The sequence below is a fragment of the Salvelinus namaycush genome, chromosome 8 (genome assembly GCF_016432855.1).
Source record: "Salvelinus namaycush isolate Seneca chromosome 8, SaNama_1.0, whole genome shotgun sequence".
Lineage (NCBI taxonomy): Eukaryota > Metazoa > Chordata > Actinopteri > Salmoniformes > Salmonidae > Salvelinus > Salvelinus namaycush.
The window spans coordinates 21,052,434-21,196,612 of record NC_052314.1 but is presented as its reverse complement, the minus strand read 5'-3'; the positions used below and the strand labels follow the sequence as shown (position 1 = coordinate 21,196,612).

General features: G+C 41.9%; 1 protein-coding gene across 1 annotated transcript; it reads left to right on the top strand.

Annotated features, from left to right (window-relative positions):
• Nucleotides 1-74,376: 74,376 nt before the first annotated feature.
• Nucleotides 74,377-134,480, top strand: LOC120051828 (leucine-rich repeat-containing protein 7-like). Its single transcript, XM_038998711.1, has 24 exons — nucleotides 74,377-74,574; nucleotides 78,464-78,581; nucleotides 78,772-78,850; nucleotides 84,581-84,670; nucleotides 88,287-88,343; nucleotides 90,941-91,004; nucleotides 95,333-95,407; nucleotides 96,056-96,200; nucleotides 96,821-96,893; nucleotides 99,141-99,270; nucleotides 100,545-100,660; nucleotides 101,620-101,689; nucleotides 101,815-101,914; nucleotides 105,297-105,421; nucleotides 105,504-105,698; nucleotides 106,305-106,439; nucleotides 112,615-112,726; nucleotides 113,528-113,711; nucleotides 114,767-116,552; nucleotides 119,419-119,538; nucleotides 129,901-130,134; nucleotides 130,429-130,521; nucleotides 131,769-131,843; nucleotides 134,373-134,480. Exons 1-24 carry the CDS (start codon nucleotides 74,386-74,388, stop codon nucleotides 134,478-134,480), a joined length of 4,473 nt encoding a protein of 1,490 aa, XP_038854639.1. The 5' UTR covers nucleotides 74,377-74,385.
• The last annotated feature ends 9,699 nt before the right edge of the window (nucleotides 134,481-144,179 follow it).

Here is a 144,179-nt window from a genome sequence, read left to right as displayed (position 1 = left end):
GGAAAAATTGTCCTGATTAGCTCCTTAGTCATATCTCAGTTTACTCACTTACTTATGGTGCTGCCTACTCCTGATGACTCGTTTTTCAAATACTATGAGCAAAAAATATTTTGCCTTATCTGGGATGCTAAACCAGACAAAATAAAGCTTGCCTATCTATATAATGAATATGAATTGGGTGGGTTGAGGTTATTAAATATAAAAGCACTAAACCTCTCTCTAAAAGCTTCACTTATTCAAACGTTTTACTTGAACCCTAAATGGTTCTCAAGTAGATTACTAACAAAATCTCATCCATTGTTTCAAAATTGCCTTTTTGCCTTTGTGCAGATTGCCATGTCTCATTTTCTATTAATTGAAAATTATACTTTTTTTCAAAGTATCTCTCTTTTTCAAACAAGCATTGCAGAGCTGGTTACAATTTCAATTTTATCCCCCTGAAAAGATAGAACATATATTACAGCAAATATTATGGCTCAACTCAAATGTACTGGTTGATAAAATATCAGTATTTATGGGAAAGATGTTTGAAAATAATTATATTGTAAATTGGAATGGAGAGTTATGTCTTAATGAAGTTTTCAGAATTGTACGGTAAGGTCTGCTCAATCCAAAAGTACGACCAATTGATTACAGCATTACCCCAAAAATGGAGGAGGCAGGTGGCAGCAGGAGAAGGTAGGGAACTGGTCTGTCTGCCCAAAAAGTGTTAAACAAATCAAAAAATATTTTATATTTGAGATTCTTCAAAGTAGCCACTGATTGGCTCAAGCGCATTAAGAAGGAAAGAAATTCCACAAATTAACTTTTAACAAGGCACACCTGTTCATTGAAATGCATTCCAGGTGACTACCTCATGAAGCTGGTTGAGAGAATGCCAAGAGTGTGCAAAGCTGTCATCAAGGCAAAGGGTGGCTACTTTGAAGAATCTCAAAAATAAAATATATTTTGATTTGTTTAACACTTTTTGGGCAGACAGACCAGTTCCCTACCTTCTCCTGCTGCCACCTGCCTCCTCCATTTTTGGGGTAATGCTGTAATCAATTGGTCGTACTTTTGATTGGTTTAACACTTTTTTGGTTACTACATGATTCCATATGTGTTATTTCATAGTTTTGATGTCGTCACTATTATTTTACAATGTAGAAATAGTAAAAATAAAGAAAAACCTTTGAATGAGTAGGTGTGTCCAAACTTTTGCCTGGTACTGTATGTAATGGGGAATTGTTAAAAAAAGAAACAATCAAAGGGCAAACAATTCACACAAAGAAACAATTAATTCATCAAGGATTGTCAGAAGAAAGCTGAGTGCATTCTGGAGAGAGATGTACCTATATCTTTGATACCCACCACTCCCCTTCTTCTTGTCTCAACATTTAAATGTATACTTAAGACCAATGTTCTCTCTATTTTTTTCCGGCACTGAGCAAATTTCAGGTGTCCTGAGCACAAACTTGAATGTTGTGAGAATTCTGTATCCACTTTAAGTTACAGTTTTAACTGTGGCCAAGTAGGCTACTGTGGCTATTTGATCATAATGTAGGCCTACCAGAGTGGCCTACCATCAAAGGCAATGGAGAAAATGCATTCCATAACATTTTAACATGGAAATAGCTGTTCTGTCATTCAGCCTACAGTACCAGCCATTGTGTGTTGTTCAATGTAAGCCTTTCCATGAGACTTTTGGAAAAAACATGCAGGGCTTGACATTAACCTGTTTCCCATACCATTATTACAGAAAATCATAAAAATTATGCTACCCTCTAAATTATACAACTGTTCTTTAAGACCAAAAAAAACTATTTACCTGACTCGCTTTCCAAAGATGTCTAGAAATGCACACGTTTTGTGCTCTTGTAGGAAGTAATCACTCCTTTATTGCTGGCTACAAATGATCTATAACTGGGCTAATAACTCACTAACTAGAAAAGGATATGAACAAAATGTTCATATCATGGCTACATGGCTAAATGCAGCTTGTCACGCCCTGGCCATAGAGAGGCTTTTATTCTCTATTTTGGTTAGGCCAGGGTGTGACTAGGGTGGGAATTCTAGTTTCTTTATTTCTATGTTTTCTATTTCTTTGTGTTTTGCCGGGTGTGGTTCTCAGAGGCAGCTGTCTATCGTTGTCTCTGATTGAGAACCATACTTAGGTAGCCCTTTTTTCCACCTGTCTTTGTGGGAAGTTGACTTTGTTTAGGGCACATAGCCTTTAGCTTCACGGTTTGTTTTTGTAGTGTTTATTGTTTTGTTCAGCGTCATTTTTATTAATAAAAGAAAATGTACGCTCACCACGCTGCACCTTGGTCCTCTTCTTTTCACGGCCGAGACACAGCTCTTGCTTTGATCTCAAAACAAGTGCATCTACTCACGACCACAGCTGTAAACATAGTCCAGTTCAAAGTAAATGGCACAGATTCATATATGGCAATGGTTTATTTGGATTTTGGCCTACTGCAGCTCTGATGGTTATGCCACACTTTTGTAGAGTACGGGCTGAGTCGTGAGCAATAGAATCCTACTCTGATGCGTTCTGCCTACTACAAAATCTCTTGCATAGTTCGTTTTGTTTCGGTATGTTGCATTGGAAGTTGCTAATATTGCATTGATTCGATCATAATTGCCACAGTAAAAAGGGAAATGATGATAGTGTTAACTAACAGGGAAAACTCTAGAAAGTTGAGTGAAGTTCAATCTCGTGCTTCTCTTCGTGGGCTGATATTTCTTCTGCTCTGCACAGAGGTCCTGGGGAGCTGCACTGCACTCTCAGACAACTGCAGCTTAGAGGGAATATTGCTCAAGACACATTATCTTCACACATATTTTAAATGCTTTTCACTGACAGATGCAATTCAATAATCAGCTAGGCCTATTGCCACGTGTCCTACCCAAATTGCGGGCTACCAAACTAGGCATAGGTCTGCTCTTGTGATTTGAAACAAACCACAGCATTTTTATAAAGAAGATAATGGTCCTCTGCAGCTTAGTCGTGTTCTCTGGTGAAGTATTTTGAATGGTTTAATTTAAAGTAAAGACAGGAGTAATTATATAATTATGGCAAATGTATTTACATTTACTTTAGAAGACGCCTATGGTAGCTGATATTGAGAGCTTGAATAGCCAAAATGATTTGTCTTAAGTCTTTGTCAGGTATCAGGAGTATAAAGCCAATGCTACTACCTGTTTTACAAATCACAATGATAGGCATTCATAAAAGTGCATTGCGGCATACACTGTATAGTCTAGGTTACTATTCTACTTTGGGGGGGTAGGAGGTGGGCGGTATTTGTTTTTGTCTAGCCCAGGGCGGCATATCGGCCAAGACCGGGCCTGATCTGCATTGTGAGCCTTTCTCCACTCTACTGTGTGAGAGAGAGAGAGATTGACAGAGGAGACATAATGATTGGATCCCATATGTTACTAGCTGACAAGACCCAGCATAACTGGATACAGGCATGTTCAGTTTTAATTACTAGTGGAATTTCATCCCTGGCTGGATTTGATTTGAAGGAGAGCTGTGGTTCTGATTGAAAAGCCTTACAGATTCAGGATCACTTGACCAGTTCTATCAGTGTAATCAGGAGATTAACCGCTACATCCCATCCCTGGAAAGGGAAATGGCTCTGAGATGACTTCCTGGCCCAAAGCCGACCTTTCCCCAAGAGAGACGATTATCGTCCATTCCTAGAAGTCATATAATTCTTTCTATATGTTTTACAACCCGAAACCCAGTCACTACCTAAATCTAATACAATTGTATTTGTCACATGCTTCGTGAACAACAGGTGTGGACTAACAGTGAAATACTTTCTTACGGGCCCATCCCAACAATGCAGAGAGAAAGAAAATAGAGAAATAATAAAAAAGTAAAACACATAAAAATAATATTAATAATAATCTTACATAATAATAATCTGAATAATCTGACAGATAGTAAGCAGTAGCAGCAGAGTATGAAAAGTTATTGCACAAAGGGTCAATGCAGATAGTCTGGGTAGCTATTTTGTTAACTATTTAACTAACTAACTATTGCCTTGTATAAGCTGTTCGGGATCCTGTTGGTTCCAGACTTGGTGCATTAGTACAGATTGCCGTGCGGTAGCAGAGAAAACAGTCTATGGCTTGGGTGGCTGGAGTCTTTGACAATTTTTAGGGCCTTCCTCTGACAATTCCTGGTATAGAGGTCCTCGATGGCAAGGAGCTCGGCCCCAGTGATGTACTAATGGCAGGGAGCTCGGCCCCAATGCCCCTTCCCCCTCTGTAGCGCCTTGTGGTCGGATGCCAAGCAGTTGCCATACCAAGCAGTGGTGCAGCCAATCAAGATGCTGTCAATGGTTCAGCTGTATAACTTTTTGAGGATATTAGGGCCCATGCCAAACCTTTTCAGGATCCCGAGGGGGAAGGGGCATTGTCATTCCCTCTTCACAACTGTGTTGGTGTGTTTGGACCATGATAGATTCTTAGTGATGGGGACACTGAGGAACATGCTCCACTTCAGCCCCGTCAACATGAATAGGGGTGTGTTGAGCCCTCCATTTCCTGTAGTCCACAATCACCTCCTTTTTCTTGTTGGCGTTGAGGGAGAGAATGTTGTCTCTGATCTGCTCCCCATAGGCTGCCTCATTGTTGTCGGTGATCAGGCCTACCACCGTTATTTAGTCCCTAGGTCCTTAGCTTAGTGATGAGCTTGGAGGGCACTACGCTGTTGAACACTGAGCTGTAGTCAATGAACAGCATTCTCACATAGGTGTTTCTTTGTCCAAGTGGAAAGGGCAGTGTGGAGTGCAAAAGAGATTGCGTCACCTGTGGATCTGTTGAGGCAAATTGGAGTGGGTCCAGGGTGTCTGGGATATGGTGTTTATGTGAGCCATGGCCAGCCTTTCAAAGCAGTTCATTGCTACAGATAAGAGTGCTACGGGGCGATAGTCATTTAGACAGGTTACTTTGGCGTTCTTGGGCGGAAGGACTATGGTGGTCTGCTTGAAATATGTATGTATTAAAGACTGGGTCAGGGAGAGTTTGAAAATGTCAGTGAAGACTCTTACCAGCTGGTCAGCGCATGCTCTGAGTAAGCTTCCTGGTAATCCGTTTGGCTCTGCGGCCTTGTGAATGTTAACCTGTTTAAAGCTATTACTCACATCGGCTACTGAGAGCATGATCACACAGTCATCCGGAACAGCTGGTGCTCTCACACATGGTTCAGTGTTGCTTGACTCGATGCGAGCATAGAAGGCATTTAGCTCATCTGGTAGGCTTGCGTCACTGGGCATCTTGCGGCTGGGTTTCCCTTTGTAATCCGTGATAGTTTGCAAGCCCTGCCACATCCGACGAGCGTCAGATGGGTGTGGTAGGATTCGATCTTAGTCTTTTATCTACGCTTTGCCTGTTTGATGGTTCGTCGGAGGGTGTAGGGGGATTTCTTATAAGCGTCCGGGTTAGTGTCCTGCTCCTTGAAAGCGGCAGCTCTAGCCTTTAACTCAGTGCAGGTGTTGCCTGTATTCCATGGCTTCTGGTTAGGATATGTGCATAGGGTCACTGTGGGGACAACGTCATTGATGCACTTATTAATGAAGCCGGTGACTGATGTGGTAAACTCCTCAATGCCATTGGAGGAGTCTTGAAACATATTCCGGTCTGTGTTAGCAAAACAGTCCTGTAACTTAGCGTCATTGGACCACTTCCATATTGAGCTCGTCACTGGTACTTCCTGTTTGAGTTTTTGCTTGTAAGCAGGAATCAGGAGGATAGAGTTAAGGCCAGATTTGCCAGGGGCAAGTGTTTTTCTGCATTAAAATCACCGGCCACTAGGTGCGCCGCCTCTGGATGAGCATTTTCTTGTTTGCTTATGGCTCTATACAGCTCGTTGAGTGCGGTCTTAGTGCCAGCATCGGTCTGTGGTGCTAAATAGAAAGCTATGAAAAATATAGATGAAAACTATCTTGAGATATTCTAACTCAGGGTAGCACATCATCCCCAATGAGCTAACCCGATGCTGCCATTCTGTCCTGCAGATGCATAGAAAAAACAGCTAGTTGTATATTATCCATGTCCTTGTTCAGCCAAGTTTCTGGGAAACATAGGATATTGCAGTTTTTCAGGTCCCGTTGATAGGATAGTCTTGAACGGAACTCATCTAGTTTGTTCTCCAGTGATTGTACATTCGTCAATAGAACAGAGGGTAGAGGCGGTTTATTTCCTCACCGACCGCAATTTTATCATGGTGCCCGCACGTCAACCTCTATATTGCCGTCTCTTTCTCTTCCAAGTGTGGTCCGGGGTGATCAGTATGTCCTGCGCTGCCGAAGTAGAAATCTTCATCCAAATCAAGGTTACTGATCACTGTTTTGATGTCTAGAGGCTTTTTTCGGTCATAGTTCTGATGTCCAGAAGCTCTTTCGGTCATAGGAAACATTATGTAAAAAGTCCCGATCAGTGCAAAGAAAACACACAAAATAGGAGCCCGTAAAACGTCTGCTATACATTCCAGCGGCATTCTTCAGAAACACATCCTGTTGTTAGAGTAATATATGCACATATCTATTGTGATAGTCACAGCCTATCATGACCTTGGCTAGCGTTATGCTGTTGATCTGGATAAATTTTCATTTTCATTAATTTTCAAAGTGCTTTCTTGTTTTCTTTAGGAACTCCCACATAGCCGTGGAAAAGTGTGGATTTGGCTCAGTGGTCATGCTGTGATGGTCAGCATAATCAACCAGCCGTGAATATTATGACATTTAAATAATGCCAGTCAGGGTTAATTTCCTTCTTCTTCTTTAAAAAACCATTTCATGCCACAAAGCTGACATTAGGAAAAAGCCTCTATCTCTCATGTGAAACCTCAGAGAGTGTGGTGGTTGATACATTTGATACGAAGGCAAAAATGTATACACAATGCATAAAGCATGGTACAATATACACAAACAGAATACCGGAATACATGTATACCAGTATGTGATTTGGGTCATGGTTTGAGGTCTTAAGTCATAAAATCACTGTGAAAACCCATTAAAGATGTCTCTGTGGTACACAATCATGAGATCAATATTTCACAAGATGTTCTTATTCCCTCTAAATTGTCATGGTGAATCATCACTTCTGCCCCATGCAGCTCCTCCATACAACAACCTAAGGTCACTGAACAGTGATGAGAACACTGGGAATGATGTGACTTCCCATTTACAATTTCCACCCAACGAGAGAAAAAATAATGAGCATTAATTATGTAATGTGGCCAGGCAGAAAGAAAGGCTGTTGGCGGGGTCCATGATGCTGCATGCCGTTGAATCATGCTAATAGGAACAGCCCTAGCAAATCTTCCCCAACTGTCTCCTATTTAGATCAGTGGGACTGGTCTCCATAGCAACAGCAGCAGATGGAACATAGCTACACAGCAGCAGAGAGCAAGAGCAGCAGAGAGTAACTGGAGTCCTCATAGAGCGAGGGGATGTGTTCACTGCTGCTGCTTTTATACCTCTTCTCTACCACCACCCACACTGGAGGCAGGCATGCCACTCTCACTGTAACACAGAGAACAGGGACACTATTTTATTCATCTGTCTTCACTCTTCATGTGAATTTTAGGAGATATATATTGCACTCTTAGCACAGTCTTCCACTTGCTGTGGTGTTGGAGGTTATTTTTGTGCTTAAGATTAAGGAAGCTGACAGCTGCCATACTGTACTTTATGCTGTAGAACAACAAAACAAGGGGGAAATAATCCATTGGAAATTCTTAAAGCTATGCTCTGGACTGGCATCTGGATTGGTCTGCTGTGGTGAATACATTTAGCGTGTAGTTCGTTTGATATTCACACAAGAAAAAATGGGTCATCATGGCAGTAATCTGTTTCTTGTCTGTTCATTTACAGGTCAATAACTCTCTGTGCTTTGAAGTAATGAGACCTTGAGACCTGAACAGAATAGCACTGAAAAGGATGGTATCCAGGCTCAGAGACGCCCACTATGGGAACAGACCGACTGTGTGTATCTGTGCCCCCGCCCCACCCACCTCCTCAGTGATGCTGAAAGAGAGATATTGTATATAACGACAAGATGGTCTTGTCTCCACCCTAACAATGGTAGTCGTTGTCCCAAAGTCAGGAAAACAATGGTAAATACTGGATGTAATATTTTACCTACTGAGAATTGACATGTAGGAAATAAAACAAATTATATTGAAATGAATAATAGAATTGAGGAAGCATTCTCTTCATATACGTAAATATGCACAATGCAGAAATCACTCCGCCTTTTCCTGGTTGCTAAAATTCGAATAGTTCGCCTAATTTCAGTTTGTGACAAAACAGGCAAGTGTAGTGTAGAGAATCCTTGTCCTATATAAACTGCTGTGAAATATATTTTCCATAAGCAAAAATATTGTATTTTTGGCCTCCCAAGTGGCTCAGCGGTCTAACGCACTGCTTAACAGTGCTTGAGGCGTCCCTACAGACCCGGGTCCAATCCCGGGCTGTGTCGCAGCCGTCCGCAACCAACCGGGAGACCTATGAGGCGGTGCACAATTGGCCCAGTGTCGTCCGGGTTAGGGGAGGGTTGTCCTTGTCCCATCGCGCTCTAGTAACTCCTGTGGCGAGCAGGGAGCATGCACACTGTCACGGTCGCCAGTTGTACGGTGTTTCCTCTGACACATTGGTGCAACTGGCTTCCGGGTTAAGCGAGCATTGTGTCAAGAAGCAGGGTCGTGTTTCGGAGGACGCATGGCTCTCGAGCTTCGCCTCTCCCGAGTCCGTACGGAAGTTACAGCGATGGGACAAGACTGTAACTACCAATTGGATATCACGAAATTGGGGAGAAAAAGGGATAAAAGTTTAAAAAAATATACACACTACCAGTCAAAAGTTTAGACATGAGTCTCATTCAAGTGTTTTTCTTTATTTTTGCTGTTTTATACATTGTAAAATAATATTGAAGACATCAAAACTATGAAATAACATATATGGAATCATGTAGTAACCAAAAAATTGTTAAACAAATCAAAATATATTTTAGATTCTTCAAAGCAGCAACCATTTGCCTTGATGACAGCTTTGCACACTCTTGGCATTCTCTCAACCAGCTTAAAGAGGAATGATTTTCACTCTTGAAGGAGTTCCCACATATGCTGAGCACTTGTTGGCTGCTTTTCCTTCACTCTGCGCTACAACTCATCCCAAACCATCTCAATTGGGCTGAGGTTGGGTGATTATGGAGGCCACATCATCTGATGCAGCACTCCATCACTCTCCTTCTTGGTCAAATACGCCTGGAGGTGTGTTGTTGGTCATTGTACTGTTGAAAAACAAATGATAGTCCCACTAAGCATAAAACAGATGGGATGGCGTATCGCTGCAGAATGCTGTGGTAGCCATGCTGGTTAAGTGTGCCTTGAATTCTAAATAAATCACTGACAGTGTCACCAGCAAAGCACCCCCACACCATCACACCTCCTCCTCCAATCTTCATGGTAGGAACCACACATGCAGAGATCATCCGTTCACCTACTCTGCATCTCACAAAGACACAGCGGTCAAATTTGGACCAAAGGACAGATTTCCACCGGTCTAATGTCCATTGCTCGTATTTCTTGGCCCAAGCAAGTCTCTTCTTCTTATTGGTGTCCTTTAGTAGTGGTTTCTTTGCAGCAATTTGACCATGAAGGCCTGATTCACTCAGTCTCCTCTGAACAGTTGATGTTGAGATGTTTCTGTTACTTGAACTTGGTGAAGCATTTATTTGGGCTGCAATCTGAGGTGCAGTTAACTCTAATGAACTTATCCTCTGCAGGAGGATAAGCGGTCCTCATGAGAGCCAGTTTCATCATAGCGCTTGATGGTTTTTACAACTGCACTTGTTCCGTATTGACTGAAATGTTACGTATTGACTGACCTTCATGTCTTAAAGTAATGATGGACTGTCATTTCTCTTTGCTTATTTGAGCTGCTCTTGCAATAATATGGACTTTGTCTTTTACCAAATAGGGTATCTTCTATCTTCTGTATACCCACCCTTATCTTGTCACAACACAAATGATTGGCTTAAAAACTCTTAAGGATCTGCCCCCTTTTTTAAAATTTTGCCTAAAATGACAGCCAAATCTAACTGCCTGTAGCTCAGGCCCTGAAGCAAGGATATGCATATTCTTGGTACCATTTGAAAGGAAACACTTTGAATTTTGTGGAAATGTGAAAGGATTGTAGGAGAATATAACACAATAGATCTGGTAAAAGACCAACCGTTCTTTTGTATTTTTTTTGTACCATCATCTTTGAAATGCAAGAGAAAGGCCATAATGTATTATTTCAGCCCAGGTGAAATTTAGATTTTGGCACCTAAATGGCAGCAGTGTATGTGAAAAGTTTTAGACTGATCCAATGAACAATTGCATTTCTGTTCAAAATCTTGTATCAAGACTGCCCAAATGTGCCTAATTTGTTTATTAATAACTTATCATGTTCAAAATTGTGCACTCTCCTCCAACAATAGCATGGTATTCTTTCACTGTAATAGCTACTGTAAATTGGACAGTGCAATATCAGATATGTCTATGTCCTGGGAAATGTTCTTGTTACTTACAACCTCATGCTAATCACATTAGCCTACGTTAGCTCAACTGTCCCGTGGACTGGCCACCGATCCCTTAACACTTGTTTGGTTACTACATGATTCCATATGTATTATTTCAACGCTTTGATGTCTTCACTATTATTCTGCAATGTAGAAAATAGTAAAAATAAAGAAAACCCTTGGAATATGTAGGTATGTCCAAACCTTTGACTGGTAGTGTATATAAATATATCTTTTTGTATGTTCAGCTGTTTGAAGCTGGTGGACAAAACCAAAAGTAAAAGATGCAAAAACAAAACTTAAGCATGGGATGCATAGCTGTAGCACACTTACAACAGATCTACCACTTTTTAGACTTGCTTTCAATGAGCATGACAGATCTATAACTCACATTTCTATGTGAATTTGGTCGGGTCACCAAAAGGGTTACATATTGCAGCTTTAAATTTTCTTCACTTGAAGGTGTTATTGTCACCTCGAATTAAGGACTATCTCACCTTCCTCTCATTGTCTTGACATCTCTCATGGCTGCGTGCCAGACCTGCCCACCTGGTAGTACTGAAGCTGGCACAGCCTGTGATGTACCAGTGAGACCCTTTCTCTATCAGAGCTCTGCCACTCAAGCCTGGTTTAATTATGCCAGTGTGGCATGCTCTGAGGACAGCCTGTGCCCGTTACCACGCTGCTTCTAAAAGGAGAACACCATTTCCAGTACCATGCACAATGCATTGGGAAAGTTTTCAGACCCCTTGACTTTTTCAAAATGTTTGTTAAGTTAAAGCTTTATTCCAAAATGCATTTAATAAAAATGTTCCCTCAACAATCTACACACAATACCCCATAATAACAAAGCAAAAACAGTTTTTTAGAAATGTTTGCAAATGTATAAAAACAATTAATACAGAAATACCATATTTACATACAGTAAGTATTCAGACCATTTGCTATGAGACTCTAAATTGAGCTCAGGTGCATCCTGTTTCATATTTGAGATGTTTCTACAACTTGATTTGAGTCCACCTGTGGTAAATTCAATTGACTGGACATAATTTGAAAAGGCACACACCTTTCTATGTAAGGCCCTACTGTTTACATTGCATGTCAGAGCATAAACCAAGCCATGAGGTCAACAGAATTGTCCATAGAGCTCCGAGACAGGATTGTGTCGAGGCACAGATCTGGGGAAGAGTACCAAAACATTTCTGCAGCATTGAAGGTCCCAAAGAACACAGTGGCCTCCATCATTCTTAAATTGAATAGGTTTGGAACCCCCAAGACTCTTTCTAGAGCTGGCCGCCTAGCCAAACTGAGCAATCAGGGGAGACGGGCCTTGGTCCGGGAGGTGATCAAGAACTCAATGGTCACTCTGACAGAGCTCCAGAGTTCCTCTGTGGAGATGGAAGAACCTTCTAGAAGGACAACTATTTCTGCAGCACGTACTCCACCAATCAGGCCTTTACAGTAGAGTAGCCAGACGGAGGCCATTCCTCAGTAAAAGGCACATGACAGCCTGCTTGGAGTTTGCAAAATGCACAGAAAGGACTCAGACCATGAGAAACAAGATTCTCTGGTCGGATGAAACTCTTTTGCCTGAATGCCAAGCGTCACGTCTGGAGGAAACCTGGCACCATCCCTACGGTGAAGCATGGTGGAGGCAGCATCATGCTGTGGGGATGTTTTTCAGCGGCAGGGACTGGGAGACTAGTCAGGATCGAGGGAAAGATGAACGGAGCAAAGTACAGAGAGAGCCTTTATGAAAACCTGCTCCAGAGCACTCAGGACCTCAGACTGGGGCGAAGGTTCACCTTCCAACAGGAGAACGACCCTAAGCACACAGCCAAGACAACGCAGGAGTGACTTCGGAACAAGTCTCCGAATGTTCTTGAGTGGCCCAGCCAGAGCCCGGACTTGAACCCAATCGAACATCTCTGGAGAGACCTGAAAATAGCTGTGCAGCGACGTTCCCCATCCAACCTGACAGAGCTTAAGAGGATCTGCAGAGAAGAAGGGGAGAAACTCCCCAAATACAGGTGTGCCAAGCTTGTAGCAGCTTGTAGCTTGTCCTACCCAAGAAGACTCAAGGCTGTAATCCTTGCCAAAGGTGCTTCAACAAAGTACTGATTAAAGGGTCTGAATATTTATGTAAATGTAATATTTCTTTTTTATTTCTTTTTTATACATTTCTACAAACCAGTTCTTGCTTTGTCATTATGGGGAATTGTGTGTAGATTGACAAAAAACAACAACAATTTAAATCATTTTAGAATAAACTGTAATGTCAGAGCGGCGGTAACTCTGAGGAAAACGCTACCGAAGTGCAATCAACACATTGACTGTAGCACTCGCGCTGCTAAAACACTCAACCACTGCTACTCCAACTTCTGGAATGCCTACAAGGCCCTCCCCCGCCCCCCTTTTGGCAGATCTGATCATGACTCCATTTTGCTCCTCCCTTCCTATAGGTAGAAACTCAAACAGGAAGTACCTGTGCTAAGGACTATTCAACGCTGGTCTGACCAATTGGAATCCACGCTTCAAGATTGTTTTGATCACGCGGACTGGGATATGTTCCGGGTAGCCTCTGAGAATGACATTGACAAATACAGTGATACGAGTTTATCAGGAAGTGTATTGGAGATGTTGTACCCACTGTGACAATTAAATCCTACCCTAACCAGAAACCATGGATAGATAGCAGCATTCGTGCAAAACTGAAAGTGCGAACCACTGCAAGGTGACTGGGAATATGGCCGAATACAAACAGTGTAGTTATTCCCTCCGTAAGGCAATCAAACAGGCAAAATGTCAGTATAGATGCAAAGTGGAGTCGCAATTCAACGGCTCAGACACGAGACTTATGTGGCATGTTCTACAGACAATCATGGACTACAAAGGGAAAACCAGCCACGTCGCGGACACCAACGTCTTGCTTCCGAACAAGCTTAACACCTTCTTCACCCGCTTTGAGGATAACACAGTGCCACCGACACGGCCCGCTACCAAGGACTGTGGGCTATCCTTCTCCATGGCCGACGTGAGTAAGAAGCGGGTTTAAGCGTGTTAACCCTCACAAGGCTGCCGGCCCAGACGGCATCCCTAGCCGCATCCTCAGAGCATGCGCAGACCAGCTGGCTGGAGTGTTTACGGACATATTCAATCTCTCCCTATCCCAGTCTGATGTCCCATCTTGCTTCAAGATGTCCTCCATTGTTCCTCTACCCATGAAAGCAAAGGTAACTGAACTAAATGACTATCACCCCGTAGCACTCACTCATGTCATCATGAAGTGCTTTGAGAGGCTAGTTAAGGATCATATAACCTCTACCTTACCTGACACCTTAGACCCACTTCAATTTTCTTACAGCCCCAATAGATCCACAGACGATGCAATCGCCATCGCACTGCACACTACCCTATACCATCTGGACAAGACGAATACCTATATAAGAATGCTGTTCATTGACTATAGCTCAGCATTCAACACCATAGTACCCTCCAAGCTCATCATTAAGCTCGGGGCCCTGGGTCTAAACCCGGCCCTGTGTAACTGGGTCTTGGACTTCCTGACGGGCCGCCCCCAGGTGGTGAAGGTAGGAAACAACACCTCCACTTCGCTGATCCTCAACACAGGGGCCCCACAAGGGTGCGTGCTCAGCCTCCTCCTGTACGTCCTGTTCACCCATGACTGCGTGGCCATGCACGCCTCAAACTCAATCATCAAGTTTGCAAACGGCACAACAGTAGTAGGCCTGATTACCAACAATGACGAGACAGTCTACAAATCAAATTTATTTATATAGCCCTTCTTACATCAGCTGATATCTCAAAGTGCTGTACAGAAACCCAGCCTAAAACCCCAAACAGCAAGCAATGCAGGTGTAGAAGCACGGTGGCTAGGAAAAACTCCCTAGAAATGCCAAAACCTAGGAAGAAACCTAGAGAGGAACCAGGCTATGAGGGTTGGCCAGTCCTCTTCTGGCTGTGCCGGGTGGAGAATATAACAGAACATGGCCAAGATGTTCAAATGTTCATAAATGACCAGCATGGTCAAATAATAATAATCACAGTAGTTGTCGAGGGTGCAGCAAGTCAGCACCTCAGGAGTAAATGTCAGTTGGCTTTTCATAGCCGATCATTAAGAGTATCTCTACCATTCCTGCTGTCTCTAGAGAGTTGAAAACAGCAGGTCTGGGACAGGTAGCACGTCCGGTGAACAGGTCAGGGTTCCATAGCCGCAGGCAGAACAGTTGAAACTGGAGCAGCAGCACGGCCAGGTGGACTGGGGACAGCAAGGAGTCATCATGCCAGGTAGTCCTGAGGCATGGTCCTAGGGCTCAGGTCCTCCGAGAGAGAGAAAGAAAGAGAGAATTAGAGAGGGCATATTTAAATTCACACAGGACACCGGATAAGACAGGAGAAGTACTCCAGATATAACAGACTGACCCTAGCTCCCCGACACATAAACTACTGCAGCATAAATACTGGAGGCTGAGACAGGAGGGGTCAGGAGACACTGTGGCCCCATCCAATGATACCCCCGGACAGGGCCAAATAGGAAGGATATAACCCACCCACTTTGCCAAAGCACAGCCCCCACACCACTAGAGGGATATCTTCAACCACCAACTTACCATCCTGAGACAAGGCCGAATATAGCCCACAAAGATCTCCGCCACGGCACAACCCAAGGGGGGGGGGCGACAACCCAGACAGGAAGACCACGTCAGTGACTCAACCCACTCAAGTGACGCACCCCTCCTAGGGACGGCATGGAAGAGCACCAGTAAGCCAGTGACTCAGCCCCTGTAATAGGGTTAGAGGCAGAGAATCCCAGTGGAGAGAGGGGAACCGGCCAGGCAGAGACAGCAAGGGCAGTTCGTTGCTCCAGAGCCTTTCCGTTCACCTTCACACTCCTGGGCCAGACTACACTCAATCATATGACCCACTGAAGAGATGAGTCTTCAGTAAAGACTTAAAAGTTGAGACTGAATCTGCGTCTCTCACATGGGTAGGCAGACCATTCCATAAAAATGGAGCTCTATAGGAGAAAGCCCTGCCTCCAGCTGTTTGCTTAGAAATTCTAGAGACAATTAGGAGGCCTGCGTCTTGTGACCGTAGCGTACGTGTAGGTATGTACGGCAGGACCAAATCGGAAAGATAGGTTGGAGCAAGCCCATGTAATGCTTTGTAGGTTAGCAGTAAAACCTTGAAATCAGCCCTTGCCTTAACAGGAAGCCAGTGTAGGGAGGCTAGCACTTGAGTAATATGATCACATTTTTTGGTTCTAGTCAGGATTCTAGCAGCCGTATTTAGCACTAACTGAAGTTTATGTTGTGCTTTATCCGGGTAGCCGGAAAGTAGAGCATTGCAATAGTCTAACCTAGAAGTAACAAAAGCATGGATAAATTTTTCTGCATCATTTTTGAACAGAAAGTTTCTGATTTTTGCAATGTTACGTAGATGGAAAAAATCTGTCCTTGAAACAGTCTTGATATGTTCGTCAAAAGAGAGATCAGGGTCCAGAGTAACGCCGAGGTCCTTCACGGTTATATTTGAGACGACTGTACAACCATCAAGATTAATTGTCAGATTCAATAGAATATCTTTTTGTTTCTTGGGACCTAGAACAAGCATCTCTGTTTTGTCCGAGTTTAAAAGTAGAACGTTTGCAGCCATCCACTTCCTTATGTCTAAAACACAGGCTTCTAGCGAGGGCAATTTTGGGGCTTCACCATGTTTCATTGAAATGTACAGCTGTGTGTCATCCGCATAGCAGTGAAAGTTAACATTATGTTTTCGAATGACATCCCCAAGAGGTAAAATATATAGTGAAAACAATAGTGGTCCTATTGAACCTTGAGGAACACCGAAATGTACAGTTGATTTGTCAGAGGACAAACCATTCACAGAGACAAACTGATATCTTTCCGACAGATAAGATCTAAACCAGGCCAGAACTTGTCCGTGTAGACCAATTTGGGTTTCCAATCTCTCCAAAAGAATGTGGTGATCGATGGTATCAACGGCAGAGAGGCGGTGAGGGCCCTGGGAGTGTGGTGCCAGGAAAATGACCTCTCACTCAGTCGGCAAAATAAAGGAGCTGATCGTGGACTTCAGGACACAGCAGAGGGAGCACGCCCCTATCCACATCGACGGGACCACAGTGGAGAAGGTGGAAAGCTTCAAGTTCCTTGGCGTACACATCACTGACGATCTGAAATGATCCACCCACACAGACAGTGTGGTGAAGAAGGCGCAACAGTGCCTCTTCATCCTCAGGAGGCTGAAGAAATTTGGCTTGGCACCTAAAACCCTGACACATTTTCACAGATACACAATTGAGAGTATCCTGTCGGGCTGTATTAGCGCCTGGTACGGCAACTGCACCGCCCGCAACCCTAGGGCTCTCCAGAGGGTGGTGCGATCTGCCCAACGCATCACCGGGGGCAAACTAGCTGCCCTCCAGGACACCTATAGCACCCGATGTCACAGGAAGGCCAACAAGATCATCAAGGACAACAACCACCCAAGCCACTGATTGTTCATCCTGTTATCATCCAGAAGGCGAGGTCAGTACAGGTGCATCAAAGCTGTGACCGAGAGACTGAAAAATGGCTTCTGTCTCAAGGCCATCAGACTGTTAAATAGCCATCACTCAGCGGCTTCCACCTGGTTACGTAACCCTGCACCTTAGAGGCTGCTGCCCCATATACATAGACTTGAATCACTGGCCACTTTAATAATGGAACACTAGTCACTCTAATAATGTTTACATATTTTTGTTTATTCATCTCATATGAATATACTGTATTCTATTCCACTGTATTTTAGTCTATGCCACTCTGACATTGCTCATCCTAATATTTATATATTCCTTCTTTCCATTCTTTTACTTTTAGGTTATGTGTCTTGTGTGTATTGTTGTGAATTGTTAGATATTTCTGCGCTGTTGGAGCTAGAAACACAAGCATTTCACTGAATCCGCAATAACATCTGCTAAACATGTGTATTTGACACATTAAATTCGATTTTGAAAAGGTCAAGGCGTCTGAATACTTTCCGAATGCACTGTATACTAAGAGTTACCAATTCTATCATTTTGAAAACCTTTCTGATGTTATTTGTCTTCTCTTCCGGACAAGCTATCATTGGAGCTTGGCATGGTGGAGCTCTGTGTTTTAGGTCAAAGAGATGACGTGCAATGCGTTTGAGGACTGTGCAGCCTGGTAGCCTCTAATCTGTCTGATGTTCCTCAGGCTGCATGGGCATGGCTTCTTGCTGTAAGGCAGCCCCACATCCTGTCATAGGCTGGCTGAGTTATAGTATCAGGCTCTGGGGGCGGACACATACACAACCCATCCCTGTAGAAAATGACATAAATACTCTGCATACACAAACAGACATCACAAACAGGCAGGCGGATTTGGGTATTAGCGTGAGAGCTTCCGGTTGACACTCCAGTGTTTAATATAATAACACCGCTGCTCGCACTCTGCTGGTTAATGACATGGAGCTAAACCAACATAGTTCTTATTAGCTTGGCAAATATGAGTGGATGTTCTATTGTCACGTTCCTGACCTGTTTCCTTTTGTCTTGTATTTATTTAGTTGGTCAGGGCGTGAGTTGGGTGGGTTTGTCTGTGTGATTTTCTATGTTGGGATGTTTGTGTTCGGCCGGGTATGATTCTCAATCAGAGACAGCTGTCAATCATTGTCCCTGATTGAGAATCATACTTAGGCAGCCTGGGTTTCACGTGTGTTTTGTGGGTGTTTGTTCCTGTGTCAGGTTTTGTGCCACACAGGACTGTTTCGGTTTTGTCATGTTTGTTGGTTGTTTTGTATTTTGAAGTGTTTTGTTGACTTTCAGTAAATAATGAACACTAACCACTCTGCGTTTTGGTCCTCTCCTTCTGTCAGCGAGGACAGCCGCTACATCTATCCTATCATTGATTCCTTCCTTCCCAGAATCGCCCTCCGATTATTCTTTTTTTTTTCATGACATTCCCATGTTTTCCACATGACTTGTTTTCTTTGCATGATGTTCATTAGGCCCTTGCAGGCCATTAGATAGCTGTATGCACTCCTTGGTAGTGTACTGTGTCTGCAATGAAGTTCCACTCCTCCAGCCCAAGTGTCACTTCTCTGGGTAATGATCATAAACACAGCACTCAATAGCCTCTGCTCAATGTCTAAAGACCTTGTTGCTGCTGTTGCTGATCAGCGAAATTATGTTTTCATTCCTTGTGAAAGAGGAGACGAAGCAGAATAAACTAAATATAACTTTCCATTCTGATTATAAATATTTAATATGACGTGTACATTGAGCCTAAAAGATCATAAATGTTGCATGTAAATGGGATGAATCATGCCTAATCAATAACAGACTAGTAAGAGTGGGACGCTTGCCAAAAGGAATTGTTATGCCAGACAGAAAATTAGATTAATTAGAAGACTGTCTCAAACAACAGAGATTAGTGACCACAGCATAACATTTTATTTCCAAATGTAAAACCCCTTGTTTAAGAATGTTGTACACCCTCACCTATTTGCCCACAAGGCATCAGGGAGACACAGGGAAACAGTTTTGTTAATGTTTAATCTTTTAGTGAAGAGCCCATGTAACCCCATAGCTCCATGTTTAATTCCCCTCCCTTAAATAAATCCACCTCCTACTCTAACTTGTGTAGACCAAGAGGAAGCCTGTACACCATATAAACCGTGGTGATTCTTTGTCATTATTTGTCTTACCTAGAGCATCCGGACAGGCCTAGCTCCTAATCCATCTGTCCTCCACTTTCTCTTCAGGTATTTGATCTGTCTCCACCGTTCTCAGCCAGAAAGAATGTGCTAGCTACAGGACATGGTTTCCATGGCAACATAGAGCCCATAGGGAAGCCAAGTGGTGAGAATGTGCACGGCTGAGATTTCTTTGTAGAATTGATGTGCAGTACGGGGAAGAAAAATCACAATTGAGAAGAGATTGAGATTTAGCATCATATAATACAAACACGGAGATATACATCGGCAATTGACTTTATATGAAAATTGGGGTACAATTATAGATTTTTTTTAATTATGCAAAAAAAGAAATCTACAATTTCCTGCAATTCTACACTGTTTCTTCACAGGAGTAATCCATATTTATGAAATTAAATAAGTAACAGCCAACTTTCCAGGATATAGATATGTATTATATGGGCAGAAAGCTTAATTTCTTATTAATCTAACTGATGTGTCCAATTTACGGTAAAATCAAATGAAAAGTTTATTTGTCACGTGTGCCGAATACAACAGGTGTAGAACTTACAGTGAAATGCTTACTTACAAGCCCGAACCAACAGTGCAATTTTTAAGTAAAAAAAAAAAACGTAAAAAAACTGTAAAATGAAAGTGAAAATAACAGTAGCGAGGCTATATACAGGTGGTACCAGTACAGAGTCAATGTGCGGGGGCACCGGTTAGTCGGGCTAATTGAGGTAATATGTACATGTAGGTATAGTTAAAGTGACTATGCATAGATGATAAACAGAGAGTAGCAGCAGCGTAAAAGAGGGGGTTGGGGGGGAGTGGCGGGACACAATGCAAATAGTCTGGGTAGCCATTTGATTACCTGTTCAGGAGTCTTATGGCTTCGGGGTAAAAGCTGTTGAGAAGCCTTTTGGTCATAGACTTGGCGCTCTGATACCGCTTACCATGCGGTAGCAGAGAGAACAGTCTATGACTAGGGTGGCTGGAGTCTTTGACAATTTTTAGAGCCTTCCTCTGACACCGCCTGGTATAGAGGTCCTGGATGGCAGGCAGCTTAGCCCCAGTGATGTACTGGGCCATACGCACTACCCTCTGTAGTGCCTTGCGGTCGGAGGCCGAGCAGTTGCCGTACCAGGCAGTGATGCAACCAGTCAGGATGCTCTCAATGTTGCAGCTGTAGAACCTTTTGATGATCTGAGGACCCATGCCAAATCTTTTCAGTCTCCTGAGGGGGAATAGGTTTTGTCGTGACCTCTTCACGACTGTCTTGGTGTGTTTGAACCATTCTAGTTTGTTGGTGATGTGGACACCAAGGAACTTGAAGCTCTCAACCTGCTCCACTACAGCCCTGTCGATGAAAAAGGGGGCATGCTCTATCCTCCTTTTCCTGTAGTCCACAATCATCTCCTTTGTCTTGATTACGTTTAGGGATAGGTTGTTATTCTGGCACCACCCGGCCAGGTCTCTGACCTCCTCCCTATAGGCTGTCTCGTCGTTGTCGGTGATCAGGCCTACCACTGTTGAGTTGTCTGCAAACTTAATGAGGGTGTTGGAGTCATGCCTGGCCATACAGTCGTGGGTGAACAGGGAGTACAGGAGGGGACTGAGCACGCACCCCTGAGGGGCTCTAGTGTTGAGGGTCAGCGTGGCAGATGTGTTGCTACCTACCCTCACCACCTGGGGGCGACCCGACAGGAAGTCCAAGATCCAGTTGCAGAGGGAGGTGTTTAGTCCCAGGTTCCTTAGCTTAGTGATGAGCTTTGAGGGCACTATGGTGTTGAACACTGAGCTGTAGTCAATGAACAGCATTCTCACATAGGTGTTCCTTTTGTCCAGGTGGGAAAAGGCAGTGTGGAGTGCAATAGAGATTGCATCATCTGTGGATCTGTTTGAGCAGTATGCAAATTGGAGTGGATCTAGGTTTTCTGGGATAATGGTGTTAATGTGAGCCATTACCAGCCTTTCAAAGCACTTCATGGCTACGGACATGAGCGCTACGGGTCTGTAGTCATTTAGGCAGGTTACCTTAGTGCTCTTGGGCACAGGGACTATAGTGGTCTGCTTGAAGCATGTTGGTATTACAGACTCAATCAGGGACATGTTGAAAATGTCAGTGAAGACACCTGCCAGTTGATCAGCACATGCTCGGAGCACACATCCTGGTAATCCGTCTGGCCCAGCAGCCTTGTAAATGTTGACCTGTTTAAAGGTATTACTCACGTTGGCTACAGAGAGCGTGATCACACAGTCGTCCAGAACAGCGAACAGTGATTTAGCTCATCTGGTAGGCTCGTGTCACTGGGCAGCTCGCGTCTGTGCTTCCCTTTGTAGTGTGTAATAGTCTGCAGGCCCTGCCACATCCGACGAGCATCGGAGCCGGTGTTGTACGATTCAATCTTAGTCCTGTATTGGTGCTTTGCCTGTTTGATGGTTCATCGGAGGGCATAGCAGGATTTCTTATAACCTTCCGGGTTAGAGTCCCACACCTTAAAAATGGCAGCTTTAGCTCAGTGCGAATGTTGCCTGTAATCCATGGCTTCTGGTTGGGGTATATACGTACAGTCACTCTGGGGACGAGGTCCTCGATGCACTTATTGATAAAGCCAGTGACTGATGTGGTGTACTCCTCAATGCCATCGGAAGAGTCCTGTAGTTTAGCATCTGCTTCATCTGACCACTTTTTATAGACCCGAGTCACTGGTGCTTCCTGTTTTAATTTTAGCTTGTAAGCAGGAATCAGGAGGGTAGAATTATGGTCAGATTTGCCAAATGGAGAGCGAGGGAGAGCTTTGTACACGTCTCTGTGTGTGGAGTAAAGGTGATCTAGAATTTTTTCCCCTCTATTTGCGCGTTTGATAGATAGATATAGAAATGAGGTAAAACTGATTTAAGTTTCCCTGCATTAAAGTCCCCGGCCACTAGGCGCGCCACCTCTGGGTGACCGGTTTCCTGTTTGCTTATTTCCTTATACTGCTGACTCAGTGCAGTCTTAGTGCCAGCGTCCGTCTGTGGTGACAAATAAATAGCCACAATAAAAATGTATGAAAACTCTCGTGGCAAATAGTGTGGTCTACAGCTTATCATGTGATACTCTACTTCAGGCGAGCAAAATCTAGAGACTTCCTTAGATTTCCTACACCAGATGTTGTTTACAAATATACACAGACCGCTCCCCCTCGTCTTACTGTGCTGTTCTATCTAGCCGGTGCAGTGTATATCCCGCTAGCTGAATGTTTTCCATGTCATCATTCAGCCACGATTCGGTGAAACATAAGATATTACAGTTTTTGATGTCCTGTTGGAAGGATATTCGTGATCGTACCTCGTCTAATTTATTGTCCGATGATTGTACGTTGGCAAGTAATATTGATGGTAAGGGCAGATTTCCCACTCGCCGTCGGTAGATCCTTATGAGGCATTCCGCCCTGTGTCCTCTATCCATGTGTCTCTTTCTCTTGCCAATGACGGGGATGTTGGCCTTGTCGGGTGTCTGAAGTGCATCCTGTGCGTCCTGCTTGTTGAAGAAAAAATCTTTGTCTAATCCGTGGTGAGTGATCGCTGTCCTGATATCCAGAAGCTCTTTTTTGCCGTAAGATACGGCGGCAGAAACATTATGTACAAAATAAGTTACAAATACACGAAAAAACACATAATAGCACAATTGGTTAGGCACCCGTAAAACGGCTGCCATTTCTTCCGGTGCCATCTTAAAATGTTGTAGTTATTACAGTGGAAAAATACCATGCTATTGTTTGAGGAGAGTGCACAACAACAAGACACTTTTATCACGGCAACTGGTTTGATACATTCACCTCTGAAGGTAAATAATGTACTTACATTTAGTAATCTTGCTCTGATTTGTCATTCTGAGTGTTCCAGAGATAAAATGTAGTATAGTTTTGTGAGTGTAGTATAGTTTCCTACATTTTATACTCAAATGTAGGAAATGGGTCCTATAGTCTGAACCCCTGCTGTCTCTGGACAGCATTGCAGGTGACTACCTCATGAAGCTGGTTGAGAGAATGCCAAGAGTGTGCAAAGCTATCATCAAGGCAAAGGGTTGCTGCTTTGAAGAATCTCAAATATAAAATATATTTAGATTTGTTTAACACTTTCTTGGTTACTACATGATTCCATGTGTTGTTTCATAGTTTTGATGTCTTCACTATTATTCTACAATGGAGAAAATAGTAAAAAATAAAGAAAAACCCTGGAATGAGTAGGTGTGTCCAAACTTTTGACTGGTACTGTAGACTTAACCAAGGCTGCAGCTCACACACATATTTTACTTATACATGCTCCTGACAATTTGATCAATTCCAGTCCCCATCGTTTTCCCTGTATGGAATCTTTATGTGCAGGGAGGGGACTCCGTGGGAAATTGTGTTTAAGGCTGGAGGAGCCAATGCTGAGGGATCACTGAGTGATGAGAGGCCTCAGTGACCTGTGATTACAGTGCCCAGCTAGGCCACTGCACTGCTCTGTCCCGCTCCCTCTGTCCCTGGCCATGTCCATGTCCTTGCCTGCTCAGAGTGCACATTCTGACACGTGTTCATCTCCATCCAGGCCACTAGACCCCTCGACCAAAGGCCCTATTAAAGCTTTGGGTATAAGGGACATGTTGTCATTATGCTAGAGAAGGCTGCCATTGCACACACTCCTAGGGGAACAGGCTTTCTTTCTCATTTGTGTGTGTGCGTGTGTGCGTGTGTGCGTGTGTGCGTGTGTGCGTGTGTGTGTGCGTGCGTGCGTGCGTGTGTGTGTGTGTGTGTGTGTGTGTGTGTGTGTGTGTGTGTGTGTGTGTGTGTGTGTGTGTGTGTGTGTGTGTGTGTGTGTGTGTGTGTGTATTAGTAGTAGTAGTAGTAGTAGTAGTGTACTGCACAGGGCAAGTTTCCTCCAATGTTATTGAGAGGAAGTAAGCTCGGTTTGGAGTAATGATGATTTGCTTGCATTTGTGCTCACGCTGGCATTATTTCGCTTGCCATTCTCTTAGAAAGCTTTCTGTGGCATTCCCTTGGTCTTCAAGCTTAGAAGGATGCATGCTCCCAATGGAAAAGGAAAGATATGTATTCTGGTTATTCTCAAGCTATTTATCTTTTTCCAGGGTTTTCACCTATCCCCTCTACACTTCTACCTATAACAATGCAGCTACATACAGAATACATTGAAAGTCTCCTGGTAATGATTTGACATTTGTTATACTTCTGTGATATTGTATTATTTTATTAACGAGGGGAAATGTGATGCTGGTAAATATTTCATGGATGAGAGAAGAAGATCTGTGTTGTGGGCCCCAGAAAGATATACAGCCCGTATTGATGACATTGATTTGCAAGGGCGGACTTCCTGAGGTTGTGTTTTAAAATGATCATAATTAATGAGGGTATTAAAGTGTCAGAGCTTAATTCTCAGCCTTTGGATGAATGGTCCTTGGTAGAGTTTCTGGACTGATCATTGACAACACTGCACCAATGTTAATTAGATGGGGTTTGGAGAGCCTTCATGGGCTGTGAACTAAGAAGACACACATTGACTTCTCCTTCCCCAAGGTGAGGGGCTGAAATACTGCTGAAAGGGCCTGTGGAAAATAATCTCATTAATTTATTAATCTCCAAGCAGAAGTGCTGACACTCAGGTTCAACCACGGGGGAAGTTTTGAACTTCTGAGAGGGGGAGTGGGAGATTATTTGTGTATGTTTAGCCGTAGTCGGTCCATTTTGAGATTTGATTTAGTATGTATTCCATATCTTATACTTTCACATCATAACCAGAAAAGGCAACTCAGTTTCATTCGGTTTTGTTAGTCTAAGCAAGCGCTGTAGGAAGTGGAAAATGAAACAATGTGGGTTTTAACCTGTTGCTTGGATTATTTGCAGCCTAAACTTCATTGTAGAGGTTAAATTGATTGTGACAGCTATATTTGTATTGAATAGCATAGGGATCTTTATCTAAATGTTTACTTTGTGCTAAGACTACAGGCACTCTCAGGCAAAATTGGTTTAAAATATGGAAATTCTGGTGGTATTGCTCACAGTCTGAAAATGACAAAATCAATCTGTTCTTTATAGTCTGAGGTAGCCAATAACAATGCTGTCAGGAAGGAGGAAATGAATGTAAAGGTATTGCCTAGTTCTGATTAATTCCCCGTATCCAGTCCCAGTGCAATATCATACTGTAGGTTTACTGGCTGTAGATGGAAAAACGGTCACAAGAGACCAGAAAAATATTAAATTGTATTAGTGCTATAACTTCTCAGGATTTTGAAATGTATTTAGCTTGATGTACTCTCTGTGTATTCAAGGGCTGTGTGCATACTAATGTTAACAATGAGATAATGGTGCAATTTGTGAGAAGTCAAAGGGGACCGTTTGTAGGCTGCTCCCTTTGAGGAAAGAATCAATGACAATTTACTGCTAACACTGTTAACACAACTCTTATCTTACGCTGTTTTCTCTCTGTCTAGCCCAATGAATGGCTGCTCCACTGTAAACTCTCATAGCTGTCTGTCCTTCTGCTAGATACAGCCAGGGGATGATTTTCATAATCCTGTGAGAATGATGAGCTAGTTTACTGACCTTGACAGTGTCATGAGTGATCCAGAATCCATTATAAGCATGACAAAGATGCCGAGTTCCATTAGGATGGAAAGCAATATTAAAATAAACAGAATGTATGTTCTACTTTCAAGCTCTTAATGTGCTCTGCTAGTGTGGTTGCTGTATAGGGCTATTACATGATAATTAAGCTATTAAATGAGTAACAACTGCTGGGTGAACCCTTTGTAATGAGATGCACTCCGTGGCCTTGTTTCCATAGCCAAACCACCTTATCATCACAGGCAGGCATCCCCAGGTGGAACCCCACAGTGCACTGCGGTGGGAGAGGGTCCATTTCAACACTGATTCAGAAGTGTCCGATTCAATTAGCCAGGCTGACAGCAAGCGCAGCATGTCTGGAGAGACCCTCTTCGTGGGGACTCGGCGAGCTAGTTAACATTGGCAACGCACTCTGCTAGCATACAGCATCAGGCCTCTGCTTCAACACCAAAGACCAGACTTGGACACGTCTTGAACGAAACAGGCAGGACCTGACCAATCTCACTGAGACAGTTGCAAATGAAGAACCAAATGAAAGTGATCAGACCGCTCCATGTTTCCAAGGCCCAGGGACTGTGTGTGTTTATACTACATGGGAAATGTATTCACTAAGGAGCATAAAACATGATTTGGTCAGATCTTTGTAACTATCTGAGGGTCCTAAATATTGATGATTAGATATTTGTAGGTCATCACTTATTAAAGTGGGTAATTTGTTTGTGTGCTGTCTGTCTCCTGCCGACTGTGCAGTGTTGTGGACATACTGTGTGGAGTAGACTGCTGTCAGAGGGGGTAAGGGTCCTTACAATGCAATATCATACATTGATTAATCAATAACATCATCCAGTCATACCAGGACCAGATGAATATGTCCAATAGATAAAATAGAAATACAGATTAAGTGATAGAATTCTTAGGTTTAGTGGATTCCACTGCAGCTGCCACTTCCCCTTCAATATATGGATTTTGTGAAGCAATGTTGCTATGTTACGATGGCTTCCCACTGATGTTTTATTCTCCCAGTGATCTCAGTGTAGCTGTGTGTTGATGGAGCAAAATTTGGGGATTACTTTGTTGCCTTCCTAATTTGTGTAGTATGATTTATGACAATGAAGATTCAAATCAAATCAAATCAAATTTGATTAGTCACATTTGCCGAATACAACAGGTAGACCTTACAGTGAAATGCTTACTTACGAGCCCCTAACCAACAATGCAGTTTTTTAAAAAGTATACATTTTGGTGTGTAGAATAACATTTGTAATGAATGTAAACCTATTTTGCACCATGTGCATGTCATGTCATGTTGGTATGAATGATTCGGGAGACAGGCGCAGGAATGCGTAATAAGGGTTTTTATTAAGCCCCTGTTACAGCGTGCCGTGTAAAGGCATGGGGATGAAGACCAAACAAACACGTAACAAAACACAGGGTCGAAACCCAAAACAAAAGAGCGAGGACTACCTCGAATAAATAACACACGCGCACAATGATTGACCCACGGGACGAGACCCGTAATCATCTGCGCAATCCACAATGGCACGAAGCCAAAACACACAGCACAGGTATTCACACGCACCAACGGACGTTGTAACAATAATCGACAGCACAATGGAAACCAAAGGGCACACTTATACAAGTACTAATCAGTGGGAATAGGGGACAGGTGTGCGTAATGAAAGTTCCGGAGGGATCCGTGACAATTCAACATATGTTGAGTTAGTACACTGCATATTAAAATGTTCCTTGAATATTTATGCATATTACATATTCTAATATAATATTAATAATGTTAACATTGCTGATTTCATACAGTAATAAAGTGGTAACTATTCCAATTTTGGGATTTGTAAAGGTTCTTGATTCATACACCTCTGTTAGCCTCATTGAAGCTACAAAAACTGTCAGTGTTCAAACTTAACATGTGATGACCATACAACAGAACAGATTAACAGGAATGACATTTACTCTAGTGCAGTGGTCACCAACCTTTTCTGATTCAAGATCTTTTTCGCAGTCAAAGAGCGAGCCGGAGATCTATCGCTCAGATTTTTTTTTTTGTGGATGGGTATAATTTGTATGTATAAAATGTATAATAGTAATATTTAAAATGACTAAATCGGGTAATTTTGTGTGCATTTATTTCCATTTGCATCGGGCCGCTTCTGAAGAGATTCTGGTAAGATGCCAGCAAAGTAGGCTGAATTCCGGTAGACGGAAACGGCAGGGATGTACTCGGGCCGATTCTGGGCAGTCATTCAGTTCGTTTCCGTGGTGAGTCCGACACCCGATTCCGGGGCGATTCAATCAGTTCCGGCCCCACGGAAGAGGGCCGTCTCTTGGACGATTCCTCATTGCTAGCTGGGATCTGATTAGCCAACGCAGTAGGCGCACTCGATTTAGCCAGGAATCCCCCATTCTGGCTGGTAGGCAGAGTTAGTCTTTTCAGACAAATGAAATGGTTCAAAATGGGAAGACTTTGCCAACCCGGGTGCACAGGACTTCTGAATCAAGTGCACCTACCGCCAACAGCGCAAGCCTTCATTTTTGGCTTTTCTACAGAAATGTTTGGTGATCGTCTAGGAATGCCCAGTACATCGTGAGATGACCGGTTGGTGACCACTGCTCTAGTGGGTGGCCCAAAAAATATATATCTTAAAGCCACGCCCCTACTAAGCCACACCTTCACTTTAGGGTTCCACCAGGAACCGTCGCTACATTGAACCATTTAAGGTTCCTCCAAAAACCCCTCAACTAACCTAAGGTGCAAATATGAACCATTGACTAGCAATGGTTCCTTGATGAACTCAAGGGGTTCCTTGAGGATACCCAGGGTTCCTCGACTCACCACTAATTCTAAGAGTGTACTATTACTGGACCAGGGCCCAATTAGCCTGAAACATTCAAATATCCATCTGAGTGTGTTATCTATTTTGTAACTCAATGCCTCTGTCCCCATTCCAGCGCTTTACCCCATATACTGTGGCCTACTGGCTGGCTAGCAATTGTATGGAGAAATTACAATAATTGTCGTCCTTCAATGTATGGAGGGAGATCTAATGAAAAGTCATAGGAGATTTAGTCATCTCTCAAGAGCTTGTTCATAGGAATCATCCACTGGGGCATTTATCCCTGTAGTTGAGCTGTCAGTTGAAATGAATCCTAACTACGGTATGCATTTTACAAAGCTGCTTTTTTGTATTTTCCTTGAGATCTGGGCTCAGGCACAACGCAATGTAAACTATGCCCTTTTAAAACCTTTACGTGTTTTCTCTGTATTCCCTAATACATAGAACATAATGCATACTCTGAAGCTTTAACCATAGTAGCTGTAACATACAGATGAAGTCAGAAGTTTACATGCACTTAGGTTGGAGTCATTAAAACTCGTTTTTCAACCACTCCACAAATCTCTTGTTAAGAGGCTTTAGTTTTGGCAAGTCGGTTAGGACATCTACTTTGTGCATGACACAAGTAATTTTTGCAACAATTGTTTACAGACAGATTATTTCACTGTATCACAATTCCAGTGGGTCAGAAGTTTACATACACTAAGTTGACTGTGCCTTTAAACAGCTTGGAAAATTCCAGAAAATGATGTCATGGCTTTAGAAGCTTCTGATAGGCTAATTGACATCATATGTGTTATGCTGGTGAATGAGGACCCAAAAGCGACGTAATAGTAACAGAGTCTTTATTCCAGTATTAAACAAATAATGATTCTCCTGGATATTATCAATGGTCAATCCAAAACAGGAACTGAAATCCTCTCGTCAATAGAGAGGAACGACTGGAGACGCGACCACAGACTGCAGGTCGCTTCAGGAAGGCACTGGCCGTAGCTGACAGACACCTGCTCACACGCAGCATCTGAAGAAGGCAAAGAACACGACAGGGCGGAACAAGGACACAGGAACAGCAAACATCAAACAAGAATCCGACCAGGCAGAAGCGGAAAACAGAGGGAGAAATAGGGACTCTAATCAGAGGGCAAAATAGGGGACAGGTGTGAAAGAGTAAATGAGGTCGTTAGGAGAATGAGAAACAGCTGGGAGCAGGAACGGAACGATAGAGAGAGAGAGCGGGAGAGGGAGAGAGGGAGGAGGAGAGAGAGAGAAAGAGGGAAAGAACCTAATAAGACCAGCAGAGGGAAGCACAGGGACAAGACATGAAGATCAAAGACAAAACATGACAATATGAGTCAATTGGAGGTGTACCTGTGGATGTATTTCAAGGCCTACCTTCAAACTCAGTGCCTCTTTGCTTGACATCATGGGAAAATCAAAAGAAATCAGCCAAGACCTCAGATTATTTTTTTTGGAGACCTCTACAAATCTGATTCATCATTGGGAGCAATTTCCAAACACCTGAAGGTACCACGCTCATCTGAACAAAAAAATAATACGCAAGTATAAACATCATGGAACCACGCAGCCATTATACCGCTCAGGAAGGAGATGCGTTCTGTCTCCTAGAAATGAATGTACTTTGGTGCAAAAAGTGCAAATCAATCCCAGAACAACAAGAAAGGACCTTGTGAAGATGGTGGGGGAAACAGGTACAAAAGTATCTATATCCACAGTAAAACGAGTCCTATATTGACATAACCTGAAAGGCCGCTCAGCAAGGAAGAAGCCACTGCTCCAAAACCACCATTAAAAAGCCAGACTACGGTTTGCACCTGCACATGGGGAAAATATTGTAATTTTTGGAGAAATGTCCTCTGGTCTGATGAAACAAAAATAGAACTGTTTGGCCATAATGACCATCGTTATGTTTGGAGGAAAAAGGGGGAGGCTTGCAAGCCGAAGAACACCATCCCAACCGTGAAGCACGGGGGTGGCAGCATCATGTTGTTGGGGTGCTTTGCTGCAGGAGGGACTGGTGCACTTTACAAAATAGATGGCATCATGAGGTAGGAAAATTATGTGGATATATTGAAGCAACATCTCAAGACATCAGTCAGGAAGTTAAAGCTTGGTTGCAAATGGGTCTTCCAAATGGACAATGACCCCAGGCATACTTCCAAAGTTGTGGCAAAAGGGCTTAAGGACAACAAAGTCAAGGTATTGGAGTGGCCATCACAAAGCCCTGACCTCAATCCTATAGAACATTTGTGGGCAGAACTGAAAAAGCGTGTGCGAGCAAGGAGGCCTACAAACCTGACTCAGTAACACCAGCTCTGTCAGGAGGAATGGGCCAAAATTCATCCAACTTATTGTGGGAAGCTTGTGGAAGGCTACCTGAAACATTTGACCCAAGTTAAACAATTTAAAGGCAATGCTACCAAATACTAATTGAGTGTATGTAAACTTCTGACCCACTGGGAATGTGATGAAAGAAATAAAATATTAAATAAATCGCTCTACTATTATTCTGACATTTCACATTCTTAAAATAAAGTGGTGATCCTAACTGACCTAAGACAGGGAATTTTTGCTAGGATTAAATGTCAGGAATTGTGAAAAACAGAGTTTGAATGTATTTGGCTAAGGTGTATGTGAACTTCCGACATCAACTGTAGGTAAAACAACAGGGAACTGGACCTCAATCCAGTTTTCCATACAGATGCAGCACATTTCTAATAAAGCCAAATATGGTGTGTGTGCTCACCATTCCTCTGTGTGTCTAATATGGAGAGTGCTGAGATTGCTTGCCCAAATTTATATCTGGAAGTTAAAGGGTGAAAGCCATATGCAATAATAGGCTGAAAAATACTGTGTTAAACCTCAGTAGTGGACTTTTAGTTCACTGAAAGTTGGCTATACTGTTCGTTAACATCGACATGGAATGGTTTTATCCAAATATAATACAGTATAGTATATGGCAGGCTCTAGCGATTCTAGATGGCGGTGGAGCAGTGGTCAGAGTGGAGTGGAGTTCTAGTTTTATGAACGGTTTAATCAGGTTTTATCCTAACTCAGTTTTTCCCTTGCCGCGCACTTCACTCACGCGCGTATGCACGCAGACCACTCCTCTTACGTCCCCGTTTCGCCTCCTCTCTCATATCGATGCAAGGAGAGGAAACGCTCGTTTTATTTCATTCGTAAGTATTCCTCCAGTAACCTCACCAAGAAGGACGTCGACGAGGACAGAGGACTTAACCCGTGCTTGCCTTGAAATTCGATGACGGAATCACCCAATGAGCGTAATCTATCAAACCCTAATCAGCCTCAGCCAGCCCGGTTCTTTTTGCGGTGTATGTGCACCTCGCCTAAACGGGATTGTAGCCTATGCGTAAGGAAGATTAGAATTGCGTTATGAACTTGAACACTTTGATAAAAGTATGGGGAAAATGGCTGGGTGGTCATCTATCGGTTTACAATGATATAAAGCGCATACCCGCAGCAGCTTGATCAATAGCCTATCATCTCCTGAAATCTGCTCTTTGAATAGGAATACAATTGCATGATTTGTTAACAGTCTAGCGTATATGGTCAGCATGTGGACGCTCATTTGTTCTGTCTTGAAAGAGACCCGTTTATTCCTTGCCACTGGAAGGCAAACCAAAACCGGACCATGGTTCGATGCTCCTTGAATAGGCTACTCACCCCTGCATAGACCTGCTACAGAAGGCTACGGCCCGGTGTTGGATTTACAATTGGATTCAACGAAATTCTGTAAAACAATCCAATGGACAATTACTCACATCTACAACGTAAGTGACAATTTTATTGTTAATACTGTAAAGTTAATACTGTAAAATACATTTCACATATAGGCTAGCAGTGATCTGCATTCACCTCAGGCAAATATGATTAATGCAAGTGAAGTAGTGTGTCTTAATTGAGAATGTTATGTTACAAACCAGCATCATTTCCTTTAGTTGGGACTCAAGTTTGATAAAGACTTGGTTGTATTTATATTAGAATTAAATATACCCATTATTAGTTTTTCGTTAACCTACAATATAGGTTACATCAGGCTTGCTACTTGTCCCTGATATTCATGATTGACATGATTGTCTGGTATCAGAGCTATTCAAGGTGAACCCTGCTCATCTTAAGTTCAAAAAACCCTGTTCTTTCTTGCCCAGGCAGGGACCCCCGCCCAGGCAAACCTGTGTTGTCTTATCACCAGGTGAATTATAATTGCAAGTAGAAGTAAACCATTTCAAAATGAATAGATTTTAAAATGAATAGATTTGGTATATTATTTTGACCTCCCCACAGTTCATTGGAAGAGGAAGTGAAAACTAACATAGCCTATTAGCTATGAAGGTAAAGGTGCCTTGGCGGAGGAGAGAAAATGTTGCTGCTAAAAAGTACATTTTCTGCAATTCAAAAAATTATTCTCCATTGAGCTGAGAGAACATTTTGCAGATTTGAAGCTGATTTCCAGCAATTCTATGCATTTTGCCATGGTTAATGCTGTCTTCCTCTGCTCAAATATTATAACATCAATGTGCATGGGTCCTGAATGCCCAGTTTTTGGAATTTTCGATTATCCCTGACTTTCTAGCTTTTATTTGATTGTTAGTTCTGAGATATGGTTTTGGTTGTTTAAATTGTCACTGAAATGGTTTTTCAATCCCGAAAATGTTCAATAAAAAAAATAAAAAATGAAGCCATTTATCTACTTCACTAAAGATGGATGAACTGGAAGAGCTAGCATGCTAACTGTTCCTGTATACTTCCAGTCATTGCGCTAACGCTAGTTAGCATTGGCTCGTGAAACTACCTCTAATTTTCTTCATATGGGACACAGATACATAAAAATGGTATCCATGATGGTATTCTGTTTTAGCTAGCAATATTCATAAAAAATACTATTTTTCACACACACACACACACATATATATATACCCCCCCCCCCCCCAAAAAAAAGGAAGCATATGGGTCTATTAGTAGTCCCATAGTACAATCCAATCTCAATCCAATCAACTGTTTCTTAAATTGATCAATTATTGAGAAGGTCATGAATAGCCTGCTGTTTTATGAGTGGCTTAATAATTAGGTCACTCGAACTGATAATGCATTGCCATGATGCAGGTTAGCTTGTGTCTAAATCCTGTTGCAACTTATGGGAATGTATCTGTTTATAGGTCCAGTCAAGGATACAGCTTAATTTGCCATTGACAGCTTCCTTTTTTGCATTTGACTAAGGTGTTTAATTTTTCATTTGGTTCATATTTTTGCTGCTACTGGTTGAAAGCTGTCTTCCATTCTCATTAGTAAGCAGGTACTGTTCACATTTTGTGCCTTTGAAGGGAGCAGATGAAAGCTCAACCTGCCTGTTAATAGTCACTTCACTGTGGCAGAGAGGCAGCAGCTAACTGCTCCAGGCTGTACTGTTAAAGTTAGCTAGCCATTCAAAGTTGACAACAGGTCTTTCCCGTTAAGAGTTGATTAACGCACCCGTGCATCAGTCTAATTAACATAATATAAAAATCCCCATAAAAATCTGCCTGTTTAAGCTAGAGATATCTCTCATGGGCTTCGTCTCAATTAACCGCATCCACCCATGTCGGCCATCCCCACTGTAGCGTCCGAACGGTTTGGCCCACAAACTATGGAAAGATGAGGCTCTCATGAACATGATAGTGTTCTCTGTGTCCCATGGGACTTTTCTGAGGTCGGTACAGCCGATGAGCCAACTTCTGTCTCTAGCGTCCGAACTGTTTTACAAACTAATATGACCCTATTATGGAAAGGGGGGACTCTCACGAACGCGATGGTGGTCTCCAATTGGTTCTACAACCCCCACAAGTGTCACAGGACTCGTCTGAAGGTAACCCGGTACATAAGTAGTTTTGTGCTCCCCCAAAAAAGGAGTTATATATCTGTAAATATATATATATATATATAATTCCTGAGCTTTCTTATATCTCCTAGATATGGGACAGTCACTTCAAAACCTTAGTAAAAAAATAAATCATAAGGAATGTCTGTTTTTCCATTTATGAATGTGTTATTCAATGCGTTTCTATAGGCTATAGCAGTACAGGCCAAATTCAATGATTTATCAAATAATATTTTTATATATTTAATACCTACAGGGGTCCTAAAATTCTAACTCAAATAGCTAAATCATCCATAATATGACCATCTTAAAACAATTCCATATGTTAGCTTAGTAGAATTCCCCCCCCCCCCCCCCCCCCCCCCCCCACTCCCCATCCCAAGTGCTTAGACTTTTAGGGGTTTTAATATATCTCAACCTTTAGTAATTACACATTTACCACTTTAGTGCTCTTAAAACAACTGCAGTGGAAGCAGAAATAATCAAATTATCTTCAACTTGGTTAAGCCCCCGGCCATAACCCTATTTGTGGGTTTCATCAATTAACATAAATGCGTTTTATTTTTGTGTGTTAATGAATTGTAAATTTGTAGAGTTGCTGTTAGTTTAACAACTGCTAATGACAAATCAATTACTATCTTTTCATATTTTCATATTTTACAAGTCTAAATATAGTTCTGAAGTTTAGAGGATTACCCTTTCCTGGAATTTAGATGTAGAATAAATAGTGCCAAGTGATGTGAATGTTAGCGACCCTTCCTGGATCTGTGAACACAGTGGAAAAGGTGTTCTTTGGTGTGGCATCTGTCCATGGTAATGGGCAGCTGCTGTCTGTGCTTCCTTACATGCATTATCTTATTCATAATATTTCACTGCTAAGTCCATCTGCCACACTGAAAATGTCAGCCATCTCGTTTTGCAAATAAATACAATATATTTCTACTAACAGTATTCTTCTCAGATATTTTACTTCCCTCCTCCCCACCAGTCTGTGTGTTCATTGCTGAAGCAAGATACCAGGGCAACAAATGCAACTCTGAAGTCAAAACTGAAGAGGAAATCAATATTACAGAGAGAATACAGTTACAGGCTTGAACCTATTTTATCCTCCAGTATCTATTCTCAGTTCCTCTTCACTCTCTACTTTATTTTTTACCTTGATAGATGCCAATAGGAGTCAGTTGTCAAAATTGGTATGGTATCTACACCGCAGTTGATTTTCTGTTCACTGATGGGAGCGGCCAGCTTAAAGTGGAGAGTGGTTTGATTGTTAGTCATATGGGCAGGAGACTTTACTGTCCCGGGCCTGCGGTGGGATTGCACGGAGGAGAGGCGTGGCGGCGAAGGTGGGGTCTCCCATAAGCACTGCCATGGGAATGGATCAGGCCTGACTGCAGCACAACATTTGGGAGTGACAGTGTAAGGGGAGTGATGTTTGTATGATGGGCCCTGGCGCTGGCAGGAGATTAATGGGGCCTCTCTTCAGTAGCAGAAAGAGAGAGGAGAGGAGCCAGGCAGGGCAGTCAGGCCTGATTCCCCTGGATCCCTGCCAGCCGCTCTGGGAGAGCCATGGGGCCTGTCGCCAAGGGCAGCTCATCTACCATCTACCCATCCACCCAGCCCCTGTCTGGACAGCCGCCTCAACCACAACATATTACCAGAAAGTGTCACATAATATGTCCAAATTGGTGTGTGTTCGGCCACTCCCACTACCTCTTAAAGACAAATTTCATAATCTGCCAAACATGCTATTCCTTCTTAATTACCTTATGGTGTGTGTGCTTTGAGTTGCCAAGGGAACCCCACTGTTGGCTTGGAGACGAGGCATTGCAGAATCCAGGTCAAATCCTTATCTCCTATAACCCAATGTTCAGCTCATCAGATGCTCTCTGGAAATAAAGCTTCCTGTGTCTGGCTCTACCATGGAGGGGTTTACCAGTGGGGTATAACTATTGCATTGCAGATATAACAGAGGACATAGCAATAAGCTTGCGCTAATATCTGTCCTTCTGATGATTTAAGTGTCACCATCAGGTACAAGATGAGGCATCTGTGTTATTATTATCCAGTTTTGATACGGTTGGGGTTTCTATTGCTAGTAGCATTTAATCATCTGTAGTTTGTCTTGTAACTACGCAACATAAGTTGCTGTAATGTCTGTCTTTCTACTCGCAATATACAGATGTGGGATCTTAATTTGATAACTCTTTTGTTGATGAGAATTTTTCTGCTTGGCAGGAAATACAAACTTGTAGTGTATTCTAAGTTTAAAAAGGCTTCAGAAGTTTGTAATTTCTACTTTAAAATATTAGACTGTATTTGCCCTAACGTATAATGTATCAACCTCTACAAAAAATATCCATGAATTATAATCCATATAACAATTCACATGTCCTGTTGCTGCAGGATTATTTTCCTGCCGTAGCAAACTGGCTCAAAATAAGATCCTACATCTGTACAGTAGGCTGTGTTTTATTAGACATTTCAATGAAAAGATACTGATTGAGAGGGCAATATACTGTAATGACTTGAATAAATTGACTGCCTCTTTTCCAACGTCAGTGTACACATTGAGGGGAATAGCTCCTCTGTTTTAATTTATTACTGCCTGCCTGACAGTTGTTCACTCCATTGCATTAAATAATATGGAGGCATTTAGATATTAGTCACCAAGGGTGGTAAGTTTTACTGTCAGCAAGTCACAAAATGCTCTTCATGGGTTTACAAGCATTGGGCCATATTCTACCATTTAACTTCCTTTATCCACTATAAACAACCCCTGTTAAAGCCTTCTAGGATATTGTTTCCTCCTGCTGAGTAGTTTTAAGGTGTGTTGAGTCTATTCTAATCTGTAAAACTCAAAGGATAACTCAGAGTGGATAAGAAAAGAGCCAGCGATTACAATCTGTATCCCTTTGCCACCTGTGCTGACTGCAGAAGCACTGCATATTTCTCACAGCATAATCTCAATTAATTATCTAGTGCCTTTTCTTGCTTAAAGTGGTAAAGAGCTCTTGTGAGTGTGGTAAATATCCCTATCAGCCTGCATTGTGGATCAGGGTGCCAGTCGGCCATGTCTTATTGCATTCATTCATATGCAGTGTGTGGTAAGGAGAGCGGCAGAAAGAGAGAGAGAGAGACACCGTCGCCCTAGAGCACACAAAAAAACTATACAGCCTAAACATCAGCGCCGCAGGTAACTTCAACAAAGCTGTGAACGAACTGAGAGACAAGGCAAGAAGGGCCTTATATACCATCAAAAGGAACATACAATTCGACATACCAATTAGGATCTGGCTAAAAATACTTGAATCACCAACCAAGAATTCACAAAATGGGAAAAACACCAAATTGAGACTCTGCATGCAGAATTCTTCAAAAAATATCCTCCGTGTACAACGTCAAACACCAAATAATGCATGCAGGGCAGAATTAGACCGATACCCGCTAATTATCAAAATTAAGAAAAGAGCTGTTAAATTCTACAACCACCTAAAAGGAAGCGATTCCCAAACCTTCCATAACAAAGCCATCACCTACAGAGAGATGACCTGGAGAAGAGTCCCCTAAGCAAGCTGGTCCTGGGGCTCTGTTCACAAACACAAACAGACCCCACAGAGCCCCAGGACAGCAACACAATTAGACCCAACCAAATCATGAGAAAACAAAAAGATAATTACTTGACACAAAGAATTAACAGAAAAACAGAGCAAACTAGAATGCTAATTGGCCCTAAACGGAGAGTACACAGTGGCAGAATACCTGACCACTGTGACTGACCCAAAATTAAGGAAAGTTTTGACAATGTACGGACTCAGTGAGCATAGCCTTGCTATTGAGAAAGGCCGACGTATGCAGACCTGGCTCTCAAGAGAAGACAGGCTATGTGCACACTGCCCACAAAAATGAGGTGGAAACTGAGCTGCACTTCTTAACCATATTAGAGACACATATTTCCCTCAGATTACACAGATCCACAAAGAATTTGAAAACAAACCCAATTTTGAGGAACTCTGATATCTACTGGGTGAAATACCAGTGTGCCATCACAGCAGCAAGATTTGTGACCTGTTGCCACAAGAAAATGGCAACCAGTGAAGAAACCAACACCATTGTAAATACAACCCATATTTAAGTTGATTTATTTTTCCTTTTGTCCTTTAACTATTTGCACATCGTTACAACACTGTATATTGACATAATATGACATTTTCAATGTCTTTATTGTTTTGGGACCTTCTGTTAGTGTAATGTTTACTGTTAATTGTTATTGTTTATTATCTATTTTACTTTGTTAACATGTGTTTCCCATACCAATAAAGTCCTTGAATTGAATTGAGAGAGGCAAACTGCTGCATTGAGCAGTATTAAATGTACTTTCTGTGTAAGGTCTCACCTCTCTATGCTTATGTGGCATTGCATTTGCATTACCTGGACCTCGACCACAAAGAACAGTAGTGTAGAAAGAATGGACTAACCCTTTACATTGTTTTTATCCCAGAAATAAACGGATCACTTTTCCCCTCAGGCTTGAAAACAAGAAACCATGTGATGTCTGATGTTTTGTGACAACCTATCCTATTACTCCTAATAGTTATAGCACCATGAAGCAACATGGACTGTATCACTTGAGGAATTTGCTTTTGCCCATTCTCCTTTCCAATAATTCTCAACTATTGATCCAGGATATGAAGTGCAAAATTAGAAAGGGTAGGCTTTGGCTGGCTTGTATAGCCATAGGTTCACCCTGGCTCTGTGCCTTATTCTGCCTGTCTGAAAGGACAGTGGTTTTTGTATGAATCTACTGGCTTTTTTCTTCTAGTATGAGTTCCCACATTAGCGAGTAAAAGTATTCCTGCCTTTTGGGTTCCATTATCTCAACTATAGAAATTACGGAAATTGACTGGAGACGACGAGTAATAAAAACTCATGTCTTTCTGCACGTTTTTATATTCTGAATCTGAAGGGCCACTGATATCCTAGGAAGACCCATAGCAACTTGTTAAGCTGACAAAGTCTGAAGTTGCATTTTAAGAATCATCCAGTTTGATCAATGCACGTCTTGTCTTCTCGTCAAATTAGACCTGGCCTCTTTTGTTCTGTAAGTCTGACCAAGCAAGACAGTATGTTGTACATTTTATGCTGAATGTATAGAGAGTAGCTAACCATGTGCTAACAGGCAGCTGACAGAAGTGTGTAGTCTGAGTGGACAGACAGTGAAAGCAGCAGTCAGCTTTGATTTGTGTCTCAGCAGGGTTGCCATTGGCCAGGCTTGGCTAGAGGGCGAAGGGGAGATGACTATGGCAGATAATAGCCTCTGAGGTAGATCTCAGGACAACAACGCAACTCCTAGTCAATCATTATATTATGTCTACTCATCATGTGCCTGAAGACCCAAACAGATGTGTAATTTTATAAAGCTGCAGTCAACTGATGCTATTGAGTTCACAATGTGTTTTAACACTACATGAATGCTTACTGTATTAGGTAAGGCTGTACTGTACACTACCTTGTTGTACCTAAAGTGAATGCTATCTCCTTTTGCACTCCCGAAGGTGTAGTGAGACTGATGTGCTCCTGAGATTCAATTGGGTTAGAGTTAGCCAGCTAGCTTCAGTTTCTGGCTCATGTTAACTTATTTTGAAGAACTCATTCCAATACTGCATTAAAAACCAATTCTGTTCTAAATCGTCCAATTTTAGATAGACAGAGACCTAATTTCATTTCATTCCTGCTGATATAGGTTCATAGAAAATTACCTGCACATGTCACAAAAGGAATGAGCTAATGCATTAATTGTCAGAGCTCACAATTGAAACACGTCCCATTCTGCATGTTTCATGAACCTTTATTACCAGCTGTTCACTCTTTTTTTCAAAGTAAAGAATAGGTATGATGAACTGAACACCATTATCTTGGATAAAAGCCAATTTGTGCTTGAGCCGAAAATGTGGTCGTAGGCTCTGTATGGAGTGTGTGACACAATTGCGGAGCCTCCGGAGACATGCTGAGGCCAAATTGAGCTCCGTACCGAATGGCTTTGTGCCTCCCAAATGTTGTAACAGTGCGGAGGGCTCCTTATAGCTCCGCATTGACATGATTGGTTGACGGTAGGTGGGTGCGGGAGGTCCTGCATAAACACAAACTCAATTCCTTGACAACTTCCTTCACAACAGCTCTGCTCTGCTCCACGAAGCGCAAGATGTATGTATGAATGGCCTGATTTCTGCAGAGGCCGTATCATCGTAAATGCTGCACGGCCATTGCAGACCTCTGACTGACCATACAACGCCTTTTACACTCTGTACAAACCATAACTTTGCATGATTTTCATGGCTTCTTTGTCGATTTGATGGGGTATGTTTGTTTTTAAATATCTGATCCTCTTGTCCCATGTAGCTCCGTTGATAGAGCCTGGCACTTGCAACACCAGGGTTGTGGGCTCAATTCCCACGAGGGACCAGTATAAAAGTATGAAAATGTATGCACTCACTACAGTAAGTTGCTCTGGATAAGAGCATCTGCTAAAATGAATAGATTTAATAAAAAAATATTAATGTGGGGTAAAAATAAATTATTTGACCTTGTTGGCTAAACATCTGCCTGTCATATTTATTGAAAACGTGCTTCATTATATAACACTATACAAACTCTTGCATGCAGACATACTTGGATGATTCACCTATTCTCTTAATATGCTGTTAATACCTTGGATTTAGGAACTGTTGCTTCTGTAAGCTGGATGTAGAATGTTTGGAGGGTATTAAGCATCTACTGATATTATTTCTGTTTGTCACTATGTCCAGAATCTCCCAATGGTTGTAAAAATGCCGGTTGACTCTTTCTTACAGGGGCATTTCATTTTCTATATCAATAAAAAAAATTACATCAAGAATATCTACCTTTTGAATCACGTGTCATTAAGTGCACATCAAGTTGAATGTTTTTATTGTCACGTGCACAAGTACAGTGAATTGTCATTTTTGCTTGCTCTTTCCCAACAATGCAGTAATCAGTAGAAATATAAAAATAAGGGAAATGTGAGTAGGCATCAGGATATATGATAAAGAGTAGCAGCAGCATACAGTGCATTCGGGAAAGTGTTCCTTCCCCTTTTCTACATTTTGTTACGTTAAAGCCTTATTCTAAAATTGATTCAATTGTTTGTTTTTTCTCATAAATCTACACACAATACCCCATAATGACAAAAGTCAAGGGGTCTGAATACTTTCCGAATGCACAGTATGTGTGTGTGCGTGCGTGCGTGTGTTAGTATGAATGTGTGTGAGTTTTATCTACAGTACCAGTCGAAAGTTTGGACGCACCTACTCATTCCAGGAGTTTTCTTTATTTAGATCTTTTACTATTTTCTACATTGTAGAATAAAAAGACATCAACTATGAAATAACACATATGGAATCATGTAGTAACCAAAAAAGTGTTAAACAAATATTTGAGGTTCTTCAAAGTAGCCCTTCCAACATTTCATTTTGGAATGAGACGTTCGACGAGCAGGTGTCCACATACTTTTGGTCATGTAGTGTGTGTGTGTGCACACTCACACCCTCAGTGAGGTGAGAGAGAAAACGAAGCAGAATGTATTCTCCTTTTTCCGCCTTTTTCTCACTGCTATTATTGTACAATGTAGAAAATAGTAAAAATAAATTACAACCCTTGAATGAGTAAGTGTGTCCAAACTTTTGACCGGTGCTGTATATATATTCTGCTCCTTTTTCTCTCACGCCTCACTGCAGGTGTGAGGCTGACACACAGCACTGTGGATTTATTCAGTAGTATGTGAATAACCATCATGGTTGGGGTCTTTATAGCAAAGCAGTACTTCCACAAGTATGAAAAATGTATACATGGTCAAGGAGGAAGTGAGGACTTCAATAGAAAGTAGAGGTTAATTCAACATACATTCTGTCAAGTGCATGAATATACCACATACATTAGGAGTATGACTCTAGCTACTACATGTCATTTGCGTTGCTTGCTGTTTGGGGTTTTAGGCTGGGTTTCTGTTCAGCACTTTGACATCGGCTGATGTAAAAAGGGCTTTATAAATACATTTGATTGATTTGATAAGATGCAACTGTGATGCAATATCATTTTCACATGAATCATGGCCGATGGCCTTCAACAATGAGCTCTGGGGTTGTAATAACCTCACATGCTTCTGGTTAGTGGTTCTACGGCTGGTTGATGGGTGTTGTGGGTGGCATTAGTGGTCCTTAGAGAGGGAGGATCTGTGAAGAATGCTGACCAGACGGTTCAATTCAGAGAACGCTTTACATTGCTGCTGTGTAATTCCACTATTCTCCCAGATTACAGGGCACCTTAAACCATCCTTACCCTCTCTCTGCAGGGCCCTATCAGGATGGAGATGTCATGCTCTGCTCAGGCCTGAGGGAATGGCACAACCCTATGTAATAACACTTTTGAGATGAAAAGGAAGAGAAATACACTGCTTCAGAGCACTAGCAGGATTTGAACACAGATTTGGCTCATTAGTCCAATCAGTCACTGTCATCTCTTTTTGTAGTAACAATAACAAATATGGACCTTTGACATTGTAAGATTTGACTAATGTTTTAAGTTGTGCCTAATTCACCAGTGCTCAAATACCCCATTTAATCAGCGCTATATTAAGAAAAAGAATGGAGGAACCAAAGATACGGTATTGGACAAGTTTTACAAGGTTTCCTATAACTTTCCAGAGATTGTTCTCCCTGGTCACTCCTTACAGCTCTCAGAACAACTCACAGTTCTGAATCTAGACCGAGTCCATAGAGCTTTGATTCACTTAAACTGTAGGTATGTCTATCGAAAGAGGTCCTTTTCTGCTGAGGAAACATGTTCTGTTTTAGATGCGCTTGTATGATGACGCGACGGTAACCGCTATTGAATGGAGCTCATTCCATTGACCTGTCGTTACACCTGACTCGACCATTGGATTTCATTTTTTAAATTATGTTATTTGAGAGGTGCAGCACTTGAGTCCATACTGATGCTATAAACAGTGGAGATACTGTACAGTGACCTCCAAAAGTATTGGGACAATGACAATTGTTGTTGTTTTGGCTCTGTACTCCAGCACTTTGGATTTGAAATTATAGAGTGACTATGATGTTAAAGTTCAGACTGTCGATTGAACCGTTTAGAAATTACAGCACTTTTTGTACATAGTCCATTTTAGGGGACCAAAACTATTGGGACAAATTCACTTATACGTGTATTAAAGTAGTAAAAAGTTAAATATTTGGTCCCAATATTTACTACAAATTTGTTGGATGCATTTGCTGTACTTTTTGGTTGTGTTTCAGATAATTTTGTGCCCAATAGCAACCTGTTGGGCAGAAAATATGGTCATAACACTGTGACATATATTGAGTTATTTTATGGCTGGTTATGACACCTACAGTTGAAGTCAGAAGTTTACATACACCTTAGCCAAATACATTTAAACTCAGTTTTTCACAATTCCTGACATTTTAATCCTAGTAAAAATTCCCTGTTTTAGGTCAGTTAGGATCCCCACTTCCTTTTAAGAATGTGAAATGTCAGAATAATAGTAGAGAATTATTTCTTTCAGCTTTTATTTCTTTCATCACATTCCCAGTGGGTCAGAAGTTTACATACGCTCAATTATTATTTGGTAGCATTGCCTTCAAATTGTTTAACTTGGGTAAAACGTTTTGGGTAGCCTTCCACAAGCTTCCCACAATACGTTGGATGAATTTTTGGCCCATTCCTCCTGACAGAGCTGGTGTAACTGAGTCAGGTTTGTAGGTCTCCTTGCTCGCACATGCTTTTTCAGTTCTGCCCACACATTTTCTATAGGATTGAAGTCAGGGCTTTGTGATGGCCACTCCAATACCTTGACTTTGTTGTCCTTAAGCCATTTTGCCACAACTTTGGAAGTATGCTTGGGGTCATTGTCCATTTGGAAGACCCATTTGCAACCAAGCTTTAACTTCCTGACTGATGTCTTGAGATGTTGCTTCAATATATCCACATCATTTTCCTACCTCATGATGCCATCTATTTTGTGAAGTGCACCAGTCCCTCCTGCAGCAAAGCACCCCCACATCATGATGCTGCCACCCCCGTGCTTCACGGTTGGGATGGTTTTCTTCGGCTAGCAAGCCTCCCCCTTTTTCCTCCAAACATAACGATGGCCATTATGGCCAAACAGTTCTATTTTTGTTTCATCAGACCAGAGGATATTTCTTCAAAAAGTACGATCTTTGTCCCCATGTGCAGTTGCAAACCGTAGTCTGGCTTTTTTATGGCGGTTTTTGAGCAGTGGCTTCTTCCTTGCTGAGCGGCCTTTCAGGTTATGTCGATATAGGACTCGTTTTACTGTGGATATAGATACCTTTGTACCTATTTCCTCCAGCATCTTCACAAGGTCCTTTGCTGTTGTTCTAGGATTGATTTGCACTTCTGGAATTTTCCAAGCTGTTTAAAGGAACAGTCAATTTAGTGTATGTGAACTTCTGACCCACTGGAATTGTTATACAGTGATTTATAAGTGAAATAATCTGTCTGTAAACAATTGTTGGAAAAATGACTCGTCATGCACAAAGTAGATGTCCTAACCGACCTGCCAAAACTATAGTTTGTTAACAAGAAATTTGTGGAGTGGTTGAAAACGAGTTTTAATGATTCCAACCTAAGTGTATGTGAACTTCCGACTTCAACTGTACATAAGGGTCTAAAAACCCACAATCTACCTTGCCTGTGACGTGTTGTGTGTTGCACAGTCTTCCAGTAATGTTGAAATAAATAATACTATTTTGATATCTCAGGGTTATGTGATCGGTTCCACCAACAGCGTTGACCAATGCAATCAGCATAACAGGGAAGGGGATAAACCATATTACCTAACAAACAAAAAGAATGTCACGTTATTATGATGTCCCATTCTAATGTTGCCCGCTGGGTGAGCACCAGTGAAAGTCATCATAGTCATTCTGTGAATGAAGATGTGCATTGTTTGCATCTTCTGTAAAGCAGTCTTATCTATCTTTGTATCAGTCTTTGCATTTAGCTTCATACCATTATATTGCACTGCATAGAATTCTGAAGTAGGTCAAAGTAAAATCTGAGATAAATAATATATGTTATAAATTCTTGCATGGCCTGCTGCTGCTCATAATGGTTTCATGAAATATAGTCAAGGATTTTTCATTCTCAGTGCTTAACCTTGTCAAGTTTTGGCGAATACATAATGTAGAATTTACTGTAGCTTTTATAGTATCAAGGACAGGGGTTCATGAATTGCTCGTTTTGGTTTTCTAAAATCCTATTCTTTGCACATTGTTGCTGTCAGACTGATTTCAGGCCAGTCCATTGGGTAGCACCTAAGGTAGAGCGAGCTTTTATTTTGTGATGGAATTTTGGCAATGTTTTCACTTGACATCGGAGAGCCCTGCGACTGCTTTGTATTGTTTTAGACAGTTCCTAGTTTTTATCTTCCTGTACCAGTTTAGACATGTTTTTGTTGCAAATATTGTTATAAGAAATCAAAGCATACTGGATTGGGTCTGTTTTCTTCTTCTTTAATCCTTTCCCAGAGTTCTGAATGGTATGGCCCGCTGCGTCACCACTGGAATCCCAATTAGACAATGCAGGTTGATTATTTGCCAATGCCTCGTTCCCCAGCCTGCTTTCTAATGCACACTGTTGACCAGCCTTTCCTCTCTTTCGGTTCACTCACGTCAACATGAAATCACTATTTTCTGATCAAAAAATTAAACATTAGCTTTTTTCCAGCTTATTAGAAATATTTTCATCTTTCGTCCTGTTGGGTGTGGTGATGTAAGGACAGTAATTTAGCAGGAACTCTCCTCGGTCAGTCCCAAATTATGGAGGTGTCAGTGGAGAACTTCACCGATTAAGTGTAACAGGATTTTGATCACCAGAATAGATCACCAGTCACTCTCAGGGTGAAGCTTGTGCGAGGATGGGTGGGAAGAAGAGAGCTTGATGCTCTCCAACGGAGCCATTTTTAAACTTGCTTTGGATTATCTCTGAAAGTGGTTCTAGGCCACTCAGGAGAATGAGGTATCATGTGAGAGCCTGCATGCTCAGGCAGCATATCTACTACATTAGCTATGCACTGGAAAGTCGTCGATAAACAACATTATTCATTTAATTATTTCTAAGTGGGGCTTTTAAGTTTTTGTTTTGATGTTTATAAAGGCCCTGTATTAATTATTTCCTCTTAACTGCTGCTGGGCAGCAACTAAGTCCAAGTGTATCAGCGTTGTTTGTGCAGCCATCTATAACACTGACGGAGAGCACTGTAGTGGTAAAACAGATTTACAAAGCCTTGTTGATGATATGTTCTGAAGCCACAAGCACTAGTTACTGTTGTGCTGCTTATCAGGCCTGGACCACTCTGTGGTACAGAGACAGTCTGGTGTCAGGCCCCGTGTTGTCTAACATGGACCTGATTACTGCTGCCTCAATGAGATTGCAGGCTGTTTCAGCTACCTCCAAGCAACTTTCATGTCTCCTCACAACACACACACACACACACACACACACACACACACACACAAGGTTCCCCTCTCAGGCAGATTGGGATGTGAAGTGGGACAGGCTTAGTGTACAGTGCATTTGGAAAGTATACAGACCCCTTGACTTTTTCCACATTTTGTTACGTTACAGCCTTATTCTAAAATTGATTCAATTAATTGTTTTCCTCATTAATCTACACACAATACCCCCTAATTGCAAAGTGAAAACAGGTCAAATAAAATAAATGATCAAAATACTGTCACGACTTCCTCCGAAGTCGGTGCCTCTCCTTGTTCGGGGCTGCGCTCGGCGGTCGACGTCGTCGGTCTTCTAGCCATCGCCGATCCACTTTTCATTTTCCATTGGTTTGGTGTGTGTTTCCCACACACCTGGTTTTCATTTCCCTATTACTGGTCATGTATTTAACCCTCTGTTTCCCCCATGTCTGTGTGTGATTGTTTGTTGTTCAGGTCGGTACGTTTCCGGCTGGTTTTTTCACGGGTGCTGTTTTCACCCGTGCTTTGTGGCAACCGTTATTGTTCGCACATTGGTATTGTTACTTTGTGCTATTTCTTAAGTAAAGTGCATTGTTCACTCATCTCTGCTCTCCTGCGCCTGACTTCCTGCACCAGCTACACCCACCGCCTGACAAATACCTTATTTACATAAGTATTCAGACCCTTTGCTATGAGACACAAAATTGAGCTCAGGTGCATCCTGTTTCCATTGAACATCCATTGATCAACCTGACAGAGCTTGAGAGGATCTGCAGAGAAGAATGGGAGAAACTCCCAAAATTCAGGTTTGCCAAGCTTGTAGCGTCATACCCAAGAAGACTCGAGGCTGTAATCGCTGCCAAAGGTGGTTCAACAACGTACTGAGTAAGGGGTCTGAATACTTATGTAAATGTGATATTTCAGTTTTTAATTTGTCATAAATGTGCTAAAATTTCGAAAAACAGGTTTTTGCTTTGCCGTCATAGGCTATTGTGTGTAGATTGATCTGGAAAAGAAACTATTTAATCAATTTTAGAATATGACTAACGTAACAAAATGTGGAAGAAGTCAAGGGGTTTGACTACTCTTTGAATGCACTGTATGTACTGTAAGATCTGTGATGAGGCGAAATCTCTCCTTTTCTCTCCTCTCTGCATTTACTGAGACGAGGTTTGATGAACACGGCCTATTTGTTATTTCATATTTAAAGTTTTAGTTCAGCACAGTTAAATGCTTCATGTGCTGATGCTAAATGATTTATTAGCCACCAAATTGATGTTGTGTGTTGGAAAAGGTGCTTGAGTTTGGCCAAAGTACATAATGGTGTATGTCGAGAGGGGGAGGTGGTAAAATGTGTTGCGAGCAGGAGTGAAAGGAAAAATCTGTACTGTAGTTTATCGGGGTTGTGTGTAGCTCATAAATGAGCACATGAGACGGAGATGGAGAGCCTTGCAGAGAAATTGCCTGGCACAGACTACAAAGAAATTAAATTGGTGCTAGCAAAGGCAAGGGGAGTCTTTCCCAGAATAATGCATCAATGGAGAAATTGTGAAATGCAGCAGTTATGTGTGAGAGTGAAATGTGTTCTGTATGGGAAGGTCACTTGTTCCCCAGGACTCATTAAAGTTGGGCCTTAATGGGATGAGTGTAATAATGGATGCAGAGGATGGTCTAATATGTGTAGGCTAGAGGCAGTGCTTCATTTGTAAATTGGAAGGTGCCGGAACAAAAAGTGAGTTCAATAGAGAGGTGACCTGGGGGGCTCTGAGGTACTGGAACGCATGAAAAATAATCACCTTTTATAATAAAGCTTCGCATGAATTATCATCGCTTTTGCCTAGTGGAATAGAGCCGTAGTGTAGAAGTGGTTGCAGAAGTTGCACACATGGGGATTTTTGGGGGTTTTAGCCTAGGGTCCAGGAAAAATGCATGCAATTCTACATAATTTTACATGACTGAATATTTTTTTTATACCGCACAAATGATCGAAATGACAGGCTACTTTGGCACTGACAAACTGAGATCAATTAAAACAACCTCGTCTTGAATCCACCAATAGCCTAGGCCTTGGTTTGTGGAGACATATACAATATGAGGAGGAAATTATAGTCCTAAAAAAGCTTTCCAGTTTCACTGAATAAACTCAATGATGCGCCGCTCACTCAGCAGGGCTGGCTGATGCGCTCAAGTGCCAAAAGCCTATCTCTCTTTTTGTTTTACTTTGTAAACCAATGCTGTTTGCTCAATAGGCCAATTTTAAGTTGATAAAATATTTTGGTAGCTTATAGACATATTTTCCTGCGATTGTATTTGAAATATTAGGAAAGGCCTGTTTTGGCTGCATGCTGTTCACTGACAGATTTGCTGCTCATTCCCGACTGTATTCCTTGTGATTGGGCTACACACAATCCACAGCTAGGCATTTAAAAAAAAAGCTATTGCTCCCCTGTGGCAAAATTATAGGCCTACTCCTGGTGTAAAATTCTGAATGACTGTGCATTCGGAAAGTATTCAGACCCCTTGACTGTTTCCACATTTTGTTACATTACAGCCCTTACTCTAAAATTGATGAGAAATATATCTTTTTTATCCATCTACACACACTACCCCAAAATAGCAAAGCAAAAACTGATTTATTTTACATTTTTCCAAATGTAATAAAGATGAAATATCACATTTACATAAGTATTCAAACTTTCAAGTCAGGTTGGATGGGGAATGTCACTGCAGAATGAGTCATTAGGGTGTCACGAAATGGTCGCCTAAAGTCATCAAGACGTTGTGTCATGGTCCCCTGGAGGTTTTGCCTAGTTCCCGGATTGGTCCCGGGGACCTCCCCGAGGACGTGTTTAGGACATTGTGTCATGGTCCCCTGGAAGTTTTTTCTAGTTCCTGGTTTGTCCTGGGGATGTCCCCGAGGACATTTTAGGACATTCTTGGAAAGTTGTCATGGTCCCCTGAACGTTCTTGGGACGCTGTGTCATGGTCATGTGGAGGTTTTTTGTCTACTTCCTGGTTTGTCCTGGGGACGCCACCTGATCGTTGCAAAGAAAAGTATTGTGCCCAGGGTATGTGCGCACCCTAGTTTTATTACACATCACCCCTTGTTACTGTTGCTAAGCCCATCAAGGCCCTGATTGGTGAGCCACTGTTCCAGTCACAGCTCTTTGTCTTTTGACAATGCCCACACACACTAACGATGCTTTTATCATGCAGTGTTTTCAAAGTATATATTTGACATACATGATTACATTGTGCATGTTTATTCATACAGTAATTATTATTTAATGTCCTCACAACCTCAACAGCATTCTGATCTTCCTGCTACGCCACCATGTCTCTATCAATGATTGATTTCACCTGTAGGCCTATTCATACGCTTTGCACTTCAAAGTAAATCTCAGCTCTTTTAAAAATACACTTAAGAAAAAATAGAATATTTATCATAGTGATTCAGTGACATTAAAATAGAATATGCCCCACCAACATTAGAAAACTATACTCAAAACCCAAACTCAAATTGCTGAAATAAGTCAGTTAAATCAATGACAGAATAGTCAGATTAACTGATAATGAGATGTATTAAAGGTAATGAATGGGGACTAAAGTCCTACAGTCTTTGTGGCGCAGCAGAAAGGTCAGCACACTCCAGAGGGGGTGTCATATTGATCATATCAAATATAGCTGAATAGTGTACCACTTAACTTAAAACCCCCATACCATTTGCATTACTTTACTTATAATGGCGTGAGACACCTGCTACCATCACGTGACAAAAACGACCAGGGGAGCATTACACAATGTCCCAAGAACGTCCTAAAAACGACTTTGGGGACGTCCCCGGGACAAACCGGGAGCTAGACAAAACCTCAAGGGGAGCATGACACAACATCCCAAGAATGTCCCCGGGACAAAACGGGAACTAGACAAAACTTCCAGGGGACCACGACCAATGTCCTAAAAACATCCCCGGGACAAACCAGGAACTAGAAAAAACCTCCAGGGGACCAGGACATTCTTGGGACCAACCGGGAACAAAAAAAAACATCCTGGGGACCATGACACAACAACCCAAGAAAGTCCGAAAAGTGTCCTCGGGGACGTCCCCGGGACAAACTGAGAACCAGACAAAACCTCCAGGGGACCATGCCACAACGTCCCAAGAACGTGCTAAAACCTCCCAGAGACAAACCGGGAACTAGAAAAAGGTCCCCTAGATAACGTTCCCTTGTGACCATTACACAACGTTCTAAGGACTAATAAAATGTCAGTCCTGAGAACGTCCTAAAAGGTCTTAAAGTCCTGACATGGTCCTCCATGACATCCTGGGAACTTATAGGGAACTACAGTACACAATGTCCCCCGAAGAGTGGTAGTAGCATGGAAATTGAAATGCCAGGGTTATGGGTTTGATTCCCGTGACTACCCATAGGTCAAATGTATGACTGTAAGTCTCTTTGGATAAAAGCGTCTGCTAAATGGCATACATTTATTATTATACAAAGTTCCCTTTGGATCATCACACTACGTCCTAAGGACTAGTAAAATGAAAGTCCTGAGAACGTCCTGTCTTCAGTGATGTCCTGCTAACTTACAGGGAACTACATAAAGTTCTCCCAGAGAATGTTCCCTGGGATCATCACGCAAAGTCCTAAGGACTAGTAAAATGAAAGTCCTGAAATGGTTCTCAGCTACGTCCTGGGAAAGTACAGGGATCCAGACAAAGGTCCCAGAGCAAACATTCCCTTGGGACCATCACGCAACTTTCTTAGAACGTTCTCAGAACGTCAGTGGGATATGCTGTGGGGATATTTTTCAGCGGCAGGGACTGGGAGACTATTCAGAATCGAGAGAAAGATGAACGGAGCAAAGGATGACTGCTGGATGACTAGTGATGACTGCTGGATGACTAGTGATGACTGCTGGATGACTAGTGATGTGCGTTTGGAGCAATACTGACTGTATCCAAGGCTCAGCAAATTGTTCACATAACAACAGAATGCAGCACGCGACTGAAGAGAGAAGAGACAACCAATTTTCTAGTTACTGCATCAGCGCGCGCTCTGTAAAGACAGCGAGAGAGTGGAAAGGCAGTTTGCCAGTTAACTTACAGCAGCGCATCCCCTGAACAATAACGAAGAGGTAGGTGAGAAGCCTGACCACGGAGACGGGGGTGAGAAGGTGATGAAGTGTACTTCATGAACTGTAACCGAAAACAACTGGCATTTGGAAAGTTTGAGGTGAGGGAGAAAGTGTGGTGGAACAAGTATTGTTAGCATTGTTAAGTATCTTGCTAGCTGGATCGAATGATCCGTTAGCTAGTCAGTGAAATGTTTAGCAACATTAGCCAACTGATCAAATAATTGAGTTTATGGTGTGAAAGTTAGCTGGCTAATAAAGTCAGACAGCTAACGTTAGCTAGCTAATGTCAGATGAGCTAACATTAGTAACCAACCAATTCGCTATAGTATTAACTGGTAACGTTATACGACTCCTTGCCATTCCTACAAGTTATAACACGTCAGTTGCTTACTGGACCCTGGCAATCTGTGTGAAATGTTAGTTCGTTAGCTAGTTAACTACTATCTGTGAACTAATGTTTTCCCTCTATGTGCTTAATGTTTTTTTCAGAATGAGAGAATTAGGTGAAAATTAGGCGTTGCTTGTTAAACAAGTGTAGCTGGAGCTGGGCCTGGCTTAAGCTGGATGCCACTATAGAGGTGAAAGGAACACCACACACTTTCCCTCTTTCTCACTTTGTCAACACAGTGGAAAAAAAGGGGTATGCCAGGTGTACTCTCTGCCTGAAAGAGATCAATTATGCCAACAAAGAACATATGTCCACAGGCAAAAAGTGTACAATGTAATAATGTGTAGTGTAGACCAAAGATATTATTTTTGTTGTATTGAACTTGACAGTAACACGTGTGTGTGGGGGGGGGGGGGGTTAAAACACTTTTTACTCAGTGAATGTTATTTTTGCACACATGTAGCCTTGTGCACTTGATCAATGTCTATAGTGACCACTATAATAGAGCAAAAATAGAATGTCTGTTTGTTTCATTCTATTTATACTTCCCAAGTGCAATATTTAGATGTGTGTGTGGTGTGTGGTCACAAGTGTTCTGTTATAAAGGCTGTCATGGCTAGCTGCAATATTAGTGTATTGTTTTCTCTCAAGACTTGAGTGTCATTTGCAGTAAAGTCTAGGCAACAAATAACATTGGATTGCTTTCTTTACATTTTTTAGTTGTGAGTTAGGTTCACATTAACCACTTTATTTTACACACAGACTGATCATGTAGATTCTATTCTTTGTTGTTTAATTAGTTAAAACCTGCATTTCCCCCTAGCAGGGATTTTTTTGCATGTTTCAGTGTAAAAAAAAAGTGTCACCTTTAATTGATTTTAGAATAAGTCTGTACGTTACACAATGTGGAAAAAGGCAAGGGGTCTGAATATTTTCCAAATGCACTGTAATGACAATATGTCCTTGGATTTTCTATGATCTTCTATGTAGAAGAACCCCTTACCTTCTAACAACTATTGTGTAGCTTATGATAGAACAATCGACTATTATGTAGATAGTCATAGAGCAAAACTTGTTACATGTGTGTGTTTGTGAGAGTCAACTTTTCATAGATAGCTTTTAATGGGTTGTAGATCAAACCATTCGGCCTCTACAGATATTTTCTGTAAAAAGACACTCGCCTCTTTGGGATCCGTCCATGTCTCACAAACACCGCTCTAGCTCAGCCCCCGTTAATCACACAGACTAATGGTTGGTACCAACGGATGAAGAAGAAATAGACTAATCCAGATGTCTGTATGTTTAAAAGGGGTTATTACTTTGGGGAATAATTTATTCCTGCCCAGAGACCGTGGACATGGTGTCTGGCTTCAGAATGCAGATCAGCTTTAGATAGTGGTTCATGGGCCAAGGCTAGGGTCATACAGAGGCTTAAGTGCTGCAGAAATATCAGGCAAAACAAGAACACAAATTGCAGTGAAATGGGTCGTTACCAGTATCTGCAAGAACATTGGCTAAGGAAACATATTCAGGTATATCAAGGCTTGTTCACTTGCAGATGTTACATTTGAATACATTCTTGTCATATGAATCGTTTTTGGCAATTAATTGTGCCCTATAGCTTAGTTGGTAGAGCATGGCACTTACAACACCAGGGTTATTGGTTTGATTCCCGCAGGGGACCGGTACGAAAATGTATGCACTCACTCCTGGATAAGTGTCTGATAAATGACTTAAATGTAATGCTCAGTGTTGATTACAGTGATACCTTGGTTTGAGTGCCACAGAACAGTCCCAAATGTCAGTAGGTGTTGCCAGATTCCAGCAGGGTGAGTTACCTGTTCTATTTCCCCTACATCTTCTCTATAAAGGTCTGCTCTGCCTGGTGTCCTGGATCTGTCTCCATTATATTGAGTGTCCCCAGTTCCTAGGGCCCGATCGATGTGACCTAAAATACAGCACCAATCACCACCATCCTCAGTCCTAACTTTAATGCTCAGCATTGCACTCTCTCCAGACATTTAGCTGTTGTCAACACTATTAAAGTAGTGCACACAAGCTAATTTTCAAAATAGACTTTCTGACGTAAAGGGAAAATAGTAAAATGTATAAAAGTGTCTACATAAATGATTATTACCTGGACATGAACTGACGTTAAAGCCTCACTCTACTGTGTGGAAAAGCACTGTGCTTTATAGTTAAAGCCCTCAAGCTATTCCTCCTTAGACACTACACCAGTGGCAGGAATAGGATACTCCCGTCTCTGATCTTTTTTGGAAGTGAGCTCCTGTTCATGTCGGGATTTGGACATAGGCCTGCTTCTCAAGAGAGGACATAGTGTATCCTCCCTGCATAGGAAGCATACTGCCTCTGCCAAAAGACCGGTATCTTTATGGCACAACATAGCGTGCTTACCCTGTAATAATAGGTTGTTGGTACATGCCCTGTCTGGATTTTCCCCCATATTCGCTATTTACCCCAACGTTTGTCTATCTCTATTGTCAGTGATAGATTCCCTATTTCTAGCAACGGAGAGTGAGACATCATTATGCTCTGGTTCCTGCCCACTCTCATGCTCAAGGATCCTCTGCAACAGAGGCAGAACTGGGCCATGGATCACAGACTTTTTGCTAAAGTGGTGGTGAGATTGGCCTCAAAAGAGGCACACTCAAATATAGCTAAATCCCTCAGTGCTGTATCATAAGATGAGGTTGTTGGTAATGCTATAATGTTCTAACCAGATTTTTGTCACTCACTTGAAGGCTTGGATATCTCCTTGGTTTAAGAGTCCGTGACCTGACTGCTAAGTTTAAGAACACAAATTATTCTATTTTAAGCCATGAAACCTCTCTCCGCACTTGTAATTCAGACAACTGAGGCCAGTAAATCCCAAGTATTCAAGGACATTCTCAAGTTCACTCACTGAGTTTAAAAACTTTCCTCAGTAAATGGTCCCAGGCTTTGTGATGTTGAGCATTTTGCCTGTAATTATTGCAGCGGCCTATGGTCTGACATTTGCGTGAAGAGTCAGAGTAGTAACAGATGAATCCTTCTAACCTCAAATCCACCTAGAGCTATAAAGGAGGATGGGCAAGCAGGCAGGCAAGGACCAGAGACCAAGTGAAACATGAGGGTGTGTGTGTGTATGTATCTGTTCAGTGTGTCAGAAACATATGGCTAAAACAGTGACCTATTTAGTGAGGCTAAATAGGCAATTCTGCAGCCGACCAATGGCAGTGTCAGTATCCATGACTGCAAAACCTTGCATACAGACTGCAGCCAATAGAAGAGCTGAGCCTTATTTGCACTATTGTTTTCTCAGTGAATAGCACACCTGGTGATTGAACATGTGAATGTTGTTGTGATGGTAAATACACTACATGACCAAAAGTATGTGGACACCGGCTCGTCGAACATCTCATTCCAAAATCATGGGCATTAATATGGATTTTGTCCTGTCTTTGCTGCTATAACAGCCTCCACTCTTCTGGGAAGGCTTTCCACTAGATGTTGGAACATTGCTGCAAGGCCCTGCTTCCATTCAGCCACAAGAGCATTAGTGAGGTCGGGCACTGATGTTGGGCGATTAGGTCTGGCTCGCAGTCAGCATTCCAATTCATCCCAAAGGTGTTCGACGGGGTTGAGCTCAGGGCTTTGTGAAAGGCCTATCCCACCCCAGGTGTTTGAGTAGGCTAAACTAGCTAGCTGCATGCCCGCCCATCCAGCATCACTACTCTGGATGGCTCTGACTTAGAATATGTGGACCGTTACAAATACCTAGGTGTCTGGTTAGACTGTAAACTCTCCTTCCAGACTCACATTAAGCATCTCCAATCCAAAATTATATCTAGAATCGGTTTCCTATTCCGCAACAAAGCATCCTTCACTCATGCTGCCAAACGTACCCTCATAAAACTGACTATCCTATCGATCCTTGACTTCGGCGATGTCATTTTTCAAAATAGCCTCCAACACTCTACTCAGCAAATTAGATGCAGTCTATCACAGTGCCATCCGTTTTGTCACCAAAGCCCCATATACTACCCACCACTGTGACCTGTATGCTCTCGTTGGCTGGCCCTTGCTTCATATTCGTCGCCAAACCCACTGGCTCCAGGTCATCTATAAGTCTCTGCTAGATAAAGCCCCGCCTTATCTCAGCTCACTGGTCACCATAGCAGCACTCACCCGTAGCACGCGCTCCAGCAGGTATATTTCACTGGTCACCCCCAAAGCCAATTCCTCCTTTGGCTGCCTTTCCTTCCAGTTCTCTGCTGCCAATGACTGCAACGAATTGCAAAAATCACTGAAGCTGGAGACTCATATCTCCCTCACTAACTTTAAACACCAGCTGTCAGAACAGGTCACAGATCATTGCACCTGTACACAGCCCATCTGTAAATAGCCCATCCAACTACCTCATCGCCATACTGTTTATTTTTGTTTTTTTTGCTCCTTTGCACCCCAGTATCTCTACTTGCACACTCATCTTCTGCACATCTATCACTCCAGTGTTTAATTGCTAAATTGTAATGATTTCGCCACTATGGCCTATTTATTGCCTTACCTCCCTTATCTTACCTCATTTGCACACACTGTATATAGACTTTTCTATTGTGTTATTGACTGTATGTGTTGTTGTTTGTGTCGCACTGCTTTGCTTTATCTTGGCCAGGTCGCAGTTGTAAATGAGAACTTGTTCTCAACTGGCCTACATGGTTAAATAAAGGTGAAATTAAATTAGATAAATAATATAAATTGTAAAATAGTTGGGAAGAGATTTTCGATGTACCCATTCCATGGCACGTGGTTTATGAATTGATACGCAAAACAATGCCGGATTCAAATGGAGCTGAAGGGTGTGAATAATAACAACAAGATAACCAATGTAAAACATACAGGGTCTGTAAAATGTATATAGGTTCAGAAATGTTGCGAAATAGTACAGTTACAAATGGACATCAGAAATAGAGGAAGGACTAAAAACAGATTGTGTCTGTAAAATGTGTGTAAGATGTATAAACTGAAGGTAGAAGCCTAAGTGTTATTGTTTATTAGTTTACTCCAACTGGGGGAAGGGTGGTAGGGTTTGCGGGGAATAATTAAGGTATATTCTCAAAAAAGTATGTATATCTATATAGTTATATGTATGTATGCATGTATATTTACCAAAATAAGATATGGCGGATTGGAAATTATGCTGACAATTACATTGATGGAAGCAACAATCTTTCTGCAATATTAAGCTGATCCACCCCTAAAAGAAGAAGAGAAAAAAAAGTCTATGGAAGTGGGTGAGAACCATGAGCCTCCTAGGTTTTATAAGTCTAATGTACCCAGAGGAGAACAGAAACTAGCTGTCCTCTGGCTACACCATGGTGCTACCCTACAGAGTGCTGTTGAGGCTACTGTAGACCTTCATTGCAAAACAATGTTTCACTATTTTTATGAAATTCAGTGAGGAGGATGGTCCTCCCCTTCCTCCTCTGAGGAGCCTCCACTGGATGACTCATGGCACGGTACATGACATTATTTCCCTTGTTCAGTCAGACTATTATTGGAAATCATTGCGTTAAACCAGCTGAATTTGTCATTCTACTTGGAGTATTTTTAAGGGATGTCAGAGTTTTCGAAACAAAGTGCCTTTGATGTTGACCTGGATTATAGGATTAGAATAGCTCAGTCAGAATCCCAGTCCTGTTATGTAGCATATGTCTTCATTGTCTAGATCTACTGTAGACTGAGTGACCTTTTAATACTGTATCACAGTCAAGTCTGCACGGCCTCCGCTTCCTGCCCGCCTTAACCAGCTACAGTCATTTATTTTATTTTTGTATCACCAATTGAGGGTGTAGTCCGGTTTGTAAAGTTGCATGTAGAATTATATGTGTTAATCTTTAATCTCTATCTGCACAGAGGTTTGTTTCTGCAGCCAGCTGTGGCTGTCATAAAGTGTAATATTAATTATGAAACCAACATATTCTCTCTTGCTGTTCAGTGTTCTTTATAGACAGATGCCATTGTATCAACTGATACATGCTAGATATGATTTGCTCCAGATCAATGCAGTATATCGATGTCATTGTTTGAACCACATGCAGTACAGTATGTTAAAATCCACATTCCAGTGTAAATTATGGTGTTGACTGGCCCATGATGAGAGGAGAGGCAGCTGTGATGATATCATTCTGAAGATGGCTAGTCCCTACCATCTGCCACTGCCTGTGTGTCTGTATTTGTGTCTGAGAGAGCATCAGAGTGATACACTGCAGTAGATCCCTGGGCACCATGTTTAAATGGAGAGAGCCTCCACTCATGATGTATGGCTCTCTAAGGCCACAGAGTATGGAGTCAGTCCACCAATTATTTGTATGGCTGAGTCTGACTCCATTTCATGTTCTTTTGAGAGTTACAAATAAGCTCTCAGGAAACAGATCTGTACCAGTAGTCTGTCTGTTGTCTCATCTGGATGTGTACTACTACTAACAAGTCATTTTGCATTTAGAAATGTGAGACTAGAGACTCTACATGCCTTTTATGGACAATTATATAATATTTTCTTAGATTAAATGTTTACTTAATCATATCTGCTACTATCAATGCACACCCATGCTAGGGGTTAATTTCAAATGAATGCTTGAATGGTTTTATATATTTTATGTGTTTACACAGTACATGAGTAGTTTTACTCTAAGTGGACTATACTTTTAATTAATGTATTACAACTGTTGGTTGGATACACTTTTAATCTTAAAGTGAATCCTTCCTATTTGTGTTTATCATGAAGCTAGTGTTGGAGGATTAGACTCCATTTAGCTTTGCAGACACCTTGAGGTGAAAATGCCTATCACGGATAATCCAAACATATAGTTGGTGCCCGAGATAAAAGATAAAATACTGGCTAGGCGTGCTCAGTAACTTGATTTGACTCTGCTCTCATTTTCACCTGGTCTCTACCTCCTACTGCCAGTTGGAGAGAGATTCACGCGCTCTTCTGTCTGACACACCATCTTTCTCACCCTTTTTCACTGCCTCTCTGTGTCATGTGCCCTTGAGTATCTTTCTAATCTTAATGTCCAGGGATTGTTAACCTGGGCTGCATAGCATGCTCTAACACTGGTCTACCACACTAGGCTATATAGTGTGGCGTAACACTGGTCTACCACACTAGGCTATATAGTGTGGCGTAACACTGGTCTACCACACTAGGCTATATAGTGTGGCGTAACACTGGTCTACCACACTAGGCTATATAGTGTGGCGTAACACTGGTCTACCACACTAGGCTATATAGTGTGGCGTAACACTGGTCTACCACACTAGGCTATATAGTGTGGCGTAACACTGGTCTACCACACTAGGCTATATAGTGTGGCGTAACACTGGTCTACCACACTAGGCTATATAGTGTGGCGTAACACTGGTCTACCACACTAGGCTATATAGTGTGGCGTAACACTGGTCTACCACACTAGGCTATATAGTGTGGCGTAACACTGGTCTACCACACTAGGCTATATAGTGTGGCGTAACACTGGTCTACCACACTAGGCTATATAGTGTGGCGTAACACCAATCCAACAGCACCAAGGCTATTGACATTTCTTTCTGAGAAGCTGTTTATTAGTGTGAGTGACTGGCGTCTGAACCCGGGTATCCTGCACGCCACAAGACTGTGTAAGTCTGCTGAGTTAAGATGAGACATTCCAATAGCACAGACATAGTTAGAAATTCTCTTGAGGAAATAGTATGCCTCATACATGCTGCTGTGTGTGTGATTCATACCCATTTACATTTTTCTAAAAGCATTTACACCAACAAGAAATCTGTTTCTAGTGACTTTGTGTGCCCTCCATAGTCTTATCTGTAAACTTCTGTAATCCACTGTTGACTGATGTCCAGCTCGTGATGCTTGTGTTGTATGACTGCACATTGTGACTGAGCCGTGCTGGTCTGACTCCTAACTTGGCTGGGACTTCCACAGGGCCCTGTTCTCAACCCAACCTAACCCAAGGGATTCACAGTGGAGTTAGAGGACCAGTCAAGTGAATCAAACTGGCCCATGCTGCTTCAGAAGGATGTGCTGCTCACTGTTAAATAAACTGCATCTCCTCTGACAGGGCTGCAGGCACAGTAATAGTGTGAGTAGAACAAATAGGGGAGCTGGATGAGAGTTAGACATGCTATATTTGTACTAACTTCCCTCTTGTGTGTATCCCTTAAAGTATGTAGGCATACGTGTTCATATTGACGTGACACTTTGACTGCTTTGGGACTTCTGCTCTGTGTCTCAATTCAAAGGAGCCATTGACAAAGTTGTCTACCTTCAAATTGGGCTCAGCCAGCTGTTGCAAATTCCCATCGCTGCTAGACATCATGACAGTACATATTAATTGACTGTCTGAATTATTTGTGGCAAATAACACACCTTGTTAAGCAATGCTAGCAAATTACAACAGAGGGCTTTGGGGTTGTAAAAGTAGAGCATTTTAGTGTTTAAAACGAGTTCAACTGCTCTCGTGTTTGAAACGAGTTTGACTGCTCTCGTGTTTGAAACGAGTTCGACTGCTCTAGTGTTTGAAACGAGTTCGACTGCTCTAGTGTTTGAAACGAGTTCGACTGCTCTCGTGTTTGAAACGAGTTCGACTGCTCTCGTGTTTGAAACGAGTTCGACTGCTCTCGTGTTTGAAACGAGTTCGACTGCTCTCGTGTTTCATCGCAATGTTTTGTATTTTCTTTTGCTGTTACTTTTGTTTAATTTACTCTCCATGCTGGTCTCCGCCACTAACCTGGCTGTCATGAAGCATGACTCACTGAGACCTTCCTAACCTATTTATGGCCCATAATGTGACATGACACACACTATATAAACAAAAGTATGTGGACACCCCTTCAAATTAGTGGATTCAGCTATTTCTGCCACACCCATTGCTGACAGGTGTATAAAATCGAGCACACAGCCATTCAATATCCATAGACAAACATTGGCAGTAGAATGGCCTTAATGAAGAGCTCAGTGACTTTCAACATAGAACCTTCATAGGATGCCACCTTTCCAACAAGTCAGTTCGTCAAATTTCTTCCCTGCTCGAGCTGCACCGGTCAACTGTAAGTGCTGTTATTGTGAAGTGGAAACATCTAGGAGCAACAACGACTCTGCCGCGAAGTGGTAGGCGCCACAAGCTCACAGAACGGGACTGCCGAGTGCTAAGTGCATACAAATGGTATTTCCTCGGTTGCAACACTCACTACCAAGTCCCAAATTGCTTCTGGAAGCGACTTCAGCACAAGAACTGTTCGTCGGGAGCTTCATGAAATGGGTTTCCATGGCCGAGCAGCCGCACGCACACAAGCCTAAGATCACCATGCGCAATGCCAAGCCTTGGCTGGAGTGGTGTAAAGCTCGCCACCAATGGACTCTGGAGCAGTGGAAACGCGATTTCTGGAGTGATGGATCATGCTTCACCATCTGGCAGTCTGATGGACAAATCTGGGTTTGGAGGATGCCAGGCAAACGCTACCTGCCCGACTGCATAGTGCCAACTGTACATTTTGGTAGAGGCGGAATAATGGTCTGGGGCTGTTTTTCATTGTTCGGGCTAGGCCCCTTATTTCCAGTGAAGGGAAATCTTAACTTTACAGTATACAATGACATTCTAGACGATTCTGTGCTTCCAACTTTGTTGCAACAGTTTGGGAAAGGCCTTTTCCAGTTTCAGCATGCCTATGCCCCCGTGCACAAAGCGAGGTCCATACATAAATGGTTTGTTGAGATTGGTGTGGAATAACTTGACTGGCCTGCACAGAGCCCTGACCTCAACCCCATCGAACACCTTTGGGATGAATTGGGACGCAAGCCAATGTTCCAACATCTAGTGGAAAGCCTTCCCAGAAGAGTGGAGGCTGTTATAGCAGTAAAGGGGGGACCAACTTCATATTAATGACCATTATTTTGGGATGAGATGTTAGACGAGCAGATGTCCACATACCTTTTGGTCATATAGTGTAAGTGTTACTGTAAACCATCATTAATAAATGTAATGTCACGGTCTAAGCTAAGTTTATGACAACCTTGTGTAAGCATTATGACAGAACATTCACATAAAACGTTACATATCATTGAATATGTACGATTAGACCTACAGGATGCATGGAGATGCCATCTAGGGAGCAGATGGTGTGTGCTTTAATACTGGTAGCATAGTCATTGTGTCACAGACTATAGGGTCTGTCTGCCTGTTTGTCTTTCTGTGTTTGTCTTTCTGTCAGTGGGCCATAGGTTCTGCACAGGCTCTCTGAATAAACCCGTGCTACGAGGACCTTTTACTGATTGCTTGATTTATTTCCCCAAAGCCCAGTTTTCTTCATGTCCATTGTAATCTTTCATTATTTAAAGCCAGGCAAGCCATAGCTCTCAATCCATCCCACAGCATCTATCCACATTACCATATTTTCCACAGAGGAAAAAAACATTATTTTTTGCCTTCTTCTCTAAACCAATAATATGCTGTAAACATTGGAGATATTTTATATGGTGCAGTCACAACGTTCTCTGGATATCTTAATCAATGCTAATTTGCCTTGGCTCCTGAACGTGTGTAATATCGACTGTCCTGTAAATAAATAAATGTCTCTATAAAAGTACATATTGACCCTTTAGAGATGGTTACCGTGGTAACGGATTGGAGCTTTTGTGAGGAGCTGCACATGTCATGTTGGCTGCAAGCTGACCCTGGGGAATTCCAGCTGTTGGATACACATGCATTTTTTATGAGTGTATATACAGTGTTCTGCTGTTCCACATTTCCTGGGAGAGAAGCTTCGCTCACTGGAGCCACTAATATAGACACAAATGACAACTTTCATTTCAAGAAATAAGACCGAGCTGACTGATTTTATTAAAATCTTTAGCCACGAATAACCCCCCTTTACAGCCAACATCTCCATTGATGAGTATATTCTCAGAAATGTTCTTGAAAAGCCAACAAAAAAATACATATTTTATTTCTTAAAATGTTAAGCCGTTGAAGGGGGAGTTCTAAGCTGTCATACGGATTTTTTTAAAGATGGTCATACTATGGATGATTTAGCTATTTTATTTTGAATTTAAGGACCCATTCTGTATACTTCTGGCACCTCTTTGGACACTGTGTTAACTAACCTCCAGACGAGCTTCAATGCCATACAACTCTCCTTCCATGGCCTCCAACTGCTCTTAAATGCATGCTATTCAACCGATCACTGCCCGCACCTGCTCGCCCGTCCAGCATCACTACTGTGGACGGCTCTGACTTAGAATACGTGGACAACTACAAATACCTAGGTGTCTGGTTAGACTGTAAACTCTCCTTCCAGACTCACATTAAGCATCTCCAATCTAGAATCGGCTTCCTATTTCGCAACAAAGCATCATTCACTCATGCTGCCAAACATACCCTCGTAAAACTGACCATCCTACCGATCCTCGACTTCGGTGATGTCATCTATAAAATAGCCTCCAACACTCAACAAACTGGATGCAGTCTATCACAGTGCCATCCGTTTTGTCACCAAAGCCCCATACACTACCCACCATTGCGACCTGTACGCTCTCGTTGGTTGGCCCTCGCTTCATACTCGTCGCCAAACCCACTGGCTACAGGTTATCTACAAGTCTCTGCTAGGTAAAGCCCCGCCTTATCTCAGCTCACTGGTCACCATAGCAGCACCCACTTGTAGCACGCGCTCCAGCAGGTATATCTCACTGGTCACCCCCAAAGCCAATTCCTCCGTTGGTCATCTTTTCTTCCAGTTCTCTGCTGCCAATGACTGGAACGAACTGCAAAAATCTCTGAAGCTGGAAACACTTATCTCCCTCACTAACTTTAAGCACCAGCTGTCAGAGCAGCTCACAGATTACTGCACCTGTACATAGCCCATCTATAATTTAGCCCAAACAACTACCTCTTCCCCTACTGTATTTATTTTGCTCCTTTGCACCCCATTATTTCTATTTCTACTTTGCACATTCTTCCACTGCAAATCTACCAATCCAGTGTTTTACTTGCTATATTGTATTATCTCGCCACCATGGCCTTTTTTTGCCTTTACCTCCCTTATCTCACCTCATTTGCTCACATTGTATATAGACTTATTTTTCTACTGTATTATTGACTGTATGTTTTGTTTATTCCATGTGTAACTCTGTGTTGTATGTGTCGAACTGCTTTGCTTTATCTTCGCCAGGTCGCAATTATAAATGAGAACTTGTTCTCAACTAGCCTACCTGGTTAAATACAGGTGAAATAAAATAAAAAATAAACCACTTTTATATATAAAACAAATATACAGTACCAGTCAAAAGTTTGGACACCTACGCATTCAAGGGTTTTTATTTATTTTTATGATTTTCTACATTGTAGAATAATAGTGAAGACATCAAAACTATGAAATAACACACATGGAATCATGTAGTAACCAAAAAAGTGAAATTCTTTAAAGTAGCCACCCTTTGCCTTGATGACAACTTTGCATGCTCTTGGCATTCTTTCCACCAGCTTCACCTGGAATGCTTTTCCAACAGTTTTGAAGGAGTTCCCACATATGTTGAGCACTTGTTGGCTGCTTTTCCTTCACTCTGCGGACCAACTCATCCCAAACCAATTGGGTTGAGGTTGGGTGATTGTGGAGGCCAGGTCATCTGATGCAGCACTCCATCACTCTCCTTCTTGGTCAAATAGCCCTTACACAGCATGGAGCTGGGTTTTGGGTCATTGTCCTGTTGAAAAACAAATGATAGTCCCACTAAGCGCAAACCAGATGGAATGGCGTATCGCTGAAGAATGCTGTGGTAGCCATGCTGGTTAAGTGTGCCTTGAATTTCAAATAGATCACAGGTAGTGTCACCAGCAAAGCACCTTCACACCTCCTCCTCCATGCTTCACAGTGGGCCTACTCTGCATTTCACAAAGACACGGCGGTTGGAACCAAAAATCTCAAATTTGGACTCATCAGACTAAAGGACATATTTCCACCGGTCTAATGTCCATTGCTTGTGTTACTTGCCCCAAGCAATTATCTTCTTATTATTGGTGTCCTTTAGTAGTGGTTTAATTTGCAGCAATTCAACCGTGAAGGCCTGATTCACACAGTATCCTCTCAACTATTGATGTTGAGATGTGTCTGTTACTTGAACTCTTTGAAGAATTTATTTGTGCTGCAATTTCTGAGGCTGGTAACTCTAATGAACTTAACCTCTGCAGCAGAGGTAACTCTGGGGATTCCTTTCCTGTGGCGGTCCTCATGAGGTGCAGTTTCATCATAGCACTTGATGTTTTTTTGCGAATGCACTTTCACATTTATTGAAATTTTCCAGATTGACTGACCTTAATGTCTTAATAAAATGACATACCCAAATCTAACTGCCTGTTGCTCAGGACCTGAAACAAGGATATGGATATTCTTGATACCATTTGAAAGTAAATACTTTGATGTTTGTGGAAATGTGAAATGTATGTAGGAGAATACTACACATTAGATCTGGTAAAAGATAATACCAAGAAAAAAACATGCTTTAAAAAATAAATTGTACCATCACATTTGAAATGCAAGAGAAAGGCCATAATGCATTATTCCAGCCGAGGTGCAATTTAGATTTTGGCCACTAGCTGCAGTGTACAGTTCACATACACTTAGGTTGGAGTCATTAAAACTCGTTTTTCAACCAATCCACACATTTATTTTTATTAACAAACTATAGTTTTGGCAAGTCGGTTAGGACATCTACTTTGTGCATGACACAAGTAATTTTTCCAACAATTGTTTACAGACAGATTATTTCACTTATAATTCACTGTATCCCTATTCCAGTGGGTCAGAAGTTTACATACACTAAGTTGACTGTGCCTTTAAACAGCTTGGAAAATTCCAGAAAATGATGTCATGGCTTTAGAAGCTTCTGATAGGCTAATTGACATAATTTCAGTCAATTGGAGGTGTACCTGTGGATGTATTTCATGGCCTACCTTCAAACTCAGTGCCTCTTTGCTTGACATCATGGGAAAATCCAAAGAAATCAGCCAAGACCTCAGAAAAAAATTGTAGACCTCCACAAGTCTGGTTCATCCTTGAGAGCAATTTCCAAATGCTTGAAGGTACCACGTTCACACCATGGGACCACGCAGCCGTCATACCGCTCAGGAACGAGACACGTTCTGTCTCCTAGAGATGAACGTACTTTGGTGCGAAAAGTGCAAATCAATCCCAGAACAACAGCAAAGGACCTTGTGAAGATGCTGGAGGAAACAGGTACAAAATGATCTATATCCACAGTAAAACGAGTCCTATATGGGCATAACCTGAAAGGCCGCTCAGCAAGGAAGAAACCACAGCTCCAAAACCGGCATAAAAAAGCCAGACTACGGTTTGCAATTGCACATGGGGACAAAGATCGTACTTTTTGGAGAAATGTCCTATGGTCTGATGAAACAAAAATAGAACTGTTTGGCCATAATGACCATTGTTATGTTTGGAGGAAAAAGGGGGAGACTTGCAAGCCGAAGAACACCTTCCCAACCGTGAAGCACTGGGGTGGCAGCATCATGTTGTGGGGGGTTTTTGCTGCAGGGGGGACTGGTGCACTTCACAAAATAGATGGCATCATGAGGAGGAAAATTATGTGGATATATTGAAGCAACATCTCAAGACATTAGTCAGGAAGTTGAAGCTTGGTTGCAAATGGGTCTTCCAAATGGACAATGACCCCAAGCATTCTTCCAAAGTTGTGGCGAAATGGCTTAAGGACAACAAAGTCAAGGTATTGGAGTGGCCATCACAAAGCCCTGACCTCAATCCTATAGAAAATTTGTGGGCAGAACTAAAAAAGCATGTGTGAGCAAGGAGGCCTACAAACCTGACTCAGTTACACCAGCTCTGTCAGGAGGAATGGGCCAAAATTCACCCAACTTATTGTGGGAAGCTTGTGGAAGGCTACCCAAAACGTTTGACCCAAGTTAAACAATTTAAAGGCAATGCTACCAAATACTAATAGAGTGTATGTAAACTTCTGACCAACTGGGAATGTGATGAAAGAAATAAAAGCTGAAATAAATAATTCTCTCTACTATTATTCTGACATTTCACATTCTTAAAATAAAGTGGTGATTCTAACTGGCCTAAGACAGAGAATCTTTGCTAGGATTAAATGTCAGGAATTGTGAAAAACTGAGTTTAAATGTATTTGGCTAAGGTGTATGTATTCTTCCGACTTCAACTGAATGTGCAAATTTTTAGACTGATCCAATGAACCATTGCATTTCTGTTCACAATGTTGTATCAAGACTGCCCAAATGTGCCTATTTGGTTTATTAATAACTTTTCAAGTTCATAACTGTGCACTCTCCTCAAACAATTGCATGGTATTCTTCACTGTAATAGCTACTAAATCGGATAGTGCAGTTCGATTAAGAAGAGTTTAAGCTTTCTTCCAATATCAGATATGTCTGTGTCCTGGGAAATGTTCTTGTTACTTACAACCTCATGCTAATCGCATTAGCCTACGTTAGCTCAACCGTCCAGCGGGGGACCCATGATCCTGTAGAGGTTAAAGTAATGATGAACTGTCATTTCTCTTTGCGTATTTGGGCTGTTCTTGTCATATTATGGACTTGGTCTTTTACCGAATAGAGCTATTTTTTGTATACCACCCCTACCTTGTCACAACACAGCTTATTGGCTCAAGCGCATTAAGAAGGTAAGAAATTCCACAAATTACCTTTTAACAAGGCACACCTGTTAATTGAAATGTTTTCCAGGTGACTACCTCATGAAACTGGTTGAGAGTGTGTAAAATCTGTTGTCAAGACAAAGGGTGGCTACTTTGAAGAATCTCAAATATAACATTTATTTTGATTTGTTAAAAAAAAAATGAGTTACTTCATGAGTCCATATGTGTTATTTCATAGTTTTGATGTCTTCACTATTATTCTACAATGTAGAAAATAGTAAAAGAAAGAAAACCCTTGAATGAGTAGGTGTGTCCAAACCTTTGACTGGTACTGTACATTCAAAATATTTAAGAAGATATTGAATTTTGCCTTTACTACTATAGCCCAGAGAAACGCATTGAATAACACAGTCATCAATGACAGTACAGTCAAAAAATAAATCATAATAAACAAGGTTTTGAAGTGTTTGGCCTATATCTAGGATATATAAGAAAGCTTAGGAAAAATATATATTTGCACATATTTAATCCCTTTTTCTGGGTAGGCACACAACTACCTTCATACCTCAATTTTTTAACTGTTAACGGTTACTTTCAGACGAGTCCTGTGACACTTGTGGGGGTCATAGAGCAAAACAGAGACCACTATCGTGTACTATATTTTGTTGGTTTACAACCGTTCAGATGCTACAGACGTTTTCGTGAGGAGACCGATTTTCGGTATGTCTCATTGTCTGACGAACATCGCTCTAGCTCTTCCACCTTTCACCGCAGATGCGGAAGTGCTACATTGGCGAATGCGGTGGGATTGAGACGCATCCAATTTATTTAACTAGGCCTGTCAGTTAAGAACATATTCTTATTTTCATTGACGGCCTAGGAACACTGGGTTAACTGCCTTGTTCAGGGGCAGAACGACAGTGCATCAATCGACTCTAGATACACTATATATACAAAGGTATTGGGACACCCCTTCAAATTAGTGGATTTGGCTATTTCAGCCACACCAGTTGCTGACAGGTGTATAAAATGAAGCACACAGCCATGCAATCTCCATAGACAAACATTGGCAGTAGAATGGCCTTACTGAAGAGCTCAGTGACTTTCAACATGGCACCGTCATAGGATGCCACCTTTCCAACAAGTCAGTTCGTCAAATTTCAGCTGCGAAGTGGTAGGCCTCACAGAACGGGACCGCCGAGTGCTGAAGCGTGTAGTGCGTAAAAATTGTCTGTCCTTGGTTGCAACACTCACTACCAAGTCCCAAACTGCTTCTGGAAGCAACTTCAGCACAAGGTCTATGGACGAATGTCAGGAGAACGCTACCTCCCCCATTGCATAGTGCCAACTGTAAAGTTTGGTGGAGGAGGAATAATGGTCTGGGCCTGTTTTTCATGGTTGGACTAGGCCCCTTAGTTCCAGGGAAGGGAAATCTTAGTGCTACTGCATACAATAACATTCTAGACAATTCTGTGCTTCCAACTTTGTGACAACAGTTTTGGGAATGCCTTTTCCTCTTTCAGGACAACGCCTCCCGGCACAAAGCAAGGTCCATACAGAAATGGTTTGATGAGATCAGTGTGGAAGAACTTGACTGGCCTGCACAGAGCCCTGACCTCAACCCCATCGAACACCTTTGGAACGTATTGGGAACGCTGACTGAGAGCCAGGCCTAATCGCCCAACATCAGTGCCCGGCCTCACTAATGCTCTTGTGGCTGAATGGAAGCAAGTCCCTGCAGCAATGTTCCAACATCTAGTGGAAAACCTTCCCAGAAGAGTGGAGGCTGTTATAGCAGCAAAGGGAGAACTGACTCCATATTAATGCCAATGATTTTGGATTGAGATGTTCGACGAGCAGGTGTCCACATGCCTTTAGTCATGTAGTGTATTATACTCGAGTTAGGCCTCACTTTAGAGTAATTTGGAATGACTTGCCTTGCAAACTAAATCTAACCAGCAGAGATGTTCCCATAGAGCTGAGACCATAAAAAATAATAATGGTTAGTCCTCAAGGTTTTGCCTGCTACATAAGTTCTGTTATACTTACAGACATGATTCAAACAGTTTTAGAAACTTCAGAGTGTTTTCTATCCAAATCTACTAATAATATGCATATCTTATATTCTGGGGATGAGTAGAAGGAAGTTGAAATTGGGCACGCTATTTATCCAAAAGTGAAAATGCTGCCCCCTATCCTAGAGAAGTTTTAATGCTTTTATTTATCACTTCTTTTTCTCTTTGACACTTGGCAAGACTGGGTAGAATAGAATAATACACATTGTACTGTGTACAAAATTATATTCTTAATAGAAGCTTAATCAGCTGCATACAATTCAACAAGTGATACATTTTCAATTATAAATTGGGTGGTTCGAGCCCTGAATGCTGTTTGGCTGACAGCCGTGGTATACCATGGGTATGACAAAACATTTATTTGTACTCCTCTAATTATGTTGGTAACCAGTTTATAATAGCAATAAGGCACCTCGGGGGTTTGTGATATATGGCCAATATGCCACGGCTAAGGGCGTCGTGTTAAGAACAGCTCTTAGCCATGGTATATTGGCCATATACCACACCTCATCGGGCCTTATTGCTGGGGATCAAGTGTGTAAAATGTTTGTGGCTTTATCAGCCTGCTTTATATACTAGTGTGGAGAAAAAGTAGCCTTATCTTGTCTGGCTGATACTGCTTCTGCTTTCTCTCTGCTGCCTGTCTTCAGCCCCCCTCTCTCTAAATTCATTTAAAAGGGATTTATTGGCATGGGAAACATGTGTTTCCATTGCCAAAGCAAGTGAAATAGATAATAAATAAAAGTGAAATAAACAATATAAAATGAACCGTAAACATTAAGCTCACAAAAGTTCAAAAGGAATAGGGGCATTTCAAATGTCATATTATGGTTATATACAGTGTTTTAACAATGTGCAAAAAATCAACATAAATATGGGTTGTATTTACAATGGTGTTTGTTCTTCACTGGTTTTCAAATTCTTTGTGTGTCTGTGTAATCTGAGGGAAATATGTGTCTCTAATATGGTCATACATTTGGCAGGAGGTTTTGTGGGCAGTGTGCGCATAGCCTGTCTTCTCTTGAGAGCCAGGTCTGCCTACGGCGGCCGCTCTCAATAGCAAGCTTATGCTCACTGAGTCTGTACATTGTCAAAACTTTCCTTAATTTTGGGTCCGTCACAGTGGTCAGGTATTCTGCCACTGTGTACTCTCTGCTTAGTGCCAAATAGCATTCTAGTTTGCTCAGTTTTTCTGTTAATTCTTTGTGTCAAGTAATTATCTTTTTGTTTTCTCATGATTTGGTTGGGTCTAATTGTGTTGCTGTCCTGTGAGGTCTGAGGTCTGTTTGTGAACAGAGCCCCAGGACCAGCTTGCTGAGGGGACTCTTCTCCAGGTCATCTTTCTGTAGGTGATGGCTTTGTTATGGAAGGTTTGGGAATCGCTTCCTTTTAGGTGGTTGTAGAATTTAACGTCTCTTTTCTGGGTTTTGATAATTAGCTGGTATCGGCCTAATTCTGCTCTGCATGCATTATTTGGTGTTTTACGTTGTACACAGAGGATATTTTTTGCAGAAATTTGCAGAAATGTTTGTCCCATTTTGCAAATTCTTGGTTGGTGAGAGGACCCCAGACCTCACAACCATAAAGGGCAATGGGTTCTATAACTGATTCAAGTATCTTTAGCCAGATCCTAATTGGTATGTCAAATTTTATGTTCCTTTTAATGCCGTAGAAGGCCCTTCTTGCCTTGTCTCTCAGATCGTTCACAGCTTTGTGGAACTTACCTGTTGCGCTGACATTTTTGGCTGAGGTATGTATAATTTTTTTGTGTGCTCTAGGGCAACGGTGTCTAGATGGAATTTTGTATTTCTGGCAACTGGATCTTTTTTTTTGGAACACCATTATTTTCGTCTTACTGAGATTTACTGTCAGGGCCCAGGTCTGACAGTCTTTGCGGAAGATCTAGGTGCTGCTGTAGGCCCTCCTTGGTTTGGGACAGAAGCACCAGATCATCAGTATACATTTGACTTCAGATTCTCTCGCCCCATTGGGAATTCTCACGTACACAGGCAGCTGAGCCTAGAGTCCTGCAGGTCTGATCTGTGTGAAGAGGCCCTATATAGTCACTATTATACTTCTATGAGAGGCCCTCTGTCTGTAAGCTATATAGCCATAGTCATCAGAGCAGGGATCCCACTCAAAGCCTCTGATTAGGAGACACATGAAGCTGCTGGGTATTTCTAAGGGTATTTTGTGCTATATCACTGGCTTAATAGATTTGCTGCTCAGACAGCCTCTTCCCTGCGTCTTGATTGGCTGCTGACACCTCTCTGACCTCTCTGTGGGCGTGACCTCTGATGCTGTGTTGTTGAGAAGAGCAGAGGACAGGAGAGGGAACTGGCAGTTGCTGCTGTGTTTCTGGAAGTAGGAGTGGGGAGATGATAGAGGGATTTCACTGTGACCTTGTCTGATATGTGCTCCTGAGAGCCCAGCTCCATAAGGATTTATCTCTCCCAAGCTGAAATGTCATTCATCTCTCTGCTCTGCCCTACTGCATCTGGAAGAGAGGCTCTTTACAAGGCACTCCGATTGAAACATGGTTGTTTGTCTCCTTTACAATGGGACTACAGAACAATACAAAGACTATTAGATGGAGAACGTGGCTTCTGGAAAGCAGGTTGTTCTGCCTGTGCCATGTCTGTTTTTGTTGTGTGTTTGGGTGGAAAAGAAAGATGAGTGGTGGGCCCCTGGAGTTGCTGGTGGAGGCTGTGAATCATCACCCAGCTGCCCCTGGTCTCAACCTGCCCTGCTGACAAAATACACAACTTTGTAAGTTACAGTAAACACTTGATTTGTACAGGGACAGTGTAATTCACAGACTACTTGTAGTTACATAGAGCAGCCCAATTTTGGGGGGCAATAACAGCTTTACAAGATAATTGCTGTGTCTTGGTATTTACAATGAATAAAACCGGAAAAACTAAAAGGATGAACAAGTGTCTTGTTAATTTGATTTCCCTGCGTTTGTGATGCTGTGACTACTATGGGCCTAAGTTATCATCAGATGCTGAACAATGGCTGTATTGAATGAGCTTCACAGGGTTGAGTATGATAGAAATACGTTTTATTATCACAAGGGTACATTCACATTTTTACCACTACTTAATCAGAACTTTCATTATCTTGGGGGAATGATTGACTTCTTTTTACAAGACCCCTCATACAACCTCCAAGAGAGGAATATGGCCTTGCAGACACTATAAACTCAGATACAACTCAGATCTTACCTCGTCCTTACATGGAAATAGGACATACTCACATTCAAACTCATTCTCTTAAACCATTTTGAGAGCAGACGGCAGAGCAGCTAATTATTTAGTGTAAATTGTCTTCACACAAACATGTTCCTCACAGTGTTCGTTGGCCCAGTGGGGATATGCAGGTAGTCTATCAATATTTATTAGTGAGAGACTATGGTATGAGCCCTGATATCTACCATTGACTTTCCCCAGTAAATCTCTTTTGCCCAAGAAATATAGCTATAGGAGTTGTTGTCAAGAGCAGAATATAACATTTTTATATGTGTGAAAGGACTCTATACTTCACATTGTTGAATTAGGAGTGTGTGGGACTGGCAGTGAGGTAGGCTGGTATTACTGTGCTGTGTAACAGTGTGAATGGGGGCTTTGACTTAGGTTGGCTAATTGCACTTAACTTTATCGGAGACAATTAAGAGCCTGTTTGACGAGTGTGGTTTAGCATGGCTGCGGCTAATTCCATTTCGTCTTCTGCGGTGCTGTCCTGACCTAATCAGGAGGCTGGAGATACAAGGGCCAGGCAATGGTGAGATTATTTAAAGCAGAGTGGGTCAGAGGAACGCTCAGCTAGTTTATGTTGTCTCACTTATCTCTCTCTCCTTTGTCTCCCCGACCCCTCCCCCACTACAGTGCAGTGTCTGGAGATGACAACTAAGAGGAAGATCATTGGGCGCCTGGTGCCGTGCCGGTGCTTCCGGGGTGAGGAAGAGGTCATCTCAGTGCTGGACTACTCCCACTGCAGTCTGCAGCAGGTGCCCAAGGAGATCTTCAGCTTCGAGCGCACGCTGGAGGAGCTCTACCTGGATGCCAACCAGATTGAGGAGCTGCCCAAGGTGGGTTCTGATGGGGCTTGGACCTGGGGCTGAGGCTTGGGTCTGAGAGCTGGGGCTGGGTCCTGAGGGCCGGGGCTGGGGCTGTGGGGTTGGGGCTGGGGCTGTGGGATGAAATGGGTGAAGTGTATAAAAGGGACTCTGTAAAGTCATAGTTCAGACCATTTCCCAATATTACAAAGCATGGCATAATGATCGATGTCAACATTATCTCAGCTCTATGCACTCTCTCACTTCATTTGGCGCTCAGTGTTGATTGTCTAAATGAGTTGCCAAGCCAACCAAACCCCCACAGACCAAAGAGTGGCGTAATGTCCTTCCTGTCTGTAAATGAGCTGTTAATAAAGCAGAGAGAAAAACACTCAGAGAGGGAGAAAGAAGCTATGTGGTCAGGAGAGAAGGGGGTTGGTTACCATGGACAGCTCCCAGTCAATGAGAGTTTAAAACTTCTTATGGCTGCAATCCCGTTAACGGGATGATATGACAACAGCCAGTGAAGGTGCAGGGCGCCAAATTCAAACAACAGAAATCTCATAATTTAAATTCCTCAAACATACATGTATCTAATACCATTTTAAAGTTAATCTTGTTGTTAATCCAACCAAAGTGTCTGATTTCAAATAGGCTTTACAGCGAAAGCACCACAAACGATCATGTTAGGTCACCGCAAAATCACAGAAAAACACAGCTATTTTTCCAGCCAAAGACAGGAGTCACAAAAAGCAGAAAAAGAGATAAAATGAATCACTAACCTTTGATGATCTTCATCAGATGACACCCATAGGACTTCATGTTACACAATACATATGTTTTGTTCGATTAAGTTCATATTTATATCCAAAAATCTCAGTTTACATTGGTGCCATGTTCAGAAATGCCTTCAAAATATCCGGAGAAATTGCAGAGAGCCACGTCAAATAACATAAATACTCCTCATAAACTTTGATGAAAGATACATGTTTTACATAGAATTAAAGATACACTTGTTCTTAATGCAACCGCTGTGTCAGATTTCAAAAAGCTTTACGGCAAAAGCACAATATTCAATAATCTGAGAACAGCGTTCAGCCACAAAAGGAAGCCATACAGTTACCCGCCAAATTGTGCAGTCAACAAAACTCATAAAAGCACTATAAATCCTCACTTACCTTTGCTGATCTTCATCGGAATGCACTCCCAGGACTCCCACTTCCACAAGAAATGTTTGTTTTGTTCAGTAATGTCCATCATTTATGTCCAATTAGCTATTTTTGTTAGCGTGTTTAGTACACAAATCCAAACGCTCGTGCAGGTCCAGCCGAACGTCGGACAAAAACTTCAAAAAGTTATATTACAGGTCGAAGAAACTTGTCAAACTAAGTATAGAATCAATCTTTAGGATGTTATCATAAATATTCAATAACGTTCCAACTGGAGAATTCCTTTGTGTGTAGAGAATCAATGTAATGCAGGTCCCTATCATGTGAAATGCGCATGACCAGGACCTGGCTCTCTGCCAGACCACTGACTCAAACAGCTCCCATCTGGATCCACATCACAGTAGAAGCTTCATTCAAGGTTCTACAGACTGTTGACATCTAGTGGAAGCTGTAGGAAGTGCAAACAGATCCATATCCTACTGTGCATTCAATAGGCGATGAGCTGAAAATCGACCAACCTCAGATTTCTCACTTCCTGGTTGGATTTCTTCTCAGGTTTTTGCCTGCCATATGAGTTATGTTATACTCACAGACATAATTCAAACAGTTTTAGAAACTTCAGAGTGTTTTCTATCCAATACTAATAATAATATGCATATATTAGCATCTATGACTGAGGAGCAGGCCGTTTACTCTGGGCACCTCTGTGCACCTTTCATCCAAGCTACTCAATACTGCCCCTGCAGCCATAAGAAGTTAAGTTTCTTTCCAATAGACTATATTTTCAGAAATGGTGGACAATTTACTTTTATTTTTTAAAGAATTTATGAAAGTGTTTTTTCTTCACTTCAATGACAGACATGTATTTGTTTGAAATCTATCACTTGATGGTTTCATTTCAGAGACAAATAATCATGTTTTTTTGAAAAACGCTATATGTCTGACTCACTCTCAGAGAAATAAGTAGTACTGCTAGGTTTTACACGGTCAAATGTAGCAAATAACTACATTCATTTTAATAAAGAACTGTTCAAAAGATACATTTGTGACCTCAGGCCAGCATCCTGGAGTCACCTCTTCACTGTTGACGTTGAGATTGGTGTTTTGCGGGTACTATTTAATGAAGCTGCCAGTTGAGGACTTGTGAGGCATCTGTTTCTCAAACTAGACACTCTAATGTACGTGTCTTCTTGCTCAGTTGTGCACCGGGGTCTCCCACTCCTCTTTCTATTCTGGTTAGAGCCAGTTTGCGCTGTCTGTGAAGGGAGTAGCACACAGCGTTGTACGAGATTTCAGTTTCTTGGCAATTTCTCACATGGAATATCCTTCATTTCTCAGAACAAGAATAGACTGATGAGTTTCAGAAGAAAGTTCTTTGTTTCTGGCTATTTTGAGCCTGTAATCGAACCCACAAATGCTGATGCTCCAGATACTCAACTAGTCTAAAGAAGGCCAGTTTTATTGCTTCTTTAAGTCATGGTTCTCAGCGAGGTTTGTTCAGGGTCTTTGTGAAGAGAGTTCAGAGCCAGTGTGGCGCCTCACAGGGTTGCATAAGAACCAGGCATTGATAGATCCAAAGTGTGTGGTCTTTTATGTAAGTGTGGCTTGTGTATATCAGAGTGATGCCTTGGGCAAGACTGGACAGCGCTGGCTCTCCTGATCCTCTCCAGTCTCCATTGATGTAGATACTCCCCCTCTGGCTATTATAGCTCTTATAGAGTAATGGCCTCTCATAATGGGCGTGTTACAGTAATGTCCTTACTGGACTGTAATGTCTCCCTGGCTCTCTCAAATGGCATCCTCTTCCCTATGGGCCCTGGTCAAAGGTAGTGGACTATATAGGGAATAAGGTTCCATTTGGGATGTAGACCCTTAGAACTTGTCCCTCTCTAGTCTCTGCTCTACATTTAGAAAGGAATCAACTGCTCTAATCTCTCTTTTACATGGAGAAAGGAATGGACTACAGAGATGGGAGGAAGCGCTTGTTGATACTGTATAGGCTGGCTTTGTTAAAATTCTGTACATTTATTAATGTAAATATTGATATTCATTATTCATGTTACACAGTTGGAATGGTAATTGTTAGCCTGTTATCTCAAACATACTGCGTATGGCATGATGCACATGCACACTAACTCTGCATAGCGCCCTTTTCAACCTCCCTTCCTCCCTCCCTCTATGCTTTCTCTCTCTCTCCCTTCCTCCTTTATGCTCCATCTCTCTCTCTCTCCCTCGCTCTCTCTGAGGAGGACTGATGTGGCTCTCTCCCTCTATGCTCCATCTCTCTCTCCCTCTCTCTCTCTCTGAGGAGGACTGATGTGGCTCTCTCCCTCCCTCTATGCTCCATCTCTCTCTCTCGCTCTCTCTCTGAGGAGGACTGATGTGGCTCTCTCCCTCTATGCTCCATGTCTCTCTCTCTCGCTCTCGCTCTCTGAGGACTGATGTGGCTCTCTCCCTCCCTTCATATAGAGCTGTGGACTACTAATGTTGTACTACAAGGTTACTCAACTGAGAGTTGCTGCTCTTACAGTGAACAAGGGGAAACGTGTCAGAACATTGAAAAAGACGTTGCCTCAGCGTTTCTCTCATGTTTCACATTTAACAACAGCACAGCAGGATCATTAGAGACTGGCCTTATTGAAACTCAGTGCATGAAATCTCACAAAGTCTACACTTTTTCAACTCAGCAGGCTAAGAGATTGATATAACACCAGTATAACTTGTGTTTCTGTTCTGCCCCTCTCTCTCCATAGCAACTATTTAACTGTCAGGCTCTCCGTAAACTGAGCATACCTGACAATGACCTGTCAAACCTGCCAACCACCATAGCCAGCCTTGTAAACCTGAGGGAGTTGGACATCAGTAAAAACGGTAAGCGAGTGAGATGTGATGTCCACAGCAATCTCTGATAGTTTCTACTCTGATATATTCTAAGTTGTCAACTCTCTACTGATACTGTCACTCTAAATATTAGCATGATGTACAATATGACGAGGCATGAGTATTAAAAATATGTGTTCATTTGTTATGAATGACAAACATGTTTCCATCCCTTCTTTAGGTATTCAAGAGTTCCCAGACAACATTAAATGCTGTAAATGCCTATCTGTTGTGGAGGCCAGTGTAAATCCTATTGCCAAGTAAGTGAAGAGAGAAGTGTATCATTGTGATGGGATGGCTGTAGTCTATAGGGACAATGGTAATGCTGTATTATCATTGCCAACAGCTGTGTCTGTTGCTTTGTGCCAAGCAACAATCACAGATTACCTCAATAAAAAACAACCATGAATATTCCTATGAAAATGCTTTCAGTCAAATTGGCTGTAGAAATACATTTTTTTTATATATTTTTTTGTCACCTCATGGCAACTTAACTACATGGGAGACTGTTGTATTTGTATATCTGAGGCTTTAGTCTGAATTTAAATGATTAGCATAGAAGAATAGAAACAATTCCATCACTGTTTACGTAAGACATTTCTTTCCTGCATTGTGTAAATACTGTATGCCATTTGTTAAATATTGAGTAGTTTCCTGTCCTTACAGAGGGTAATGCAGGTCTCTCTGCGAGATCTTGACGTAATGTGCCTCATGCTATAAAATACATTGGAAAACCATAAGGGAGTTACCCCTGAGCAATACGTCATACATTTTGCATTTGTTGGTGGGAAATCATAGGTTGACAAACAAATGGGTTCTCGTAGATTCTCTTTAAACCTGCCTATCTCTTTCAATTCAATTCAAGGGGCTTTATTTGCATGGGGAACATATGTTTACATTGCCAAAGCAAGTGAAATGGATAAACAAAAGTGAAATAAACAATATAAAGTGAACAGTAAATATTACACTCATTATTTCCAAAATAATAGAGACATTTCAGTTGTCGTTATATCTATATACAGTGTTGTAACAATGTGCAAATAGTTCAAGTACAAAAGGGGAAATAAATAAACATAAATATGGGTTGTATTTACAATGGTGTTTGTTCTTCACTGGTTGCCCTTTTCTTGTGGCAACAGGTCACAAATCTTGCTGCTGTGATTGCACACTGTGGTATTTCACCCAATAGATATGGGAGTGTATCAAATTGGATTTGTTTTCAAATTCTTTGTGTGTCTGTGTAATTTGAGGGAAATATGTTTCTTTAATATGGTCATACATTTGGCAGGTTAGGAAGTGCATCTCAGTTTCCACCTCATTTTGTGGGCAGTGTGAACATAGCCTGTCTTCTCTTGAGAGCCAGGTCTGCATACAGCGACCTTTCTCAATAGCAAGGCTATGCTCACTGAGTCTTTACATAGTCAAAGCTTTCCTTCATTTTGGGTCAGTCACAGGGGTCATGTATTCTGCCACTGTGTACTCTCTTTTTAGGGCCAATTAGCATTGTAGTTTGATCAGTTTTTTTGTTAATTCTTTCCAACGTGTCAAGTAATTATCTTTTTATTTTCTCGTGATTTATTTGAGTCTAATTGTGTTACTGTCCTGGGGCTCTGTGGGGTCTGTTTGTGTTTGTGAACAGAGCCCCAGGAACAGCTTGCTTAGGGGACTCTTCTCAAAATTCATATCTCTGTAGGTGATGGCTTTGTTATGGAAGGTTTGGGAATCGCTTCCTTTTAGGTGGTTGTAGAATTTAACGTCTCTTTTCTGGATTTTGATCATTAGTGGGTATCGGCCTAATTATGCTCTGCAAGCATTATTTGTTGTTTTACGTTGTACTCTAAGGATATTTTTTAAGAATTCTGCATGCAGTCTCAATTTGGTGTTTGTCCCATTTTGTGAAAACCATAAAGGGCAATGGGTTCTATAACTGATTCAAGTATTTTTTGACAGATCCTAATTGGTATGTCAAATTTATGTTATTTTGTCTTACTGAGATTTACTGTCAGGGCCCAGGTCTGACAGAATCTGTGCAGAACATCTATGTTCTGCTGTAGGCCCTCCTTGGTTGGGGACAGAAGCACCAGATCATCAGTAGACCTTAGACATTTTACTTCAGATTCTAGTAGGTTGAGGCTAGGTGCTGCAGACTGTTCTTGTGCTCTTGCCAATTTGTTTATATATGTGTTGAAGAGGATGGGGCTTAAGCAGCATCCCTGTCTCACCCCAAGGCACGGTGGAAAGAAATGTGTGTGTTTTTTTGCCAATTTTAACTGCACACTTGTTGTATGTGTACTTGGATTTGATAATGTAATATGTTTTCCCCCAACACCACTTTCCATCAATTTGTATGGCAGACCCTCATGCAAAATTTAGTCAAGCTTTTTTTGAAGTCAACAAAGCATGAGAAGACTTTGCCTTTGTTTTGGTTAGTTTGTTTGTCAATTAGGGTGTGCAGGGTGAATACCTGGTCTGTCATACGGTAAATTGGTAAACATCCAATTTGACATTTGTTCAGTACATTGTTTTCACTGAGGAAATGTACAAGTCTCCTGCTAATGATATTGCAGTGGATTTTCCCAAGGTTGTTGTTGACGCATATCTCATGGTAGTTATTGGAGTCAACTTTGTCTCCACTTTTGTGGATTTGGGTTGTCAGTCCTTGGTTCCAAATATTAAGGAAGATGCCACAGCTGAGGATGATGTTTAAGTATGTTTAAGAGTTTAAGTATAGCCAATTGGAATTTGTGGTCTGTATATTTTATCATTTCATGTATGATACCATCAACACCACAGGCCTTTTTGGGTTGGAAGGGTTTGTATTTTGTCCTGTTGTTCATTCAGTGTAATTGGAGAATCCAGTGGATTCTGGTAGTCTTTAGTAGCTGATTCTAAGATTTGTAATTGATCATGTATATGTTTTTGCTGTTTGTTCTTTGTTATAGTGCCAAAAAGATTGGAAAAGTGGTTTATCCACACAGCTCTGTTTTGGATAGATAACTCTTTGTGTTGTTGTTTGTTTAGTGTGTTCCAATTTTCCCAGAAGTGGTTAGATGCTATGGATTTTTCAATTACATTGAGTGTATTTCTGACATGCTGTTCCTTCTTTTTCTGTTGTGTATTTCTGTTTTGTTTTATTAATTCCCCATAGTGAAAGCATAGACTCAAGTCTTCTGGGTCTCTGTTTTTGGTTGGATAGGTTTCTCAATTTCTTTCTTAGGTTTTTGCATTCTTCATCAAACCATTTGTCATTGTTGTTGATTTTCTTAGGTTTTGTGCTTGAAATTTTTAGATTTGATAGGGAAGCTGAAAGGTCAAATATACTGTTTAGGCATTCTGCTGCCAAGTTTACACCTTCACTATTACAGTGAAATGTTTTGTCCAGGAAGTTGTCTAAAAGGGATTGAATTTGTTGTTGCCTAATTGTTTTTTGGTAGGTTTCTACACTACTTTATTTCCATCTATAGCATTTCTTAATATGCAGTTATTTTGACTTTGATGCCTCCTCATGATTGAGTATTGCTCTGTTTAAGTAGACTGATTTTGCTGTGATCTGATAGGGGTGTTAATGGCCTGACTATGAACGCTCTGAGAGACTCTGATTTGAGGTCACTGATGTAATAATATTTTAAGATAAATACACAACCCAGAGGACTTAAGGTCAAGAGGGAATTAACGATCAGTGGAAATAGTTGTTTTTCTGTAATAGGGATTAAATGATTAATGTGTCAGAGACATGGGAGGAATGTCAGTCCGGGACTCATAGCTACATGTGGCAAGTTCTCATTGGTTCAAATTGTCCATACATTGAGCCTGAAATAGGATACTTGTTATCTAATTGGTCAACCACAGGCTAGGATTGGGGGTATAAAACTACATCCTGTCACTTAGTTCTGTGGGGAGAATCACTGAGGACAGGGAAGAATGATCGTCTACTTCCCAGCATAACAACTATGATTTGTTCTATTTGAATAAACCTATTTTTCACCCCCTGATTTACTTTGGGGTCTGTGTTATTGAAGAATAACATCAACTGCTAATAGTGATAAAGTAATATACAGTACTACTGTCAAGGGATGAGCAGTAGGTGTACCTACCATAGGAGTCTCCTCAAAGCCTACCATTGACTATGTACAAACCCAGCTTGTGATAGAGCTGCAGGAGTTGTGACCCATTTTTTGGGGTTGTTTTGTCATAGTTGTGTCTAGGGTGGCATATTTGTAAGGGAATACTGTCACCTTCAGGTAGGTGTTTGTCCCCCTGTGTGCTGAGAGTGTCAGGTTATTGTGCAGTTCTGGCATTTAGGTCGCCACAGACTAGTACATGTCCCTGAGCCTGGAAATGGTTGAACTCCTCCTCTAGGATGGAGAAGCTGTCATTGTTAAAGTATGGGGATTCTATTGGGGGATATAGGTAGCACACATGAGGACATTTTGCTCTGTTGAGATAATTTCCTTATTAATTTCTAGACATATGTAAAATGTTCCTGTTTTGACTAATTAAATAGATTTGGTTAGGTCTGCTCTGGGCGGCAGGTAGCCTAGTGGTTAGAGCGTTGGGTCAGTAGCCGAAAGGTTGGTGGATCAAATCCCCGAGCTGACAAAGTAAAAATCTGTTGTACTGCCCCTGAAAAAGGCAGTTAACCCACTGTTCCTAAGCCCTCATTGAAAATAAGAATTTGTTCTTAACTGACTTGCCTAGTTAAATAAAGGTTAAATAAATAATATTGGAAAATACCAAATAAGCATACCCCCTCAGTCTCTTCCCTGTTTAACACCTGGTAGTTTGGTGGATGGGACTATCAGCTCTCTGTTACCTAAAAGGCAACCAGTTGGTCCGTCTCGTCTATACCATGTTTCTTGTAGGATGACACTGTCTGTATTTCCAATTTCTTTGATGAAGTCTGGGTTCCTGCTCTTTAGGCCAAAGGCAGATGACCTCAGTTTAGCCAGTTTGTGTTTGGGAAAAAGTTTATTCTCTTGAATGTATTTGCCATTTGAGTCAATGAGGAGCACCATTTCTGGCTTTTGTGTGTCCTCAATGGATGTGTGGGGGTTGTCAGGAGAGCTATCGGTGGAGCTGACGGGGGCTGTTAGGAGGGGGTGGGGTCTGTTGGGTTGGTGGGTCCTATGTTGTCGGTCCCATTGTGGTGTTGAGGTTGTGGTCCGGGTCTGAGGTGGGCTGTTTTGCTGGCTTCTCTGGGGGAGTGTCTGTAACACCTCAGCTTTCTCACCTCCTCCTCCAGTGCTGTTATGTGTGCCTCTCTCTCCTCTTTCACTGCTGTGCCATGTGTTTCTCTCCCTCCTCCTTCACTGCTGTTAGCTGTGCCATGTGTTTCTCTGTTGTTGTGGTGGTCTGTTTTGTGGGTCTGTTCTGTCTGGATAGTGTGGACTAAATCTCTGAGCTCCATGTCTCTCTCCAGCTCTGTGAATTCATTCCTTTCAATGATGGAGGAGCAGTGCAGTTGTGGGACCTGGGTGTGTTCAGTGCTGGGAGGGTGACTGTCAGTTTGAAGAGGTGTGATCAGACTCACTCAGGATGGGCGAGTCGTCACCGAGAGAGAGCTTTTCCTGCTGTGCTCTCTCTTTGATCCCGTAAAAGTCCTGCTGGAACTGCATGAGGATGCCCTGCACCATTACTGTCCCAGAGTTATACACGTTGACAGAGGTTGTTTCAATTTCCTCAATGTCTAGTATTCTGAGTTTCCACCCTGGGCCAATACCCTCTCTCTTGAGATAGGGGTAGTGTGGTTTTATAGCACTGTGCCATGCCAGGGGATGGTCTGTGTGGAAAATGAAGTTGCTTACGTTCCCCTCTTTGTAGTGGTCAGCAAATAGTATCTCTGGATTGTCCTTGAGGAGCTTCTTTTTGTACTTATTCCGTGCTGTGTAATTTTTTATATCCAAGGGGTACTGTACTGTGATGACATCTGCACAGGGATTCTTTCTCTCTCTTCCTTTCCGTCTCTCTCATTGCCCATCTCTCCACTGTAGGCTCCCAGAGGGCTTCACCCAGCTCCTCAACCTGACACAGCTCTTCTTAAACGATGCCTTTCTGGAATACCTCCCCGCCAACTTTGGGAGGTGAGTTCAGCCTATAGCCTCCCATGTTCTGGTGTTGTGGGGCCTAGGGCCCTCAGTTGCAGAAGGAGAGGCCCTCTGTGTATGGATATGGATTGGATCGGAGCTTTTATTCTGTTACCAGTATGCCTGGGTGGGTTCAAACAGACTGTTCTTCATTCTCTGCACACAACGCCTGGTAAACGTCACTTGCCTGGGGCTTGCATGAATAAAGCAATGGTTTAGGGACAGATCTAAATGTACTGGGGGCGAGGGGCCGTCCAACTCAAGGTGTCCTAAAAAAAAAAATGCACCCCCCTCCCCAAAGTTATACATATTTTCACATGACCCTTAATTGAACACCCTACCTCTTCATCGAATTAACTCAAAATAATATTTATGACCACAAATAACAATAACTGTAGCGACCATGTGTTTATGAACGTGGATATCGACTTTGCCACTTCAGCTTGCTTTTGTGGCCCTGTCGATGCCACGCAGGGCTACGGGTCAGAAGGTTGAGGGTTCACCGACCACCACAGACTCTCTCTCCCTGCCTGTTTCATTAACCTACGATCAGAGCCGTCTGCAGACAGTGATCAGCTGGGGGAAAATCAGATTTTCAACATTTTGATACCCAATATCGAAGGCTTTGCTTGACAATCTCTGAATGTCATTCAACTTTTTGGTGTTTTGCAACAGATGTCTTTTTCCATTCACCAAGCGCCTGCTGCACAGTTTGGATTGAATTATTGATTGATCTGTGATTTATTTCCATTGTGTTCCCTATATTTTACATAAATACATATACAATGAAATATATACAGACACATTACAGAGATAGAGACGAAAACATTCTCAACCTCCAGATGAGTATGAGGGGCAAGTTTAAGTACAATTCTTACAAGCTTGTTTGGCTGGTAGCTTATTCTTTAGATGTTTGGGGCTGCTGGTGAACCATGATGTGCAGGCATAATCAAAGGTACACTGGACTCTTGCCAGAGTCTTTAAGGTGTTTATAGCTAGGTTTCCATCCAATTGGTGACAGATTTTAATGTGAATATTCTAAAATCTTCATAAAAACAATATGCCATTTCAGAGTTTGCCACCAGATAACATGACAGGGAATATTTTAATTTACCTGACATTTAAGAAATTTTATGGACATCGATATACATTCAGATCCAACCTAGCGCAGCCAGCGCCATCAATAAACGAGGGATGTTGGCCAAATGAGCCACATTTACTTTCCTAAAACAATAATTGTCCACCCCGCTGTTCAGCTGTCAGAGATCAGCACGAAATGCATCAGGGCATATATATACAGTATATACACACAGGGGTAGAAAAAGTGACCAATTGTCATACTTGAGTAAAAGTAAAGATACCTTAATAGAAAATGTAAAAGTGAAATTCACCCAGTAAAATACTACTTGAGCAAAAGTCTAAAAGTATTTGCTTTTAATTATACTTAGGTATCAAAAGTAAATGTAATTGCAAAAATATACTTCAGAATCATAAGTAAAAGTAGAAGCATAAATCATTTAAAATTCCTTATATTAAGCAAACCAGACGGCACAATTTTTTATTTGTTTATGGATAGCCAGGGGCGCACTACAACATGCATACATAATTTACGTGAGTGAGTCCTTTAGTGAGTCCTCCAGATCAGAGGCGGTAGGGATGAGCAGGGATGATCTCTTGATAAGTGTTTGAATTTGACAATTTTCCTGTCATGATAAGCATTGGGTGTCAGTAAAAAGTACATTATTTTCTTAAGGAATGTAGTGAAGTAAAAGTAAAATATATATAAATAGTAAAATAAAGATACCCCCAAAAATGACTTGCTTTACACCACATGTAATATATATATATATATATATATATATATATATATATATATATATATATATATATATATATATATACACACACACACAAACACACAGTGTTAGTCAAAAGTTTGGACACACCTGCTCATTCAATGGTTTTTCTTAATTTTTACTATTTTCAAAACTATGAAATAACACACATGGAATCATGTAGTAACCAAAAAAGTGTTAAACAAATCAAAATATATTTTAGATTTGAGATTTTTCAAAGTATCCACTCTTTGCCTTGATGACAGCTTTGCACACTCTTGGCATTCTCTCAACCAGCTTCACCTGGAATGCTTTTCCAACAATCTTGGAGTTCCCGCATATTCTGAGCACTTGTTGGCTGCTTTCCCTTCACTCTTGCGTCCAACTCACCCCAAACCATCTCAATTGGGTTGAGGTCTGGTGATTGTTGAGGCCAGGTCATCTGATGCAGCACCATCACTCTCCTACTTGGTCAAATAACCCTTACACAGCCAATCCCTATGGGACTCCGCCCTATGGGAATCCCAATCACGGCCTGTTGTGATACAGCCCGGAATCAGTGCTAGTGACGCCTCTAGCACTTATATGCAGTACCTTAGACCGCTGCACCACTTGGGAGTCCAAGCCTGGAGGTGTGTTGGGTCATTGTCCTGTTGAAAAACAAATGATAGTCCCACACAGCGCAAACATATATAAAAGGAAGTGAAGCTTAGGCCTAACCCCAGAGATAGATATGCCGGTGGCATGCTACGACATCGACATTTGTATTTATTATGGATCCCTATTAGCTGCTTCCAAGGCAGCAGCTACTCTTCCTGGGGTCCAGCAAAATTAAGGCAGTTTTACAATTTTAAAAACATTACAATACATTCACAGATTCCACAGCACACTGTGTGCCGTCAGGCCCCTACTCCACCACTACCACATATCTACAATACAAAATCCATGTGTACGTGTGTGTATAGTGCATATATTTTCATTTGTGTGTATGCTTGTGTCTGTGCCTATGTTTGTGTTGCTTCACAGTCCCCGCTGTTCCGGACGGTGTATTTGTATCTGTTTTTTAAATCTAATTTTACTGCTTGCATCAGACATGCATTTCTTTGTCAGATGGCTACTGCATCTGCTATACAGATATAGACTTACACAAGGAGGGTAATAAAGATAAGCATTATATTGTTAGATTATAGGAGAAACTTTGGTAGATCTGAAACAGTTCAACTGTCAGAGTCAGTTGGAGCACCGGGGCGAACTACCTTCATATCATAGGCCTGCAGTAGCTAAAGCTTAATAATAGCTACACCATACTAAACCAGAAGAAACATTTCTAAACTTTATTAGGGTAATATCAAAAGTAAGTCAAGCCGTTGTTTATAGGGAAAATACGAGCAGAGGAGCTAATGTAAACCAGGGAAAAAACGTACTACCCTACCCTATGCCATTCCCAAAAAATACACAACCCTCCCCAAAGCAAACAAATTGTTTTACAACCCTCCCCTATTTTGGACCACCCCTCCCCCCAGTCAATTTCGATCTGTCACTTAGCAGCATCTCCTATCTGGATTGATGATGAATGGAGAAAAAGTCAGGATTTATCAAAACAGCAGTGGTATTACTCTTGGGCTCAGTGTAATGGAATTTAAGGTTGGGGTGTCATGTTTTTTTTCTCCAATACTTTACTGTCCTATGCATAGCATTAACGTGTATTAATACTGAGATGGAAAAATCTGTTTTCTGTATTGTGGATGCGTGTGTTTTTGACATCCTCTACTTTTCAGACTTTCCAAGTTACGGATCCTGGAACTGCGAGAGAACCACCTGAAAACGATGCCAAAGTGAGTGACTCAGCACACAGACCTCACCTCACCTGGGCAGCTAGTGTTAGCTACAGAGGCGTATTTGATCATGGGATTGAAAGGAAAGTTCACAATAAACTAAACTTTGCTCTTTGCCAACATACTTTTCTCTGAACTTCATGGGTAACTTGCAGCCAATATCACTGATTCCTGCAAATAGAGAGAACTATCATGCTGAACTTTCTTTGAGTGTTATCTATCCACATGTTAGTAGAGTCCTTTATTACAATGTCTGTGTTTTCCCCAAGCATCTCAAATAAATGATATCCCTCTTCCCATTGCACTCTAGCCAGCCTACCCACCTCAGATCTGTCCCCTCTCTCTTATGGAGAAGCCACTGATGTAACCATGAAACGTGTCTGTTAATGAAAGCCCTGACAGTTTTAGCAGCCAACATGCCTATACAGCCCCTATGAATCATCCAACCCTGCCCAAGATACTACTCCATATGGAAGGCTTCAATTTTTATCATTACCCCTGCACCACACAAACCTTAAACCTCAGCTAAATATTGTCATGAATAATGTGGAAATTGAGTAAGATGAGGTGACTAAACTGCTTGGAGTAACCCTGGATTGTAAACTGTCATGGTCGAAACATATTGATACAACAGTAGCTAAGATGGGGAGAAGTCTATCCCTGCCTTCTTAATAGCACTATCAACAAGGCAGGTCCTACAGGCCCTAGTTTTGTCACACCTGGACTGTGTGGTCAGGTGCCACAAAGAGGGACTTAGGAAAATTGCAATTGGCTCAGAACAGGGCAGCACGGCTGGCCCTTGGATGTACACAGAGAGCTAACATTAATAATATGCAGGTCAATCTCTCCTGGCTCAAAGTAGAGGAGAGATTGACTTCATCACTACTTGTATTTGTGAGAGGTTTTGACATGTTGAATGTACCGAGCTGTCTGTTTGAACTACTGGCACACAGCTCGAACACCCATGCATACCCCACAAGACATGCCACCAGAAGTCTCTTCACAGTCAAGAAGACTATGGGAGGCGCACAGTACTGCATACAGCCATGACTACATGGAACTCTATTCCACATCAAGTAACACATGCAAGCAGTAAAATTACATTTGAAAAACAGATAAAAATACACCTTATGGAACAGCGGTACTGTGAAGAGACACAAGCACAGACACATGCATACCACGATAACATACACGCTATACACACACATGGCTTTTATGTTGTAGATATGTGGTAGTAGAGCAGTGGCCTGAGGGCACACTTCATGTGTTGTGAATGTGTTATGTTTTTAAAATTGTATAACTGCCTTAATTTTGCTGGACCCCAGGAATAGTAGCTGCTGCCTTGGGATTCATAATAAGTACAAATAGAAATATACACCTCCGGGTGGCCAAATAGCCTGAGTAACATTCCAGGCTGGAATTCTAATGGGCAGATTAGTGTGAGATCATGGTAAATAGCAGCTTCTAAAGCAAAAGCCATCTGTCTCTCTCTGTGCGACGGGTAGCATGTGTCAGGGGGGACCGGGCTGTGCTGTGGCCAGTCCCTGTTGCTCAGGCCTTGTTATTTGATGTCTACATGAAATGTGAAGAAGGCCCCATGTTGGAACGTGTGTGTGTACAGTGTAGCCAGTGGAGCGCAGCCAATGATGTTACGATTTATCATAGTGGAGAGTGCTGAGCTGCAAGCCCCAGAGACAGACACACACACTGCTCACATTAGTTGGTGCATGCTGACTCCCTCAGGTGTCCTGATTGAAAACTATTTTTATCCAAACATGACCAATAAACTTATCCCCCACACGAGAAACAAAGTTGAATGAAGTAAAACTCCTCCTCTTCCACCTCGGCTGTGGCACAGCAAGGGATGTTTGTTCATCTGTGTAAACCAACTGAAACGTGTTTCCCCTTGACGATAAGTTTAATGTCCTCATTCAATGAATGAGTTTATCATGTTACCGTTGAGTCATTGGAGGGGAAGTGTATCCTAGAAGAAGGGTATAGATAATACATAGGCTTTGATATGTTATGAAGGATGGGGAGACATTCTGCCATGAGGGTTCTGATCTGTTTGTTCTCACATCATTATTGGAATTGACTAATTGCTATGTGGGCCAGCTGCTCTATATCATGACATAAAACAGCAGTATCTGCTTTAGTGATTTGACCAATGGACTCTCACTATTCACCACTCAAGACAAAGGTCCTCTGCAATACCAAGCCAATAAGCTAGTAATGCAGTGCAAAACATCTTAGATTATATCATTCTGACATTGCTCTCCCCGGCTGACATTGTGTAGATTACATTGCATGTATGAACGAGTCTAATTTGAGGTGTCGCCTGGTGCAATGGAGAAAGCCGTTTCATGTTATATTAATCATTAACTAACTAACTGCATTGTTTTGATTTGAGCTGTTTAAATGTGCAGTGAATATTATGTGAATGTGTGGGGATGTCTGGCTAGCATGCCATACCCCTCTGGGATGGCAGAGTTGCAGGAAGCCTGGTTTGGAGGGAGTATTGCTGGTGATTGGCCTTTCTAAATGGGGACTTTGTTTCTATGCCAAAATCTGAGGCTCTTCCCTCTTGTTTGCTGCAGGTCAATACACAGACTGTCACAGCTGGAGCGATTAGACTTGGGAAGCAATGAATTCACTGAACTGGTAAGAAAAGAGGCTGTTTGAAGACGCCAGTCACATGGACAGCAGCTTTCACCACACAGGCATCCATGGCCCAGAAGACCTGGGGGACAAGCCAGAGCAGGACCCCCCTCAATCTGCTCTGCACCCTCATTAGGTCTCCAGCATTGCTCCCCCGCCCGCTGTGTGTGTGCGTGTTTGCGTGGGCAGGCATTTGTGTGTGCGTGAGTGCGTGCCTGTGGGTGGGTGGTGGGTGTGCAGGCAGGCAGGTGTGTGTGTGTGTGTGTGTGTGTACACTTGATGCATTATTTACTAGGGTAGCTCAAATGTGCACGACTTGGCACATCAGGACACCCACCACCGAGCACATTTTAATTGGCTGTTGGAGCTGGAGTAAACAATGGCATGGAATTTATCAAACAATCCAGCCCTATCCCCCTGCACTGTGCTTGATGCTGGCCATGTCACATTAATTTAGTGGTTGTCTAAATCAATCGCCTGGTCTGTAAGCGGTAAATGACCACAGAGTCTGGAGAAAACATTGAGTCTGAAACCAAACCAAGCCATGATTTGTGTTTTTTTTAGCTAGTGATTTGACTAGTTTACCTTTCTTTTAACCCTCCCTTTTCATCCTATTGGCTGTTCTCTGGACCGTGTTCTGTGTATTTATCTCACTGATTAGTGGTCCGGAAGCAGGATCAATGAGTTAGCCAGTTAACTTTGATAAACAACCAAAAATGACTATTGATTTCCTGGTTCATTAAGAAAGCTAAACCTAGATATGTGTTTTTGGAAGTTGAGTCAAAGAGACCATGCCCATTTCAACCTTAACTTTCGAAACAATGTAAACATGATTGCAGAATATTTAGGCCAGTTAGCTGGCTAACTCATTGATCCTGCATTGTAGTATACCCCTCAAGATTAGAGCAGAGTAATAGAACAGAGGAGGGAGATACGAACAGTCATACTATTCCCAGGTTCTCAGAATGGGAAATTGATGATACACTAGAGAGGTACTGTGAGGGCAAGGTTTGATCAAAATGCTGCATGGTCATTGACCAACAATCCATGGGATATCTGGAAGGGGGCGATATGAAGTGTGAGGATGCAGAATGCTCAGGGAGGGAGGGAGGCTTTTCAAGGGTGTAACGTAACGTCTCCAAGTCATCCTTGGTTAACAAGATCTCACACTGTGCTGGGACTGGGGCTGAGGACTGGGGAGCCCTGGGGAGAGCTGCTGGCTGAAGCCATGCATGACATGCTCTGTGCCACAGGTCCCACTGATGCCTTAATTGTGCATTTGTAAACGTGCTGTTAGTGTGAGGCCCGGGCTGCCTCCACAGAGCCCTCTGTCATGCACACAGCAGCACCTGCCGCCTCCTCACTCAAGGGGAAAGACAGACCGGCACAAATACTCAGCTCAGAATGACTCCAATGTTTTCCTATTCTTTCTCATACAATAGTCTGAACTCCCAATCTGTGCCCTACTTAAATACAAGCATTTCTCCCTCTACTTATGACCTATCTCATTCTCTCAGTGGTTCCCATCCCTTTTCAGTTATTCTACCACCAACTGATTTTTGTTCTGCCTGAAGTACCCCCTCATGTGCATTTTACCAGTAGGCCTATGGTCTCATGAGTCTTCTCAAGTACCCCTGGTGGATAGGCCCAGTACCCCCTGGGGTCCTAGTGCCTCTGGTTGGGAACCACTGCTCTACCTCATCCCCATTCAAGGACTCCTGTTGATTTTTGCTGATAGTGTGAGCAACATTACCAATTGCCATCTCAATTCCCCTCAGATAGAACCCTCTAGTGTAGCTTTATTGCCTGGTGATTTTGAAGCCCAGGGACAATAGAGTGCATTTTCTCACATTCCTTAAGCTGTTGTTGTTTCCTTGTCTACCCTATACTTTGTGCCAACATGCCTGATGCATTTTCTTCAGCTGATGGTTTTTCTGGTGAATCTTAGATGTGTAAGTGTTTTTCAGCCCTGATAATGAATGGACTTTATCCACCCTGGTTTACTGGTATTGTTTTGTGGAGGGAGACAGCTTTCAGTCAAAAGAGATTCTAAGAGGCTGACTGGACCAGAGGCTCTATGAAAGCTCTCTCCAACTGATTTAAGCTCATGCCTTATTTTAGTGGCAATCAGTCTTCAGCTGAGAAGCTGTATATTAATACTCAGTTTTACTAAACTGCAAACATTTACATGTATAAGACCAGGATTCAGAAGACCTTTTGATTTTTTGACATAAGAAGACATTCAGCACAAGCAGCTCATTGATATGAATGAGACTGAAAACGTTGTCTGTCTTACTCTAGGCTAAGCACATGCAAAGCAGAAGATGCAGATGTAAAAATGTCTGCCACTGACAGAACTACAGGGAAGTGCAACATCAGAGGTGATGACCTCAGCACATGTGGGTCCAGCTGAGCCAAGAACAGATGCTGAGGTGTGTGTCACTGTGATGATAGAGGGTGATTCAGGGACTACTGTGAGGAAAGTTTCCTAATTAGTCCCTGCCTGGGGAAGGTAGAGAGGTTTGGGGGGGGGGGGGGGGTGCTGGTGCTCAGAGGGCCGGTGTAGAGAGCAGAGCAGTAGATGGCATCAGCAATTACATCGCGGAGCTTCAAAGATGGACAAGAAGACATGCCTCTGCACAGGAAGCTCCATGGCACCGAGCACTAACCAAGTGTTTCATCTCTATCCGGAGAGAACCGGAGATATGGACAAGGTGCCAACCAAACCCCTCTCTTTGTTTCTCATTAAAACTTACAAGCAAAACAGTGTGGTGCTACTGTACTGACTCCAGCGCTACTGTACTGTAGATTGCGAGTAGTGACTCATATTACACTCAACACTTCATGAGTGTAATGGGGATTTGGAGATTTTGTGTGATGTTTTGGGAAGGTAGAGGGAAGGTAGAAACTACAGAGAGAGTTTTTAGCAGCTCTTCCATTACCCAATGTCAGTCAACCTTGTTTATACCCTTGGTGGGAAGGAAACTTAATTCGTTTTTGTTTGAAGTTTGCTAACAATTTCTGGTTCAGTAGTTAATAGAATTTGCATGCATCAGTTTGATTTTAGATTGCTATGTTGTAAAGGCTCTGTTGATACTGTAGGAATTTCAATATTGTTTTAGGAAGTGGTTGTGTACCTCCTGTTGTTGTTGTTGTTGTTAGGTTTTGCCTGATTCCATCCTGAGATTCTATCAACTTCTATCACAAATGATGTAACTGAAGCAAGCACATCCAGTTTTTTTAGGAGCATGCCCTTTCCAAACTTAATAAAACATCACAACTTTTTAGTGAATACACAAGGTACTGTAGCTACCCTCACAACTGTGAGAATAAATAATACTCAAAAATACTCAAAATAGAGAATATTCCAGAATACCATTTGGAGTCCTTATCGATTGCCAGTAAAACCACAGGCGTAGCATACCCCCAGCCCCCCAGATAGCATATGAATACGTCATAGGCCAATACAGTACATTTGCTTTAAGCTGATGATCTTTCTGTTAGCCTCATGGCAATATGTATATAATCGCAGGAAATGAGCTCTTAAACAGCAACATTTTCTCTCAGCGTCATGGCAAAATGTGTAAAATAGCAAGAAATTAGCTATAAAACTTCACATTTTTCTCCACGCCCCATGGCATAAAAAATGTTATAGACAAAAAAAAGGTCCGTCCTTGCTCGAACCTTGCGGGGGCCCCGGTAAACTGTGCTCCGCCACTGAGTAAAGCCACACCATGCTGCGAAAAGAAATGCATGAGAGAGATTGGAATTGATTAGGGCAGCATGAAGGACTGTGAGGTCTGTCACCTAGTCTCCCAGGCTGGTCTAATGGAGTGATTTCACATAGTCAGGTAGAGCCTTTAGTCCTGATAGTCACACACAGTCTGGCTAGGCCTCTCCACACGTCTGTATCGAACACAATCACTCACAGTACTCTATACGTTCATTACCCCACTCTGGGGCCCGTGCAGAGATTCAAACACACCGTTTCCATTATAGAATACGGAACGTGAGATAATTCTAGAATACATCTGGAGGAGCGACTTTGCACCACTCATTGTGCAAATGCCATCATTGACATGCCTACTTTGTTTAGTAATTATGCCTATTGGTATTGTGGCATGAGATTATTCACTTCTTATATTGATTGGTGTTAAAACCGCATTTCCTTTACTTAAAACTACATACCACTCGCAAGCCTGCACATGAGACAAAATGGCCAGGGCTTTCTTATCTCTCTGCCCTAGTTTCTGGGATATTTTCTACTGTCCAGCCCCCCTGCGCTGGTTGTTCTAGACACAGACGTAATGTGTGTGTGTTTGGTGTTTCAGCCTGAAGTCCTGGAGCAGATCCATAACCTAAAGGAGCTGTGGATGGACAACAACTCACTGCAGACAATACCTGGGGTAGGCCTACACCTCCATTCATTATCTGTCTGTGTCATTTGTCATTGGCCCTGATGAAGTCTGTGTATGGGCAGTGATGCGCTAGTTAGTTAATGTGGGTCAGTGCATGGGGGTTAGTGATGCACCACCATAGGGCAACCTTTGAAAAAAGTTCCCTCAAACTCCTATTTTCTTTGCTCTGTCTCTCTCTCTCTGTCTCCCACCCCCTCTAACATCAATCTGTCCATGTCTCTCAAACCCCTGCTCTCTTCTCTCTCTCTCTCTCTCTCTTCCCCCCCACCCCCTCTAACATCCATCGCTTTGTCTCTCAAACCCCTGCTCTCTCTCTCTCTCTCTCTCTCTCTCTCTCTCTCTCTCTCTCTCTCTCTCTCTCTCTCTCTTCCCCCCCACCCCCTCTAACATCCATCGCTTTGTCTCTCAAACCCCTGCTCTCTTTTCTCTTCTCTCTCTCTCTCTCTCTCTCTCTCTCTTCCCCCCCACCCCCTCTAACATCCATCGCTTTGTCTCTCAAACCCCTGGTTTTTTGCTCTGTCTCCCTCTTTCTCACTCACTCACTTTGTCTCTCTCTCTCTTTCTCTCCCTTTTTCTCTCTCTCCCACCCCCTCTAACATCCATCGCTCCATGTATCTCCCTCCCCTGCTGCTGAAGTGTATAGGGAAGCTGAGGCATCTGCGCTACCTGGACCTGGCTAAAAACAGGATTGAAAGCCTGGACACTGACATCTCTGGCTGTGAGTCCCTGGAGGACCTCCTGCTCTCCTCCAACATGCTGCAGCATCTGCCTGACACCATAGGTGAGGCCATAGAACATCTCTGTTCTCTTCCCTCTGCAACAACAGCGTCTCCTGATTAGATTGTCTCAGCTCTCTTCCATCTGCAACAAATTATATCTCCTGGTTAGATTGTCTCAGCTCTCCTCCGTCTGCAACAAATGGTATCTCCTGGTTAGATTGTCTCAGCTCTCCTCCGTCTGCAACAAATGGTATCTCCTGGTTAAAGAGAATAGCGAAAGGATCAAGAAAGGATGATTAGGAAAGAAGGCGGAGAGAGGATGATTAATTCTGTAATGACTGCATTCATCATGGTGGCTCCTCTCGGAGGTTGTTATCTGAGAGTGCATTTCCCTGAGTTGTTTTGTCATTAACAATCAAATGGCTTGCGTCATTAAAATGTCCTTTGTATTTGGAGTGAAACATTTATTTGTTTGAATCCTGGGATTTAATTTACACAAACTATGAAGTTATTTTGTACTTAGTAAGTTTTTAAATAATTTCCTGTCTGTAAATTAATGAAATGGTAAGAGGATTATGTTGGCAATGGGTTTGAATAATTCCTTTTAACTGTGTTCTTCGCTTTTTCTTTTTGTTTGTTCCTTTTAAAAAAATAATCAAATGAGTGTTTGTCTCTATTGCAGGAATGTTGAAAAAACTCACAACATTAAAAGTGGATGACAACCAGCTCACCTCACTGCCTAACACCATTGGAAGGTGAGTACCTTATGAGACCGATTATGAAACCGATTGCACTATTTTGTTTACATACACTTCTTAGATTGCAATCCCAGAACTCCACTCAAGTCGAATAAAATGTTTTGAAATTATTACGCCACAAGCTAAACTACATTCCAAGTCTTGTTTATTAGTTAATATCTATCATGAAACTGAATGGCAGTCAATTTTAGGGCATCTATTGCATAACCAAATTAAAAGGCGTCAGAGACAGCAATTTTGATGGTAAAACCAGTTGACACGTTGAATCTCGTCTTCGCCGCCGCTGGTTTGCTGCTGAGCTGAGCTGTATTCAACACGGCCTGTGGATAGAAGGGTTCTGAAACTCTGCTGAGTCTGGCACCTTCTCCTTGCTGCTCCTTCTCACCTCACATTGACTAACGCTGATTGGTTCCATCACTGTTCACACCAAGTAGAGTGCAGTACATTGTGTCTCAGTTGGCGGCACTGAGAGGAGATAGATGGATAGATCTATCCATCTCTCTCTCTCTCTTTCTCTTTTTCTCTCTTTCTCTCTCTCTTTTTCTCTCTCTTTTTCTCTTTCTCTCTTTCTTCCCCCCTCCGGCTTGCCATTGTTCCAAAATGTGCACTGACATTTTGGGTGTGTGGCATTCATTTGTTGTGGAATATGGCTGTCTGAGAGGAGTTGACTCTGTGCCAGTATTGCAGTTTCAACAGCCGGCCTAATATATTTGTTTTAATGATATGCTGTATATATTATATCAAAAGTTTAATCTGGAAAATATAATGAGTCAGAGGAAATTCTGTGGGTCAACTCTGAACATGCCCTGTCATTGAGACTGTGATCTAATAGGTCAGGGGTCACCAACTTACAGCTCATCATGTCATGTTCATCCTTATCCCCAAGCCTGTGATACTGTTTTTAGTGCACCTTTTTTTCTTGGTTTGTCATTGGTCGGTTTTGTGTGTTGTGGTTATTTCACATGCATCTAAAATGGGCCACTTAGTGGACGCGCCAAATTAGGGTAAGTAGACCGCGAATCACTGTCTCCTGTACACGTTCCTCCTCGCCACAGCATGTTTATTCAGGCAAGTGCTCACCTTAACGTTCCCTGTCTGTACTGTATGTTCCAGCCGGGGAAGGGGATCCAGTGAAAGTCCTGCATATGGGAGGCCAGCTGGGACAAATGTTGAGCTAATGACTCTGCTGTGTGTACAATAAATACAAATGAACTCTGTCCAGTGAGGGGAGGCAACTCTTCCCCTCGTCCTCTCCTGGTCATATACACTGACATTGTACACTATACGCTCTGTTGGAGCTTGAATTTAGAATTGTTGGAGGCTGTGGGAGGACATTTTAAAGCTGGACAGTTGTTGATTTTGCTTACAAATCCATTGTCCTTTCAAATGTGACAGAGGCAAGGGCATTTGACTCAATAAACACTGTGGCTTTAGAGTATAAGATATAGAGTGAAGTTTGTCATTCATGAAGTTCAATTGGAGAATACTATTCAATATATATTTTTAAAAGCATACTGTTGATTATATTCTGATTGAAACGAGATGCTGCACCACCAGATACTGATAGTGAAAGGGAGTCAGCAAAATCAATGATTCATTTCCCCTCGTGGGATTAATACAGTTTATGTTCAAATCAGTTTTTTTAAATTTTAGTTTGTCTTCTAGAGGAATATCTCATTCTATCAAGTCATGGTTTTTGAATATTGTCATGATTCTCACGAATCTACTTGATTGACCATTTTCACCTCTGTAGCTTGTACATGTCTTAGATGCATCTAGTCTTAAAGGGAACCCAATTATTATTTGTTTCCATGGACACCAAGGAGGGATCAAAATCTGAGGCTCCATCTGTCAACAACAAATAATGCAACCTGTGGCTGAAATGAATCTACCGGTGGCTTTTCCTCAGTGTTTGAGTGAAATAATATTTGTATCATTATGATATATCTAAATGTTCCACTTCAAAAATTCACAGCACATTTTTAGCAGACAAATGAAGTAGGTCTGTGCTTTGTAGGTTCTTAACAAAATTATATGCAAATATTAACATGGTACATCAAAGACATGTGAAGTAGAGTATCTATGCAGAATTGTGGTTGTTTTGCCTGTATTATTGTAGATAGTGTGTTGGTTATGTTGCGTCTATTAATTTGTTGCTCTTACACCAATAACTAACCAAGTGAAAGTAGCTGTGGCATGAAGGATTCTTAAGGGACTCTTTCTCCTCTCTCTATCTCTACCCAGTTTATCGCTTTTAGAGGAGTTTGACTGCAGCTGTAATGAATTGGAGTCCCTGCCCCCAACCATTGGCTACCTGCATAACCTCCGCACGTTTTCTGCTGATGAGAACTTCCTTGTTGAACTACCCAGGGAGGTACGTCTGTCTGTCCCACACCAATAACCTCACACTGATCCTATACACACATACACATACAGTGGGGTTGGGAATGATTCAATCCCTTGATAAAGATGAGCAAAACAGGTCCGATGACATGAGCTCTTTTGCCAGACACACCAATGGTGGGTTTGGCCTTCGAAAGAACAATGCATATGCAGAACATACCTCATCCGTACTGTAAAATATGGTGGTGGATATTTGATGTTATGAGGCTATTTTGTTACCACTGGTCCTGGGGTCCTTGTTAAGGTCAATGGCATCATGAACTTTACCAAGAGCGATTGTATTAGTATAAAACAAATATAATTTTTTATATATTTTTTGAGCATACAATATATACTACATGACCAAAAGTATGTGGACACCTGCTCGTCGAACATCTCATTCCAAAATCATGGGCATTAATATGGAGTTGGTCCCCCCTTAGCTGCTATAACAGCCTTCACTCTTCTGGGAAGGATTTACACTAGATGTTGGAACATTACTGCGGGGACTTCCATTCAGCCACAAGAGCATTAGTGAGGTCGACCATTGATGTTGGGCGATTAGGTCTGGCTTGAAGTCGGGCTTTCCAATTCACCCCAAAGGTGTTCGATGGGTTTGAGGTCAGGGCTCTGTGCAGGCCAGTCAAGTTCTTCCACACCAACCTTGCTTTGTGCAGGGGGGCATTGTCATGCTGAAACAGGAAAGGGCCTTCCCCAAACTGTTGCCAAAAAGTTGGAAGCACAGAATTGTTTAGAATGTCAATGTATGCTGTAGCGTTAAGATTTCCCTTCATTGGAACTAAGGGGCCTAGCCCGAACCATGAAAAACAGCCCCAGACCATTATTCCTCCTCCACCAAACTTTACAGTTGGCACTCTGCATTGGGACAGGTAGTGTTCTCCTGTCATCCGCCTAACCCAGATTCGTCCAACGGACTGCCAGATGGTTAAGCGTTTCCACTGCTCCAAAGTCCGATGGCGGCGTACTCGATTTTATACACCTGTCAGCAACGGGTGTGGCTGAAATAGCCAAATCCACTAATTTGAAGGAGTGTCCACATACTTTTGTGTATATATATAGTGCATCTCATTATGTGTATTATTTATTTTACACGTTCTTTTTTGCTCATCTTTATCAGGGGAACCAATAATTCCAGACCCCACTGTACACTCACACAATGCATGTATTTCTGTAATTGATATGGTTTGGTGCATGGAAGATGGAAAGTGATCATTGAAATGTATGCTTGCCTCCCTTTTGTTGCAGATTGGGAACTGTAAGAATGTGACAGTCATGTCGTTGCGCTCCAATAAGCTGGAGTTTCTACCTGACGAGATTGGGCAGATGACCAAGCTACATGTTCTCAATTTAAGCGACAATAGGTTACTATTGGTTACCACACACACACACACACACACACACACACACACACACACACACACACACACACACACACACACACACACACACACACACACACACACACACACACAGTGAATCCATATGTTCCTCACACTCTCCTTGATAAGGAAACAGCTTAATACTGTAGGCTTGTGTGTCTATTTATTTACATAGCGCGTAGGTGGAATGGGACATTCTTCTGAAGAGTTTATATAAACTAGTGGTTATTATTTTGCTAATGGCCCATTAAGATAGCTGCACAACATTAGAAAGCACTTCCCCTGCCCCCGGGCTAATTAAGCTCTTTATGAGATGTTTAGTTGCTCTGCCAGTGATTTACTGGATCCAAGGTAATTAAACTATACTATCACTAAATACACGGCACCCATTAGGCAGACCTGCGTCCACACGCAGAGGAATAGTCACCACACACCACAGAGCTGAGCGTTCAACCACATAGGCTTCCTCAGAACGAGGATCCAGTCACTCCAACCCTGCTTCGTTCTACCTACGGTAGCCGTCAACAGTCTCCCACTGACAGATTTCTGTTGTCAAAGCGAAGTTCACTGAGCGTGTTGCCACGGTAACTTACTTTTCCCCCTTTGTGTGTTGGTTAACTTTCCTGTGTGGTGGGTGTCAGTCAGTCAGAGGCAGGCAGGCTGTGATTGTCTTTGGCAGAGGAATAGTCTTGGCTTTTCACATTGGACTATATGTCGATCTGCGTCCTTGAACACATCAGAACACAATGTGCCTCTCACACACTCTGTGGAGAATGATGTGAAGTTGAGCTCAAGCCACTTGTCTGAATTATTTCCACATAATCACTTCTCACTTTTAATCGCAAATGAAGTAACCTTTTGAAGTTTAATAAACAAAACATGTACTCAATTAGATGAAATGCCTTCTTACTCCCTATTTTGTCTTCTTCTCACTTACACAGATTAAAAAACCTTCCGTTCACTTTCACAAAACTAAAAGATCTAGCTGCTCTTTGGTTATCAGACAATCAGGTAAATATGATCTTATGTGTTGTTTTGTTGGGAAGAAATTACTTTACATTTACTGATAAATTCTAATGATGTAATACCTGTGTATCAGCGGTACTTGAAGAGTTAATGATGTGTGCTGTGTGCAGTCCAAGGCCCTGATCCCTCTCCAGACCGAGGCTCATCCAGAGACCAAGCAGAGGGTCCTCACCAACTACATGTTCCCTCAGCAACCACGACATGATGAGGGTAAGGTAGAAATGACATGTAACACATGCTGACATGAGGGGAAATCCTGACGGCCAACTATTCCCTCAAAGTGGATGTAGTACTACTATTAAATCAAATTTTATTAGTAACTTGCGCCGAATACAACAGGTATTTGTTCACCTTACAGTGAAATGCTTACTTAGGAGCCCCTAACCAACAGTGCAGTTTCAAAAAAATATGGATAAGAACAAGAGATAAAAGTAACAAGTAATTAAAGACCAAGTAAGAAATAACATAATATCCAGGGGGGTGCCGGTACAGAGTCAATGTGCGGTGGCACCGGTTAGTTGAGGTAGTAGGTACATGTAGGTAGAGTTATTAAAGTGACTATATGCATAGATGACAACAGAGAGTGGCGTGGCGTGGGGGGGGCAATGCATATAGTCTGGGTAGCCATTTGACCAGATGTTCAGGAGTCTTTTGGCTTGGGGGTAGAAGCTGTTTAGAAGCCTCTTGGACCTAGACATGGCGCTCCGGTACCACTTGCCATGCGGTAGCAGAGAGAACAGTCTATGACTAGGGTGGCTGGAGTCTTTGACAATTTTTAGGGCCTTCCTCTGACACCGCCTGGTATAGAGGTCCTGGATGGCAGGAAGCTTGGCCCCAGTGATGTACTGGGCCGTTTGCACTACCCTCTGTAGTGCCTTGCGGTCGGAGGCTGAGCAGTTGCCGTACCAGGCAGTGATGCAACCAGTCAGGATGCTCTCGATGGTGCAGCTGTAGAACCTTTTGAGGATTTGAGGACCCATGCCAAATCTTTTGTCTCCTGAGGGGGAATAGGTTTTGTCGTGCCCGCTTCACGACTGTCTTGGTGTGCTTGCACCATTTTAGTTTGTTGGTGATGTGGACACCAAGGAACTTGAAGCTCTCAACCTGCTCCACTGCAGTCCCATTGATGAGAATTGGGGCGTGCTCGGTCCTTTTTTTCCTGTAGTCCACAATCATCTCCTTTGTCTTGATCACAATGAGGGAGAGGTTGTTGTCCTGGCACCACACAGCCAGGTATCTGACCTCCTCCCTATAGGCTGTCTCGTTGTTGTCGGTGATCAGGCCTACCACTGTTGTGTCATCTGCAAATTTAATGATGGTGTTGGAGTCATGCCTGGCTGTGCAGTCATGAGGGAACATGGAGTACAGGAGGGGGCTGAGCACGCACCCCTGAGGGGCCCCTGTGTTGAGGATCAGCGTGGCGTGTGTGATTTAGTGATAACTAAGGTGTCATGGATATGTATTTACAATTAATGGTGTTTGATATACCCTGTTATCCATTCTAGTAATGTATAGTAGTACGTGTGCAGAGCACATGTCACTGAACTACCCTTTGAGGTAGAGGTCTTCACGGGTCCAAAAAGTTGTGGATGAATGGACCTGAGGAAAGTCAGACCAGTTCCGAAAGAGCCCGTGGAAAAACAGACCCAAACAGACCCGTGCTGGTTCAGATCCGAGAGACTCGTTCAGATCCGAAGAGAAAGATGTATAGAAACCTCTAACAAATGACAAAACTGTTTGATGTGTAGCATATTCAAAACTTTATAGCCATCTTTTTATTGGTTTTTACTTTCTTAAAACAATAATTGTCCACTTTACGGTTCAGCTGTTAGAGATTTATGTGCTAAATGCATCAGGGCATTGCATGCATTTAGGCCAATAGGTCTAGGCTTCCACTCTATGATATTCATATATTTTTTTAATAATATAAAGGAGAAGAAGCTTAGGCCTAGCCCTAGAGAGACCGAGAGAAAGATAGAGATATGCCGGAGCCATGTTTCCGACACCGACCTGCATTTCTTTATACTTGTCTGCTCAGATATAGGCGTACAGAAGGGGGCTAATTCGTTAATTTTCAATCAGAATATTTTGTATAAAGATAAGCATTATACTGTTAGATTAAACGAGTAACTCTGGTAGGCCTAAAACCTCCTCACCTCAAGTTCAATTGTGCACTACCTTCATAGGCCTGCAGTAGCTAAGCCTAATAATAGCCATACCACACTAAAGTGTCTTAACTTTATTTGGGTAATATCCAAAGTAAGTCAAGTCATTGTTTATAGGGAAAATCCGAACAGGTTGTTATATTGCGACATTAAATTAAGTTTGCATCTTTCCCTCTTTGGTTTTTGCTTTTCATGCTTTAAGTGCGAGTAACCCCAGGCTTAGCGGTAATTCTATTATATTGTGGCAAATACAACATTACAGTTGGAACTTAATTTGACCAAAGAAAATGTCTCAACAATATGAAACAAACAGATTCTTAAATAGGCCTCCAATAATAACAAGTATATACAATAATAATAGTAAATAAATAAAAGTTTGAAAATTCCATCAAACCTGAATAGCACACAGTCCATGTGGCCGTGCCAACTGTGGTGGATATTATAAAATAAGGATTTGCTGGAGACCAAGTCAAACTAAGGTTCTTTATTTCTGAGCTCAGAGGGAACAACAGAGTTACACTGCACAGTGTAGACAGTCTGAATTCTGAAGCATTGGGTGATAAGCAAATATGTTTATAGTTTCCTGTTCTTGGGCGGGACTGTCAGTTCTCCTTTTATACAAGGACACATGAGCAAGCTGGTTTGCAACACAGGATGATTCTCCCGAGAACACGAGATTATAATAGGATAGTTTCACAGTTTCACAAGGTTAGTCACATACTCAGTTATGTGGACACATACAGTTAAAATTTCCAGTTACACAACGTTCTTATCATCTTTGTCCACTACAATATTGAAACTTGTCCCCAAGGACATTGCCTTGTCGGCTTCTTTTCACTATACTCTTTCTCTTCTAACTTTAGTTTTACTTAAATGAAAAATATCTTCACAATCAACAGTAGCCTAGGCCAAGACTCCTTTCACTCTCTCTCTTTCTCTCTCTCTCTCTCTTTCTCTCTCTCCTCAACAGCAGGCACACGTGAGGTGAGCAGCCGGAAGCAGGTTCAGCTGTACATAAGCTTATACGCTTTATTGAGTTGCAATTGGCTGACACAGATTACAAGCTTGTGCAGTTATCATCACCTCACACATTAAATTAACAGAGGACGGGTCAAATCGGGTCCGGTCGGTAAATCCATTTGAATTGCACATACCTGAGACCCGTGGCAATTATTTCAGACCCGACCCAGATCCGAACAGAAGTCAGCGTTTATGAGCCTTAGACGCTTGTGTCCGCTCGGATCTCGGAATTTCAGGTCTGTTGGACCCGTGAAGACCTCTACTTTGAGGGAGTTGACAGGTGGTTAGGTTATGTGCCAGTGCACTGTATGCTGGTGGTGAAGTGAGCATGTCAGAATCGCATCAGTGTGAGACCAGTGCACAATAAGTCAGTGACACCTCCCTGTCTCTCTGCTCATCCTCCGTAGACTACCAGTCAGACAGTGACAGTTTCAACCCCACCTTATGGGAGGAGCAGCGTCAGCAGAGGATGACTGTGGCCTTTGAGTTCGAGGAGAAGAAGGAGGAAGAGGACAACTCTGGAAAAGTCAAGGTTTCATAGGACTTTTTTTGAGCGTTTCTCACTGTTTTTATTTTGTTATTCCCGCTTATTTCTGCCCGTCCTCTCTGTCCAGGTTGAGATCAATCTGAAGCGCTACCCTACACCGTACCCAGAGGATCTGAAGAACATGGTGAAGTCAGTGCAGAACATGGTGGGCAAGAACCAGCATCCCCTCAGCACTAACTGCTCTGGTACCAATATGGAGTCACGAAAACAAGAACAGTATGAGCCCCCCTGGCCCATGCCCCCCAAAGAGGTAACAGGCCAGGTCACATCACACACCCAGAGACCCACACATACCATCTCGCTCTCGCTCTCGCTCTCGCTCATTCATATATATATATATATATACAGTGGGGAGAAGAAGTATTTGATACACTGCCGATTTTGCAGGTTTTCCTACTTACAAAGCATGTAGAGGTCTGTAATTTTTATCATAGGTACACTTCAACTGTGAGAGACGGAATCTAAAAAAATCCTGAAAATCACATTGTATGATTTTTAAGTAATTCATTTGCATTTTATTGCATGACATAAGTATTTGATCACCTACCAACCAGTAAGAATTCCAGCTCTCACAGACCTTTTTCTTTAAGAAGCCCTCCTGTTCTCCACTCATTACCTGTATTAACTGCACCTGTTTGAACTCGTTACCTGTATTGAAGTGAAGTGAAGTGAAGTGTTGAAGTGTACCTATGATAAAAAATTACAGACCTCTACATGCTTTGTAAGTAGGAAAACCTGCAAAATCGGCAGTGTATAAAATACTTGTTCTCCCCACTGTATGTATATATGTGTACAAAAACAAATGCATAGATTATACATTTTTGGATGAATGGGATAAATATGTTTCATTCAGAGTGTCCTGTTCCAGGTGATGGAGAGAGAGATGAAAGAGAGAGAAAGAGAGTTCAACAAGACTCAGATGACAGAGCAGGGCGTAATCCACAACTCTGCCATCGACATCCCAAAGCGCAAGGACAAGGAGGATCTGACTGAGAGCTCAGAGGTACAGGAACAATCTCTTTGTGGACATGTTATTAAGAAGGTTGTACTTATTACGCTCTTGTAACACCAGGAAAACTAAACTAAACAACAGCTTGTATTGGGCACGATGCGGGAGGGAGTAATGACATAAATGTTTATACTGCAGCCTCAAGGTCCTTTCAGGCGATTATGTCAGATTTAGTTGTCCTCAGTTGCCTCTAATGTTTCAACGTGAGAGTTCCGGTAGAGGTGAGACCAGTTGTATTGAACGTGTGGGAACTTAATTTCACTGACAGAACTGAGATCATTTCGAAAGATATAGATTAATGTAGGTTCAGCCCACTGGGCGCAGACGTCAGTTGTCAACTGATGTGAAATCAACCAAAAATGTGAACGACTGGCTCGATTCGGTCTTGTGTAGCAAAATTTGAAATTGTGTTTTTTAGATTGGATAAAAGTAGAGACTCGGAGGTTGAAAATGGTATATCATACACTACAGTTGAGGAACAATGGAAAAGTAATTCTGCTTTGAAAGTTGATAAACTTGTAACCCCACTTTTGAGAAAATGGCCCTTCAATGTTTAGGTAGACCTACTGGACAACTCTTCTTTGTCTACACCCATTCAGCATCGTTCACACCCTATTAAGCCTTAGGCCCACCCATCTCTTTAAGGATTTCACATGTGAGGCCATGTTCTGAACAGTGGGTATGACTAAAGGCTGGTTTATACTAGACATGTCTACAGTTGTTGTAGTGACATCATGAACATTCTATTGTCGTCTGACATCAAACTTGTCATTGTCGTTATGTAAAGGTATAAACACAAAAACAACAGGCTGCATGATGGTCCAAAATAGCATAACTGGTGTATTTTAACACCAATAAACCCATCCGTTTAAAAATGAATTTAGTGTATGTCAATCTAGCAAACAAGGTAACTAAAAGCAACTTTCTTAACAATGTTTTGGTTTGTTTCTAGCTTGTTAATAAAAGCAGGGCATTCTACCAGAGATTTTTAGAACTTGGACACTGTCTCGTTGGCCTAACGTTAAATCCTAATTTGACTTTAGTGCAGGTCATGTTGTTCTTCACATTAACATCCCTGCTAAACGCACACTATATCAAGTAAAATCTAAGTTTATTTGTCACATTCACAGAATACAGAAGGTGTAAACGGTACAGGGAAATGGTTACTAGTGGAGTATTTTGTTTAGACATGTAGCTAGCTTGCTAAACAATGAATCATAATACAAAATCATAATGTTACTACCATGCATGAATCTAGAGGTAGCCAAAGCTAACCAACTAGCTAGGTTCAATGTTAGCTAGCTAGCTAACATTAGGCTATAACTAGCAATGCAAATGGCTCTGAGATATGAGTAATGTTACTACACAGATCATACACGGAACTTTAGCTAGCCAGCTAGCTTGCTAACAGTACGCTTTAACTTGCAATGAAAACGACTTTCTGACAAAATTTGAAACGTACAATGTCTGAAAATGTAGCTATATTGAATATCTTACCCGTATACATGGATGAACGCTTCTCCCTCTCTGTCACAGATGCCATGGTTGCCCACGACAGCTTTCTGTGTTCTCTTTTCGACTCCCTCCGTATTTGCAATCAAACTCCTGAATTTTCTCCATCTCCTTAGCTATCATACTCTGCTTTCACCGGGCATTCCACTGATTTCAAAACTCGGGCCTCCAGAAAGTGGAGAGCCTTATCAACACTTTTGCAGTTCTTCTTGATGTCTTTCAAAAAAGCCACTTTAGAAAAATGACACATTTACACATACTAAGCAGCTCATGTTATAGACAGAAGCGCACTACATGGCAGACTAATCCGAACTCATCTCCTGGCATGTCCAGCCTATCCATTATCTCAACCAATCATGGCTAGCTGGAAGATTCCTGTCTTTTTCCATGGCTAAACCAACTAGGCTCGTAATTTAACAATTGTATTCGTATTCACAGGCAAACACATTTGTTATTAAGGCACATGAAAGTTCACGTGTTCCAGAAGGCATTTCTGTCCAAAAACGCATTTTGATTCAAATAAATAAATAAATATTACGTTCATTGCCTCTCCTGTGAAGGCGTATTTTCCCGAAACGAGTCACAAATGTCACCCTGTCATTGGCTTTAGGTACAAATGTCGGTGAAAAAAAGACTAAATTCCCTTACGTTGATAACTTTTTGCAAATCCAATCAGTTTTCCACATTGGTTCTACGTCATCACATTTCATTTTTGGGTTGAAATGACATGGAAACAACATTGATTCAACAAATTTTTGTCCAGTGGGAGGTTTCAGTGTTTTTGACATACTGCCAGGCATGACAGAGCTTGAGAGGATGATGTATTAAATCCAGGGCCATGGAATTGTGGCTCAGCAGCTTTTTAGAGGTGATGTGAATAAAACCTGCAGAGATCATAGGATCCTTTCATCTGGAAGCCTCAAAGCCCCCATGATGGCCTCAACTGGGTCTTTGTTAAATTGTTAGCTCTCTTTCTCTGAATACGCAGAGGAGTTAGTGTCTGCTGAGGTGCTGTTTTCATTGTTTTTTTTAATGCAGTGTGCAAAAAGGTGCATTTTTTTTGGCAAGCATAATATCATATTGTGGCTAAAATGGAAGTTATCTCGGCCATAACTCAAATGTTAAGTATTAGTGCATTTACAAGTCCCCAAGGGGTAACCTGGCGCTGAAGTTTTGGCTGTGATAAGGCTAGAACAATACTGTACAACGAACAGCAGAGGCTGTTGAACAAACAGAGCAAAGGTCAGTGTTAAATGTCAATGGTATTCAGAGGCTAGATCTGAATAGGTCATCTCTAAACGCCTGTTCCCAGAGTCAAGTGGCCAGCATCTGGAGATGAATAAAGCAGGACATACAATATCTACTGTCTCTTGTATCTTCTTACTGTCATTTCTTTGTAAGCTCAGGCCATCTTGATTGATGGGATTAAGTCTTGAATTACATAAATGTGTTCCGCAGGGGTTGATACTAGGACCTGTTATTTTCACTATTTATATAAATGCTATTGGTCAATCAGTAAAAAAATGTTTTCCAATATATATGCGGATGTTACTATTATGTACGCAATTGCCCGACTGCTGATCTGGCTGTGATAAGGCTACAGTCTGATTTTGCACTTGTGCAGGATCCTTTACTGATTTTATAACTCGTACAGGCAAAACAGGCAAAACTAAATACATGTTGTTTTCAAGTTTTCGCAAGATTGTCTCAGATGGATTACAACTTTACTCATCGAATGGTTCTATAATCGAACGAGTCCCTGCATACAAATACTTTGGTATTTGGATTGACAATGATTGATTGTTTTAAAAACATACGACTGAGCTCGTTAAGAAACTAAGATTTAAAGTTAGCTTTTTTTACAGAGACAGATCTTGTCTCTTTCTAGTCAGCAGGAAGCAGATTGTGCTGTCAACCTTTCTACCTGTTCTTGATTATGGTGATACTATTTATCAAAGTGCAGCTGCCTCTAGCTGCCCTTGGATTCCGTTTTTCATAGCGCCCTTCGTTTTATTACTCTTCACTGTATTCTTTAATAGAAGGTTGATTGGACCTCTTTGAAGTCACGTAGATCACATCCTTACGCTCTTGTTGTTTACAAAGCCCTGCTCCACAAACTTTCGACTTAATGTATCTATTAAGATTTAAAATGACAAGTTATCAAACCTGTTCACAGGGTTGGTTAACTCTGGAGACTCCTTTGGTGTCTAGAGAGTTAGGTGAATCAGCCTATAATTTCCTTACACCTTATGTGTGGAATGATCTACATTACACAATTGGCGCCTTTACTGCATTTCAGACTGTTGTTAGAGGACCTTTTTACTGAAGAATGTGTGTTTTTTATGATTGTGTTTTTCTTTTCTCGTATTGTGTATAATAATGTGTGTAACGGTCATTCTCCTCCTCTTCGTCTGAAGAGGAGGAGTAGGGATTGGACCAAAGCGCAGCGTGGAATGTGGACATAATGATATTTATTAAAGTAAAGACGAAACACGATAAACACTTGAAACAAACTACAAAACAAATAAACGATGTAGACAGACCTGGACTTGAGAACTTACAAAATACGAAGAACGCACGAACAGGAACAGACTACATACACGAACGACAACGAAACAGTCCCGTGTGGTGCGACATACACAGACACGGAAGACAACCACCCACAACAAACAATGTGAAACAACCTACCTATATATGGTTCTCAATCAGAGGAAAACGACAACCACCTGCCTCTGATTGAGAGCCATACAAGGTCAATTAACACTGACACTTAACATAGAACAAACAACACAGACTGCCCACCCAGCTCACGTCCTGACCCACTAAACACAACTATACAAAAGGAAAACAAGGTCAGGAACGTGACAATGTGTATTTTGTTGTGCATATGAATGTGTAGTTTAATGTGTTTATTGTATTTTGATGTGTATTGTGGTGCTTGAAAAGAGACCTTGGTTGCAGCATTGACTCCATGTCAAAATAAAGGTTAAATCAATTTTTAAATATATATATGAGCCCAGGGTTTGGGCCATTTACATCAGGGGTGTAAATGCACTTATGCTGGTTGTTAGTCCTTTTAACATAGCATAGATTTAAGTTAAGATGATATGGGGATTTTTTTAAATGTATTTTTTACCTGTAAAATGAAAATACATATAGAATCCCTTTTCCAGTGGAAATAGGTTCCAAGGTGTCAGCTAGAAACGGCATATTTTCATTAAAGCTGGAAGGTCCTCCTATGCTTGGCAAACTCTGCTATATCTTTACCTCTCTTTGACAGAGTTGCAATGTCCTGTGTACTTTGTGTCCATTACTGCTTTGGATTGCCTCATGCTGTCTCCCCCCGCAAAGCTCCAGGAAAAGAGACAGTTGGGTGCCGCAGTGACGCAATGAGAACTGGGGCACTGGGTGGGGGTGCTGATGCCATAACCCATGCTTCTTTACCTCACACATACTTTTTTTTGTAGAACCATGAACACTTCCTCTACATTTTTTATTTGTTTGTATGTGTGTTTGTTTGTTTGCTTAGATTTCTTTACATCGCATGGTTCCCAAGCTGCCACAGCCAGAGAATACATCATCGGCCGTTACAGCTTCTTCCTGTTTCTGCCTCATAGTAAGTGGCTGTGAGATCAGACATTAGACAGTCTGCTCAACCATGGCTCGGCTGGTGTGACTTAACACTGCCTCTGTGCACCCTGACAAAGGCTATGAAACATCTGGAGAAACGAAGTCTGACTAGCATGGACCATGAGGATGAAAGAAAGCTAACAGCCACACTATCTATTGCAAAGATATGTTGATCTGTAACGTATATAATGTACAGTACTACAGCTGGACTTGAATTGTTTCATGCAAAGTCTGTGGATCATGACTGGTAAAACTCAGCGTATACAGTATACTGTAGTGTAGCTTATATAGCTGTTAGTTTTGTGTGCAAATGGGCAGTAGATTGGCAGTGCCAAGGCTAACTCTGGCATCACACACTACAGTTTCTACACAGCTGTTTGTTTTGAGTTAATCAAGCATTCATTTGAGATGTGGTCAAAGCATCAAGCCTGCCTTGTCAATTACTCCCAGGCACAGAGTTAATTGTAAAAATGGAAATTGTCTAGGAAAACAGGAGGGAGGACAGAGACAGGAAATGGAGTGAGATTCAGATATGTCAGTAAGATGCTGCTGTGTAGGGGGTGTTCTTGGGATGTGGTTCCTGGGGATCGCCAGGCAACCTGGGCTGGTGGTGTCTCCTCGCTCAGCAACCTCAGCCTGCCCTGTGGGGGAACAGTGAGCAGAGCAGGGCTGCAGATGTGGGACATCAGGTGTGGGAAGCAGGCTCTCCTGTAGCAAACAGCTGACCCTCTGGGCCCTAAGATAGCAGGAAGTCACAGATAGGACATGCTCCAGTGGACCCCACTGAGAAATAGAGAAAATATATCAGTTCCTGTAGACACTATGAGTGCAATATATACAAGCATTACAATAATGAACAGTTATGTACTATATTTGTGTCCTTTAGTTAGTTCCTGACTCAGGAACCTCACCAAGATTGTCGAGTTAAGTCGGTGAAGGTGTTAAAGAAGCGGTGTGTGTGTGTTTTTATGTTTCTGTCTTTTGTTCAGAAATAACGATGGTGTAATAACACTTTTTTTTTTCTCAGGATTCTATGGGCGGCTCTCCGAATGACATCCGTATCTCTGATATGAGGCCCACCCTGGTGGAACCGCCCATGTACAAACCAAAAGTTGTATTACTGGGGAAAGACAAGAAAGGTAGGCCGCAAACTTTTGTCGCTGGTATTCTAATTCAGTACAAACACAACCAATATAATTTAAGGATATGCAATCACTGTCCTCTGTTCCCCTATCAGAATGCTGTTAATTAGCCTATCAGTGATGTTAGAGCATTTACAGTCAACTTTGACAGTTGAAGAAGAGCTGTTACAGTATGCTCCAATTATAGGAACTACACTATACAGTATATATGTCTTAAAGCCAGTATCTATATTCTGAGGCTATACTTTCAAACTGTATTTTTTTTTATCTCACACTGATAAACCAGAGTGTGCTGATTGACTAGTTGCTACAGGCCATTTGGGCTGATATCTCGATCGGTGGGAGGCTGGCCGTCTATCAGTAAAAACGCTCACCCTCCGCTCTAATCCTGTTCTGACATGAAAAATCCTCAAGCATTCTAAGCTCTCCAGTGAAAATCCCTGTGTTTGCTATTGTTCTTTCTAATTGTGTGTTTCCTCCTGTGAGATTACAAAACATAGTCCTGAAATGCACAATTATTATAGAATGTCCTTGGGGATTGTTGTATTCTAATGAGGTACGGTATGAAGCATATTAATTGCAATCCATTACATAATGGCTCGCTGTTGGATTTGAGGAGAAAAGGCATCCAATTCTCTCCAGTATCTTTTGCCCCCCAGCTTTAACCCACATTTTAAGTGGAAACATGAGCAGTGACCTTTTGAAAATGAGATGTCCCCTTAAGCCCCTATTCAGATTCATTTCACAGGTAGCTATTGTCAGAGACATATCAATGCTTTTCTCTCCCACTCCCGTCAGAATCTATAGATGAGTCAGACCCAGACAAGATGCATTGCCTGAACAACAGTGGCTCGTCGGCCACCTACTCAGACTACTCTCCGTCCCAGGGTTCTTCTGGCTCCTCCAACCCCCCGGGGAACGGGGCCACCCTGCAGGCTGCTGGGAAGGATGGAGGAGTGCCTCAACAACACTGGACCAACAGGTGGGTAGTGGCTCACTGACTCTCAACATACAGTCCTCACACTGAACCAGAGACACAGACACTCGCCTGATAACAAACTTACGGTGACCTAGGATCGGCACCGGTCCGCCCTTAGTAAAATCCGAGGCTCAGTGGCCTCACAGCTACCTGTGGTCTGATAAGTGCTTGCTAGCTGGGTCACTTCCAGTACTGTTCTGTACTGTGTCAATATGTCGTCCAGCAGGCATCGATTCCACCTGTTGGTTTCCTGAGACAGAGGGGTGTTGTGTAGGGCACCTGGGTGAACAGGAGGTGAAACTCCAGTTGTCAAGCGTGGTGCACATCTCTCATTAACAGACATCTCTCTCGCTGTCTCTTTCCTCTTTCACTTTCTCTCTCTTTCGCTTTCTCTCTCTTTCGCTTTCTCTCTCTTTCGCTTTCTCTCTCTCTCTGTCTATCTGTCTGTCTGGCTGGCTGGCTGGCTCGCTCTCTCGCTCTTTGTGTGTCTGCTTGTCAGCCCAGCCAAGGTCACAGGGACAGTTCCTCTCCACTCTCTTCTTCATTGAAATGCAGCTGAAACACTACTCTACCATTGGGGCTCTTGAAACTGTTTTAGTCCGTTCGTGCCAGAACTTCCAAGAACATTGTTCTTTTTCCAACTGAATCCTGGCTGAAATTATACAGATTGAGCTCTCACTGAAAAATACTTTTTTCATCTGTGGATACAATTATAGTTGACTTGTTTGATATTCCTACTGATACTTTCAGACCTCTTTGGAAAACAGTCCAGGTCAAATTTTCCTTTTATGATATATTGGTAAAAAAGCAATTGGATTCCCTTTGAAATGCCAGCAGTATAGCTTCAGGCAAACATTACTTTAAAATACACAGTACCTTTCTATTTTAATGCAGCCTTTGATTTGACCTATCAAAACTCCAAGTTGGAAATAAATGTAAACCTGTATTTCAAAGCATATTTCCAGGTCCATTATGAATGTTACCCTCTATTCTATATTGTAAATAAAACCTTGATGAAATGATATGCTATGATACCTGTGCCCACTCTCTTTCTGCAGGCTGGCCCAGCAGTTCCCCAAGCCGATCGAGACCAAGCCTCTACTGAGTCAGAGAGACCCCAGAGAGACCCCTCCCTCCAGCACACTGCAGCAGCGCAGCGAGCGGCGCCCCCTCAGCGACACCTTTGACCAGTGGAACGACTCCTCCCACTATGACAACACAGGCTTCGTGTCTGAAGAGGCTCCTCTGGAGACTCCCAGTGGTAGCAGCAGTGGTAACCCCATGCTGGGCTCCAAGTCCTGCAGCGCCTCCACCTCCCATGGGGGCCGCCGGCCCCTCATGAGGCAGGAGCGCATCGTGGGCATCCCCCTGGAGCTGCAGGATGCCCCTCACCAACACCCCTCCCACCAATTCCATAATGTCCGCAACACGCCCGAAACTGAAGTATCTCAGCCTGCCCCTCCCAACCCGTGGCAGAACTGGACAAGGACGCCCAGTCCCTTCGAGGACCGCACGGCTTTCCCCTCCAAACTGAGCTCCCCAGGCAACAGCCCCAATCCTGACCGCAACGACTTTGAGCAGGAAATGCATCATGGAGAGCTGCCGGGCACGTTCCCCTCCACAGGAACGTGGGGTTACCTAGACTCCAGGAACTCTGGGCAGGGGCGCAGCAGCCAGCAGGCCAACATGTACCAACATGTCCAATCGAAGCCCACTAGACCAAGCTCTGGGGCCATGGTGATGAGCAAGAGCTCTGAGCGCCTCTCTCCCATGATGAAGGAGGTGAAGGCTAAGTTCAAGAAGTCCCAGAGCATCGATGAGATAGACATGGGCTCCTACAATGTGTACAGTATTCCCGTGGACACCTACAGCTCCAGCATAGAGAATCAGGGGAGTGTTGACCGTCCAGACATGCCAGGCCCCATGGAGCAGAGCATGTCCCGGAGCCAGTCTGCCCCCATGCTGGACGATGACGATGCCTACGGAACTAATAGCCAGCAGCAGAAGCCTTCCATCCCCAAGAAGGTCTACCACTTCGACCAGAGCTTCAACCCTCAGGGGGCTATGGATATGAGGAATCAGCAGCAGGAGAGGAGGGCCCCTCCACCCTTCCCCAACACCCCTGAGTACATCAACCATCCGGGGAAGACCCTGCCCAAGGAGCTGGTGAGCCCCAGGGGCTACCGGGGTTACCCTCCCATGGACCAGATGTTCTCCTACTCTCAGCCCTCAGTCAACGAGGAGAACCAGCCGTCCCAGCAGCAGCAACCCTTCCCCATCCCCAGTCAGCGCTCCCGGCCTGGGTTCCTGAGGCGGGCCGACTCCCTGGTCAGCTCCACAGAGCTGGCCCTGTTCCGCAGGGTTCAGGAGGCCCAGGAGATGCAGCAGAAGTCGGACCACTATGGCCGGCAGCACTTCAAAGGCATGCTGGAGCACCAGAACAGTCTGGCCAGCATGGCCCAGCAGGACCAACAGTACAACAAGAGGAATGGCAGGTACGAGGAAGACTACTCCTCCTACCAGGAGCCTAAGAAGCCCATCATGGGCTACCCCACTAAGAGCCTGACACAGCGGCGGCCTCTGTCGGCCAGGAGTTACAGCACGGAGACGTTCGGGGCGTCCCAGGCCAGGCCTGTGTCTGCCAGACCCACCATGGCTGCCTTGTTGGAGAAGATGCCCCCAGATTATAATCTGAGCACGTGCACTGAGAATATAAAGAGCCCTGATGAGATGAAAATGCGCACCATGCAGCTGCAGCATAAGCCTGATGATATGTCCTCTAAGATGCCAGTAGACTGGAGGCAACAGCTGCTTAGACATATAGAGGCCAAACGATTAGACCGGGTAAGTCTGACAACTTCTTTTTCACCTTGGGAATATACCGTTGCCTCCAGTTTATTACACGATTGCACACCATCTACATGTGGCCTTCTGTTGTCTTGACACACACGCCACCTGACTGCATGACCGTCAGTATTGACATGTGTTCAGTCCACTGCTTAGTTATGTTCTCCAGTTGTGGCACCAGTCTCATTTTGTGTTTCACTATATGTATAAATTACACAAACATTTGTTCTCCTTTCTCTTAACTTTTATTTTCTTTATTTTCTTTACTGTTCGTATGAAATCATACTTTAACAAGACAAGTATATCTGTCTGTACTACTACTATTTGGGTCGGTTTTCCTCAAGCAGGGTCCCCCAACTGGTGGCCCGCGGGGGATTTTATTTTCCCCAATAAGTTTTCTGAGCATCAAACAAAAACAAACTTTTTTTCTAGTGTTTTATTGTTGGACATGAAAGACTGTAAAAACACCAGCAAATCAGCTCCAAGTGATTTTAATGTTGGATATCTGTTCCAAAGTATTCCCACGCATAATAGAGAGATATACCCTGAGTACACCAAACATTAGGAACACCTTCCTTATATTGAGTTGCAACGCCCAGCAGCGTTGCAGTTCTTGACATAAACTGGTGCGCTTGGCAACTACTACCATACCCAGTTCAAAATCACTTAAATATTTTGTCTTACCCATTCACCCTCTGAAAGGCACACATACACAATCCATGTCTAATTTGTCTCCAGGCTTAAAAATCCCTCTCTTACAAGTCTCCTGCCCTTCATCTACACTGATTTAAGTGGATTTAATAAGTGACATCAATAAGGGATTATAGCTTTCACCTGGATTCACCTGGTCAGTCTATGTCATGGAAAGAGCAGGTGTTCTTCATGTTTGTACTCAGTGTATGTGATCCTATGCAAATGTAATAGTTTGAAATGATTCTGTTTTAGTCAAATATTATATCTGTTTGGGCTTCTTGCGGTCAATTTGTAGTCTACAAATTATTTGTAATTATGTTCCGGCCCTCTGACCATCTACTCAAGAAAAAAATCTAGCTGATGATCCCTGCCCTAAAGGGTCTGTCAGAGACCAAAATGTGTACGCGTACGCACAGCAGTATTCTATAATATTGGAACAATGGCTTTCATACTTTCAAATCCTCATTGAAATGGAGGATGCATTCGTGGAGCCGCGTTGGTTGGGAATTTTGGGCAGGTGCGCATTTGGGCTGCGGACGGTGGACTCAGCCATGTAGCTGTGTTGCAATTGGACGCCGGACTATCTGCATCTGTGGACTCTGAATTATGCTTAACACTGATTAAACCTAGTTCTGAACTAGAAAGCACTCCAGGACTAGGCTTAATCTGGGTCCGGGAAACCGGCCCTTGATAATATAGGCAAGTACTTCAGTGCTATACATCGCTTAAAGAAAAGTACATACTGTTGCTTTTATGAAAAACGTAGTCGTACTGTATCCATGAGTGTGTTTTAATGTGTTTGTGCTGGTAGCCTACTGTAGTAACTCTGTTCCGTTTGTCAAGCTCACTTTATCTGTTGCAGCTACGCAATGTGTCTTGGTGCAATCCCGTTAACCCAGTGGCTCACCCATTTACTCATGTCACGTGATTGTTTCCCTCCAATCAGAGCGCTGTCCTTAAGCACAACACAGTAAACTTCGGCATGCTGTGCTCTGGAGGCTATGCTGCACCGCATGCCAGCAGAAGCATGACAATAAACTTTTACAATAACATGAATAAGCATGAAAACCAAACAACACAGTGGCTACCTCTACCCAATGTGAGTATGAACCAGAAAACACAGAAACAGTCTCAGTGCAGATGAACCCTTTCACATTCATTTGATACAGGGAGTGTACTGCATATTTACTATTTTGTCAGGATAAAAGCTTAAAAATAACATTCATCATAAGCAACACAATATTACCAAAAGCTGCATTTTCCTTACAATGGAGAATGTTATTACATTGAAATGCTATGCTTGTATATCTCTTTTTAAATTATAGTCCACTTTGTATTCCAATTATTGTACATTCTAATCTTGAAGGATGAAACTTGAGCCCAGAAATAATACCAGCATTAAAAAACTAGTCTAGACCCGAGACTCATGTATCAGCATAAAATGCATACAGTGAAGCCAAGTATTATACAATTTCAGCTGTGTTGGTGTGAAAGAAGCCTTAAGAATCCCTCCCATTTCAACTTCAAGCCAAGCGCTGTCTTTTATCTGTTGTCTGACATATTAAAGCAGTGTGTTGCATGTGTGTCAGCTACGGTGTCTGCTCTATGGGTTACAGCAGTACTCCTCTGTTAGTATTACTGTGTAAGGCTATTATTGTACCCTGTGTCACTCAGTAGCCTCAGTGCAATTTGGCCTAGTTTATAGACACTATGCATTTAAGGACACAGACAAGCACATTGTAATGAAACAAAGAGATTTTATCAGAGTTTCTCGCTTGCTTATCTTTCTCGTATAGGTATTTTAGTGCCTGTAAGTCAACTTATACTTTTTTGTCTGCCAAACTCTCTCTAAACCTGTCAGTCTATTCTTATCAAAGAGGTATTGTAAGTGGACAAAATAACAGGAGGCAAACAACCCAACTGATATATTCATACGTATAGGACTTTAAAGTTAAGGTCATGATATTGATCCAAGGACGCTGGATTACTAGCTGCAATACTCCTCCAAAAGTATTATTATTATCAATGACTATAAGGTTATAATCAATACAGCAAGTTGATTCACCTTTATCTCTGCAAAAACTGTAGTCATGTTGGCAGCATATACAGGTTACCCCCATAGCAGTGATGATACTCTAAACTGTGTTCCTTTACCCTGTTCTCTCTCCAGACCCCCTCTCAACAGAGCAATATATTAGACAACGGCCAGGAGGTGGTCTCTCCCACTACTCAGTGGGCCCCCTACTCACTGGGCAGGAGAGACGTGCCCCCAGAAAACATAATGAAAAAGGTTTGTGCTTTACACTGGCAAAGGACTAGGTGGGAGGCCTGAGTGTTCTAATGTCATTGTTAGTTTGCGTCTGAACTATGCTGATAACATAGTGCTCATTATCACCTAGCTTGCTGAATGAAACATTGGGCTGGTAGCTCATTCATATATTGATAAAAAATGCAACCGTTTCAACATGCAACCGTTTCAAAGATTTTTAGTTTGGGGCTCCCGAGTTTGGGGCTCCCGAGTTTGGGGCTCCCGAGTGGCGCAGCGGTCTAAGACACTGCATCTCAGTGCTAGAGGCGTCACTACAGACACCCTGGTTTGAATCCAGGCTGTATCACAACCGGCCGTGATTGGGAGTCCCATAGGGCGGCGCACAATTGGCCCAGCATCGTCTGGGTTTGGCCGGTGTAGGCCGTCATTGTAAATAAGAATTTGTTCTTAACTGACTTGTCTAGTTAAATAAAGGCCTGCTGGAGGTCATTTTGCAGGGCTCTGGCAGTGCTCCTCCTTGCACAAAGGCGGAGGTAGCGGTCCTGCTGCTGGGTTGTTGCCCTCCTACGGCCTCCTCCACGTCTCCTGATGTACTGGCCTGTCTCCTGGTAGCGCCTCCATGCTCTGGACGCTACGCTGACAGACACAGCAAACCTTCTTGCCACAGCTCGCATTGATGTGCCATCCTGGATGAGCTGCACTACCTGAGCCACTTGTGTGGGTTGTAGACTCTGTCTCATGCTACCACTAGAGTGAGAGCACCGCCAGCATTCAAAAGTGACCAAAACATCAGCCAGGAAGCATAGGAACTGAGAAGTGGTCTGTGGTCACCACCTGCAGAATCACTCCTTTATTGGGGGTGTCTTGCTAAATGCCTATAATTTCCACCTTTTGTCTATTCCATTTGCACAACAGCATGTGAAATTTATTGTCAATCAGTGTTGCTTCCTAAGTGGACAGTTTGATTTCACAGAAGTGTGATTGACTTGGAGTTACATTGGGTTGTTTAAGTGTTCCCTTTATTTTTTTGAGCAGTGTATATATATATATATATATATATATATGGAAATTAGATTTGGTTTTTGGAAATGTTTATACATTTTAAAAACTAAAAGCTGAAATGTCTTGAGTCAATAAGTATTCAACCTTTTGTTATGGCAAGCCTAAATAAATTCAGGAGTAAAAATGTGCTTAACAAGTCACATAATAGACTGCATGGACTCACTCAGTGTGTAATACTAGTGTTTACATGAGTACCCCATTTCTGTACCCCACACACAGAATTGTCTGTATGGTCCAGTGCTTGACTTGGGCATGAGCTCACCGCAGCTGAATACCGGCCCCTCAAATGTTCTACTGCTTGATCTCCAATTCCTCTTATAAAATATTAGCTCAAAGGTATTGTCGTGCTCCTTCACCTACAAATAAACTGTACCGGCAACCAACATGAGTAACGGCACCTTTTCAGTCCAAGTCAATCACTGGTAAGGTCGCCTTGGTCGAGCAGTGAATTTTAAGCACAGATTCAACCACAAAGACCAGGGAGGTTTGCCAATGGTTCGCAAAGAAGGGCACCCATTTGTAGTAGGGCAAAAATAAAACCAGCTGACATTGAACATCCCTTTGAGCATGGTGAAGTTATAATTACACTTTGGATGGTGAATCAATACACCCAGTCACTGCAAAGATACAGGCGCCCTTCCTAACTCAGTTGCCGGAGAGGAATGAAACAGCTCAGGAATGAGGCCGGTGGTGATTTAAACAGTTACAATGTTTAATGGTTGTGATAGGAGATAGCTGAGGATGGATCAACAACATTGTAGTTACTCCACAATATTAACATAAATGACAGAGTGAATAGCCTGTACAGAATAAACAATATTCCAAAACATGCATCCTGTTTGCAATAAGGCACTAAAGTAATATTGCAAAAAAAAAAATACTTTTAGTCCTGAATACAAAGCTTTATGCTTGGGGAAAATCCAACACAACACATCACTGAGTACCACTCTTCATATTTTGAAGCATGGTGGTTGCTGCATTATGTTTTAGGTATGCTTGTCATCGGCAAGGACTAGGCAATTTTTTAGGATAAAAATAAATTAAATAGAGCTAAGCACAGGCTAAATCCGAGAGGAAAACTTGGTTCAGTGTGCTTTCCAACAGACACTGGGAGACAAATTCACTTTTCCGGAGGACAATAACCTAAAACACAAGGCCAAATATACACTGGAGTTGTTTACCAAGACATCATTGAATGTTCCGGAGTTGCCTAGTTACAGTTTTTAATTACATCGGCTTGAAAATCTATGGCATCACTTGAAAATGGCTGTCTAGCAATGATCAACAACAAACTTGACAGAGCAAGAAAGAATAAAGCATTTAATAATCAAATATCTTACAATCAAGGTGTGCAAAGCTCTTAGAGACTTACCTAGAAAGGCTCACAGCTGTAATCGCTACCAAAGGTGATTCTAGCATGTTTAAAAAATGTATTTCACCTTTATTTAACCAGGTAGGCCAGTTGAGAACAAGTTCTCATTTACAACTGCGACCTGACCAAGATAAAGCAAAGCAGTGCGACAAAAACAACACAGATTTACACATAAACAAATGTACAGTCAATAACACAATTGAAAATGTACAGTGTGTGCAAATGTAGAAGATTAGGGAGGTAAGGCAATAAATAGGCGATAGAGGCGAATTAATGACAAATTAGCATAAACACTGGAGTGATATATGTGCAGATGATGATGTGCAGGTAGCGATACTGGGGAGCAAAAAGATAAATCACATTATGGGGATGAGGTAGTTGGGTGTGCTATTTACAGATTGGCTGTGTACATGTACAGTGATCGGTAAGCTGCTCTGACAGCTGATGCTTAAAGTTAGAGAGGGAGATATAAGTCTCCAGCTTCAGTGATTTTTGCAATTCGTTCCAGTCATTGGAAGCAGAGAACTGGAAGGAAAAGCGGCCAAAGGAAGTGTTGGCTTTGGGGATGACCAGTGAAATATACCTGCTGGAGCGCATGCTACAGGTGGGTGTTGCTATGGTGACCAGTAGGCTGAGATAAGGTGGGGCTTTACCTAGCAAAGGCTTATAGATGACCTGGAGCCAGTGGGTTTGGCTATGAATATTAAGCGAGGGCCAGTCAACAAGAGCATACAGGTGGTCACAGTGGTGGGTAGTATATGGGGCTTTGGTGACAAAACGGACGGCACTGTGATAGACTACATCCAATTTGCAGAGTAGAGTGTTGGAGGCTATTTTGTAAATGACATCGCCGAAGTCAAAGATCAGTAGGATAGTCAGTTTTACAAGGGTATGTTTGGCAGCATGAGTGAAGGATGCTTTGTTGCGAAATAGGAAGCCGATTCCAGATTTAATTTTGGATTGGAGGTGCTTAAAACCTCTACCGCTTCTCTCTCCCGGATCCGGGATCCCCCCCATCAAAAAAGCTGACCAGCATAGCCTAGCCTAACGCGACAGGGATATCATATAACATAATTTTCATGAAATCACAAGTCCAATACAGCAAATGAAAGATAAACATCTTGTGAATCCAGCCATCATTTCTGATTTTTAAAATGTTTTACAGCGAAAACACTATGTATTTCTATTAGCTAACCACAATAGCAAAAGACTCAACCGCATATTTTCAGCATTTTTCTACCGCATAGGTAGCTATCACAAAACCGACCAAATAGAGATATAATTAGTCACTAACCAAGAAACAACTTCATCAGATGACAGTCTTATAACATGTTATACAATAAATTTATGTTTTGTTCGAAAATGTGCATATTTGAGGTATAAATCATAGTTTTACATTGCAGCTACCATCAAAAATATCACCAAAGCAGCCAGAATAATTACAGAGAGCAACGTGAAATACCTAAATACTCATCATAAAACATTTATGAAAAATACATGGTGTACAGCAAATGAAAGAAAACATCTTGTGAATCCAGCCAATATTTCAGATTTTTTTAAGTGTTTTACAGCGAAAACACAATATAGCATTATATTAGCTTACCACAATAGCCAAACACACAACCGCTTTTATTCACCGCATAGATAGCATTCGCAAAAACCAGTTAAAGATATAAAATGAATCACTAACCTTCACCAACTTCATCAGATGACAGTCTTATAACATCATGTTACACAATACATATATGTTTTGTTCTAAAATGTGCATATTTAGAGCTGCAAATCGTGGTTTTACATTGTGAATACGTAGCCAAAATGCACAAAATTCTCCGGAGATATTTTGGACAGTCACCTAATCTGACCAAAGAACTCATCATAAACTTTACTAAAAAATACATGTTGGACAGCAAATGAAAGATACACTAGATCTTAATGCAATCGCCGTGTTAGATTTTTTAAAATAACTTTACCATAACAAACAGCTTACGTTATAGCGAGACAGCGCCCGCAAAAAGGAAGGAAAATAGGACTAAACATTTTCCACAGAAATACGAAATAACATCATAAATGGTTCTTACTTTTGCTGAGCTTCCATCAGAATCTTGTACAAGGAGTCCTAGGTCCAGAATAAATCGTTGTTTGGCTTTAGAATGTCCTCTTCTCCTGTCGAATTAGCAACATTAGCTAGCCATGTGGCGCGAACATGCCCAAATTCTCCTGACGCAAAGAAAGGAAAATTCCAAAACTCACAAACGTTGAATAAACTGATACAACTCGGTTGAAAAAACTACTTTATGATGTTTTTATCACATCTATCAAATAAAATCAGAGCCGGAGACATCCAACGTCTATACCGAACGCTTTTCAGAAGCCAATGCTGATGTCCTTCCCGCGCCTAGGTAGAGAAAGGAAATTGTGGTCACGTCATTCCAAGAGCTCTTGTTCGACCTCAGATCAAGCTAGACACCCCATTCCACCTTCCACTGCCTGTTGACATCTAGTGGAAGGCGTATGCAGTGCATGCAAATCCATAGAAATTAGGCAATTGAATAGGCAGGCCCTGGAACAGAGCATCGTTTTCAGATTTTTCACTTCCTGTCTGGAAGTTTGCTGCCAAATGAGTTCTGTTTTACTCACAGATATAATTCAAACAGTTTTAGAAACTTGAGAGTGTTTTCTATCCAATAGTAATAATAATATGCATATTGTACGATCTAGAAAAGAGTACGAGGCCGTTTAAATTGGGCACGATTTTTTCCAAAGTGGAAACAGCGCCCCCATATTGACAAGAAGTTAATGTGAGTCTGGAAGCTGAGTTTACAGTCTAACCAGACACCTAGGCATTTGTAGTTGTCCATATATTCTAAGTCAGAACCGTCCAGAGTAGTGATGCTAGTCGGGCGGGCGGGTGCGGGCAGCAATCGGTTGAAGAGCATGCATTTAGTTTTACTAGCATTTAAAAGCAATTGGAGGCCACGGAAGGAGAGTTGTATGGCATTGAAGCTTGTCTTCAGGTTTGTTAACAGTGTCCAAAGAAGGGCCAGATGTATACAGAATGGTGTCGTCTGCATAGAGGTGGATCAGAGAATCACCAGCAGCAAGAGCGACATCATTTATATGTACAGAGAAAAGAGTCGGCCCTAGAATTGTTTAGGACCTTGAGCGTGGCTGCGGTGCACCCATGACCAGCTCGGAAATCAGATTTCATAGTGGTGAAGGTACGAAATGGTCGGTGATCTGTTTGTTAACTTGGCTTTGTTGCTGCAGGGGGTGCAGAGCTGTTGGCCGGGGTAGGGGTAGCCAGGTGGAAAGCATGGCCAGCCGTAGAAAAATGCTTATTGAAATTTTGATTATCGTAGATTTATTGGTGGTGACATAGTTTTTCAGCTGGGAGGAGGTGATCTTATTCTCCATGGACTTTACAGTGTCCCAAAACTTTTTGAAATTAGTGCTACAGGAGAAAAATTTCTGTTTGAAAAAGCTAGCCTTAGCTTTCCTAACTGACTGTGTATATTGGTTCCTGGCTTTCCTGAAAAGTTGCATATCGCAGGGGCTATTTGATGCTTATGCAGAACGCCGCAGGATGTTTTTGTGCTGGTCAAGGGCAGTCAAGTCTGGGGTGAAACAAGGGCTATATCTGTTCTTAGTTCTACATTTTTTGAATGGGGCATGCTTATTTAAGATGGTGAGGAAAGCACTTTTAAAGAGCAACCAGGCATCCTCTACTGACGGGATGAGGTCAATATCCTTCCAGGATACCCGGGCCAGGTCGATTAGAAAGGCCTGCTCGTGTTTTAGGGAGCGTTTGACCGCGGACCCATTACGGAGGCAGGCAATGAGGCAGTGATTGCTGAGATCCTGGTTGAAGACAGCAGAGGTGTATTTAGAGGGCAAGTTGGTCAGGATGATATGTAAGAGGGTGCCCATGGTTACGGATTTTAGGTTGTACCTGGTAGGTTCCTTGATCATTTGAATGAGATTGAGGGCATCTAGCTTAGATTGTAGGACGGCCGGGGTGTTAAGCATATCCCAGTTTAGGTCACCTAGCAGTACGAACTCTGAAGATAGATGGAGGGCAATCAATTCACATATGCTGTCCCGGGCACAGCTGGGGGCTGAGGGGGGTCTGTAACAAGTGGTAATGGTGAGAGACTTGTTTCTGGAAAGGTGGATTTTTAAAAGTAGAAGCTCGACTTGTTTGGGCACAGACCTGGATAGTATGACAGAACTCTGCAATCTCTGAAGTAGATTGCAACTCCGCCCCCTTTGGCAGTTCTATCTTGTCAGAAAATGTTGTAGTTGGGGATGGAAATTTCAGGGTTTTTGGTGGCCTTCCTAAGCCAGGATTCAGACACGGCTTGGACATCAGGGTTGGTGGAGAGTGCTAAAGCAGTGAATAAAACAACTTAGGGAGGAGGCTTCTGATGTTAACATGCATGAAACCAAGGCTTTTAAGGTTACAGAAGTCAACAAATGAGAACGCCTGGGGAATGTGAGTGGTGCTGGGGGCTACAGGACCTGGATTAACCTCTACATCACCAGAGGAACGGAGGAGGAGTAGGATCAGGGTGCGGCTAAAGGCTATAAGAACTGGTTGTCTAGTGCGTTCGGAACAGACAGTAAAAGGAACAGATTTCTGGCCGTGGAAGAATAGATTCTATGGTAGGATGGTAGGATGTGAATACAGTGGAGGTAAACCTAGGCATTGAGTGATGATGAGAGAGGTTTTGTCTTTAGAGGCACCAGTTAAGCCAGGTGAGGTCACCGCATGTGTGGGGGGTGGGACTCAAGGGCTATCTAAGGCATATTGCGCAGGGCTGTGGGCTCTGCAGTGAAATAAGACAATATTTATTGACTCAGGGGGTGAATACTTAAGGAACAAGATATATTAGTGTTTTATTTTCCATTAATTGACAACAATTTTGTGTAGAACCTTGTCAATGAAATCCTTTTTAATCCCACTTTGTTACACAACAAAATGTTGAAAAAATCAGTGTGTGATTACATTCTGGAGGCACTTGTAAAACCATATGCGTCATGATTCCCGGTCTTGTCCCTTTTGTACTTCTTAAGGTTCCTCCACCTTTTTTAATTTATTTTTAAATGGGCTCATTTATTTACTTTTATTCAACGGTGGGTCTAATCCTGAAGGCTGATTTGTTTAAAACTGCATTCCAGCCAGTGTCCATTCCATAAGTCACCACCGGCTAAATCTATGTCGTTAAAATTCTTATTTACTCTGTTCCATCGGACTGCGCAATCCACTGTCTCAGCCCAGCCAGGCAATTTATAAACTTGATCTCCACTTTAAAAAACATCTTGACATTATCTCACATTTCTTTTACACTAACATTTAGTTTTCAACAGCGGAGATTTGTCTGTCTTTCCGACATTTGCAACATTGTTTATGTATTGAAATTCGATCTCCAGCTGTCCCATATAAATGACCGTGTCGGGATGAGACAAACAGGTAGGCAGCATTTCTCAGCCAGTCGAAATCATATGAATCAGCTGGCATCATTTTTATTGATATATATATATACAAAGACATTTCTTTTTTTAAAGTTATAAAGAAACAAAGTGCAGCTAGTTTGTAGTTTTTCCAGCTTCAGTTTGAAGTGATTGTGTTAGCTGTGTTGTTGGCTAGCTCCTCTGAAACAACAGTGTCCTGATGAGTGAGCACTTTTTGTATGCCAGGCGAAATCCAGAGTCATTAGTTCATTGTTATGGATGTATCCAAATAAATGTCAACTAGAAAACTGCTTAAACAAATGCAAATGCAGCTACTTTGCTGGCTGCACTTTTTGACGTGACTGTAAATTAGTCGTAGTTGGCAAGCAAGAGATAAGAAAGTTGCCAGGTAGCATTCCAGTGGAACATTGCGTCCATAGATACAGAACAAAAAGGCTGAAAGACTGGGTCACGCCTCTAGCAACCGAACCGATAGAACAAACGACCAGCCGGCTTAGGTAGCAACCCTAGATTTGTGTCGGGACTATATCTTGTGGAAGGATGAAATAGTATGAATAAATTCATCAAAAGAACGTTTTTAATGAAAATATGTCAATCATTATTTGAATATATTGGTCATGTGAATTCTCTAAAAAGACTTTGGAGGTGGCTTATGGTAGAGAAATTAACATTCAAATCTCTGGCAACAGCTCTGGTGAACATTCCTGCAGTCAGCATGCCAATTGCACGCTCCCTCAAGTTGAACATACAGTATGTAGAAAGAACAAAGCCGGTGTTTGGAGGATATATTGGCACAATCCACGTGCCAATATATCCTCCAAACACTGGCTTCTCGGTCATTATCACTTAAGTGATTGCTACAGTATGTCAATGTTTTTAAATGTCAGGAGTCATTTCTAAGCTCCATGATTCATTCCAGCAACGCTCCATTCTTGGTTGGTCTCCATGGCAACCTCTGTTTGTCAGTGTCTTAGTCACATCACTGTGGTCACATTCTAACCATCAGTGCAAGAATAATGAAACAGTTAGACCAGGGACTTCAATCTGCTTGAAAATCTATGGCCTTCATGTAGATATCTACCTCAAATACCTCGTACCTCATCACATTGATCTGGTACTGTGTAGCTCCATTCTTGTGTATTTTATTTTATTCCTCTTGTGGAATGTCTAAGCGCCATAATTCATTCCAGCAGCGCTCCATTCTTGCTTGGTCTCCATGGCAACCTCTGTTTGTCAGTGTCTTAGTAATTTCATTGTGGTCACATTCTAACCATCAGTACAAGAATAATGATAAGGGTAGACCAGGGACTTCCTCTGAATTATTAATGCACAGAGAAAACTGTGGGTTGTGTGTCCTGTTTTATTACTTACACTGAACAAAAATATAAATGCAACATGTAAAGTGTTGGTCACATGTTTCATCAGCTGAAATAAAAGATCCCAGATGTGTTGCATATGCACAAAAAGCATATTTCTCTCAAATTGTGTGTACAAATTTGTTTACATCCCTGTTGGTGAGCATTTCTCCTTTACCAAGATAATCCATCCACCTGATAGGTGTGGCATATCAAGAAGCTGATTAAACAGCATGACCATTACACAGGTGCCTCTTGTGCTGGGGACAATAAGAGGCCCTCTAAAACAACACACTGCCACAGATGTTCAAGTTTTGAGGTAGTGTGCAATTGGCATGCTGACTGCAGGAATGTTCACCAGATCTGTTGCCAGAGAATTGAATGTTAATTTCTCTACCATAAGCTGCCTCCAACTTCATTTTAGAGAATTTGACAGTACGTCCAACTGGCCTCACAACAGCAGACCATGTGTATGACGTTGTGTGGGCGAGTGGTTTTATAATGTCAACGTTGTGAACAGAGTGATCTATGGTGGCGGTGGGGTTATGGTATGGGCAGGCGTAAGCTATGGACAACGAACACAATTGCATTTTATCGGTAGCAATTGACTGATTTCCTTATATGAACTGTAACTCAGTAAAATCTTTGAAATTGTTGCATGTTGTGTTTATATTTTTTGTTCAGTATATATCATGTAGACGACACTGAAGTCGCCTAGTTACAGTTTTTAAATCGGTTTGAAATCATGTACATATCTACCTCAAATACCTCGTAACTCTGCATGTTGATCTGGTACTCCCTGTATATAGCTCCTTTCTTGTGTATATTATTTGATTCCTCTTGTGTTACTATTTTATTTGTATTATTACTTTTAAACTGCATTATTGGGAAGGGCCCGTAAGCAAGCATTTCACGGTAAAGTCTACACCAGTTGTATTCAGGGCATGTGACAAATAAAATTTGATTTGACGACAGGATTTGAAGGAAAGTTTCTATATGGTAATTCAGGTTTGAAAAAGCATGCTGCACCTCATCTGTATGTTATCTGCCATTTTGTAAGACGTGACGTTTGCATCTTTGCAGCTTCCTGACTCTTTGCCTAACGGGTTGAATTACCCACAGGCAGGCGGCCACCACCCCCACCCCCACCAATCACAGACCATGATCGTGACATCCACGTCGGCCACACCCCCACACCGCTCAGTGCGGGACCAGCAGTATGAGGGTGCCATCAACAAGATCTCCATACAGCAGTACCAGTCTCCTCTGCCCATGGCCACCACCACCCGGCCCCAGAGCGCACGCTGCCTCATCCAGACCAAAGGCCAGAAGAGCATGGACGACTTCCAGGAGCAGGTTGGCCATTACTCTTTCTCTCTCTGTCTCTCTCTCTCTCTGTCTCTGTGTTTCTCTCTCTTTCTCTGTTTCTGTCTGTGTTTCTCTCGCTCACCCCCTCCATTTCAATCATCTTTTCACTCTCTTTCTCCCGCTCTCTCCCTTTCTCTCAATCTGTCACCAACAGATCTCTGAGAGGCCTATATTATGGCTAGTGGTATATAGAGAGGAGAGATGTTGCACCATGTAATTGCACAGTTATACAATACCAAATGTCTATTTTTGGCATGATGTTATTTTTGTGTCGTTTGGCAGTTCTGTGTGCGGATAGAGAAGAATCCAGGTTTAGGGTTCAGCATCTCAGGGGGAATCAGTGGCCAAGGGAACCCCTTCAAGCCTTCTGACATGGTAAGATTAAAGCAACTAAATGTTCTCTGTGTGCATCTGATACTGTGCAGTCTGTGCCATAGGAACATGTTCCATTTTTCTCTTATTCCTTAAGGTGTTTCAATAACCACTGCACATCACTGTATGTTTCACTTCAGAGTTTCCATGGTAACAGGTGCTGCTGCATTGCTGTATGGGGTGCTGCAGTTGACTTGGTTAACTTTGAACCGTTTTATTATACGCCAATAATAAGCAAGAATCAAGAAAAGACAACACTTTTGCGGCAATGATTTGTAATGTAGTCAGTCATAAGGTTGGCGATTGTCAAATAGTTCAATAATGTCTTGTTGCCATGTAACAGCAAAGAAAAGAGCCAGTGAGAGAAATGTTTATAGATTTCCATTTAGAATTTTTCTAAATCAGTTATGTTGTTGCCACTGGCAATATTTTCTCTTATTATTCATTTTAAAATATCAAAGCCTAGTTTCTTATCATTGACATTAGATTTGAATGGGGAAGGTCTTGTAAGCCATAGGATTAGAATTCCGATTCAATGTTGTAAGAATTGTTATAGCCATTGAATGTGTTGTATATTTTGTATGTATATCATCTCCCATCTCAACACCCCACTGAAAGGTGGTGCATGCTGATTGCTGAGGATATCTTCTGAGGGCCTGCTTTCCTGTGATGCCTCAAGGAGTACCTGCTGTAATAATACCTGAGTCATTAGATGATAGTAACGTAATTCGGGTTCAAGTGCGGTTTAACTGTTGAACTGTGTTGATTGAAGCTCTTCATATAGTATTATATAGTTTGAACACATGCAAAGATTGGTATACTTATAATCTCTGCCTTGACTAGCCATTTTTTTGGAAACATGCAATGGAAAAAAAACATCCCCCAGTGTCCATATTTTTGGAAATATAGATTTTTTTTAAAGTAACTATTTTAGTACTGTTAAAATGTTTTCATTAAAGGTAGACGTAAATGCCATGTCAGTACACCTAGTTCTTGAATTTAACAAACAGCACATATAGACTTCCATTTTTTTTTATCTTGTGAAATATCCTTACGATAGTTGTCTGCTTTTACAGACTAGTTAAACTTATCAAATTAATGTTTGCAACAGCATGTCAATCAAAATCACGCACAGATCTTGAGTTAGAGGAAAATACAAACAAAAGCAACAAACAACCAGTTTGAAAGGCACAGATTCTAAACCATCTTCACCATGTGGTTCCTAATCTCATATCACTTTTGACTTATAGGGTATCTTTGTTACTAGGGTACAGCCTGATGGACCGGCCTCCAACCTGCTACAGCCTGGGGACAAAATACTGAAGGTAACCGTGTTCTTCATCACCGCATCGATCATCGTTGTCCTCTGAGTCTGTGAGAGCGCATCCTCCCTCCTCCACATTGCCTGTAGAGGCTTTGCATGTGGCATTTTGTGCTGGACGTACGTGTGTCTACCAAGTGAGCATGGTCCTCTGTTTTGACCTCTGTCAAACCTCCAACATGCTTTACTTGTCCCTAAGTCAGACAAAAGGAATAGTGGTTATTGTTTCCTAATAAAGGCCCATGGAAACAGATTCAATCTAAGTGCATCACATACAAGTAACTTTACTGATATGATACGATTTCTAATGTGATGTTTTAGATGCCTGAAAACTAAGTAGTAACCAGCAATGTAATGTGCTGGATGAATTAGTTTGTTTCTGAAATACTAGTGAAGGTCAAAGTACAACCTGGCCCGTATCTACAAAGCGTCTAAGAGTAGAACATTGATTGTGCTGAGAATAGAAACATTTTACTCCTACTCTTATGAGTAAAAATAAAAGCTATGCATGAAGCCTCTTTCATAAGAGTCCCACCTAGTCGCCAGATATTTAGAAGACCTCATGAGCTGTTCTAACAAGTGAAGACTAACCAGCAGATGTCTTGATAATAGAAAAGTGCAGCACGGCAGCGAGTCAGTAGTTACTAGCTCTGACTTTGCTAATGGCTACTTTATTGAGGAAAAATGTACTTACTGTGACATGTGGTTGTCCCACCTAGCTATCTTCAAATGAATGCACTGTATGTCGCTCTGGATAAGAGCTTCTGCTAAGTGACTAAAATGCTAAATGTTCCTGCGGTTAAAAGTGGTTAAAAGAAGAAATATCAAAACATATCTGATCAATCCATTAGTAATCTAGACCTAGACTACATGCAACAGTTCCCCCTTGTGATTTTCACAATGATTTCACACAAGGGCAATTTCACATGATATTCAAACACTTACAGTATAACCACGAGACTAATAAATAAACACATTTTTTTCTTTCGATTATTTAATTAACCTACATATTGTTATTTCAAGTTATCCCTTTGGAGCACAATATCACATTGGTAAAAATATTCCTAAATTGACCATGCCTATCTTTGGGCAATTGAAGGCAACTAGGACCTATGTTAGCTTTGATTGTGTTTGATGAAAATGATAGAACCTGACTTGATGCCTACTGTGCCAAAGTGATATAGAGTTGTTTAACGGGAGTGACGAGTGTGTTGATATAACAGTAATATTATAGAAATTACACTTTTAACAATTATCATAATTGGTTAAAAAAAGGTTATGCAGGCCAACATATTAGGCAATAATTAAGAATAGGCAAAGTGATCGTGTCAGGTGAAAATGATTTCAAACGTTTTACCATTTCAACATTTCATGTAGCCTACAGTCACATTCAACATTATCAGAAGTGTGATATAGTTCACAGCTGGCGATGCTTCATCGCGATTGGTTATTCCCAATCATTTGCAACAATATCAATGTGCGTCATCACTATATTTCCTTTGCGGCACCTCACTCTCATGATTACCAGCTGAGTGAAACTTTTGTAAATTGATTAAATTACTCCTGGCACAGAGTTTGTATGAGCAGCGTCTTAACATCATCCTAAAACCTACTCTGAGCTGGGTTTTTTGTTGTCTTAAACCAATTTTTAATAGGATTCCTAGCATATTTTCTGCGATGCTTTGTGGATACGGCACCTGATCTCAACTTTTTTGATAACCTTGAAAGCCCTGCAGCCATTTTTTCTCAACTTTGCACTGTGCAGCAAAGATTGTATTGGGTCTTCTCTTCTACTTCAGTATCATCAGATCCCTGAGTCTCTTTTTCTAAATAGTTCAGGAGTCAACCTTTTAGGAAGAGCATAAGAGCTCTTCCACCCCATGCGATAAGACACGAATTACACACTATGATGTGGTGTTGTATTTAGCTTAGGTAGAGGGCTGTTATTTTAAAGGGAACTCACCATCACACATACAGTACATAGGATTGACGCTGTCAAAGTAAGTGTTTACCATAGTGCAGAGAGGGAACTGTACCCCTTGTAGATTGTCAGATTCCTGGTCCATGTGAAGCTACTGTCGAGGCTAGTCAAACACCTGACAGTGAAGCCTACATGAACAAGCCAGGCTCTCTGTGCCAATACAATTTAATGGGATTGGAATAGTCCCCACAGTTATTGGCATGTCTCTTGTGTCTGTGTGGCTTTAAATGTGTGCTAGTAGAAGCCCTCGCCCCTCGCCCACCCGTAGCCTGCAGAAGCAGGAACCTCTCTTCTCTCTCCACAGATGCAAGTGTTAGCTGAAGGACATACCTCTAAAGAACCACTTCTCTCCTCCTCTCCTTTACAGCATGACCTCCTCCTCTTCCTGTGTGCATCTCTCTGCTTTGTCTCTCCTCTTTTCCTTGACAGTGTTGTTTGTTTATCTCCTCTGAGCTAGGGCTGTTCCCAGTCCTCTCCGTGCCGCCCTGCCCCGCCCTGCCACTTCTCACTCACGTCACTCTGTTCACCCTCTGCTTAATTTTTGCATTGCAGGCCAATGGACATAGTTTTTTACACATGGAACATGAAACTGCTGTGTCTCTTCTGAAGAATTTCCAGAAAACTGTGGATTTAGTAATCTTGAGGGAGAGCACAATTTAAATATTTTTTTATAACACCATTGCTTCTCTCCCAAACGGGTTGTGGAAATGTATACAACCGGTTTTTATCTAGGAACAGTGACATTTGCCGATTGCTGGACCAATGGCAAATACTAGTGCCAAATGTACTATAGGATACATATCTTATAACCTATCTATGAATTTTATGTAAACAGGAATTGTATCTCTTGAGTTGATGTGAAGGAAAGTCATTTTTGTCATTCAGCCTGAGGCTGTAGGTTGGAGCAATTTTCTTAGTTTTTATTTGGACATTTTTTGCGTATTTATATTGCCTTTTATTTTGTACCTTTTTCATTGTAGCTTCTCATTTTACTCTCAGAGCATGAAAACACACTAGCTCTTTAGGAATTCTAATCGCCATAAACACTGCCTCGACTTTGTATATGCCGTGGGTACATAATTTCATTTACAATAAAGACATGAACAGTAGCGAGAGGAATGGTACAGAAAATAAATGTTTACAATGTTCTTAAATTGTTTAAATTAAATGTAAAAAATAAATAATCCTACCTTAATACAGGGCCAATTTATCAAGTTGTTTTTTTGTTTTTTTGATTATTATAGCTTTTCCCACCGGTTTATTTCATTAATATATTAACACTATATTGATTGTTATACCCAACCAGTCACTACATTCTATGAGGTAGATTTTCGGTAGTTGCTCAATAATGTATATGTTTGCACAAATTAGCTACATTTTAAAAGTACAGCAATATTCAATCCCACATCGGAAAGTTTTTTTTTTAGATTACAAGACAACCCTAGAGGGCCATCTGCTGGCTACATTATGTGTTTACACATATGTACTGCAATTGCACCAAGGAGTATGTAATGTTACATACCCCCATATTCAACTCCTAAAGAATTTCCATACAGAAAAGTTGTAACATTGTTTCTCATCTGTTTGTGTTAAAAACAAAACAGTTTGTTCACACTGATTTGAAGTAATTTTGCTGAACTTTTCAGCACCACTCTGTAGAACACAAATTACTTTCGATGTCTTCATTTTAAGCTCAGTTTATTATGAGAATGCACTATTGGAAAAGTATTCATGTGAGAATTATGTATAATTTTTTTTGAACAATGCTACTGACCAGAATAAGCATTTCACTCTGTTCCATTTCTGGATGGATGTTCATTTTAAGTTCTGATGTCACAGCATGCTTTCTTTCATGGTTATAAGGGTCTTTGGTCATGTTTTTTGGATACATTCTCTGTGTTTTCAAATTTTGGGATCTCTCGTAAAGAAGTTTCTCTCATTGCAAACTGGTGAGGTTTACAAAGAGACATTATTATATTGTGACATTTGGTGCCATTTTATTACAATCAAAAACATATACCTTATGAGCCCTAACAATGTTTCATTACTATTTTTGTCAAATGTAGCATCAATTGTGACATTCTTGAGCAAAACCAAGCACCTATAACCCCATGGAGGGACCCTGGTTGAATTTGTGCCAAGCTAAGCTGGTACGTTGTACTTCAATATCCAGTAAATTACGAGTTAAAATATTCAAGATATTGTGAGAAAGTTTGATAATATAATTATTTTTACTAAATGTTTTCAGGTTATTATTCAGAATATATTGATATACCTTAGCTTTGCTCAAATTGCGAGATTTTATAAGGACAATGAAAAAGTATGGGTGAAGTACTTGTGACTTGGAGAATAAAAGCTGTACTATCAAATGTATAAAACCATATTTCTACAGTAATTGTGAATTTGTGTTATAAAAATATATTATATATATGAATATACAAATAGTCATTTTTGTATATGTTTAAAATACAATTAAATATAAAGTGACTATATGGTACTATTCTGTCTAATTACGGTGTTGATGTAAATAATGGTGATTGAAAACAAATTGAGATAATTTATTCATATAGATTGTGAATGTACTCCAAGCTTTTGCAGTATGAAGACTAACTGGACTTGAATGCTGCTTCATTTTTTGTGCAAAAAGTAATTTTAACTATTGAAAGAGAATAATTCTGTTTAGTTGGACAAATTTCGTGACAGTTTATTATACTATTTATTTGCACATGCAAGTTTAATCCTTCCATTCTTTTTATGTATTAACATGAAGATTGGTGAAGTGTGTGTGTAATATATATATACACACAGCACCAGTCAAAAGTTTCGACACACCTACTCATTCAAGGGTTTTTCTTTATTTTTACTATTTCATAAATTGTAGCGAAGACATCAAAACTACGAAATAACACATATGGAATCATGTAGTAACCAAAAAAGTGTTAAACAACTCAAAATATGTTTTATATTTGAGATTCTTCATATTAGCCACCCTTTGCCTTGATGACAGCTTTGCACACCCTTGTCTTCACCTGTAATGCTTTTCCAACAGTCTTGAAGGAGTTCCCACATATGCTGAGCACTTGTTGGCTGCTTTTCCATCACTCTCCTTATTGGTCAAATAATCCTTACACAGCCTGGAGGTGTGTTGGGTCATTGTCCTTTTGAAAAAACAAATGATAGTCCCACTATGTGCAAACCAGATGGGATGGCGTATCGCTGCAGAATGCTGTGGTTGCCGTGCTGGTTAAGTGTGCCTTGAATTTGAAATAAATCACTGACAGTGTCACCAGCAAAGCACCCCCACACCATCACACCTCCTCCTCCATGCTTCACGGTGGGAACCACACATGTGGAGATAATCCGCTCACCTACTCTGCGTCTCACAAATACACTGCGGTTGGAACCAAAAATCTCAAATTTGGACTCATCAGACCAAAGGACAGATTTCCACAGGTCTAATGTCCAATGCTTGTGTTTCTTTGCCCAAGCAAGTCTCTTATTATTATTGGTGTCCTTTAGAAGTGGTTTCTTTGCAGCAATTCGACCATGAAAGCCTGATTCACGCAGTTTCCTCTGAACAGTTGATGTTGAGATGTGTTTGTTAATTGAACTCTGTGAGGTGCAATCTGAGGTGCAGTTAATTGCAGATTTCTGAGGCTGGTAACTCTAATGAACTTATCTTCTGCAGAAGAGGTAAGTCTGGGTCTTCCTTTCCTGTGGCGGTCCTCATGAGAGCCAGTTTCATCATAGCACTTAATGGTTTTTGCGACTGCACTTGAAGAAACTTTCCCCCCCAAAAATCCAGATTGACTGACCTTCATGTCTTAAAGTAATGATGGACTGTTGTTTCTCTTTGCTCATTTGAGCTGATCTTGCCATAATATGGACTTTGTCTTTTACCAAATAGGGCAATCTTCTGTAAATCAAATCAAATTTTATTTGTCACATACACATGGTTAGCAGATGTTAATGCGAGGGTAGCGAAATGCTTGTGCTTCTAGTACCGACCATGCAGTAATATCTAACAAGTAATCTAACAATTTCACAACAACTACCTTATACACACAAGTGTAAAGGAATAAGAATATGTACATAAAAGTATATATGGATGAGCGATGGCCGAATGGCATAGGCAAGATGCAGGAGATGGTATAGAGTACAGTATATACATATGAGATGAGTAGTGAAGGGTATGTAAACATTATATAAAGTGGCATAGTTTAAAGTGACTAGTGATACATTTATTACATCCTATTTTTAATTATTAAAGTGGCTAGAGATTGAGTCGGTATGTTGGCAGCAGCCTTTCAATGTTAGTGATGGCCGTTTAACCTCACTAGGGTATGTGGGACGGTAGCGTCCCACCTCGTCAACAGCCAGTGAAACTGCAGGGCGCCAATTTCAAAACAACAGAAATCCCATAATTTAAATTCCTCAAACATACAAGTATTTTACACCATTTTAAAGATACACTTGTTGTAAATCCAGACAAAGTGTCAGATTTCAAAAAGGTTTTACAACGAAAGGACACCAAACGATTATGTTAGGTTAGAGCCAAGTCACAGAAAAAGACAGCCATTTTTCCAGCCAAAGAGAAGAGTAACAAAAAGCAGAAATAGAGATAAAATTAATCACTAACCTTTGATGATCTTCATCAGATGACACTCATAGGACTTCATGTTACACAATACATGTATGTTTTGTTTCGGTAAAGTTCATATTTATATCCAAAAATCTGAGTTTAGGCGGGACGCTACTGTCTCACTTGGCAAAAAGCCAGAGAAAATGCAGAGCGCCAAATTCAAATTAATTACTATAAAAATTACTATAAAAATCAAACTTTAATTAAATCACACATGAAAGATACCAAATTAAAGCTACACTGGTTGTGAATCCAGCCAACATGTCAGAATTCAAATAGGCTTTTTGGGCGAAAGCAAACGATGCTATTATCTGATGATAGCACCATTGTAAACAAAGAGAGAGAAGCATATTTCAACCCTGCAGGCGCGACACAAAACGCAGAAATAAAAATAATTCATGCCTTACCTTTGACGAGCTTCTGTTGTTGGCACTCCAATATGTCCCATAAACATCACAAATGGTCCTTTAATCCTGTTCGATTAATTCCGTCTATATATCCAAAATGTCCATTTATTTGGCGCGTTTGATCCAGAAATACACCGGTTCCAAATTGTGAAACGTGACTACAAAATATCTCAAAGGTTACCTGTAAACTTTGCCAAAAAATTTCTAACTACTTTTGTAATACAACTTTAGGTATTTTTTTACGTAAATAATCGATCAAATTGAAGACGGGATGATCTGAGTTCAGTACAGGATTAAACCAACTGTAGCTAGCTTTCTGGTCATGCGCTTCTAACAAACAGGACATTTCGAGTGATCCTCCTTCAAGATGGCCGTACTTCTTCATTACACAAAGGAATAACCTCAACCAATTTCTAAAGACTGTTGCCATCCAGTGGAAGCGGTAGGAACTGCAAGAAGGTAGCTTAGAAATCTGGTTTCCCAATGAAAACTCATTGAAAAGAGAGTGACCTCAAATTTTCTTTTTTGAATGGTTTGTCCTCGTGGTTTCACCTGCTAAATAAGTTCTGTTATACTCACAGACATGATTCAAACAGTTTTAGAAACTTCAGAGTTTAGTCAAATCTACAAATAATATGCATATCTTATCTTCTGGGAATGAGTAGCTGGCAGTTTAATTTGGGCATGCTTTTCATCCAAAATTCCGAATGCTGCCCCCTACCCAAGAGAAGTTAATAGTCTGATGGCCTTGAGACAGAAGCTGTTTTTCAATCTCTCGGTCCCAGCTTTGATGCACCTGTACTGACCTCGCCTTCTGGATGATAGCGGGGTGAACAGGCAGTGGCTCGGGTGGTTGTTGTCCTTGATGATCTTTATGGCCTACCTGTGACATCGGGTGGTGTAGGTGTCCTGGAGAGCAGGTAATTTTCCCCCAGTGATGTGTTGTGCAGACCTCACTATCCTCTGGAGAGCCTTACGGTTGTGGGCGGAGCAGTTGTCGTACCAGGCGGTGATACAGCTCAACAGGATGCTCTCGATTGTGCATCTGTAAAAGTTTTTGAGTGTTTTTGGTGGCAAGCCGAATTTCTTCAGCCTCTTGAGGTTGGAGGCGCTGTTGCGCCTTCTTCATCACTCTGTCTGTGTAGGTGGACCATTTCAGTTTGTCCGTGATGTGTACGCCGAGGAACTTAAAACTTTCCACCTTCTCAATTACTGTCCCGTCGATGTGGATAGGGGGGTGCTCCCTCTGCTGTTTCCTGAAGTCCACGATCATCTCCTTTGTTTTGTTGACGTTGAGTGTGAGGTTATTTTCCTGAGACCACACTCCGAGTGCCCTCACCTCCTCCCTGTAGGCCGTCTCGTCGTTGTTGGTAATCAAGCCACACTGTAGTGTGGTCTGCAAACTTGATGATTGAGTTGGAGGCGTGCATGGCCACGCAGTCATGGGTGAACAGGGAGTACAGGAGAGGGCTTAGAACGCACCCTTGTGGGGCCCCAGTGTTGAAGATCAGCGGGGTGGAGATGTTGTTTCGTACCCTCACCACCTGGGGGCGGCCCGTCAGGAAGTCCAGGACCCAGTTGCACAGGGCGGGATCGAGACCCAGGGTCTCGAGCTTAATGACGAGTTTGGAGGGTACTATGGTGTTAAATGCTGAGCTGTAGTCGATGAACAGCATTCTTACATAGGTATTCCTCTTGTCCAGATGGGTTAGGGCAGTGTGCAATGTGATTGCGATTGCGTCGTCTGTGGACCTATTGGGTCTACGGGGCGATAGTCATTTAGCTCAGTTACCTTAGCAGGAATTGGAACAATGGTGGCCCTCTTGAAGCATGTGGGAACAGCAGACTGGGATAAGGATTGATTGAATATGTCCGTAAACACACCAGCCAGCTGGTCTGCGCATGCTCTGAGGACAAGGCTAGGGATGCCGTCTGGGCCGGCAGCCTTGCGAGGGTTAACGCTTTAAATGCTTTACTCACGTTGACTGCGGTGAAGGAGAGCCCGCAGGTTTTGGTAGCGGGCCGTCTCGTTGGCACTGTATTGTCCTCAAAGCGAGCAAAGAAGTTGTTTAGTTTGTCTGGGAGCAGGACATCGTGGTCCGCGACGGGGCTGGTTTTCTTTTTGTAGTCCGTGATTGACAGTAGACCCTGCCACACCTCTCGTGTCTGAGCCGTTGAATTGCGACTCTACTTTGTCTCTATACTGACGCTTAGCTTGTTTGATTGCCTTGCGGAGGGAATAGCTACACTGTATTCGGTCATGTTTCCGGTCGCCTTTCCCTGATTTTAAAAGCAGTGGTTCGCGCTTTCAGTTTTGCACGAATGCTGCCATCAATCCACGGTTTCTGGTTGGGGAAGGTTTTAATAGTTGCTGTGGGTACAACATCACCGATGCTCTTGCTAATTAACTCGCTCACCGAATCAGCGTATTCATCAATGTTATTGTCCGATGCTATGCGGAACATATCCCAGTCCACGTGATCGAAGCAATCTTGAAGCGTGGAATCAGATTGGTCGGAACAGCGTTGAACAGACCTGAGCACGGGCATTTCCTGTTTTAGTTTCTGTCTATAGGCTGGGAGTCGTGGTCAGATTTTCCGAAAGGGGGGCGGGGCGGGGCAGGGCTTTGTATGCGTCGCAGAAGTTAGAGTAACAATGGTTCAGGATTTTTCCCGCCCAGGTAGCGCATTCGATATGCTGATAAAATTTAGGGAGTCTTGTTTTCAGATTAGCCTTCTTAAAATCCCCAGCTACAATGAATGCAGCCTCAGGATATGTGGTTTCCAGTTTACATAGAGTCCAATGAAGTTCATTCAGGGCCATCGATGTGTCTGCTTGGGGGGGATATATATGGCTGTGAATATAATCGAAGGGAATTATCTTGGTAGATAATGTGGTCGACATTTGATTGTAAGGAATTATAGGTCAGGTGAGCAAAAGGACTTGAGTTCCTGTATGTTGTTAGTATCACACCACGTCTCGTTAATCATAAGGCATACCCCCCCGCCCTTCTTCTTACCAGAGAGATGTTTGTTTCTGTCGGTGCGATGCGGGACGAAACCAGGTGGTTGTACCGACTCCGATAGCGTGTCTCGAGTCAGCCACGTTTCCATGAAACAAAGAACGTTACAATCTCTGTCTCTCTGGAAGGCAACCCTTGCTCGGATTTCGTCTACCTTGTTGTCAAGAGACTGGACGTTGGCGAGTAGTAAACTCAGGAGCGGTGCGCGATGTGCCCGTCTACGGCGCCTGACCAGAAGACCGCTTCTTCTGACCCTCCTGCGGCGCCGTTGATTTGGGTCGCCGGCTGGGATCCGATCCATTGTCCTGGGTGGTGGACCAAACAGAGGATCCGCTTCGGGAAAGTCGTGTTCCTGGTCGTAAATTTGGTAATTTGCCGTCGCTCTTATATCCAATAGTTCCTCCCGGCTGTATGTAATCAAACTTAAGATTTCCTGGGGTAACAATGTAAGAAATAATACATAAAAAAACAAAATACTGCATAATTTCCTGAGAACGCGAAGCGAGGCGGCCATCTCTGTCGGCGCCCCTACCTTGTCACAACACAACTGATTGGCTCAAACGAATTAAGAAGGAAAGAATTTCCACAAATTAACTTTTAACAAGGCACATCTGTTAAATGAAATGCATTCCAGGTGACTCCCTCATGAAGCTGGTTGAGAGAATGCCAAGAGTGTGCAAAGCCGTCAAGGCAAATGGTGGCTACTTTGAAGAATCTCAAATATAAAATATATTTTGATTTGTTACTACATAATTCCATATGTGTTATTTAATAATGTTGATGTCTTCACTATGACTCTACAATGTAGAAAATAGTAAAAATACAGAAAACCCCTGGAATAAGTAGGTGTGTCAACTTTTGACTGGTACTATATATATATATATATATATATATATATATATATATATATATATATATATATATCTGTGTATATATATGTGTGTGTATATATATATATATATGTATGTGTGTGTGGGGGGGATTCAGAATGCATTTTGCAGATGCGATCTGTAAATATTTAAGATACATTTTTATAAATAATATTTAAAATTGAACAAAAAATGTTGTGCAGCAAATAACAGAGCCATTTTTGGCTTTGGATGTAAATTTTTTCAGTATTTAAGAAGTGTTTTGAATAACGTATGAAAGTATATTGTACAAATATTAAAAATGTAACTTGTTATTCTCATGGTCCTCTGTGGTCTTTATATTGTACAATGATCATATTAAAAATAGTATTTCTTTCCCCTACTGTACATTATGAAGTTCATTTGAACATATTTCATATAATACAGTTGTATGTGTATGTTTGTGAGGTGTTTATACAGTATGATAAGGCTGGCATATTCTCACTGCCCTCCACACTTCACTTCATTCCAACTAGGTGGTGTTGTATCACATGTGATACCGTTTAGAAAAAGAATAAAATCAAAACACTAACAAAGGATCAAAGCACCAAACACACCGCTGCCTTGTGCACTTTTAATGTGGTTGGATTTGAATCCATATAGTTGTTCGAAAGTGACTGAAGAAGACAAATTACAATTTTTTTTAGGCTAAAAGGTACTTTAAACAATCAAATATACACAGAGTGTACAAAACATTAGGAACACATTCCTAAGATTGAGTTGGAACCGCTTTTGCCCTCAGAACAACCTCACTTCGTCGATGCATGGACTCTACAAGATGTTGAAAGCATTCCACAGGGATTCTGGCCCATGCTGACTCCAATGCTTCACACAGTTGTCAAGCTGGCTGGATGTCCTTTTGATGGTGGACCATTCTTGATACACATGGGAAACTGTTGAGCTTGAGAAACCCAGCAGGATTGCGGTTGTTGACACACTCAAACTGCCTGGCACCTTCTAACATACCCTGTTCAAAAGGCACCTAAATATTTTTTCTTGCCTATTCACCCTCTGAATGGCACACATACACAATCCATGTCTCAATTGTCTCAAGGCTTAAAAATCCTTCTTTAACCCATATCCTCCCCTTCATCTACACCGATTGAAATGGATTTAACAAGTTACTTCAATAAGGGATCATAGCTTTCACTTGGATTCACCTGGTCAGTCTATGTCATGGGAAAAGCAGGTGTTCCTAATTTGTACACTCAGTGTATCTCCACAGTGTCATTTAGTAATTCATTCTTGAGAATTATAGAACATTTAAAAAGTCTGTCTGGATCTGAGTATCAAACAGGTCAAGGTAAATCAGTAGAAATGTATCAGATTATCTTACAATAACCATACATTCAAAAGTAAACCCATGCATTATGTTCTGAA

Bases quoted from the DNA above. Each gene is read 5' to 3' on its own strand.
- LOC120051828 (XM_038998711.1), top strand. From the start codon at position 74,386: ATGACAACTAAGAGGAAGATCATTGGGCGCCTGGTGCCGTGCCGGTGC. The intron at 78,851-84,580 runs GTAAGTGAAGAG...TCTCCACTGTAG, and splicing joins AGTGTAAATCCTATTGCCAA to GCTCCCAGAGGGCTTCACCC. The intron at 100,661-101,619 runs GTTACTATTGGT...TCACTTACACAG, and splicing joins CTCAATTTAAGCGACAATAG to ATTAAAAAACCTTCCGTTCA.